The following is a 121,470-nucleotide window of genomic DNA, read 5'->3' as shown; positions in this document are numbered from 1 at the left end:
TCTCAGTTGGAAATAAGAAGATACGAGTAGCAGTGAATTGCCTCTTGGGCATTGCCTTCTCTTCATAGACAGAATTACAAGTTGTACTATACAACAAGATGAGATCACAAAGAATCAATCAGATATGATATGCTAATGATCATATTCCTAATTATGGAGATATCTACGTTAACACTCCACACAATCTCAACCGGCTGCGTCGTAATTCTCTAGCATGACTTTTGTAGTAGGTTTAGTGAAGGCATATGCTACTTGATCACTAGAAGACACAAAACTAACATCCAATGCTCCTTGTGCCACCTTTTCTCTGACGAAGTGGAAGTCCGCCTTGATATGCTTCGTCCTTTCATGAAATACCGGGTTTGGACTTAAATAGGTGACGCCCAAATTATCACACCATAGAACCGGTGGACATGATAGGGATATTCGCAGTTCCCTAAGCAAAGATTGCACCTAAGTAGCTTCAGCTGCACCATTTGCAAGACCTTGTATTCTGCCTCGGTACTAGTTTGTGAAACTGTGGATTGTTTTTGAGCACTCCATGAAACCAAGTTAGGCCCAAAGAAGACCAGAAAACCGCCCGTGGTGCATATGTCGTTGGCACATCCCACCCAGTCAGCAGCCGGGAAGACACTCAGAAGTGTGGAGCTTGACCGATGAATGTTAAGTCCAGTCGTCATAGTACCCATGATATACCTTAGTATGCGCTTGACACCCTCCCAATGCACATTAGTGGGTTTGGACAGATATTGACACAGCTTGTTTACAGCAAACGAAATATCAGGACGAGTGAGCATGAGATACTGCAACCCTCTGTCTTAAAATATATGACTTTTTTGGTCTAAATGTTTAAAGCATCTACAGTCGGACTTGGCAAATCTAACCCCTCAAACACCGACGGACGTGTCCAGACGCATCCACTGACAGTAGCCGGTCATGCCTCATATAATCGATTCCATAACCGGAAACCTTAAATTAGAAACCTCAAATCTATACTATTACATGACCAATCTTTAAGCGGAGCTCCTCCTACGCCGTGCCCATGTCCGGTGGCCGGCTGCACCTCTCAGATTGTTGGTCCGATCACCGGTGAGGTAGAGTAGGACATGGGACACGAGCAGGCTCACAGGACTCAAGGCATCTCCATCTCCGATGCCCTATACTTCCTCGTCGGAGCTCGAAACCCTGACGATGCTAGTGGATGTTAGATCGATGATGGATCCATCCTCGGACGAGCCGTCGACATCCACCATGACGCGGTTGCGGCGCCCGGATTGGTGCAGCATACGGGGCACTGGAGAATGCGACTCCACCTCGCCAATGTCCACCGCCACGAGGGGTTGCCGCCGCCTCCCGCGCCTGCTGCCTCGCAAGGTGGGCACGCCACGCCATGTTTGCGCCAGCCGATGTTCATGTTTCGTTCACCTCCACCTCGGCGCGCCAACGGAGGGGTTGCGCGTCTGCCACCGTGTTCGGACGCCAAACAGACCGCACCACCTCCGCTGAGGCAGCGATACCACACCTTGTGGCGGATCCATGCGCCATTTGGGCGGACGCAATGGATTCCCGACGAAACGAATCTGAGCGCTGCCATCGGGTGGCCTCCTCTCAGGAGCGGCGGAGCGAAAGATAGACGGCCATCTCGTCTTCGGGGCCGCGTGGGATAAGTTCATGGTTGATGGATCTGGAGGTGTAGGACTCGGATCCGTTGCCCGCCATTCTGAAGAAAGCCGAAGATCGTCGGGCGGGAGCTTGGGTGGCAGAGAGGAGTGGAGGGGAGGGGGGGGGTGAAGTGGCTAAGGTTTGGTCCGGAGAGCGGATGAGGACAATTATTTGTGGGGTCAGGTGGGCCAGCATGGGCCCTGATCTGACGTGACGGACGCCCCCGGTCACGTCCGGGTCTTCCCATATCCGCCCCATATTTGGCTAGAGGTGAGGGGTGCCGGCCAGCCCGCGCGTTTGAGGTCGTTTTGAGGCGCCCGTCTGAATCGTTTGTTTACCGGTGAGTCGGTGACTGATCGGGCTGTCCGCCAGAACGTATGAGGGAAGTTTGAGGCTTTCAACTGTAGATGCTCTTACAACTTGACCTTAGGCTGGTCATAGTGGGAGTAACACAGGTAGTAACATAGATGCCATATAAGCGAAAATGGTGAAGTGGCAAGTAGTTAATGAAGAGAGAGGCTAATAGAGTAACATAATATGTTGCCATCACATAGCGTTTTTCAATGTAAAATGAGTCTACAAAATAATAAATGAAGACATCTATGTTACCACACATATGACACTACCCACTATGAAGGTAATAACATAGACTAGTAACATATGCATGGGGAAATACCCAATGGTCCCTGGTTGTATATGCACCCTATATGGAGATTTTTTTTAAATATTTTTATAAAAAGTCAAAATAGGTAAGAACTATTTTGACAAAACACTTGACTTACTTTTGCACTAGTATATAAATTTTCAAGAAAAAAAACAAAATTTGACCTCACAACAAAAAAGACAAAATTTATTTGCTATTATAGGTCACTATTCACACTATTTTAGCCAAAAATTTGTCTTTTTTGAAAAGAAGTCAAAGGGATATTTTTTTGTGTGGATTTTTTCTCACGGGTACAGCAGAAGGTCAAGTTTATTTCAACAATATTTTCAGGAATTTTTGACTTTTTGTTGAATTACTAATTTTTTTTCCTTATAGGGTGTATATGTCTCCATAGACCACAAATCCTCCTCCCCTATGCATGTTACTAGTCTAAGTTACTCTCTCCACTATGACCAGCCTTAGGTTGTCTCTGACGTGTGAGCTCGACTTCGGTGACACTACCTCCACTGGGCCGTCCGGCATGACTCCGCTTTCAGAGGCAGTCGTTATCCAGCCCACGCCACCAGTGCCGTTTCCGGCTCTGTCGTTGGTGTCGTGCACAGCCGCTCCAGGCCGGGTTCATGGGCGCCATGCACACGGCCAGCATGGCTCGCGCACAGGCTGCTCGGCCGCCGCTGCCCCGCTTCGTGCTAGGTGCAGACTTATTTATACACATCTTGTCAGTTTAAAATGTCCACGGCGCTAATCTAATTTTTGAGCTGAAAATCCATGGCGTGTAGAATTGTCTAAGAGCAAAAGGAAAAACTGAGTGAGGCTGTCACTTCGGTCTTCTCGTTCCGAACACCCTAGTACTGTTCTACATCGAACGCTCACCACCGTTTTGTGTTTTTTATGACTATCTTTTGGCCATTAGCCGATAAAGGGTTTTCCTGCTTTATATATAAAACAACAATCGTTGAACCAACCGATACAAACACACGCATCACAACAATACCAAGAACTCGACACATCACACACGCACCCAAGACGAGATACAAGTACGATAGCGAAAGCCTCACAACCCCAAAACACTCCAAGCAAACTACAGGAAGCCACTTCACATCTCCGGAGCCCTCAACCGCGAGCAAGTCACAACGAAGAGAAGAAGCCATGTAGACGGACCACATGCTCCAAGATGGTGCCTTCAGGAAGGACCCGACACCGGAGTGCCGCCACCGCCCGATCTAGGGATCAAGGTTTCCCCCGGAGCAACAAGGAGGAAGGAGAGGAACCGCAACGACGCCCATAGGCGCCGCCATATTGGCCAGGCTAAGCCAGAAAGGGTTTTCACCCCGACATGCCCTCTTTGCCTCCGAGGCGGAATACAACAAGCCATGAGGACGCCCGTCGCACATCGGCCGCCACACCGCCCACACGACCAGTCACCACCCGAGCCGCGCACCCCGCCCACAGGCATCGACGCTCCCACCACCAAGGTTGCCGCCTCGGTATCCGTGGACCCAGCCCCACCCTCGCCCCATGCTTGAACAATGATGACCAAAGGAACGGGTGGGAAGGCACCTCCTTCCCCACCCCTGGGACAGCCCCCAGATCCATGCCCACCCCCGGGCCGGCCAGATCTGGCCGCCACCGCCCCGCCTTGCCACACCGGGCAGAAGGCGAGCTCCCCGCCGGTGCATCGCCACGAAACGGGAGGCAAGGTTGACTTCGAGGCCCTCCTAGCGACCGAGTCAAGCCCTCAACAATGGTCAGAAACTAGGAAAGTTCAGTCCTTCATGCATCCCACACAAATATGGCTAAGGGATGGAGCCGACCCGAGCTCGGATCGACGCCCCCGCCGGAAGACCGCCGGGAGCCCCATCCACCACCACCACACCCGCCACGAGCAGCGGGTGCTGCACCATGCGCATTGAGGACGACCATGATGGCAGCCCACAGGCGCACGACGCCCAGATCTAGCATGCCAGCCCCGGCCAACAGTGCCTTATCCCCACCGCACGCCTGGGCTTCCACGCTACCTTAGAGCCCTGCCCGCCGCCCACTGTGGTCCGCTGCCGCTCCCTGCGATAGGGCCTCGCAGATCTGGTGCACGCTATAATGCTCCAGTGAGGAGGGGAAGAGAGGGGAGGAGGTTGCCTAGGGAGACGCCCCGCCCCTGCCCTCACTTTTTTTGGAAATGGAGATGTACCCCCGGCCTCTGCATCATAATGATGCATGCTGCTATCTTATTAAAAATCCTCGAAGTAGCACAAAGTCGTAAAAGTATTACAGCTCGCAAGCAGAGTGAAACAAAGAAAAGAAAAGTACATGCTCAAAATCACAACCGGTAAGGCAATGTAAAGGATAAGCTCCCTAGACTCCTATCCTGTTATGCGACCGCCAGCCGAACCGGTTGAATATAGCCCGTGCTACCATCTCACACTTGTTGCACCCAGTAACCGAAGGCTCCCTGGAGTCCATAGGAGTGAGTAAGGACCACGTACGGATCCATGCGGTGGCTCTGAAGATGGCCTGCAAGAAAGTTAAAGTGTGTTGTCTGTTAAAAATCATATCGTTCCTATAGTTCCATATAGCCCAAAGAAGCGCACATATTCCAATCCGAATACGAGCCGCAGTAATATGCTCAGCCCTAGCTAGCCACGTTCCAAACAACGAGTCAATGTCGACTGGAGGAGTAATGTTAAAGGCTATATGAATCATTCTCCAAAGCAATTTGGCAAGTGGGCATTCAAGGAATAGATGTTGTATTGTTTCATCATGATCACAAAAACAATAACGTGAACTACCTACCCATCGCCTCTTTATTAAGTTATCTTTGGTGAGTATTACTTGCTTGTGGACGAACCACATAAATATTTTAATACGCAAGGGAACCTTAACCTTCCAAATGTGTAACGATCTTGAGATTGGTCCAGAATTAATCAAATCCATGTAGAAAGATTTAACCGTAAATACCCCATTTCTAGCTAACTTCCAGTGCGTCGAATCCGGTTGGTCGGATAATTGAACATCTATCAATCTCCGAACCAAGTGCATCTAGACAGTCCATCGCTCACCAACTAACGCACGTCTGAACTGAATATTCAAGGGAGTCGTTTGAAATACTGTGCCTACGTAATCCTCTTTACGTTGCACAATGGTATAAAGGGTTGGATATTGTAGGGCTAGAGGCGTCTCTCCTAATCACGTATCCTTTCAAAATCTTGTTGACATCCCATTGCCAACCAAGAATTTGACTCTACGAAAGAACAAGTCCTTCGTTCTCATGAGTCCCTTCCAGAATGACGAGTCAGTTGGTCTCATGGTAACCTGGGCGAGCGTTTTCGACTGCAAATACTTATTGCGAAGAATCTGTGCTCACATACCTTCCGGCTCTGTCTCTAACCTGTAGAGCCATTTACTCATAAGGCATTTGTTCTTGATTTCTAAGTTCTCAATACCGAGACCCCTGGTCCTTGGGTCGGCAAAGAATATCCCACCACGCAAGGCGGTATTTCCTCTTGGCCTCATCTGACTGCCAGAAGAATCGAGATCTGAAGAAATCAAGTCGCTTCCGTACCCCTTTCGGTACCTCGAAGAACGATAATAGGAACATCGGCGAACTAGTCAGTACCGAGTTAATCAGTACAAGCCGACCTCCATATGACATAAGCTTGCTCTTCCAGCAACTAAGTTTTGTTTTCAATTCGATCTTCGATGCACTTCCATTCTTTATTGGATAACTTACGGTGATGAATCGGTATGCCCAAATAACCGAATGGCAAAGAACCTAATTCACACCCGAACAGTTGTCTGTAGGTGTCTTGCTCTTCTTTGGCCTTCCCAAAGCAGAACAACTCGCTCTTGTGAAAGTTTATCTTAAACCTAGACAACTGTTCGAAGAGACATAATATGAGTTTCATATTGCGCGCTTTTGCAATGTCATGTTCCATGAATAAGATAATGTCATCAGCATACTGTAAAATGGAGACTCCCCCATCGACCAGATGAGGGACTAACCCCTCCACTTGACCATTTTGCTTGGCCCTACCAATAAGAATGGTCAACATATCGGCCACTATATTAAAAAGGAGAGGATACATGGAATCCCCTTGTCTCAATCCCTTATGTGTCTGAAAGTAGTGACTAATATCATCGTTAACCTTGATTCCGACACTACCCTTCTGGACTTGCGAACCCACTTGGTTCCGCCAGGCCTCACTAAATCCTTTCATGTGCATTGCCCGCTGAAGGAAAGGCCACTTAACTTTATCATATGCCTTCTCAAAATCCACTTTGAAGATAACCCCATCTAGCTTCTTCGAATGAATTACATGAAGCGTTTCATGCAGAACGACCACCCCTTCAAGTATGTGTCGCCCTAGCATGGACGTTGTCTGACTCGGTTGTACCACTGAGTGAGCAATCCGTGTCAATCTATTGGTACCCACTTTCATGAATATTTTGAAACTCACGTTAAGAAGACATATTGACCGGAATTGTTTGATCCGAACTACCTCTTCTTTCTTTGGCAGCAGCGTAATCATACCAAAGTTAAGATGAAACAGCTCGACCATTTAAAAAATCATGAAACATAGGCATAAGATCGTCCTTAATAATATGCCAACATTTCCTATAGAATTCAGCTGGAAACCCATCTGGTCCCAGTGCCTTATTTGGTTTCATTTGTGAGATTGCATCCAGAACCTCTTTCTCAGTAAACAGTGCAGCTAGAATATCATTCTCCTCTGCCCGCAGCTGAGGGATACACTACTAGAAAAATGCTTATACACAGAAGGTCAGTAGTAGCGCTTTTTATAAGAAAGCGCTGCTGCTAAATAACGGTAGCGCTGGTCACTTAAGAGCGCTGCTGCTATTCATGTAGCAGCAGCGCTTTTGTTATAAAAAACGCTACTACTATAGTTGCCAATGGTCGCATGGCAGTGCATATATACTAGTAGCGCTTGTTATTAAAAAGCGCTACTGCTATTGTGCATAGCAATAGCGTTGTATTCTGATGAGCGCTACTGCTAAATAGCAGTAGCGGTTGTTTCTAAACAACGCTACTACTATGGTTACCTTATCCACGCCGCGCGCGTCCCTCACTCTCCCTCACACACTCTCATCACACGCCGCACGTCATCGCCTGCGCCGTCGCCCGCCGTCGCCACCGACGCCCCCAAGGTATCTGCCTCCCTCCCTCCTCCTCTCGCCGCCCTCCCCTCCCTCCTCCTCCTCTCGCTGCCCTTATCTCTCCCTCCTCCCGCGGCCATCCTCTCTCCTTCCTCTCCGCCGGCGGCCCCGTCCGATCCTCCTCCTCCCTCTCCGGCGGCCCCCTCCTCCTCCTCCTCCCTCCTCCCGCTCCTGCTCTCTCCTCCTCCTCCCTCCTCCTCTCTCCTCCTTCCCCTCCTCCTTCCCTCCTCCTCCTGGCCCTCCTCCCACCTCCTCCTCCCCCTTTCTGTAAATAGGTTTCAGTTTTTGTTAAATGTTGGTTTTTGTTTTTAGTAAATGTAGGTTTTTAGTATATTTTGTTTTTAGAAAATTTGAATAAATAATTTGAAAAGAATAAGTAAATGTAGGTTTTTTGAATCGAATAGGAAATTTTTAGAAATTTTGAATAAGTAAATGTAGGTCTATTGAATAGAATAGGGAATTTTTAGAAAATTTGAATAAGTAAATTTGAATAGAATAGGAAATTATAAGTAAATTTGAATAGAATCATTAAATGTAGCTTATGGAGTTTCACTAAGTCCTAAGATGACGATAATAATGTTTTTGTTTATATTTTTTTGCAGAAATCAAGGAGCCCCTGCATCATCCCCGCCGTCAACCCCATCACCGACCCCCTCCGACCACGATCGAGGTGAGACCAGCCACCCCATGTTGTTAATTTAATTTAGGTATTTTAGGTGTTTAATCTTAGAATAATGTAGTATGAACCCTAGTTATGATCGAATCATGTTCAAAATGTAGGTTTTTAATTAGGTGTAGTTAATAGAATTTAGGTGTTTTAGGTGTCACATTTGTTGTTATTTTTATAGTTAAAGCAATTATTCCCGCATCGACGTCGACGATGCCTATCCCACATCCTCATCGTCGACTCGGCGGACGAGGCCTGCTTGATCAGAGGGGACATGTCCGGGACCGGGCTCCGCCGGGCTGGTACTAGGAGGTGCTACCTTCCGGGGGGGCGCAGCTTGGTGAGGAGCTAGCCCGTCATTGACCCGAACCTTCTTTGGTGGTGGTCGCGTGGGCCAGTGACGGTGCGGAGGCTTGAGGACCCCGCGGAGGTGGTACGTCACCGTGTCAGCGAGGAGGACGAGCACGTCCTTCGCTACATGGTTGCGTTGGAGGGCAGGTTCTCCAATACCTGTCAGGTTCTTCAGGGATCTCACTGGAGCTATGATCCTGTGATGGTTCCTTCTCTTTGGGTGTCCACCGCCCGCGCCGATACCCGTCGTTCGTTAGGGTTTTAGCTGTATTAGTGATGTTATATGTATGATACTATTCGAGATGTATTAGTGATAATATTCGATAATGTACGGACGAAAGAGATGATTTAGTTTTGCTTATTGCATGAATGCTAATTTGAATACTAATTTATTTTACGATTTGGTTTTGCTTATTGAATGCTCAAATTGGAAAACTACTCCATCAAGTTTGAATGCTCATATGATGTAGATATAAACATGTATATCTTGTGTTGCTCAAATAGGATATGTGCTTGCCCAAGTGGCTGGTCATGTTTGCAGGTTACACCTCCGAGTGGCCTATCTTTTGCCGGAGTGTTGATTAATTTCTGTTCCGGCAAATTCCAGGCGCTCGATATGTCTTTTTTTAGCAATGGTCATGCCGGATGTTTCCGAGAATTCTGGCATGACTTGTGCTAGAATATGTAGGAAATATCGAGTGGCCTCGATTTTCTAGAAAATTAATTAAACGATATTTCGGGTTGACTTTAAGTCTGTCGAGGCTCCATCACCGAAGGTCAAAAAATCAGTGAGGGAGTGTATCCACCATATATGAGAGAGGATGAAGAAGCCCGACTGTTGTCGTGGGGGTCGTTTCTCCTTCTTCTTCGGGTGCTAGACCTTTGTTATGCACTAGGGGAAGGAGTAACGACCATCACCGACGGTCGCAAAAGTCAGAGAGGAATCAGTGAGTGAGAGTCTCCACCACATATGAGAGGACGAAAAATCCCGACTGTTGTCGGTGGGGGTCGCTTCTCCTTCGTTCCCGTGTGCTAGAAATTTTGGTGTAATGCACTCGGGGACGAAAGGAGGAGCGATGATCGCCAACGGTCGAATGTATACACCACGCGAGCTGAGAGTTTTCAAGAAAAAGACTCGGCAGACCGATAGTCAACCCGTGATGAATAATAATGATCTAATTTAGTTTTTGTAGTACATATATTGAATTGTACAAGTTTAATCTTTGAATTATGAACATAGGAAATGTCGTACTTGGACGACGAAAGTCTCCCGGGGGAGTGCGACTGGTGCAACGACGACCGAGGTCAGCGCGACAGGCCTCACCTGGATGAAGATCAGCGCTTCAACATTAAGCTCTAGGAGACCTTCGATGTTGAAACGGTACGCAACGACGACAAGTGTTTTTTCGTAATTAAGCATGACTTCAACTATTTCAACGTGTAATTTTCATCTTTTACAATTCGACTAGCTTATCCCATGCCATGCAAGATGCTATGTCTTGGAGAGGATGGGTTTTGAAGACCATGAAAGTTTCGAAACAAAGAAAATTCACCTAAGGACCCATCATGGTATGGATTTTGAAGTATATCTGTACAATTCTCAGAGCGTAACCCATTTTGGTTGCCCAAATTGGGAAGCACTTTGCAAGATGTATGGTTTTTATGAGGATATGCTTGTTGATATGTCTCCAACGTATCTATAATTTACGAAGTATTCATGCTTTTATATTATCCATCTTAGATGTTTTATATGCATTTATATGCTATTTTATATGATTTTTGGGACTAACCTATTAACCTAGAGCCCAGTGCCAGTTTCTGTTTTTTCCTTGTTTTTGAGTTTTACAGAAAAGGAATACCAAACGGAGTCCAATTGACGTTCCAATTTTGTTGATTTTTTATGGACCAAAAGAAGCCCCTGGAGCAAAAGAGTTGGGCCAGAAGAGTCCCGGGCTGTCCACGAGGGTGGGGCGCGCGCCCACCCCCTGGGCGTGGGCCCCTGCCTCGTGGATGACTCGGAGACCCCCCCTGACGTGAAACTAACGCAAAATTTTCTATAAATACAGAAACCCCCAGAAATTAACCTAGATCGGAAGTTCCACCGCCGCAAGCCTCTGTAGCCACGAGAAATCAGTCTAGGCCCTCTCCGGCACCCTGCCGGAGGGGGCCATCATCACCGGTGCCCATGGAGGAGTATTCCGGAGAGGCCATCATCGCCATGAAGGCCAAGGATCAGAGGGAGAACCTTTCCCCATCAAAGGGGGGCATGGAGGAGGAAGCACAAGGGGGAGAACCTCTCCTCCTCTCTCTTGGTGGCACCGGAGTGTCATCGAGAGGGGAATCATCGCCGTGGTGATCGTGTTCATCAACATCACCGTCATCATCACCATCCTCATCTCTTTTACGCGGTCCACTCTACCGCACCCCGCTGTAATCCCTACTTGAACATGGTTCTTTATGCCACATATTATGATCCAATGATGTGTTGCCATCCAATGATGTTTTGAGTAGATATCCTTTGTCTTTGGGTTGATTGATGATCTAGATTAGTACGAGTTGTATGTTTTATTGTTGGTGTTGTCCTATGGTGCCCTCCGTGTCGCGCAAGCGTGAGGGATTTCCGCTGTAGGGTATTGCAATACGTTCATGATTCGCTTATAGTGGGTTGGTGAGTGACTGAAACACAAACCCGGGTAAGGGGGTTGTTGCGTATGGGAATAAAGAGGACTTGATGCTTTAATGCTATGGTTGGGTTTTACCTTAATGATCTTTAGTAGTTGTGGATGCTTGCTAGAGTTCCAGTCATAAGTGCATATGATCCAAGTAGAGAAAGTATGTTAGCTTATGCCTCTCCCTCACATGAAATTGCAATGACGACTACCGGTCTTGTTAACAATTGCCTTGGACAATTCCGCACACCGATCCATCATTATTCCACACTCGCTATTTATAATAGTAATATATTCTAACTTTATAATAATAGCACCTACTTTTATGTTTTAGCTCTCCGATACCATACAAAGTTATCCTCTTCATACCCACAACGTAGTTTTAGTTCTCGTTGCTAGTTGGAAGCAAACGTTCGGTGTACGTAGAGTCGTATCAGTGGCAGATAGGGCTTGAAAGAATATCGATCTTACCTTTAGATCCTTGTGGGTTCGACACTCCATACTTATCACTTCCACCTTTGGAAATTGCTACGATGATTCCCTGCACTTGGGGATTATCACTTGTCACCATGGATCTTGGTGATCCTGACATCGAGCAAGACAATATGGACATTTGGGTCCTTGTCGATACGCTTCCAATTCTACCGCTATGTGAGTTTCTCAAACATAGTTATTAACTAATTTATATTGTTTATTTCAAAATAGTTGACAACTTATTTCCATTGACAGCTTATTTTCAATCTTCAAACAATGTGCGGAAGATGGTAGACAAAACCCACTACACCGATGGCTCCGAATTAACTTATCAGGAGAAAACTCATCTGATTGCATTTTGTACCGACCTTGAGAATTATGATACCTATTATCATACTCCTCCAAATTATGGTCAATACGTGCCACTACTGCACGTGTTGAACAACGGTAACTTCCATGGAGATACCCTGGTAAGATTTTTTACTATTACGACATCCGTGCATCTTTTGCATACTTCTAAAACTGAACTACATTGCTAACTACGAAGTTATTACTATGTTTTTCAACAGAAAATTCCGATGGATTGTGTGCCTCATTTGATGTATCAGAATGGTCGCCGTGATGTTTTGAACATACAGCCAGGTCATCCTACGAGTCTCACCTGTCCATATCGAATTTCTAAAACCGGTGAACACATGGTAATCAAAAAATGAAAAAAATGTACGGACAATCGTAAGGAGGTTCTTGGAAGCAAGATTTTGCGAAAGGAAAGAATTGGAGACAGGATAATCTCCATTCTCCATAATGGAGAGTCAGGGCTATCTTGTTTTATGCTATTTTACCTAGGAGAAGGTAGTAGGTCCTAGCTAATAATCATGATCATGTGCTAAGAACAACTAAGTAGGATTGGTTAGATGACTATGATGATGATGTGGTATCGAGTAGAAGTTGTATGATCAATGATGATGAGTATGACTTGTTATTATGATACCAATGATGAGTTATTTATTATTTTGATCGATGATGCATGATGATAAATTGTTATATGAGCATGATGAGTTATTATATATATATATCAGTAGGTGAAATGAACATGGATTAGATTCAAGTGGAGGCAACATGTGGTGCACATGGAAAGTACTACTAATCCAAACTAGATCAAGTTTGGATTAGTAGTACTTTCGACATGCACCACATGTTGCCCCCACTTGAATCTACTCCACGTTCATTTCACCCACTATTATATATAATAACTAATCATGGTCATAAAATCATATGATGAAAGTACTGTATATAAAACCACAACGAAAATAAGCTGTATTTTTTAAAATACAGGAAAAGTGAGCAGCAGCACTTTTCAGAGGAAGCGCTACTACTACTTAGTACTATAAGTAGCGTTTACTATAGAAAGACGCTACTGCTAACTAGTTATAGCAGTAGTGCTTCCTTTCCAGCGCTACGGCTACTAGTTAGCTGTAGCGCCTTAGTGGTTGATGTCTACTACACAACCTTCTTCTTGTAGACGTTGTTGGGCCTCCAAGTGCAGAGGTTTGTAGGACAGTAGCAAATTTCCCTCAAGTGGATGACCTAAGGTTTATCAATCCGTGGGAGGCGTAGGATGAAAATGGTCTCTCTCAAACAACCCTGCAACCAAATAACAAAGATTCTCTTGTGTCCCCAACACACCCAATACAATGGTAAATTGTATAGGTGCACTAGTTCGGCGAAGAGATGTTGATACAAGTGCAATATGGATGGTAGATATGGGTTTTTGTAATCTGAAAATATAAAAACAGCAAGGTAACTAATTATAAAAGTGAGCACAAACGATATTGCAATGCGTTGAAACAAGGCCTAGGGTTCATACTTTCACTAGTGCAAGTGCTCTCAACAATAATAACATAACTGGATCATAGAACTATCCCTCAACATGCAACAAAGAGTCACTCCAAAGTCACTAATAGCGGAGAACAAACGAAGAGATTATGGTACGGTACGAAACCACCTCAAAGTTATCCTTTCTGATTGATCTATTCAATAGTCCGTAGTAAAATAACACGAAGCTATTCTTTCCGTTCGATCTATCATAGAGTTCGTACTAGAATAACACCTTAAGACACAAATCAACCAAAACCCTAATGTTACCTAGATACTCCAATGTCACGTCAAGTATCCGTGGGTATGATTATACGATATGCATCACACAATCTCAGATTCATCTATTCAACCAACACAAAGAACTTCAAAGAGTGCCCCAAAGTTTCTACCGGAGAGTCAAGACGAAAACGTGTGCCAACCCCTATGCATAAGTTCACAAGGTCACTGAACCCGCAAGTTGATCACCAAAACATACATCAAGTAGATCACGTGAACATCCCATTGTCACCACAGATAAGCACATGCAAGACATACATCAAGTGTTCTCAAATCCTTAAAGACTCAATCCGATAAAGATCACTTCAAGGGAAAACTCAATCCATTACAAGAGAGTAGAGGGGGAGAAACATCATAAGATCCAACTATAATAGCAAAGCTCGCGATACATCAAGATCGTACCACCTCAAGAACATGAGAGAGAGAGAGAGAGAGAGAGAGATCAAACACATAGCTACTGGTACATACCCTCAGCCCCGAGGGTGAACTACTCCCTCCTCGTCATGGAGAGCGCCGGGATGATGAAGATGGCCACCGGTGAGGGATCCCCCCTCCGACAGGGTGCCGAAACAGGGTCCTGATTGGTTTTTGGTGGCTACAGAGGCTTGCGGCGGCGGAACTCCCGATCTATTCTGCTCCCCGAAGTTTTTAGGGTATATGGACATATATAGGCGAAAGAAGTCGGTCAGGGGAGCCACGAGGGCCCCACGAGTGTGGGGGGTGCGCCCGGGGGGCAGGCGCGCCTTCCTACCTTGTAGCCACCTCGAAGCTTCCTTGACTTCAACTCCAAGTCTCCTGGATCACGTTCGTTCAAAAAATCACGCTCCCGAAGGTTTCATTCCGTTTGGACTCCGTTTGATATTCCTTTTCTGCGGAACACTGAAACAAGGGAAAAAACAGAAACTGGCACTGGGCTCTGGGTTAATAGGTTAGTCCCAAAAATAATATAAAAGTGCATAGTAAAGCCCATTAAACATCCAAGATGGATAATATAATAGCATGAATACTTCATAAATTATAGATACGTTGGAGACGTATCAGCATCCCCAAGCTTAATTCCTGCTCATCCTCGAGTAGGTAAATGATAAAAGAAATAATTTATGAAGTGTGAATGCTAGCAGGTGCACAAGTTTGATCAATGATAATTTCGGTCACCTTTTCTAGCATCATCATATGTCATAACAGTAGCTCAACTCATAGAACTTTTCATGATCAAGTAACAAACTATTCACATGTTAAAGTATAGATCATAAACTTTCTTGAAAACTAACAAACCGTGTTATTAGTCATCAAACAATTACAATTCATCTTATTTTCAGGAAGAGTCTATGTCAGAGCTTTGGTTCAGCAAACTTCACATACTCAACTATCATTTAGTCTTCCATGATTGCTACCACTCAAAGCATATTTTTAGAATAAATAGTATTCATCGAACACAGAGAAAGATAGGGGTTTAATGTTTCGCCTCCCAACCTTTTACCTCAAGGGTAATGTCAACAATAATAATTCATGCTCAAATATATTTGAATGGCCATATATGCTTAGATCATTCCATCACATGATGCTTGCCAACTAAAGAGTGGGTTGGAATGAGAAGGAATACTACTAGCTCTTGCATAAAAGTAAAAGATAGGCCCTTCGCAGAGGGAAGCAGGGATTTGCAGAGATGCAAGAGCTCGAAGCTAAAACAGAGATGAAAATAATTTTGAGAGGTATGCTTTGATTGTCAACATAACGACCAAGAGTTCCCAATATCTTCCATACTAGATACATTATAGGCGGTTCCCATATAGAAAGGTAAAGTTTTTACTCCCCCTCCACCAACATTCATACTCCACGGCTTGTCCGAAACAACGGGTGCCGTCCAACTATCAACATTCCTGGGGGAGTTTTGTTTAAATTATTTGCGATTTTGTTTTTGATCTTTTGATCATAGGACTGGACATCCCAGTTACCAGTCATTTTCTCGTGAACGATGAGCGGAGTCCACTCATCGTGAGAATAACCCACCTAGCATGGAAGATACTACGTCCCCTAGTCGCTACATGAGCGATTCGGGCATACAAAACAGATTATTATTTGAAGGTTTAGAGTTTGGCACATGCAAATTTACTTGGAACGGCAGGTAAATACCGCATATTGGTAGATATGGTGGACACTCATGGAATAAACTTGGTTCAAGGAAATTGGATGCACAAGCAGTATTCCCGCTTAGTACGGATATTTTGGCTACCAAAGGATTCTAAATAGCAAGCACCACATGTTAGAGGATCCATAACAATATAACTTCTATGCAAATATACCCAAGCATAACTCATTATGTTGTCTTCCTTGTCCAACTTCAACTAATTTGCTCAGGTTTGAAAATAATTAATGGGGCTCACAATCATAGAAGATGTCCAAGATAGTATATTTATATGTGAAATCTCTCTTCCGTCAATATTCTTTCATGAATTGTTCAAGTGACCAATACAATGTTTGCTAACCTTCAATAAATTTACCACCTCTACTTCTTATATGTGAAGGCATTACTCCCCTTGGGAAAGGCATATGAAACATATATAATTTCAGATTTATGACATTCAAATCATTCAACCATTTACTCATAGGATATAAGTGAAGCACACGAGTAAATGACAAACTACTCCAAAAAGATATAAGTGAAGATCAATGAGTAGTTAAATAATTATGTAGCTATGTGAAGACTCTCTCTCATTTAAGAATTTCAGATCTTGGTATTTTATTCATACAGCAAGCAAAACAAGAGAAAATAAAATGACGCTCCAAGCAAAACACATATCATGTGGTGAATAAAAATATAGCTCCAAGTAAAGTTACCGATGAATATTACCTTGGGGTGCCTTGGGCATCCCCAAGCTTAGGCTCTTGCCACTCCTTATTCCATAGTCCATCGAATCTTTACCCAAAACTTGAAAACTTCACAACACAAAACTCAACAGAAAACTTGTAAGCTCCGTTAGTATAGGAAAATAAATCACCACTTAGGTACTGTTTTGAACTCATTCTTTATTTGTATTGGTGTAATATATACTGTATTCCAACTTCTCTATGGTTCATACCCTCCGATACTACTCATAGATTCATCAAAATAAGCAAACAACACAAAGAAAACAGAATCTGTCAAAAACAGAACAGTCTGTATTAATCTGTATCAAACGTAAACTTATGAACTCCAAAAATTCTGCCAAAATAGGACGACCTAGATAATTTTTTTATTGATCTACTGCAATTTGAATCAGTATTTTATCACGATCTGGTGATTTTTAACAATTGTTTTCGTGAACAGAAAGTTTCTGGAGTTTTCAGCAAGATCAAATAACTATCATCCGAGAAGATCCTATAGGTTTAACTTGGCACAAACACTAATTAAAACATAAAACCACATCTAAACAGAGTCTAGATGAATTATTTATTACTAAACAGGAGCAAAAAGTAAAGAACAAATATAAAATTGGGTTGCCTCCCAACAAGCGCTAACGTTTAACGCCCCTAGCTAGGCATGATGATTTCAATGATGCTCACATAAAAGATAAGAATTGAAACGTAAAGAGAGCATCATGAAGAATATGACTAGCACATTTAATTCTAACCCACTTCCTATGCATAGGGATTTTGTGAGCAAACAACTTATGGGAACAATAATCAACTAGCATAGGAAGGCAAAACAAGCATAACTTTAAAACTTTAAGCACATGGAGAGGAAACTTGATATTATTGCAACTCCTACAAGCATATGTTCCTCCCTCATAATAATTTTCAGTAGCATCATGAATGAGTTCAACAATATAACCAGCACCTAAGGCATTCTTTTCATGATCTACAAGCATAGAAATTTTATTACTCTCCACATAAGCAAAATTCTTCTCATTCGGAATAGTGGGAGTATCATAAGAGTCTCGAATACTATAAATTGTTTCCACATTAAAAGAGTAATATTCAGAAAAAGGTAATTATAATCATGACAAGTTTTATAAATATAATCATCACTACTTTTTATAGCATAAGTTTCATCACAATAATCATCATAAGTAGCAACTTTGTTCTCAGCATAATCAATTGAAACTCTTCCGAAATAGTAGATTCACCACTAAATAAAGTCATGACCTCTCCAAATCCACTTTCATAATTATCATAGTAAGATTCAACATCCTCCAAAATAGTGGGATCATTACTTCCTAAAGTTGACACTCTTCCAAATCCACTTTCATCAACATAATCATCATAAGTAGGAGGCATGCTATCATAACAAATTTGCATATCAAAACTTGGGAGGCTAATAACATCATCTTCATTAAACATAGCATCCCCAAGCTTGGGACAAACATTAATTTCAGCAAATATATTCTCAAACTTGTCATTCTCATCAAACATAGCATCCCCAAGCTTGGGCCTTTTCATATCATAAGCATAATCGCTCTCATCCTTAATAGTATGAATAGCACCAATAGTATAGCAATTATCATCATCACAATGAGTAATAGGAGCAACATCTTTTGGGAGGGATACCTTTTTACATTTGTTTCTCCGTCTTTTCTTTTTCTTCTTCACATCATGTGTGGGTTCAATCCCTTTTTGGAGCTCCTTATTGATGAGATTGGTTGGATAGAAGGCTCCTCCTCGTTACCTGATTCATCATAAGAAATAATAGGAGGATATTGGGAAGCCTCTTCTCTTTCATTAGTATTCTCTTCATCTTCTATTTGCTTTCCTTTCTTTATGTAATTGGCAATATAGGGATTTTCAATGCAATTCACCGCACAATACATATAAATTTCCTCTACATCAGTATCAAGGAATTTCTCAAGGTTAAATTTTGGAATACCCTCAGTCGCATGTTTCATTTCTTCATAACCCAAAAGCAAACTAAGTTCATTATGATGTGCAAGGGAAATCAAATCATCACAATTTTTGGACACGATTCGATCATGAAACAATTTGCATCGGAGATTTAAATGACCATGTTCATTGCAAAGTTCACAAGTACGGTGAAGATATTTTAAATTTTCAGCACTAACATCTAGCCTTTCTTGTAACCATTTAGTTTCTAAATACTTATGCCTCTTGCAAAATCTATCTTCCCTGTTTGGTATGTACTTGCAAACTCTATGCACTCCTCAAAAATCGACATGCTTATAAGAGATATTTTCATCATGACTAGTTTAATCATCATTATTACCATGGATATTCAAGGAGTTCATACTAACAACATTGCAATCATGCTCATCATTCAAAGATTTACTGCCAAACATTTTAATGCATTCTTCTTCTAACACTTTGGCACAATTTTTCTTTCCATCATACTCACGAAAGATATTAAAAAGATGAAGCGTATGAGGCAAACTCAATTCCATTTTTTTGTAGTTTTCTTTTATAAACTAAACTAGTGATAAAACAAGAAACTAAAATATTCGATTGCAAGATCTAAAGATATACCTTCAAGCACTCACCTCCCCGGCAACGGCACCAGAAAAGAGCTTGATGTCTAATACACAACCTTCTTCTTGTAGACGTTGTTGGGCCTCCAAGTGCAGAGGTTTGTAGGACAGTAGCAAATTTGCCCCAAGTGGATGACCTAAGGTTTATCAATCCGTGGGAGGCGTCGGATGGAGATGGTCTCTCTCAAACAACTCTGCAACCAAATAACAAAGAGTCTCTTGTGTCCCCAACACACCCAATACAATGGTAAATTGTATAGGTGCACTAGTTCGGCGAAGATATGGTGATACAAGTGCAATATGGATGGTAGATATAGGTTTTTGTAATCTAAAAATATAAAAACAGCAAGGTAACTAATGATAAAAGTGAGCACAAACGGTATTGCAATGCGTTGAAACAAGGCCTAGGGTTCATACTTTCACTAGTGCAAGTTCTCTCAACAATAATAACATAACTGGATCATATAACTATCCCTCAACATGCAACAAAGAGTCACTCCAAAGTCACTAATAGCGGAGAACAAACGAAGAGATTATGGTAGGGTACGAAACCACCTCAAAGTTATCCTTTCTGATCGATCTATTCAAGAGTCCGTAGTAAAATAACATGAAGCTATTCTTTCCGTTCGATCTATCATAGAGTTCGTACTAGAATAACACCTTAAGACACAAATCAACCAAAACCCTAATGTCACCTAGATACTCCAATGTCACCTCAAGTATCCGTGGGTATGATTATACGATATGCATCACACAATCTCAGATTCATCTATTCAACCAACACAAATAACTTCAAAGAGTGCCCCAAAGTTTCTACCGGAGAGTCAAGACGAAAACATGTGCCAACCTCTATGCATAAGTTCACAAGGTCACTGAACCCGCAAGTTGATCACCAAAACATACATCAAGTAGATCACGTGAATATCCCATTGTCACCACAGATAAGCACATGCAAGACATACATCAGGTGTTCTCCAATCCTTAAAGACTCAATCCGATAAGATCACTTCAAAGGAAAAAATCAATCCATTACAAGAGAGTAGAGGGGGAGAAACATCATAAGATCCAACTATAATAGCAAAGCTCGCGATACATCAAGATCGTACCACCTCAAGAACACGAGAGAGAGAGAGATCAAACACATAGCTACTGGTACATACCCTTGGCCCCGAGGGTGAACTACTCCCTCCTCGTCATGGAGAGCGTTGGGATGATGAAGATGGCCACCGGTGAGGGATCCCCCCTCCGGCAGGGTGCCGGAACAGGGTCCCGATTGGTTTTTGGTGGCTACAGAGGCTTGCGGCGGCGGAACTCCCGATCTATTCTGCTCCCCGATATTTTAAGGGTATATGGACATATATAGGTGAAAGAAGTCGGTCAGGGGAGCCACGAGGGGCCCACGAGGGTGGGGGCGCGCCTCCCTGCCTCGTGGCCACCTCGAAGCTTCCTGGACTTCAACTCCAAGTCTCCTGGATCACGTTCGTTCCAAAAATCACGCTCCCAAAGGTTTCATTCCGTTTGGACTCCGTCAGATATTCCTTTTCTGCGAAACACTAAAACAAGGGGAAAAAACAGAAACTGGCACTGGGCTCTGGATTAATAGGTTAGTCTCAAAAATAATATAAAAGTGCATAATAAAGCCCATTAAACATCCAAGATGGATAATATTATAGCATGAATACTTCATAAATTATAGATACGTTGAAGACGTATCAGTGGTAGCGCTTGCACACGCGCTACTACTAGCTTAAAAACAAGTGCTACTACTATTAGGGTTTTCCTTAGTAGTGATATCTCTAATAACAGATTCATTTAGGGCCACCGTGCTTGCTTCCGGAGGCCCAAAAAGTTGTTTATAATAATTAGAGATATAAGCTTTCATATTCTCATGCCCCACAATTGTCCCCTCGTCCTGTTCAAGCTGTATTATTTTCTTCTTCTTATGTTTCCCATTCGCAATCATATGAAAGAATTGTGTATTGTCATTCCCTTGGACAACCTTAAGCACTTTAGCACGCAATGCCCACTTGAGCTCCTCTTCTCTAAGAAGAGCCCGTAAACCTTGCTTAGCTTCGGACTTGGAGCTTTGCTCATTAACCGTAAGAAGGTTAACTTCAGCTTTTAAATCTAGCGCTTCGATTAATTGAGTTAGTCGCACTTTTTCTTGTCTGTATATCCCACTCTCGTTTCTGGCCCAACCTCGCAAAAACTGTCTCAGATGTCTGATTTTATTTTGCCATATCTCAATACTAGTTCTTCCACTAACAGGCTTTGCCCATTCGCGTGCAATGATCTCCAAAAAGTTTTCTTTCTCGACAACTTAGTTCGAGGGAGAAAGCATTCTTGTTCGCAATATGTGTAGCCTCTCACAAGTCTACAAGAAGTGGTGTGTGGTCCGAGATCGCCCTCTGCATCGTATGAACCGACATCAATGGGTACTTTTGTTCCCATTCCACACTAGCGAGCGTACCCTATCCAACTTCTCATAAGTCGGAGTGGGCAGAGAATTGGCCCAACTTCTCACTGGAGCCCGCTTGGGCTTCGCTGGCGGCACCTCCGGCGGCGACGAGACGAGAAGGGGGAGGGAGAGATCTTAGCGGCGGCGCTTGAGGAAGCGCCCCCGTCTCGCCAGAGGAGAGCGACGCGGGGGTGTTTTATCTATTGTTATCCACCAAGAAGTGCTTCTTAGAGAACTGGAAAAGTATCTTTTGGCCATTGGACGAGGGCATCCCATGAATCTTTAGGAGACCCATGCAAAAAAAATCTATAGGAGACCCTATGCAAAAACAAATCGGCGGCATTTCTTTGTTGTTGGAATTCAGTGATTTTCATGCTGTTCGCAATTTGATGGACAGCCGTTCGGTCATGCCGAAGTGTCGACGGAACACGTATACCGGTAAGGTGCAATGCGGCACAAAATAATCTTGCATGTGTTGGCCATGGCCTCTGATTCTGTTCCGGCGAAATGTCCACGAGGTAACCTGTGATCCTGGACACTTTGTTTTCCTTCCGGTTGATGCTATCGTTGAACAACCATCAAAATTGCCGTGTCTTTCTGAAAAAGAGTTTCCCCCGCTTTATATTACAAAGCAACCAACCGATACAACTAACGGTAGACGCTCAGGCGAAAACAGTACAGACATGTCCAAAAGAAATGAAAGAGAAAATACAAAAGGAACAAATGCCGACAACGGCGGTTTGACAAAATCGAAGAAGCCTTGCGACCACTGCGCCCACCGTAGATCTCCCACCAAGCTCCTAGACTCTGAATCGTTGGTACCAATCAACACCTCCAAGAATGGACACGACGATGACAACGAAGCTGCCAAGGGTTTCCCCCGGTATGCGACGAGTAGAGAAGAAGGGTAGCCCCCGACACCCTCGAGGAAGGTCCGACGGCACCCAAGTGCCACCGCGTCAGCGTCGGCCAGGCCAACAGGTATTTCTCCCGATCCCAACCTTCAACTCGGGCGCTCCGAAGCCCGCCACCAAGCCGACCACCACCCTGTGCCAACACGGTCTTGAAGCTACTCACGCCATCTCACCACGGCACCACGAAGTGAGGTCTGCACACCGAAGAAGAGGAGCCGGGACTAGAGGCAGTAGCACCGTCGATATGCGGGAGGGCTCAACCTCCACCGTCAACGACGGTAGCCGACCGGACGCAGTAGCAGGAGCATACTAGGCTCGTGGGCCCACAGGCCTGGCTAGGTCCTCATAGGCCTATAAAGCTCCCGCCTTCGCGCTACAGCAGGCCCGCTGTCGGCGTCGCCACCCCCCGGTCCGAGGAGTTCCTTGTCCGCACCACACAGAAGACAACAAAGCCACGTTGGGGCCGACCCGCTAAGACCCAGATGGGGCCCATAAGGCCTAGATCTGAGCCGCAGGTGCGCGGCGGCCACCCCGCGCCACCAAGCCGGCCCGCCGCCACAACGTCCACCGCCGCCGGGTCAGCGGACTGCCGCCTAGCCGAGCGAGACCGCCGCCGCCCCCCGGCCCGCCCTGGGAAGGGTGGACGCACGCGCGCAGAGAGAAGATCCTGCCACCGCCGACACCACCCAGGCCAGAGCCAGGGGAGTCCGCCGGCGGCGGCGGGGGGAAGGAGGAGAGAAGGGAGGCCAAAGGCGGAGGCGCGCGCGCCGCCCCGGCCGACTCCCGGGGAGGCGGCGCGAGGGCGGATTAGGGGAAGGGAAGGGGAGACCGGGGGGAGGAGAGCCCATATCTGGTCCGCACGCCAGCGAGAGCCGCCGGAAATAAGCAGGGGAGGTGGCGGCGGCTAAGGTTTCGGGGGAGGGAGAGTCCTTTTTCAGCATCCATCACACTTTTCTACTCAAAGCCATAATCAGACAATGAGTCATCAAAAACATTAGCTCCACCATCCGATCCATCTACAGATAATGCCAATCATATGCCATCTACAGAAATCTATGAGCCGCTACACTTAATCTATAATAAATGGTTGGGAAAATTATATTAAAGTGAGTGCCGCGGCCGGACAACAAAAGGAAGCTACGGGGATGTGGTGAACCATCGATAGTATGGGACGGCTCAGCAGTTGTCGATCGCCAGAGGTCGCACCGGCATATGGACAGTGGCGGAACGGAGCATGCGTCCTAAAATATCCGTGGCGCCAATATTAGGGTGAATGGAGAACAGTGCCAATATCACCACGACCAAGCTTCAAATACGGAGACTTGCGAGATTGGTTTGAACCGCAAACCACAAAGTATGGCAAATCAAGCTCGAGACAACCACTCTGTTGGAATGTCATTTGCATTAAAATCGTTAAAATGACGGTTAGCATGACGATGGGTCGACATGGCTACTTTGCTGGAGTAGCTACCTGGTAAGGCATCTTTAACATAGAACTTAAAACCACCTGCAATCATCATTGAAGCAGCGCGGCGGCCGAGGCTGGCATCAGAACCGCGTCCCGGTCTTTATGCCTATTCAATGCTGTAGGGCGGCTCTCTATGCATTCAGACCAGTTGCTCGTCCGTCCACCTGTCGGCATTAGACAAGTGCGGCAGGTGAAAAATCCACTCTGACACCCGCATTCACATGGCCTCTGCTTGGCCTGACTGGGCGCGCTATTTATCCGTGGCCAGACCCGCCATGATCCGCACTAATCACTTGTGCTCATGATCCTACTCTGTGCACCACGCCCACTATGACCGCATGTTCCAAAGTGGTATGGCAGAGCCTCTCCATGAAACAACAGAAGGAGCTTGCCGGTATTGCAGCCGGCTAGCAGGCTCGACATGCAAGCCTGGCAAAGGCTGACTTGCCAATGAGCACGTTGGAAGTCAGCGATGACGACGAGATGTACAATGGATGAGGCATCAGACGACAAGCTGGCCCCACCACCCATGCTGGTCCATGCCAGCTTCACCTTGGAGAAGGAAAAAATGCACTTGAACTCCGTAATGGCGGAAGAGCAGTCGACACCGTCGGTGTCGGTGTTCCGACATGCGCAAGGGGACCAGCGCTACAACTTCTGAATCCTTGATGAGCACCGGCTCATGGCGGACTAATTGCCGGCGAGCAGGCGAACGGCAATGGCGTCACAGGCATGTTGTCGTAGGACTCATGCTTCCTGGATGAGTAGCGAGCGTTGTACAAATCCATCAGCAGCACCTGCGAGCGATGGCAGCTAGACGTCATGGTGGAGGAGCATGATGCATTGTTGTTCGTGCAGATTGTTGCAGAGGTGGACGAAAAGGAGGCGCAGGTGAATGCATGATGTTGCCAGCTCCGCGTCCGTCACATCATTCATGTGTTTCACGCGCGACCGCAACGACAACGAGGCCGGCCTGTCCACGACCGGTGATTTCTACACAACGGACTCTGGCAATGAAGAGTAGGAGGTGGGACACAAACGCGGTGCCATCTCGTGTCCCACGTCATATTCTTCCCGTCCCACAGCTTAATTTTTCAGGGCTCATGGCCAGTAAGCTTGCTGGACATGGAGAAGACATGAGGTGGAACATAGACGCCTCCATGGTTGACGGATATTTTAGACTAGGTTAAAAAAGTGTTTTCAATGTTGGTCCTTGGGGCACGTGCATGGAGGATTTTCGACTGTCATCGACAAGGTCAAGCCGGCTCCAGTAGGGGCATGGCTACAACGACGCATCAGAGGCCCGTTCTGGCGGCAGCAGTGGCCAGTCAGTGGTCTCGGAATCTCAGATGTAATCTTTATTATGTTTGAGATGCTTTGTACTTCCATTGAACTTTTAAAACAAATTTGATCCTTTTCTTCAAAAAGTGTCGTTCACTTTTGTTTAGTTGAATATGTTAAAATAAAATGAATTTGATTTGGTTTAAATGAAATCATTTGGTTTATACAAATTTCCTTCAAAATGTATGCGGAGTTGCGGACACGATTGAAACTCCCATACACGTGTCCGAACACCAAAGTCATAGTGTCCAATCTACTTTGCCTTTTTCTAGTGAGTCAACACTTTTGCCTTATCTAGTGAGTCACCGCAGGCTTAGATATTTTTGGGCGTACATCGGTATGCACGACCAGAGATTTGGGATTTTCTCCGCCAGGTCGTCCCTGAGTCGGAGCTCCAGTTCGAGGACACCGCCCACTCCCAGTCGCCCACTAGGTCTCTGCCTCGACTCCGTCAGCGGACACCGCTCACCAGGTCTCTACCACGACGGCGTCGGCCGCCGGGACTCCGCTTGAGAGGCAAGTCTTTTTTTTTTTTGTCCAGCCGACGGTGGGATTAGGTTTGTCCTGTGCTATTTTTCTCCAGTGCGAGCAAGATTTCTCATACATGTTCAGATGTTCTACTCATATTCTCGAATCTGGATCTCATGCTCAAGTAATCAGTCGGAAGTTTAGACAATGATTTCTTTTCTAGATGTGGATTATGGCTGTCGATTTTTCCGTATTCATCAGAATCACAAGAACAGAGTGACCTGTTCATTTTTCGATACTCGATGGTTTCTTTAATCCACGTGGTTCTTTATTTAAGCGTTCTTGTTTTTAATCTGTCTATGAAGAAGATACCAGATGGACATTATGTGCTTCTCTGTTTGGCTAAAGCAGTAGATCTTGGATTACTGTTCACATCAAATCCATTGTTTTCAAGCTTACTGTGCACATGGAAAGGCAAATATGGAAGGGTTCTCTGAAGAAACAATGAAAAGCTAAGGAAAGGGTGTATAAAAGGTGTTAAACTGCGAACATATTAGGCCAATCCAGCATATGTTCCTTTCCGAACCACAAATTTGATCACGAATTCACGATTCATTACACAGAAATTCTCTACTTCAACAGCAACTTCACTTCTATTTTCTTATCACTTTATCAGAGCATTCTGTCCAAGTACAAAACATTCAGTCCTAGCACCCATGGCCCATGGCCCATGGTCACACTTGAAATTCAGTTCCAGCACGGAGCACGCAACACAAGCGCAGCACGAACCAAAATATTCTTCACTGCCACATGCTGCACGCTTCCCCTACACAGGAAGAGAAGGGGGAAGCTAGCTAGGGATCCAAATTGAGAATGAAATGGATATTGGGAGGAAACTGGGTCACCTATGTCTGTGCTCACCAATGGAGCTCTCTGCTGTAAGAGAGGAACAGAGACGAACAGTCTGATTGACCAGAGCTGGATGAACTATGTACACGACTGCAAATGTTTCCGGTTGAGGCAATACAATCTTTTCATATGGGAAAATTAGGCACAAACATTCGATAATGATTGATGTAACTGAAAATGGAATTTAATCAAACTGATGCAAAAACGTAGGGCTTCTTTTGTCTTCTGATGGATATGTAGATGGGAAAGCTGATGCTCTATTTTGGTGTCCAGTTCTAGCACCTGGGTACTATATTTGGTAACTAGCTTTTGCTGGTCTGTCGCTTTGAGAACCTCTCGCTTGCATTAGATGTGCTAGCATTAGGCGGCACTTAGTCTTTTCTTATGCTTGTAAGACCTATTGTACTGCTTTTGCACTGGATGATTTATACTCCCTCCATTCCAAAATAGTGTTGTTATTTATTTTGAAACGGAGCGAGTATGTTTGTTTGTTCCATTATCTGATGATAGTTGAACCGGCAAAAGGTTGGTCGTATGGGGGAAAAAATCAAGAAGGCAAACAAAAGGGGGGCACAAGGTCAATGTCAAACTAAAGTCAGTTGTACAATCATATGGGGCATATGACCAAATCCACCAAAAAGATTTAGGACATCATAGCCATATTGACTTGTTGAGTAATTTTAGGGTGTCTTTAGTTACGCAAAGTCGCAAACAACTTTGAATAATGCTAGCTGACTTTTCTTTTTCTTTTTTCAAAAGGTGAAGACCCCAGCATCTGCATCAAGCAATGCACACTGCCAATTTATTAAACATGAAACAAGTCCAAGTCACCGAGTACAAAAAGAAGTAAAATAAAACAAGACCACATCCGGTCTATAACGGATTACATAGCTCATCCACGTAATCTATTATTGGCTTGCTTGCCAAACTGGTTGAACAGACCCTGTGGAACCGACTTTCGACGGTTGACCCAAAGGTCGTACACGGTCGCGTGTCCACATGTTGCAGTGATGACCACGTATGGATAGACAACGTAGGAAAATTTGGAATAGATGATCTTTTAGAAACACACTCATTCCGGCAATTCCAAATTGCCCAAAGAATGGCACAAACCCCCACACGGATCTGGCCCTTTAGTTTTCGATGAGTACTACCCAACCAGTTCCCAAAGAAATTTGGTATACTTATTGGTGGGGATAAATTGGAAGTAACGTGACTCGTGCGCCAAATTATGGATAGTTAACGGGCACGATGGGCATAAATGATGACTGGTTCATCTTGATCACAGAATCAACAATTTTTGCTACCCTGTCAATTAAGTTTTGCAAGATTATCTTTGGTAAGAACTACCGCTCCGCAAGAACCATGTCAAAACTTTAATTTTGGAAGGGATTTTTGTTTTTAGATATGCTTCCTATGAAAAATAAGCCTAGAATTCATGAGATCCACAAACATAGACTTCACACTGAAGACACCATTGATATTCAACCTTCATTTGAATGAATGTGGCATCTGAGTTAGATTGATCGGCATCAACCTACTAATCAAATGGATCCACTTAGTCCATTTAACACCATGGAAAGCCCAACAGATTTGAATATTCAATGAGCTAGCCCCAAGAATCGAGGTCATCGATGCCTCCTTTTTGATGCAATATAATAAAGGTTCGGGTATTATAGAGCTAATGGAGTGTCACCCAAACAGGTATCTTCTCAAAACCTCATCGATTGGTACCATTACCAACCATAAAGCAACCTCTGTTAAAAAAGGAAGACATGACCTTCATCAAGCACTTCCAAAACGGCGAATCAGTAGGCTTTGCATCTACTTGGGATATCCTTTTAGAATATAGGTATGTGATGCAACAACTCTTTGCCAAACAACTTTCTCAATAAGCAATTTATAAGCTCATTTGCTGAGCCAGCACTTAGTTTCTGATTTCGAGGTTTTCAATGCTCAACCCACCTTCAAAATGGTAGTTTAAAGGACTGTGTGCTTTTAGGGAACCTTCTAGAGTTATCTCAACACTATGTAAATCCCTGCTGTATTCCGTCATTAGGAAAACAAAAGGGATCCATGTGTGCTCTATGGAGAAAAAAAAATTTATATTGGAATTTGGAAAACACCAACACACAGGTAAGAGCGTAAGAGTTACTCCGTTCACAAATGACTAGCCTCGGCCTGTCTCTTTGCCTTTCAGTTCGAAGCTCCCTTCGTAAGAGAAACTTTGGAAGGACATTCTGCGTTCCTGCTACATTTGATCCTACTCCCACCGTGCGATGGAAGAACTCGAGTTCTTCATGATCCTACTCCCAAATTTCTTGAAGAAACTGGTATGGCAGCCAGTTTCTTTTTCATCTACATTCTATTTCTACGCTTAAGCTTTTGTCATTGGTCATTTTGGTTGGTTCAACAATGCTTTTCAACCGCTGCTTAATCCTCATCCCAGAGGCTTCCAGGCAAGTTCACCAAGGTACTCGCCGGCCGTGAGCGTCGGGAAGTGAAGCTGCGGGAGGACGGGCGCCGACGTCGGTTGTGGGACGTGGAAGTAGTTACCGACGCCGATGGCCACATGTACCTGGGGCATGGATGGGAGCACTTCGCCCACGCTCATGACATGCGGCTCGGTCACTTCCTCGTCTTAAGCTACGATGGCCACGCTGTGCTCACCGTGAAGGTGTTCGACGGGAGCATGTGCCGCAGGCACTACCAGCACGACAACGATGCCAGTATGTGGCTCTGCTTGCTCTTCTTTGCCTTCCTCTCAGTACGGTAGCTGTAGCTTCTAAGAAAATTTTTGCATTTCACCAGGCAGTGGGAGCAGCAGCGACCGTGGCAACACCTTGGTAAGCTTCTTCTGCCATGTTCCACTCTTTGCTTGAAATTTAGTCATGCGTCTTCTCTTCTTCAATCTGTAGTGTTGATTTTAGCCATATTCATGAATGCTCTTTTTCCGCTATGGACAGAGTTTTCCCCCTTGGACCATGTACTCCACTTCAGTTTGACATGGATCTTCTTGCCTCATTTTCTTTGCATTCATGATTATATGCCATTTTCAGTTACTTAAATGACTTTCGAATCCTTTGCCTAGTTTCCCACAAGAAAAAACTGTATTACTATTGCAAATTCGCATGTTTTCTCATCATGTACATGTTTCGACCTCTGGCATAGCAGGGAGCAGAGGGGGAAGGGGAAGCGCCACCGCACACAGGGGCAAAGGAAGACGACGGGGCGCAGGTAACCCAGTTCTGTATAGTATTCACCTCTTGCTAGTTGTGCACTGTTCAATTCATGCTTCTGCCCAGATCAAGGATGAAGTGTTTAAGTGTATATATGCTGTCAAATCAAGGTCTGATGCACAGTTTAGATATTAGATGCCTGAATTATATAGTTTTTCTTTACAAACACCTAATAAATGTAAGAATCATATAGCAGTGCATATGTAGATGCCTGAAGCATCAACTTTGCGTATATCCAGGGGGCACATAATTGCGAGTTGCTTAACTGTCACATGCAGACATCCGACATACATGCTTTGAGTACATTGCATAATTTTCAATTACTCTCAGTTCCAAATTAATTGAAGTTCTATGTTTGTTGTACGTCAAAGTTTCTTAAGATTTACCAAGTCTATTGGAGAATGGGTTAAGATCGACTTACAAACTACAGTGGGCATACGATCAAATCCCACCAAAAGGTCTTAGGGCATCATTTTGACCGGAAACGGCATGAGCTTTGCTTCTGCATTTGGAAGAGGGCATCATACTGATCTTGAATAATTTCAGGGTATCAAATTAGTTATGCAAACACCTTTGAATATGCCACCTGATATAATATATGATTGGTTTTACAGAGCATATCCCAGATGAGTAATCCATGCGATTCAGATGGAAGCCAGAAGGAAAGATCTTTTTCTTCCGATCCAGGTTAAGTTGTGTACTCTGATTATTAAGTTACCCTCCAGCACATGTTTTTCTCACTGTATAAACATTTGTACAACAGAAGATCCTGTGGACTCAGCTAATCTACAGATGCTTTCAAATAACTATGTCTTATCAGTGCAATGCTATCTTACAAAAGAACAGAAGGTGAAAATAGATGCGCTCATAGAGAAAACTCAACCTAAATTCACAGTGCTAGTTGTACAGATGAAGAAGTCAAACGTAAAACGGCATGCTAATCTGGTATGTAAATTTTACCATCTGCATTTTGTATGAAAATTGCTCACTGTCTTTATCTACACACATTATCTTGTTATTTAAGTCGGTCAGCGTTTTGGCTCTAACTCTAAACTCTGAAGGATATGTTTGCAACGAAATGCATATCAGATATAACAAGCAGAGAAGAGTCATAGTGACAGTCTTAATTAGCTTCTTAACTCTTTACTACTTAAGCTATCACATATAACATGCTTAACAGTATCACAATCACATTCTGTTCCTTTTTTCAATTAGGTAATACAGAAGGATTATGCACTCAAGCACTTTCCATGTGAAGATATAATTGTCATACTCCAGCTGCCTGGGAAGAACAAGGATTGGAAAAGCACATTCCGCATCAGGCCATCCGGCGTGCCTGATGCAGGTCGGTGCAACCTCTATTTGGGGAACTTTGCCTGTGACAATCATGTTAGAGAGGGTGATATCTGCCTCTTCCAACCAATGACAAATGTTAAGGAGAGAAGATTCATAGTGAAAGTGCATATTCTTCACAAAGCGAGCGTTGATGGCACTACTCAGTCGCCAGCAGGCGAAGGACCAGATTCAGATGGATGCCTGAAGGAAGGCTCATCCCATAATTATAAATCAGCAAGTACTCCTGCAGTGTCTTATACTTCTAAAGAAATTTCAGGTTAAGTTTCTTCTTAAGTTAAATCAGTTACCCACTTACCCTTTGCTCTCTTACTCTTGATTTTCTTTACTGCAGAAGAAAATCCACCTGCAGATGAGGCTATGGAGTTGGATGATCTTCAGACCCTCTCGAAGGATTATGTCTTATCAGGGAAATGTGATCTTACAGTAGCACAGGGGGCAAAAATAAATGCACTTATAGATAAAATTCGGCCTGAAATCCCCGTTCTTGTTGTACAGATGAAGAAAAGCAGCGCAAACCGGGCTACTCTGGTATGTTAGTTGTACATTCTGTGTTCTGTTTCTCCCACATTGTCATTTTTCTCCTTTGCCTCTATTTTGCTAATATTCTGTAGCTACGTACACTTTCTTGTTATCATACTGTTTAGGGAAGTCAGTATTTTGGTTTTAACTCAAAACGTCTGAAGGATATGTTTGCAACGACATGCATGTGCATTGCTAAATCAACATTATATGTGTATTGGATTGGAACAATTTAGGGCAATGTTAACATCTTAACTCCTTAGTGCTTCAGCTATCAGGTATAAGTATAACCAACTTAACAGTATCGTAATCACATTTTGTTCCTTTTTTTTATTAGATCATACAGAAGGATTATGCACTCAAATACTTTCCATGTGAAGATACAACTATCATACTCCAGCTGCCGAGGAAGAACAAGAATTGGAAGTGCAAATTTCATATCAGGGCATCCAGCATGTGTAATGCAGGCCGGCGCACCCTTTATTTAGGAAAATTTGTGCATGACACTCATGTTAGGGAGGGTGATATCTGTCTTTTTCAACCAATGACAAATGTCATGCACAGAAGATTCATAGTGACAGTCCATCTACTTCAAAAAGAGAGCATTGCTCATTCCCCTGGTGGAAGAACTGACATTGGGTCAAATCACGGAAGTACAAGTGCCAAGATGGGCGGCGTTAAGGAGGAACCACCTGCCGATGGTACTAAAATGTTACCACTGCTCGGATGCATGTGCATTTGAGTTCCCATTATATGAAAACTATCCCATGAAAAGTACTGTGCGTAATCTATGTGAAATCTTGTCCAGGTGAAGAATATGAAGTCTCTGAGGATTCCGAGGAAGCTTCCGAGAATCTCTTCATGTTCGCTGACAGAGTTTGTATAACACCAGCACAAGAGCTGAAATTGTTGGAGAAAGTTGAGGAGATTAAGTTCAAACCGCCCTTTTATGTTGCTCTCATGAGCAGGAGCACTGTCTGTCAGCATGGTCCCATGCTGGTAAGTTCAAGGAAAACATTTTCTTTTGCTTTCTATCAGTTCCTGGATTGCATCAGTGTCCTTTGATAAGATAAATAGGAACAAACTTCCGAAGTATATTTGCATCTGTGTTATTCTAACATTTTCCCTGCGTTATGTGTATAAACAGCGTTTTGGCTGGCAGTACGCAGCCAGATATCTTGTTCCGAAGTTCGCTGCTGCCTGTCATCGTGGAGAGAATGGTCCAATCAGTTTGGTGCTTCAGCGGGAGGGGAAGAGCAGATCATGGCCTACCAAGCTGCAATATAGGCGTCGCACGCTAGACACGACCAATCAGATGACCGTTCTCAAAGGATGGCCGTCTTTTGCGCTCGACAACCACCTGCGGGAGAGGGACCTCTGCCTCTTCAAGCTGATGGATAACGAGGAGCAGCTGACGATGATGGTCTACATCGTCCGCCGCTAGAGTGAAGCATGTCTTGCATGCTGCTGCTACGATGATCTTGAACTATGGGAGTGGAAAACTTGTGGCTTATATCCAAACGAGGGGCTCGTACGTACAGTAAGAAACTTATCTGCTTATCTATATCATTAGACGTTATCTTAATGTTTTCTTCTGCCAGAACTTTTTGTTAATCAAGGAGTAATTTTGATTGTACAAGTTTGAACAACTTATTATGTGTTGCTTAGGTTGCTTTGACTGAACTTTTTTTATGCGATTTGCTGTGAGAAATGGTAGCCTTGCATGCTGCTACTATGCTATACGGTGATCTTCGACTCTCAGAATGAAAGATACTCCCTCGGTAAAGAAATATAAGAGCTTATAGATCACTAAAGTAGTGATCTTAACGCTCTTATATTTCATTGAGCAAGAATCTTGCTGGTTTCTTAGTTCTGTGAGAACTATGTTATTGAGAGTGATTCGGATGTATCAGTTTGAACAACCTATGATGTTGCTGACTGCTGATGTTTGAAGGCACTGCTTTTGCAAGTGGATTCCCTCCAGCATCGAGAGGATTTGTTTTGAGAATATGAGATACTGCTGCTGTGTGTGTATAGGAGTGCACCGAAAGAATTTGAGGCATACTAGATTAGAGTACATGTACGGTTCAGACAGAAAAAAAGGTACTCTCGTATGAACTGTATTTGTTCTCAACTCTCGACCAATTGAGCTATATGATGATGCAGGCAGAAAATGTTTTTAGGTTTGTTTTAGGGCAAAAAGGTTTTTAGCTATGATGCAGGTAATCCACTGTTCCCTCAATCAGGGCATATCCAGCAGGGCCCTGTTTAGAGCTTCTCTAGTACCTCCCTTATTTCAAAGTTGGCACAAAAAGAAAAACACGCTCCAGCAGCTTCCTTATTTTCATTTTTTTTTCATGGCCCCTTCAACTCCATGCCGTAAAACAAAAAAACCGTCACTTCACCTCATTGCCGTTGCCCCTTCAACACCATGCCGTCGTCATCAGAGCACCACCCGCCGCCACCGATGCCGATCGCCGCATCATGGGCCCACGATCAGAAGCTGCCACCACTACCATCCGCCACATCATGCATCCCCGCTATTGCTCCATCTGCCACCACGGTCGCACACCGATGCGTGGGACTCATGTCGCCGTCGCGCCAGGCTCCCACCGCCGCAGAGGGAGAAGGTGTCGTGCACCCACGGCCTGCTCCACCGGCAAGAGAAGTTGGGGGTGAAGAAGCTGAAGAAGACTGTCGTCGCCCCACCTCCGGCCATGGGCACCATAGCCTCTTCACTGACCATGACCGGCATGATCTTTGAGGTTGGAAAGTACGACGACGGCGATGATTTCAATCCTACGCTGGAAAGGTTTAATTTTTTTATCACACTTCGATCGTATACAATGTTTAGAATTATGAAGGATGATGCAACGTTTCACTAATGGAAAAGGGCTTATAGGTGAAACCAAATGTGTGGCGGGTGTGACCTGGCACCCGCCACTGCTACCTTGTAGAAACATCATTGGCAAGTAACTAAACGGGCCCACCACTGCTGAAGTGACAGCAGTGACGGGCATTTCCCTATACCCGCCATAGATGAACTCCCTTCAAGTTCCGCGCTTGGTGGAAACGCTTGTGGCGGGCGGCACAACGTGCCCGCCATTGTTCTGGCAGATAGTTGTGACGAGCATATCGTGTTGCCCGCCACACGTATCTTTCGGCAACTCACGCCAGAGTAGTTCAGAAATTCTAAATATTTTCTATGGCGGGCGATATTTGCCGCCCTCCACATGTATCACCCCCACACAAAATCCTCTGCTACGGCTACACTAAGTCAAATCGTCTTCTATTCTATCCCCCTATCCAGTGTTCGCCCCCTTTGTCCCGAGCTGTGCGTCTTCTCCCACCATCGCCTCTTCCCGTCGTCGAGCCTGTCCGCGCCTCTCCTGCTGGTATGTCCCAATCTCCCTCACCCTCCTTCTTCTTTTGCCACTAGGGTCAGGGTCAGGGCGCTGCCGCCGCTACGGCTACGGGTAGGGAGCTGCCATCGCCACCGCCGCTAGGGCTACGGTTGTATAGTGTATCATATGATTATTAGGGATCATGTGCTTCCAACGTGCCAAATCTGCAAAAGTAGTTCTGCAGACACCTTGGAAACTGCAAAGGAATTCGGGATCTTTTTGAACGAGGGGTTCAAAAAAAAACGGCGCTAACGGTCTTTAACTTCTGCATACAATTATAACCAATTTGAAGTCATTTAATGTCATTACCACTAATTTGGTTCGCATTTTACTTTACTGTTGCATAGTATATCCCATGCAAATTACGGGTGAAATTTAACAATGCAATATGTGATACTTTGCTCTTCAAGGATAATAAGGAGCGGTCATTTCAATCTGAAGTGAAGAAAGGACGGCATAAAACCATCAGCTGTGGCGATGGATGGATGAAATCCATTTCGAAAAATAAGCTGAACGGGGGAGAGTTCATAGCATTTTACCCAAAAGGGTTGGTCAACAGGTTAATGATTATCTATTTATGCAGCCAAGATGATGAGGATGGTCAAGATGATGAGGATGATGAGGATGGTGACGATGATGAGGATAGTCATGATGATGAGGATAGTCATGATGATAAGGATATCCGTGACGACGAGAATGACATCCAAGAAGATGAAGATAGTCATGATGATGAGGTTATCCATGATGATGATGACCAAGAAGACGAGGATAGTCAGGATGATTATGAAGATGTTTCATTCAATTCTCCATTTTTTTGTCAAAGAATGTAGAAGCTTACGCACAATGAGAGAAACAATCTCTTGACGATCCTACCACCAACTAAGAACTACATGGGGGTGCCCCTTGTGCACCGTTTAACCAAGAAAACATCATCAAACATGCCATGGTATATTCTGCATTATTTCCTCTCATTTTTGTTCATGTAACACTAACATTGTGAGATGTCTAACATTTCATGATGTTTGTGCTTCTAATCATGGTGATCATAGAAATTACCCGCGAAGATGGTTTCTGGCCTGAACATCCCCGTGGTCGGTTCTGCTGGAGTACGTCTTGGAGCGGGGGCTGTCACCACCGTCCAGCACAAGACCGAAAGAGAAGGGCGCATATCCTTCCATGAGGCCCGCTGGGGGGGGGTGCTTCTGATGGAAAAGAGACTAATGGTTGAGACACTAGTGGCAATCATGGTAAGGAAGAGTTGTCACACTGATACGTCTCCAATGTATCTATAATTTTTTATTGTTCCATGCTATTATATTATCCATCTAGGATGTTTTATATGCAATTATATGCTATTTTATATGATTTTTGGGACTAACCTATTAACCTAGAGCCCAGTGCCAGTTTCTGTTTTTTCCTTGTTTTTGAGTATCGCAGAAAAGGAAAACCAAACGGAGTCCAATTGACCTGAAACTTCACGGAACTTATTTTTGGGCCAGAAGAAGGCCATGGAGTAAAAGAGTTGGGCCAGAAGAGCCCCGGGCTGCCCACAAGGGTGGGGGGCGCGCCCACCCCCCTGGGCGTGCCTCCCTACCTCGTGGACAGCCCGGAGACCCCCCTGACTTGTTCCCGACTCCAAACCTCTTATATATACAGAAACTTCCAGAAAGAAACCTAGATCGGGAGTTCCGCCGCCGCAAGCCTCTGTAGCCACCAAACACCAATCGGGACCCTGTTCCGGCACCCTGCCGGAGGGGGGATCCCTCTCCGGTGGTCATCTTCATCATCCCGGCGCTCTCCATGACGAGGAGGGAGTAGTTCACCCTCGGGGCTGAGGGTATGTACCAGTAGCTATGTGTTTGATCTCTCTCTCTCACTCTCTCTCTCTCTCTCTCTCTCTCTCTCTCTCTCTCTCGTGGTCTTGATTTGGCACGATCTTGATGTATCGCGAGCTTTGCTATTATAGTTGGATCTTATGATGTTTCTCCCCCTCTACTCTCTTGTAATGGATTGAGTTTTTCTTTCGAAGTTATCTTATCAGATTGAGTCTTTAAGGATTTGAGAACAGTTGATGTATGTCTTGCATGTGCTTATCTGTGGTGACATTGGGATATTCACGTGATCCACTTGATGTATGTTTTGGTGATCAACTTGCGGGTTCCGTAACATTGTGAACTTATGCATAGGGGTTGGCACACGTTTTCGTCTTGACTCTCCGGTAGAAACTTTGGGGCACTCTTTGAAGTTCTTTGTGTTGGTTGAATAGATGAATCTGAGATTGTGTGATGCATATCGTATAATCATACCCACGGATACTTGAGGTGACATTGGAGTATCTAGGTGACATTAGGGTTTTGGTTGATTTGTGTCTTAAGGTGTTATTCTAGTACAAACTCTATGATAGATCGAACGGAAAGAATAGCTTCATGCTATTTTACTACAGACTCTTGAATAGATTGATCAGAAAGAATAACTTTGAGGTGGTTTCGTACCCTACAATAATCTATTCGTTTGTTCTCCGCTATTAGTGACTTTGGAGTGACTCTTTGTTGCATGTTGAGGGATAGTTATATGATCCAATTATGTTATTATTGTTGAGAGAACTTGCACTAGTGAAAGTATGAACCCTAGGCCTTGTTTCCTAGCATTGCAATACCGTTTGTGCTCACTTTTATCATTAGCTACCTTGCTGTTTTTATATTTTCAGATTACAAAAACCTATATCTACCATCCATATTGCACTTGTATCACCATCTCTTCGCCGAACTAGTGCATCTATACAATTTACCATTGTATTGGGTGTGTTGGGGACACAAGAGACTCTTTGTTATTTGGTTGCAGGGTTGTTTGAGAGAGACCATCTTCATCCTACGCCTCCCACGGATTGATAAACCTTAGGTCATCCACTTGAGGGAAATTTGCTACTGTCCTACAAACCTCTGCACTTGGAGGCCCAACAACGTCTACAAGAAGAAGGTTGCGTAGTAGACATTAAGCAGTTTCTGGCGCCATTGCCAGGGAAGTGAGTGCTTGAAGGTATATCTTTAGATCTTGCAATCGAATCTTTTTGTTTCTTGTTTTATCACTAGTTTAGTCTATAAAAGAAAACTACAAAAAAAGGAATTAAGGGTGCCTCATATGCTTCATCTTTTTAATGTCTTTCGTGAAAATGATGGGAAGGAAAATTGTGCTCAAGTACTAGAAGAAGAATTACATAGAATGCTTGGCATAAAATATGTGAATGATGAGCATGATTGCAATGTTGTTAGTATGAATTCTTTGAATACCCATGATGCTAATGATATGCAAAGCCACAAGCTTGGGGATGCTATGTTTGATGAAGATGATATGTTTAGTCCCCCAAGTTTTGATGAGCAAATTTATGATGATGAAAGCATGCCTCCTATCTATGATGATTATTGTGATGACACGTATGCTATAAAGAATAATGATAAGCATGAAACTTGTCATCTTGATTTCAATTTTCAATCCCATGATAGTTATTTTCTTGAATTTTCTCCCACTATTCCGAATGAGCAGAAATTTGCTTATGTGGAGAGTAATAAAAATTCTATGCTTGTGGCTCATGAAAAGAATGCTTTATGTGATAGTTATATTGTTGAATTCATTCATGATGCTACTTAAAATTATTATGAGGAAGGAATATATGCTTGTAGGAACTGCAATAATATCAAGTTTCCTCTCTATGCGCTTAAAGTTTTAAACTTATGCTTGTTTTGCCTTCCTATGCTAGTTGATTATTGTTCTCATAAGTTGTTTGCTCACAAAATCCCTATGCATAGGAAGTGGGTTAGACTTAAATGTGGTAGTCATATTCTTCATGATGCTCTCTTTATGTTTCAATTCTTATCTTTTATGTGAGCATCATTGAAATCATCATGCCTAGCTAGGGGCGTTAAACGTAAGCGCTTGTTGGGAGGCAACCCAATTTTATTTTTGTTTTTTGCTTTTTGCTCCTGTTTAGTAATAAATAATTCATCTAGCCTCTCGTTATATGTGGTTTTATGTTTTAATTAGTGTTTGTGCCAAGTAGAACCTTTGGGAAGACTTGGGTAAAGTCTATGCGATCACTAGTGCAGAACTGGGCTTTAGCGCCGGTTCGTAAGGGCCTTTAGTGCCGGACTAAATGTCCCCCCCCCCTTTATTACCGGTTCATCACGAACCGGCTATAAAGTGCCACCACGTGGCACGAGCCAGGCCCATGTGCGTGTAGGACATTAGTACCGGTTGGTAACACCAACCGGTACTAAATGTTTGGGGGTGTTTTGGTTTTAATTTTTTATTTTTCCTTTAATTTTGTGTTTTCAATTTAATTTAGTGATTATTTTACATTATAATGAGTTGTTAAATCATTAGGTGAAAGTACCGCAGATTAGTTTCGACTGGATGCATGTGGATCCTAGCTAAGTGATCAAGTATATGCCATATCCATATTATACTTGATCACCTATAATTAAGTGATCAAGTATAATATGGATATGGCATATACTTGATCACTTAGCTAGGATCCATCCAGCTGAAACTAATCTGCGGTTTCTTTCATAAATGATATAATAACTCATCATCATATTAATATAAAAACTCTTGCATCATATCATCAACAACAGTATACTAGCTAGCTAAAAATCATCATAGTCGTCATTACCACTGTTTAATCATCATAGTCATTACCGCTATCTAATCACCACCAACACGAGCTTAAAGAAGAAACATTCACTTGTACCAGAAGCAAAGATATCATCGAGTTCAACATGGTCATGATATTATAAGCGTTCATGACACCACAAAAGCAAATCACTCTTTGAGATTAAGTTCAGGACGAAGAACACGGACATGAGAGGACAAGTACTAGGAGCATGAACTAGCTAAATCACTCCTGCTACTCTCTCTCGGGTAAAATAGCATAGAACATGTATAGCTCTCCTGATTCATCATACTGGAGCATGCAGATGAACCTGTCTCCTAATCGTGGGCTGCGCTTCTCATTGCTTCCCCCTAGTACTTCTCTGGGATCGTTAACAATTTTGCTCCAATCTTTCACTATTAAGCATTCATCGCTTTTAGAAATCCTGAATGCACTCATGTGCAATGTAGGCTATCTTGGCCGTAAGCTAACCATTGACATGTGACCTTTAGTCTCGATCCACTGAGGCACAACTGTCATCGGGAGTCCCTGTTGAAGAACATCGTATAGTAATTAATATACTTAGCAATGAAAGTTTAGCAAAAAATAATGTATGCAAAAGACGCACTGAGGACAAATAATAGTAAAAATCTTACCATCTTTCGTAAATAGATGTGACTGTAGTTCAATACGATCACTATTGGTCGCACGTTTTGAGTACTAACATTTCTAAGTGCAGGAAGAAAAATTTGTCTTGACAGTATGAAGATCCTCAAGCCATGAAACATAATGACTTATCTCCTCGCAGTTTAGTTCAGCTCTGGGACAGTAGTAGGTCCTGTCTACCAAGCGCCGGACATGTTTGCTTGAATGGAAATAAGCTGTCAATAGAAATTAGTTGTCAACTATTTTTTAATAAACAATATCAAAGACATAAATATGGTTGAGAAACTCACATAATGGTAGAACTGGAGGCGTCTACACATCGACCCAAATGTCTCTATTACCTTCAATATCATCTTCCGGACGAATATCAAAGGTGATAACCATATCAGGCTCAAATGCATAAGCCTTGCATAGTGCTTGCCAAGTTTTGCATTCAAAATAGGTGTACGTGTCCGCGTTGTATAATTTGACGTTGAAAGTATAACCATGCTCGGTCTTCAGGTAAACTCTCTTTACCTCCATAGTTTCCATAGCACTGAAACCTATCTTATCCAAGACAAAAATTCTTGCATGGCAGGGGATGCGCTAGTAGAATAGTGAAAATTTAAAATTATAAGTTGAAGCAAATGAAGCATATATAAGTCATGCTTAATTACGAAAAAAGACTTGTCATTGTGACTTACTGTATCCACTTCGAAGGTCTCATCCAGCTTGATGCTGAAGCGCCTATCATGAACAAGGAAATTTCTGTCGCACAGGCCGCGCTGGTCTTCACAGTATTCGCACATAATGAAATCTTTTTCGTCGTCAAACGACATTTCCTATATTCATATAGGTGAAACATTAAACACTTACTAGTTCTATTAATTCAACTAATTCAACTACTTCTATTAATTCAACTAGTTCTATTAATTCAACTAATTCAACTAAGCATTTAATAAAAATAAACTTGTTCTATTAATTTTCTTACTAAAATAAAGTAGCTAGTTCTATATAGTAATATTTTAATTAGATCATCAAACCTCATATATCTAAATTTTCTTACTAAAAATAAACTAGTTCTATTAATTCAACTAGCTAATTCAACTAAGAATTTACTAAAAATAAACTAGTTCTATTAATTTTCTTACTGAAATATATAAAGTAGCTATATATAGTAATATTTTAATTAGATCATCAAATCTCAGATATCTAAATTTTCTTACTAAAAATAAACTAGTTCTATTAATTCAACTAGCTAATTCAACTAAGAATTTACTAAAAATAAACTAGTTCTATTAATTTTCTTACTAAAATATATAAAGTAGCTATATATAGTAATATTTTAATTAGATCATCAAATCTCATATACGTAAATTTTCTTACTAAAAATAAACTAGTTCTATTCAACTAAGCATTTACTAAAAATAAACTAGTTATATTAATTCAACTAGTTCAAATAATCTCATATACCTAAATTTTCTTTCTAAAAATAAACTAGTTCTATTAATTTTCATACTAAAAATAAACTAGTTATATTAATTCAACTAGTTTAAATCTCATATATATACCTAATTAATGTCTAACTAATTCATCTAACAATTGACATTAATATTTAACAACTTTTCCATCTAATTCATCTAACATTAACATTCTAACATTCTTATCTACGTAATTCATCTAATATTAATCTAAACAACACAAAACAGAAAATAAGTAAAAAATGTGTGTGTGTGTGTGTGTGTGTGTGTCTGTGTGTGTGTGTATGTGTGTGTGTGTACGAGCGGGGGGCGGCGGCGTACGGGCAGCGGCGCGAGACGGCGACGTGACGGGGACGGCGCGACGACGGGTGGCGGGCCGGGGGCGACGGCGCGATCGAGACGGCGACGTAGTACGGGGCGGCGGCGATGGGCGGCGGGGGCGACGGCGGGGACGGCGACGACGGGCGACGGGGGCGACGGCGTGCGGCGAGGGCGGCGAGGGCGGCGCGCGATGGGCGACGGCGGCGGCAAAGTCGCACGAAGAAGTTAGAGAAGAAGTGGTGGTCGATGAAACTGAAATTTTCGCAAGTGCCATATATATAGGAGGGGCCTTTAGTACCGGTTGGAGCCACCAACCGGTACTAAAGGCCAATTTTCGCCAGGTCAAGCGGCGGGAAACGGCCCCCTTTAGTACCGGTTCATGACTGCAACCGGTACCAAAGGCCCACACATTAGTACCGGTTGGAGCCACCAACCGGTACTAATGGTTGTGCGCTGCCACCCACGGTGCACAATGTTTAATCCCACCTCGCCGAGCAAAGGGCAGCCGCACTGTTTATAAACCCAGCCGCGGCTGATCCTTCGAACTTCTCTATATAGCAGGCTTCTGGGCCTAACTATGGCGCGCTGCCCTGTGAGCCTGCTGGCCCTTCTGGGCCTGAATTTGCACACCCTAGGTCTGGCAGGCCCACTGGACAGCGCCCCAACAAATTTTAATATAGTTTTTATCTTTTCTGCATTATTTATTTTCTTCTATTTATTTTTGAGTAATTTTTTATATAGTTTTTTCTTTTCTTTTTTATTTATTTTCTTTTATTTATTTCGGAGTAGTTTTTTTGCTGTATTTAGTTTCTTTGTGAATATTTTTGCTTTACCTCTCTAAACAAATTGGTAAATGACTGAAAAACAGCAAATGATGTCGGAACGTGTTGGAAATTGATGACGTCGCTTTGAATGCTGCATACTGAACGCAAAAATAGTCTGGAGTTCAAATAAGTTTAAAAAACATTGAAGTGCCCGTGTAACAGATGAGTTCTCGTCCGAAACCCTGATACACCGAAAGAGATTGTCCAGTTTGTACACGAAGTGCGTCCAATTTTCGCCGTGACGCTCTCTACTCTTTTGCGCATGCTATGCGGGTGAAATGATGATACCATGCCAAGTTCCAACATTTGCAGAGTTCATTTTGTAGTGATTCTCGATTTCACGGTCATTTAGCTCTCTAAACAAATCGATAAATGACTGAAAAACAGCAAATGATGTCAGAACGTGTTGGAAATTGATGACGTCGCTTTGAATGCTGCATACTGAACGCAAAAATAGTCTGGAGTTCAAATAAGTTTAAAAAACATTGAAGTGCCCGTGTACAGATGAGTTCTCGTCTGAAACCCTGATACTCCGAAAGAGATTGTCCAGTTTATACACGAAGTGCTTCCAGTTTTCGCCGTGACCCTCTCTACTCTTTTGCGCATGCTATTCGGGTGAAATGATGATACCATGCCAAGTTCCAACATTTTCAGAGTTCATTTTGTAGTGATTCTCAATTTCACGGTCATTTAGCTCTCTAAATCGGTAAATGACTGAAAAACAGCAAATGATGTCAGAACGTGTTGGAAATTGATGACGTCGCTTTGAATGCTGCATACTGAACGTAAAAATAGTCTGGAGTTCAAATAAGTTTAAAAAACATTGAAGTGCCCGTGTAACAGATGAGTTCTCGTCCGAAACCATGATACTCCGAAAGAGATTGTCCAGTTTGTACACGAAGTGCGTCCAGTTTTCGCCGTGACCCTCTCTACTCTTTTGCGCATGCTATGCTGGTGAAATGATGATACCATGCCAAGTTCCAACATTTTCAGAGTTCATTTTGTAGTGATTCTCAATTTCACGGTCATTTAGCTCTCTAAACAAATCGGTAAATGACTGAAAAACATCAAATGATGTCAGAACATGTTGGAATTGATGGCGTCACTTTGAATGCTGCATACTGAATGCAAAAATAGTCAGGAGTTCAAATAAGTTTAAAAAACATTGAAGTGCCCGTGTAACAGATGAGTTCTCGTCTGAAACCCTGATACTCCGAAAGAGATTGTCCAGTTTGTACATGAAGTGCGTCCAGTTTTGAAGTGAGTGGAGAGAGTGAGGGGCGGCCGGCGGGGGAGGACCGGCGCGGGGGATTGAGGGGGAGACCGAGTGAGTGGAGAGAGTGAGGGCGTAAACATGTAAAAATATACATAAAAATACATTGATTAACAATGATCTTTTTGTGTACAATCGGAATTGTCAATATGAGTCCTCAACGGTTTAGAAATCGGTGAAGACTCATATTGCGACCACAAATTCTACACATAGAGTTCAATGAAGACCAAGTGCTTGTGATAGTTTGAGAAGTAACATATTTAAGGTGGTAAAAATCTTGCTAGGGGAGCGAGGTGGGACTAAAAACAGCCTGCCACAACCTCTTTACTACCGGTTCATGCCACGAACCGGTACTATAGGTGCTGGCCGGGCCACTGCCTCTTTAGTACCGGTTCGTGGCATGAACCAGTAGTAAAGATTCGCACTGAACCGGTACTAAAGATCTCCTCCTGCCTAGCTGTTTGAACCGGCACTAATGGACACATTAGTGCCGGCTCAAATGCAAACCGGGACTAATGTGTCTCACATTTGACCCTTTTTCTACTAGTGGATCTTGCTGTAAAAAACAGAAACTTTTGCGCTCACGATATTAGCTGCCATTTTTTACTGGAGAGTGCTTTTAGGTTGATTATTTTTGCAGATGGTCAATAAATAAATTCCTCACGTCCACCAATTTATTTAAGATTTTTTGGAGTTCCAGAAGTATACGTTTGATACAGATTACTACAGACTGTTCTGTTTTTGACAGATTCTGTTTTCTATGTGTTGTTTGCCTATTTTGATGAATCTATGAGTAGTATCGGAGGGTATGAACCATAGAGAAGTTGGAATACAGTAGATGTTACACAAATATGAATTTAGAATGAGTTCATAACTGTACCTAGGTGGTGATTTATTTTCTTATACTAACGGAGCTCATGAGATTTTCTGTTGAGTTTTGTGTTGTGAAGTTTTCAAGTTTTTGGGTAAAGATTCAATGGACTATGGAATAAGGAGTGGCAAGAGCCTAAGATTGGGATGCCCAAGGCACCCCAAGATAATATTCAAGGACAACCAAGAGCCTAAGCTTGGGGATGCCCCGGATGGCATCCCCTCTTTCGTCTTCGTTCATCGGTAACTTTACTTGGAGCTATATTTTTATTCACCACATGATATGTGTTTTGCTTGGAGCGTCATTTAATTTTCTTTTGTTTTGCTTTCTGTTTGAATAAATACCAAGATCTGAAATTCTTAAATGTTAGAGAGTCTTCACATAGTTACATAATTATCCAACTACTCATTGATCTTCACTTATATTTTTCGGAGTACTTTGTCGTTTGCTCTAGTGCTTCACTTATATCTTTTTAGAGCATGGTGGTGGTTTTATTTTATAGAAATTATTGATCTCTCCTGCTTCACTTATATTATTTTGAGAGTCCTTAGAACAGCATGGTAATTTTCTTTGGTTATGAATTTAGTCATAATATGATGGGCATCCAAGAGGGATATAATAAAAAAATTCATATAAAGTGCATTGAATACTATGAGAAGTTTGATTCTTTATGATTGTTTTGAGATATGAAGATGGTAATATTAGAGTCATGCTAGTTTAGTAGTTGTGAATTTGAGAGATACATCGTGAGCAAGCGAGTTGGATGCACATCCACTTAGTTTCTTTTTGAGCTTTCATACACCTATAGCTCTAGTGCATCCGTTGCATGGCAATCTCCACTCACTCACATTGATATCTATTGATGGGCATCTCCATAACCCGTTGATATGCCTAGTTGATGTGAGACTATCTTCTCCTTTTTGTCTTCTTCACAACCACCATTCTATTCCACCTATAGTGCTATGTCCATGGCTCACGCTCATGTATTGCGTGAAGATTGAAAAAGTTTGAGAACATCAAAAGTATGAAACAATTGCTTGGCTTGTGCATGATTTAAATATTTTGTGTGATGAAGATAGAGCATAGCCAGACTATATGATTTTGTAGGGATAGCTTTCTTTGGCCATGTTATTTTGAGAAGACACGATTGCTTTGTTAGTATGCTTGAAGTATTATTGTTTTCATGTCAATATTAAACTTTTGTTTTGAAACTTATGGATTGATACGTCAATTTTGCATCATGCTTTTATATTGATATTTATTGCATTATGGGTTGTTATTACACATTATGTCACAATACTTATGCATATTCTCTCTTATTTTAGAAGGTTTACATAAGGAGGAAGAATGCCGGCAGCTGGAATTCTGGGCTGGAAAAGGAGCAAATATTAGAGACCTATTCTGCACAACTCCAAAAGTCCTAAAACTCCACGAAAGTTATTTTTGGAAATAATAAAAAATACTAAGCGGAACAAATACGTCAGGGGGGGCTCCACCTGTCCACGAGGGTGGGGGGCGCGCCCTACCCACCTGGGCGCGCCTCCCTGCCTCGTGGGCCCCCAGTTGGCCCTCTGCTGGCCATCTTCTTCTATATGAAGTCTTTCGTCCGAAGAAAAATCAGAAGAAAGCTTTCGGGACGAGACTCCGCCGCCACGAGGCGGAACCAATCTAGGGCTCCGGCAGAGCTGTTCTGCCGGGGACACTTCCCTCCGGGAGGGGGAAATCATCGCCATCATCATCACCAACGCTCCTGTCATCGGGAGAGGACAATCTCCATCAACATCTTCACCAGCACCATCTCCTCTCAAACCCTAGTTCATCTCTTGTATCCAATTCTTGTCTCTAAGTCTGGGATTGGTACCTGTAGGTTGCTAGTAGTGTTGATTACTCCTTGTAGTTGATGCTAGTTGGTTTATTTGGTGGAAGATCATATGTTCAGATCCTTTATGCATATTAATACTCCTCTGATTATGAACATGAATATGCTTTGTGAGTAGTTACGTTTGTTCCTGAGGACATGGGAGAAGTCTTGCTATTAGTAGTCATGTGAATTTGGTATTCGTTCGATATTTTGATGAGATGTATGTTGTCTATCCTCTAGTGGTGTTATGTGAACGTCGACTACATAACACTTCAACATTATTTGGGCCTAGAGGAAGGCATTGGGAAGTAATAAGTAGATGATGGGTTGCTAGAGTGACAGCAGCTTAAACCCTAGTTTATGCGTTGCTTCGTAAGGGGCTGATTTGGATCCATACGTTTCATGCTATGGTTAGGTTTACCTTAATACTTTTGTTGTAGTTGTGGATGCTTGCAATAGAGGTTAATCATAAGTGGGATGCTTGTCCAAGTAAGGGCAGCACCCAAGCACCGGTCCACCCACATATCAAATTATCAAAGTACCGAATGCGAATCATATGAACGTGATGAAAACTAGCTTGACGATAATTCCCATGTGTCCTCGGGAGCGCTTTTCTCTATATAAGAGTTTTTCCAGGCTTGTCCTTTGCTACAAAAAGGATTGGGCCACCTTGCTGCACTTTATTTACTTTTGTTACTTGTTGCTCGTTACCAATTATCCTATCACAAAACTATCTGTTACCTATAATTTCAGTGCTTGCAGAGAATACCTTGCTGAAAACCACTTATCATTTCCTTCTGCTCCTCGTTGGGTTCGACACTCTTACTTATCGAAAGGACTACAATAGATCCCCTATACTTGTGGGTCATCAAGACTCTTTTCTGGCGCTGTTGCCGGGGAGTGAAGCGCCTTTGGTAGGTGGAATTTGGTAAGGAAAAATTTATATAGTGTGCTGAAATTTACTGTCACTTGTTACTATGGAAAGTAATCCTCTGAGGGGCTTATTCGGGGTATCTTCACCCCGACCAGTAGAGCAAAGAGTTGCTCCTCAACCTACTGAACCTACTGAAAATGAAAATGTCTACTTTGAAATTCCTTCGGGTATGTTAGAAAAACTGCTAGTTAATCCTTTTGCAGGAGACGGAACAATGCATCCTGATGATCACCTAATCTATGTGGATGAAGTTTGTGGATTATTTAAGCTTGCAGGTATACCCGATGATGTTATTAAGAAGAAGGTCTTCCCTTTATCTTTGAAGGGAGATGCATTGACATGGTATAGGCTATGTGATGATACGGGGTCATGGAACTACAAACGATTGAAATTGGAATTTCATCAGAAGTTTTATCCTATGCATCTTGTTCATCGTGATCGCAATTATATATATAATTTTTGGCCTCGCGAAGGAGAAAGCATCGCTCAAGCTTGGGGGAGGCGTAAATCAATGTTATATTCATGCCCCAATCATGAGCACCCAAGAGAAATAATTATTCAAAGTTTTTATGCTCGGCTTTCTGATAACAATCGCACCATGCTCGATACTTCTTGTGCTGGCTCTTTTATGATGAAGACTATTGAATTCAAATGGGATTTATTGGAAAGAATTAAACGCAACTCTGAAGATTGGGATCTCGATGAAGGTAAGGAGTCAGGTATGACACCTAAGTTTGATTGTGTTAAATCTTTTATGGATACCGATGTTTTCCGTAAATTTAGCACTAAATATGGACTTGACTCTGAGATAGTAGCTTCCTTTTGTGAATCTTTTGCTGCTCACGTTGATCTCCCCAAGTAGAAGTGGTTTAAATATCATCCTCCCATAAAAGTAAAAGTAGTTGCACCTATTAAAGTTGAAGAAAAGACTATCACTTATAATGATCCTATTGTTCCTACTACTTATGTTGAGAAACCACCTTTCCCTGTTAGAATAAAGGATCATGCTAAAGCTTCAACCGTGGTTCATAAAAGCAATATTAGAACCTATACACCTCCTGAGCAAGTTAAAGTTGAACCTAATATTGCTATTATTAAAGATCTCTTGGCTGATAATATTGATGGGCATGTTATTCATTTCCATGATGAAACTGCTAGAATTGCCAAACCTTGTGCTAAAGATAAACATAGACCTGTGGTAGGCATGCCTGTTATTTCTGTTAAAATAGGAGATCATTGTTATCATGGCTTATGTGACATGGGTGCTAGTGCTAGTGCAATACCTATTGACTTATACAAAGAAATTATGCATGATATTGCACCTACTGAGTTAGAAGATATCGATGTCACAATAAAACTTGCCAATAGGGATACTATTTCACCCATGGGAATTGTTAGAGATGTTGAAGTCTTGTGTGGGAAAACTAAATATCCTGCTGATTTTCTTGTTCTTGGTTCCCCACAAGATAGCTTTTGTCCCATTATATTTGGTAGACCCTTCTTGAACATAGTTAATGCTAGGATAGACTGCGAAAAGGATGTTGTTACTATTGGTCTGGGTGATATGTCTCATGAGTTTAATTTCTCTAAATTTCGTAGACAACACCGTGAAGAGGAATTGCCTAGTAAGGATGAAATTATTGGTCTTGCTTCTATTGCCGTACCTCCTAGTGATCCTTTAGAACAATATTTGCTAGATCATGAAAATGATATGTTTATGAATGAAAGAAGGGAAATAGATGAAGTATTCTTTAAACAGGAACCTATCCTGAAACACAATTTGCCCGTTGAAATCCTAGGGGATCCTCCTCCACCCAAGGGTGATCCCGTGTTTGAGCTTAAACCATTGCCTGATACTCTTAAATATGCTTATCTTGATGAAAAGAAGATATATCCTGTTATTATTAGTGCTAACCTTTCAGAGCATGAAGAAGAGAGATTATTGAAAACTCTGAAGAAGCAGCTGCTATTGGATATACTCTTGATGATCTTAAGGGCATTAGTCCCACTCTATGCCAACACAAAATAAATTTGGAGAAAGATGCCAAACCAGTTTGTGATCACCAACGACGGCTGAATCCTAAGATGAAAGAAGTGGTAAGAAAGGAAATACTAAAGCTCCTTGAGGCAGGTATAATTTATCCCGTTGCTGATAGTCAGTGGGTAAGTCCTGTCCATTGTGTCCCTAAGAAGGGAGGTATTACTGTCGTTCCTAATGATAAAGATGAATTGATCCCGCAAAGAATTATTACAGGTTATAGGATGGTAATTGATTTCCGCAAATTAAATAAAGCTACTAAAAAGGATCATTACCCCTTACCTTTTATCGATAAAATGCTAGAAAGATTATCCAAACATACACATTTTTGCTTTCTAGATGGTTATTCTGGTTTCTCTCAAATACCTGTGTCAGCCGATGATCAATCAAAGACCACTTTTACTTGCCCTTTTGGTACTTTTGCTTATAGACGTATGCCTTTTGGTTTATGTAATGCACCTACTACCTTTCAAAGATGCATGATGGCTATATTCTCTGACTTTTGTGAAAAGATTTGTGAGGTTTTCATGGACGATTTCTCCGTTTATGGATCCTCTTTTGATGATTGCTTGAGCAACCTTGATCGAGTTTTGCAGAGATGTGAAGAAACTAATCTTGTCTTGAATTGGGAGAAGTGCCACTTTATGGTTAATGAAGGTATTGTCTTCGGGCATAAAGTTTCTGAAAGAGGTATTGAAGTTGATAAAGCCAAGGTTGATGCTATTGAAAAGATGCCATGTCCCAAGGACATCAAAGGTATAAGAAGTTTCCTTGGTCATGCCGGTTTTTATAGGAGGTTCATTAAGGACTTCTCAAAAATTTCTCGGCCTCTGACTAATTTATTACAAAAAGATATACCATTTGTCTTTGATGATGATTGTGTAGAAGCATTTGAAATACTTAAGAAAGCATTGATCTCTGCACCTATTGTTCAGCCACCTGATTGGAATTTACCCGTTGAAATTATGTGTGATGCTAGTGATTATGCTGTAGGTGCTGTTCTAGGGCAAAGAGTTGATAAGAAATTAAATGTTATTCAATATGCTAGTAAAACTCTAGACAATGCTCAGAGAAATTATGCTACTACTGAAAAAGAATTCTTAGCAGTTGTATTTGCTTGTGATAAGTTCAGACCTTATATTGTTGATTCTAAAGTAACTATTCACATGGATCATGCTGCAATTAAATATCTTATGGAAAAGAAAGATGCTAAACCTAGACTTACTAGATGGGTTCTCTTGCTACAAGAATTTGATTTGCATATTATTGATAGAAAGGGAGCTGAGAACCCCGTTGCAGACAACTTGTCTAGGTTAGAAAATGTTCTTGATGACCCACTACCTATTGATGATAGCTTTCCTGATGAACAATTAAATGTCATAAATGCTTCTCGTACTGCTCCATGGTATCCTGATTATGCTAATTACATCGTTGCTAAACTTATACCACCTAGTTTCACATACCAGCAAAAGAAAAAGTTTTTCTATGACTTGAGACATTACTTTTGGGATGACCCACATCTTTATAAAGAAGGAGTAGATGGTGTTATTAGACGTTGTGTACCTGAGCATGAACAGGAACAGATCCTACGCAAGTGTCACTCTGAGGCTTATGGAGGACACCACACTGGAGATAGAACTGCGCATAAGGTATTGCAATCCGGTTTTTATTGGCCTACTCTCTTCAAAGATGCCTGTAAGTTTGTCTTGTCTTGTGATGAATGTCAAAGAATTGGTAATATTAGTAGACGTCAAGAAATGCCTATGAATTATTCACTTGTTATTGAACCATTTGATGTTTGGGGCTTCGATTATATGGGACCTTTTCCTGCCTCTAATGGATACACGCATATTTTAGTTGCAGTTGATTACGTTACTAAGTGGGTAGAAGCTATTCCAACTAGTAGTGCTGATCATAATACTTCTATTAAAATGCTTAAATAAGTTATTTTTCCGAGGTTTGGAGTCCCTAGATATTTAATGATTGATGGTGGTTCACATTTTATTCATGGTGCTTTCTGAAAAATGCCTGCTAAATATGATGTTAATCATAGAATTGCATCTCCTTATCACCCACAGTCTAGTGGTCAAGTAGAATTGAGCAACAGAGAGCTCAAATTAATTTTCAAAAGACTGTCAATAGATCTAGAAAGAATTGGTCCAAGAAACTTGATGATGCATTATGGGCCTATAGAACTGCATATAAAAATCCTATGGGTATGTCTCCGTATAAAATGGTTTATGGAAAAGCATGTCACTTACCTCTCGAACTAGAACATAAGGCTTATTGGGCTATTAAAGAGCTCAACTACGATTTCAAACTTGCCGGTGAGAAGAGGTTATTTGACATTAGCTCACTTGATGAATGGAGAACTCAAGCCTATGAGAATGCCAAGTTGTTTAAAGAAAAAGTTAAAAGAAGGCATGACAAAAGGATACAAAAGCGTGAGTTTAATGTAGGTGATTATGTATTGCTATACAACTCTCGTTTAAGATTTTTTGCAGGAAAACTTCTCGCTAAATGGGAAGGTCCTTACGTTATCGAGGAGGTCTATCGTTCCGGTGCCATAAAAATCAACAACTTCGAAGGCACAATCCCGAAGGTGGTAAACGGTCAAAGAATTAAACATTATATCTCAGGTAATCCTATAAATGTTGAAACCAATGTTATTGACACCGTAACCCCGGAGGAATACATAAGGGACACTTTCCAGAACGTTTCAGACTCCGAAAAGGAATAGGTATGTGGTATGGTAAGTAAACCGACTCCAAAACAGTTCTAAAGGCAATTTTTCTCCGTTTTGGAATATTTAGAAAAATAGAAAAATAAGAAGTTGTCTGGGAAGGACACGAGGGCTCCACGAGGGTGGAGGGCGCGCCCTACCCCCCTGGGGGCGCGCCCCTGCCTCGTGGGCACCTCGTGTGCTCTCCGGACTCCGTTTTCTTGCACGATACGTATTTTGGTCGGTAAAAATTCATTATATAATCTCCCGAAGGTTTTGATCTCCGAATCACGCAAATATCTCCTGTCTTTGTTTTGAGCTGTCCTGCTGCAGATTAGAGCAACATGTCGTCCCAGGATTCGGAAGGAGAAAGCTATGTGGCTGATTACCTTGCAGATCCTAAGGTCTATGGGGATGTGGAGCATTGTGGTTGGACTACGGAAGAAGAAGAGGACTATGAGCCCAAGAGAAAGGAGGAGACGAGCTCAGATGAAGATGAAGTCACATTACCTCAACCTGGGGACATGCATGTGGAGTTCAAAAAGTCAAGCCTCCTTGATAGAGCAAAGAAATTTAAGATCGAGTTTATCCCTTTTCGTCTCTTGCAGGAAAACAAGCAGGAATTATGCAAAAAGATATTAAGCCTGGAGCAGGAGATTGATGACTTGACGGATCAAAATTCTGTCCTCAAGCGCAAATTAAGGAAGAAGACTACGCCATCAACTAAACCATCATCTTATTCTTCAACAAAGGAGACATAGTCACATGGGTATTGGCACTCCCCTTGGCAACTGCCAAGCTTGGGGGAGATGCCCCGGTATCGTATCACCACCACATCTCCTATCTTTACTATTTTTCTTAGTTCGATCATTTTAGTAGTATCTTGATCTAGTAGAATAAAAGTTTTGGTATGATCTAGTTTTGAGTTTTGCTTTATGATTCCTCTATGTAATCGAGTCCGCGAGCTATATAATAAAGATTAGTGTTGAGTCAAGGGCTTGATTATCTAGCTATGATCTTGAGTGAATAAAAGAAAGAAAAAGAAAAGAATAAAGAGAAATAAAAAAGATATCATATTGATCTTATGAAGAGTAATGACTTCACATAGAAAGAGTATGATGATTAAAAATTGTTGAGAGTTGACAAACATAGCTTTGGTCATCGTTGCAATTAATAGGAAGTAATAAAGAAAGAGAGGTTTCACATATAAATATACTATCTTGGACATCTTTTATGATTGGGAGCACTCATTAAAATATGACATGCTAAAGAGTTGATGTTGGACAAGGAAGACAACGTAATGGGTTATGTTTTCTTATATCTGAGATAAAGTATATTGTCATGGATCATCCAACATGTTGAGCTTGACTTTCCCCTCATGCTAGCCAAATTCTTTGCACCAAGTAGAGATACTACTTGTGCTTCCAAAAACCCCTAAACCAGTTTTGCCATGAGAGTCCACCATACCTACCTATGGATTGAGTAAGATCCTTCAAGTAAGTTGTCATCGGTGCAAGCAATAAAAATGCTCTCTAAATATGTATGATTGATTGGTGTGGAGGAAATAAGCTTTATACGATCTTGTGATGTGGAAGAAATAAAAGCGACGGAATGCATAATAAAGGTTCATATCACAAGTGGCAATATAAAGTGACGTTCTTTCGCATTAAGATTTTGTGCATCCAAACCTGAAAGCGCATGGCAACCTCTGCTTCCCTCTGCGAAGGGCCTATCTTTTATTATTATCTTTTATCTTATGCAAGAGTCATGGTGATCTTCACCTTTCCTTTTTACATTTTATCCTTTGGCAAGCACAGGATGTTGGAAGATCCTGATAGATATATCTAATTGGATGTAAGTTAGCATGAACTATTATTGTTGACATTGCCCTTGAGGTAAAAGGTTGGGAGGCGAAAATATAAGCCCCTATATTTCTCTGTGTCCGATTAAAACCCCGTAACCACAAGTATTGCGTGAGTGTTAGCAATTATGAAAGACTAAATGATAGTTGAGTATGTGGACTTGCTAGGAAGCTCTGACATAGACTATTTCTGATGTTATGATAAATTGCAATTGCCTCAATGACTGAGATTATAGTTTGTTAGTTCTCAATAAAGTTTCTGACTCATACTTTGCATTGTGAAAAGATTATTATTTGAGCATAGGAAATCATATGACAATATCCATATATGTTGCTGTTATGAGAATAATCATGATGCCCTCTTGTCCGTATTTTATTTTATCGACACCTCTACCTCTAAACATGTGGACATATTTATCGTTATCAGCTTCCGCTTGAGGACAAGTGAGGTCTAAGCTTGGGGGAGTTGATACGTCCATTTTGCATCATGCTTTTATATTGATATTTATTGCATTATGGGCTGTTATTACACATTATGTCACAATACTTATGCCTATTCTCTCTTATTTTACAAGGTTTACATAAGGAGGGAGAATGCCGGCAGCTGGAATTCTGGGCTGGAAAAGGAGCAAATATTAGAGACCTATTCTGCACAACTCCAAAAGTCCTGAAACTCCACGAAAGTTATTTTTGGAAATAATAAAAAAATACTGAGCAGAAGAAATACGTTAGGGGGGGCCTCCACCTGTCCACGAGGGTGGGGGCGCGCCCTACCCCCCTAGGCGCGCCCCCTGCCTCGTGGGCCCCCTGTTGGCCCTCTGGTGGCCATCTTCTGCTATATGAAGTCTTTCGTTGGAAGAAAAATCATAAGAAAGCTTTCGGGACGAGACTCCGCCGCCACGAGGCGGAACCTTGGCGGAACCAATCTAGGGCTCCGGCAGAGCTGTTCTGCCGGGGACACTTCCCTCCGGGAGGGGGAAATCATCGCCATCATCATCACCAACGCTCCACTCATCGGGAGAGGGCAATCTCCATCAACATCTTCACCAGCACCATCTCCTCTCAAACCCTAGTTCATCTCTTGTATCCAATTCTTGTCTCTAAGTCTGGGATTGGTACCTGTAGGTTGCTAGTAGTGTTGATTACTCCTTGTAGTTGATGCTAGTTGGTTTATTTGGTGGAAGATCATATGTTCAGATCCTTTATGCATATTAATACTCCTCTGATTATGAACATGAATATGCTTTGTGAGTAGTTACGTTTGTTCCTGAGGACATGGGAGAAGTCTTGCTATTAGTAGTCATGTGAATTTGGTATTCGTTCGATATTTTGATGAGATGTATGTTGTCTATCCTCTAGTGGTGTTATGTGAACGTCGACTACATAACACTTCACCATTATTTGGGCCTAGAGGAAGGCATTGGGAAGTAATAAGTAGATGATGGGTTGCTAGAGTGACAGAAGCTTAAACCCTAGTTTATGCGTTGCTTCGTAAGGGGCTGATTTGGATCCATATGTTTCATGCTATGGTTAGGTTTGCCTTAATACTTTTGTTGTAGTTGCGGATGCTTGCAATAGAGGTTAATCATAAGTGGGATGCTTGTCCAAGTAAGGGCAGCACCCAAGCACCGGTCCACCCACATATCAAATTATCAAAGTACCGAACGCGAATCATATGAACGTGATGAAAACTAGCTTGACGATAATTCTCATGTGTCCTCGGGAGCGCTTTTCTCTATATAAGAGTTTGTCCAGGCTTGTGAAGGAAATATGCCCTAGAGGCAATAATAAAGTTATTATTTATTTCCTTATATCATGATAAATGTTTATTATTCATGCTAGAATTGTATTAACTGGAAACTTGATACATGTGTGAATACATAGACAAACAGAGTGTCACTAGTATGCCTCTACTTGACTAGCTCGTTGATCAAAGATGGTTATGTTTCCTAACCATAGATATGAGTTGTCATTTGATTAACGGGATCACATCATTAGGAGAATGATGTGATTGACTTGACCCATTCCGTTAGCTTAGCACTCGATCGTTTAGTATGTTGCTATTGCTTTCTTCATGACTTATACATGTTCCTATGACTATGAGATTATGCAACTCCTGTTTACCGGAGGAACACTTTGTGTGCTACCAAACGTCACAAGTAACTGGGTGATTATAAAGGTGCTCTACAGGTGCTTCCAAAGGTACTTGTTGGGTTGGCGTATTTCGAGATTAGGATTTGTCACTCCGATTGTCGGAGAGGTATCTCTGGGCCCACTCAGTAATGCACATCACTATAAGCCTTGCAAGCATTGTAACTAATGAGTTAGTTGCGGGATGATGTATTACGTCATGAGTAAAGAGACTTGCCGGTAACGAGATTGAACTAGGTATCGAGATACCGACGATCGAATCTCGGGCAAGTAACATACCGATGACAAAGGGAACAACGTATGTTGTTATGCGGTCTGACCGATAAAGATCTTCGTAGAATATGTGGGAGCCAATATGAGCATCCAGGTTCCGCTATTGGTTATTGACCGGAGAGGTGTCTCAGTCATGTCTACATAGTTCTCGAACCCGTAGGGTCCGCACGCTTAACGTTACGATGACGGTTATATTATGAGTTTATGTGTTTTGATGTACCGAAGGACTTCGGAGTCCCGGATGAGATCGGGGACATGACGAGGAGTCTCGAAATGGCCGAGACGTAAAGATCGATATATTGGACGACTATATTCCGACTTCGGAAAGGTTCCGAGTGATTCGGGTATTTTTCGGAGTACCGGAGAGTTACGGGAATTCGTATTGGGCCTTAATGGGCCATACGGGAAAGGAGAGAAAGGCCCCAAAGGGTGGCCGCACCCCTCCCCATGGACTAGTCCGAATTGGACTAGGGAGGGGGCGCCCCCTTCCTTCTTTCTCCTTCTCCCTTGCCTTCTCCTATTCCAACAAGGAAAGGAGGAGTCCTACTCCCGGTGGGAGTAGGACTCCCCCCTTGGCGCGCCCTCCTCCTTGGCCGGCGGCCTCCCCCTTGCTCCTTTATATACGGGGGCAGGGGGCACCCCATAGACACAACAATTGATCTATTGATCTCTTAGCCGTGTGCGGTGCCCCCCTCCACCATATTACACCTCGATAATATCGTAGCGGTGCTTAGGCGAAGCCCTGCGTGGGTAGAACATCATCATCGTCACCACGCCGTCGTGCTGACGAAACTCTCCCTCAACACTCGGCTGGATCGGAGTTCGAGGGACGTCATCGAGCTGAACGTGTGCTGAACTCGGAGGTGCCGTGCGTTCGGTACTTGATCGGTCGGATCGTGAAGACGTACGACTACATCAACCGCGTTGTGTTAACGCTTCCGCTTTCCGTCTACGAGGGTACATGGACAACACTCTCCCCTCTCGTTGCTATGCATCACCATGATCTTGCGTGTTCGTAGGAATTTTTTTGAAATTACTACGTTCCCCAACAGTGGTATCAGAGCCTGGTTTTATGTGTTGATGCTATGCACGAGTAGAACACAAGTGAGTTATGGGCGATATAAGTCATACTGCTTACCAGCATGTCATACTTTGGTTCGGCGGTATTGTGAGATGAAGCGGCCCGGACCGACATTACGCGTACGCTTACGCGAGACTGGTTTCACTGTTGCGAGCACTCGTTGCTTAAAGGTGACTGGCGGGTGTCTGTCTCTCTCACTTTAGTTGAACCGAGTGTGGCTACGCCCGGTCCTTGCGAAGGTTAAAACAGCACCAACTTGACAAACTATCGTTGTGGTTTTGATGCGTAGGTAAGAACGGTTCTTGCTAAGCCCGTAGCAGCCACGTAAAACATGCAACAACAAAGTAGAGGACGTCTAACTTGTTTTTGCAGGGCATGTTGTGATGTGATATGGTCAAGACATGATGCTATATTTTATTGTATGAGATGATCATGTTTTGTAACCGAGTTATCGGCAACTGGCAGGAGCCATATGGTTGTCGCTTTATTGTATGCAATGCAATCGCCATGTAATTGTTTTACTTTATCACTAAGCGGTCGCGATAGTCGTAAAAGCAATAGTTGGCAAGGCGACAACGATACTACGATGGAGATCAAGGTGTCGCGCCGGTGACGATGGTGATCATGACGGTGCTTCGGAGATGGAGATCACAAGCACAAGATGATGATGGCCATATCATATCACTTATATTGATTGCATGTGATGTTTATCTTTTATGCATCTTATCTTGCTTTGATTGACGGTAGCATTATAAGATGATCTCTCACTAAAATTTCAAGATAAAAGTGTTCTCCCTGAGTATGCACCGTTGCGAAAGTTCTTCGTGCTGAGACACCACGTGATGATCGGGTGTGATAGGCTCTACGTTCAAATACAACGGGTGCAAAACAGTTGCACACGCGGAATACTCAGGTTAAACTTGACGAGCCTAGCATATGCAGATATGGCCTCGGAACACTGAGACCGAAAGGTCGAGCGTGAATCATATAGTAGATATGATCAACATAGTGATGTTCACCGTTGAAACTACTCCATCTCACGTGATGATCGGACATGGTTTAGTTGATATGGATCACGTGATCACTTAGAGGATTAGAGGGATGTCTATCTAAGTGGGAGTTCTTAAGTAATATGATTAATTGAACTTGAATTTATCATGAACTTAGTCCTGATAGTATTTTGCAAATTATGTTGTAGGTCAATAGCTCGCGTTGTTGCTTCCCTGTGTTTATTTTTGATATGTTCCTAGAGAAAAATTATGTTGAAAGATGTTAGTAGCAAAGATGCGGATTGGATCCGTGATCTGAGGATTATCCTCATTGCTGCACAGAAGAATTATGTCCTTGATGCACCGCTAGGTGACAGACCTATTGCAGGAGCAGACGCAGACGTTATGAACGTTTGGCTAGCTCAAAATGATGCTACTTGATAGTTTAGTGCACCATGCTTAACGGCTTAGAATCGGGACTTCAAAGACGTTTTGAACGTCATGGACCATATGAGATGTTCCAGGAGTTGAAGTTAATATTTCAAGCAAATACCCGAGTTGAGAGATATGAAGTCTCCAACAACTTCTATAGCTAAAAGATGGAGGAGAATAGCTCAAGCAGTGAGCATGTGCTCAGATTGTCTGGGTACTACAATCGCTTGAATCAAGTGGGAGTTAATCTTCCAGATAAAATAGTGATTGACAGAATTCTCTAGTCACCATCACCAAGTTAGTAGAACTTCGTGATGAACTATAGTATGCAAGGGATGACGAAAGTAATTCCCGATCTCTTCATGATGCTGAAATCGACGAAGGTAGAAATTAAGAAAAACATCAAGTGTTGATGGTTGACGAGACCACTAGTTTCAAGAAAAGGGCAAAGGGAAGAAGGGGAACTTCAAGAAGAACGGCAAGCAAGTTGCTGTTCAGGAGAAGAAACCCAAGTCTGGACCTAAGCCTGAGACTAAGTGCTTCTACTGCAAAGGGACTGGTCACTGGAAGCGGAACTACCCCAAGTATTTGGTGGATAAGAAGGATGGCAAAGTGAACAAAGGTATATTGAATATACATGTTTTGATGTGTACTTTACTAGTGTTTATAGCAACCCCTCGGTATTTGATACTGGCTCAGTTGCTAAAGAGTAGTAACTCGAAACGGGAGTTGCAGAATAAACAGAGACTAGTAAAAGGCGAGGTGACGATGTGTGTTGGAAGTAATTCCAAGATTGATATGATCATCATCGCACACTCCCTATACTTTCGGGATTAGTGTTGAAACTAAATAAGTGTTATTTGGTGTTTGCGTTGAGCATGAATATGATTTGATCATGTTTTTTGCAATACGGTTATTCATTTAAATTAGAGAATAATTGTTGTTCTGTTTACATGAATAAAACTTTCTATGGTCATACACCCAATAAAATAGGTTTGTTGGATCTCGATCGTAGTGATACACATATTCATAATAATGAAGCCAAAAGATGCAAAGTTAATAATGATAGTGCAACTTATTTGTGGCACTGCCGTTTAGGTCATATTGGTGTAAAGCGCATGAAGAAACTCCATACTGATGGGATTTTGGAATCACTTGATTATGAATCACTTGATGCTTGTGAACCGTGCCTCATGGGCAAGATGACTAATACGCCGTTCTCCGGAACTATGGAGAGAGCAACAGATTTGTTGGGAATCATACATACAGATGTATGTGGTCCGATGAATATTGAGGCTCGTAGCAGGTATCATTAATTTCTGACCTTCACAGATGATTTGAGTAGATATGGGTATATCTACTTAATGAAACAGAAGTCTGAAACATTTGAAAAGTTCATATAATTTCAGAGTGAAGTGGAAAATCATCGTAACAAGAAAATAAAGTTTCTACGATCTGATCGTGGAGAAGAGTATTTGAGTTACGAGTTTAGCCTTCAGTAAAAACAATGTGAAATAGTTTCACTACTCACGCCACCTGGAACACCACATTGTAATGGTGTGTCCGAACATCGTAACCGTACTTTATTAGATATGGTGCGATATATGATGTCTCTTACCGATCTACCACTATCGTTTTGGGGTTATGCATTAGAGACAGCTGCATTCACGTTAAATAGGGTACCATCTAAATCCGTTGAGACGACATCTTATGAACTATGGTTTGGCAAGAAACCAAAGTTGTCGTTTCTTAAAGTTTGGGGTTGCGATGCTTATGTGAAGAAACTTCAACCTGATAAGCTCGAACCTAAATCGGAAAAATGTGTCTTCATTGGATACCCAAAGGAGACTGTTGGGTACACCTTCTATCACAGATCCGAAGGCAAGACATTCGTTGCTAAGAATGGATCCTTTCTAGAGAAGGAGTTTCTCTCGAAAGAAGTGAGTGGGAGGAAAGTAGAACTTAATGAGGTAATTGTACCTGCTCTCTTATTGGAAAGTAGATCATCACAGAAACCAGTTTCTGCGACACCTGCACCAATTAGTGAGGAAGTTAATGATGATGATTATGGAACTTCAGATCAAGTTATTACTGAACCTCGTAGGTCAACCAGAGTAAGATCCGCACCAGAGTGGTATGGTAACCCTGTTCTGGAGGTTATGTTACTAGACCATGACGAACCTACGAACTATGAAGAAGGGATGGTGAGCCCAGATTCCGCAAAATGGCTTGAGGCCATGAAATCCGAGATGGGATCCATGTATGAGAACAAAGTATGGACTTTGGTTGACTTGCCCGATGATCGGCAAGCCATTGAAAATAAATGGATCTTCAAGAAGAAGACTGACGCTGACGGTAATGTTACTGTCTACAAAGCTAGAATTATCGCAAAAGGTTTTCGACAAGTTCAAGGTGTTGACTACGATGAGAGTTTCTCACTCGTATCTATGCTTAAGTCTGTCTGAATCATGTTAGCAATTGCCGCATTTTATGAAATATGGCAAATGGATAAACAAAACTGCATTCCTTAATGGATTTATTAAAGAAGAGTTGTATATGATGCACCCAGGAGGTTTTGTCAATCCTAAAAGTGCTAACAAAATATGCAAGCTCCAGCGATCCATCTATGGACTAGTGCAAGCATCTCGGAGTTAGAATATACGCTTTGATAAGTTGATCAAAGGATATAGTTTTATACAGACTTGCGGTGAAGCCTGTATTTACAAGAAAGTGAGTGGGAGCACTACAGCATTTCTGATAAGTATATGTGAATGACATATTGTTGATCGAAAATAATGTAGAATTATTCTACAAAGCATAAAGGAGTGTTTGAAAGGAGTTTTTCAAAGAAAGACCTCGGTGAAGCTGCTTACATATTGAGCATCAAGATCTATAGAGATAGATCAAGACGCTTGATAAGTTTTTTCAATGAGTACATACCTTAACAAGATTTTGAAGTAGTTCAAAATAGAACAATCAAAGAAAGAGTTCTTGCCTGTGTTACAAGGTGTGAAATTGAGCAAGACTCAAAGCCCGACCACGGCAGAAGATAGAAAGAGAATGAAAGTCATTCCCTATGCCTTGGCCATAGGTTCTATAAAGTATGCCATGCTGTGTACCAGATCTATTGTATACCCTACACTGATTTTGGCAAGGGAATACAATAGCGGTCAAAATTATCCTTACTGGAATAAGGATATGTTTCTCGATTATGGAAGTGACAAAAGGCTCGTCGTAAAGGGTTACGTCGATGCAATTTTTGACACTAATCTGGATGACTCTAAGTCTCGGTCTAGATACATATTGAAAGTGGGAGCAATTAGCTAGAGTAGCTCCGTGCAAAGCATTGTAGACATAGATATTTGCAAAATACTTACGGATCTGAATGTGACAGACCCGTTGACTAAAATTATCTCACAATCAAAACATGATCACACCTTAGTACTCTTTGGGTGTTAATCACATAGCGATGTGAACTAGATTATTGACTCTAGTAAACCCTTTGGGTGTTGGTCACATGACGATGTGAACTATGGGTGTTAATCACATGGTGATGTGAACTATTGATGTTAAATCACATGGCGATGTGAACTAGATTATTGACTCTAGTGCAAGTGGGAGACTGAAGGAAATATGCCCTAGAAGCAATAATAAAGTTATTATTTATTTCCTTATATCATGATAAATGTTTATTATTCATGCTAGAATTGTATTAGCTGGAAACTTGATACATGTGTGAATACATAGACAAACAGAGTGTCACTAGTATGCCTCTACTTGACTAGCTCGTTGATCAAAGATGGTTATGTTTCCTAACCATAGACATGAGTTGCCATTTGATTAACGGGATCACATCATTAGGAGAATGATGTGATTGACTTGACCCATTCCGTTAGCTTAGCACTCGATCGTTTAGTATGTTGCTATTGCTTTCTTCATGACTTATACATGTTCCTATGACTATGAGATTATGCAACTCCCGTTTACCGGAGGAACACTTTGTGTGCTACCAAACGTCACAACGTAACTGGGTGATTATAAAGGTGCTCTACAGGTGCTTCCAAAGGTACTTGTTGGGTTGGCGTATTTCGAGATTAGGATTTATCACTCCGATTGTCGGAGAGGTATCTCTGGGCCCACTCAGTAATGCACATCACTATAAGCCTTGCAAGCATTGTAACTAATGAGTTAGTTGCGGGATGATGTATTACGGCACGAGTAAAGAGAGTTGCCGGTAACGAGATTGAACTAGGTATCGAGATACCGACGATCGAATCTCGGGCAAGTAACATACCGATGACAAAGGGAACAACGTATGTTGTTATGCAGTCTGACTGATAAAGATCTTCGTAGAATATGTGGGAGCCAATATGAGCATCCAGGTTCCGCTATTCGTTATTGACCGGAGAGGTGTCTCGGTCATGTCTACATAGTTCTCGAACCCGTAGGGTCCGCACGCTTAACGTTACGATGACGGTTATATTATGAGTTTATGTGTTTTGATGTACCGAAGGAGTTCGGAGTCCCGGATGAGATCGGGGATATGACGAGGAGTCTCGAAATGGCCGAGACGTAAAGATCGATATTTTGGACGACTATATTCGGACTTCGGAAAGGTTCCGAGTGATTCGGGTATTTTTCGGAGTACCGGAGAGTTACGGGAATTCGTATTGGGCCTTAATGGGCCATACGGGAAAGGAGAGAAAGGCCCCAAAGGGTGGCCGCACCCCTCCCCATGGACTAGTCCGAATTGGACTAGGGAGGGGGGCGCCCCCTTCCTTCTTTCTCCTTCTCCCTTGCCTTCTCCTATTCCAACAAGGAAAGGAGGAGTCCTACTCCCGGTGGGAGTAGGACTCCCCCCTTGGCGCGCCCTCCTCCTTGGCCGGCGGCCTCCCCCTTGCTCCTTTATATACGGGGGCAGGGGGCACCCCATAGACACAACAATTGATCTATTGATCTCTTAGTCGTGTGCGGTGCCCCCCTCCACCATATTACACCTCGATAATATCGTAGCGGTGCTTAGGCGAAGCCCTGCGTGGGTAGAACATCATCATCGTCACCACGCCGTCGTGCTGACGAAACTCTCCCTCAACACTCGGCTGGATCGGAGTTCGAGGGACGTCATCGAGCTGAACGTGTGCTGAACTCGGAGGTGCCGTGCGTTCGGTACTTGATCGGTCGGATCGTGAAGACGTACGACTACATCAACCGCGTTGTGTTAACGCTTCCGCTTTCGGTCTACGAGGGTACGTGGACAACACTCTCCCCTCTCGTTGCTATGCATCACCATGATCTTGCGTGTTCGTAGGAATTTTTTTGAAATTACTACGTTCCCCAACAGCTTGTCCTTTGCTACAAAAAGGATTGGGCCACCTTGATGCACTTTATTTACTTTTGTTACTTGTTGCTCGTTACCAATTATCCTATCACAAAACTATCTGTTACCTATAATTTCAGTGCTTGCAGAGAATACCTTGCTGAAAACCGCTTATCATTTCCTTCTGATCCTCGTTGGGTTCGACACTCTTACTTATCGAAAGGACTACGATAGATCCCCTATACTTGTGGGTCATCATAGATCTGAATATTCTTGCCACAATAAAGAAGATTACATTGATAAATATGTTAGGTAGCATTCCACATCAAAAGTTTTGTTTTTATAATTTACCTACTCAAGGACGAGCAGGAATTAAGCTTGAGGATGCTGATACGTCTCCAACGTATCTATAATTTTTTATTGTTCCATGCTATTATATTATCCATCTAGGATGTTTTATATGCAATTATATGCTATTTTATATGATTTTTGGGACTAACCTATTAACCTAGAGCCCAGTGCTAGTTTTTGTTTTTTCCTTGTTTTTGAGTATCGCAGAAAAGGAAAACCAAACAGAGTCCAATTGACCTGAAACTTCACGGAACTTATTTTTCGGCCAGAAGAAGGCCATGGAGTAAAAGAGTTGGGCCAGAAGATTCCCGGGCTACCCATGAGGGTGGGGGGCGCGCCCACCCCCTTGGGCGCGCCTCCCTACCTCGTGGACAGCCCGGAGACCCCCCTGACTTGTTCTCGACGCCAAAACCTCTTATATATACAGAAACTTCTAGAAAGAAACCTAGATCGGGAGTTCCGCCGCTGCAAGCCTCTGTAGCCACCAAAAACAAATCGGGACCCTGTTCCGGCACCCTGCCGGAGGGGGGATCCCTCTTCGGTGGCCGTCTTCATCATCCCGGTGCTCTCCATGACGAGGAGGGAGTAGTTCACCCTCGGGGCTGAGGGTATGTACCAGTAGCTATGTGTTTGATCTCTCTCTCTCGTGTTCTAGATTTGGCATTATCTTGATGTATCGCGAGCTTTGCTATTATAGTTGGATCTTATGATGTTTCTTCCCCGCTACTCTCTTGTAATGGATTGAGTTTTTCCTTCGAAGTTATCTTATCGGATTGAGTCTTTAAGGAGTTGAGAACACTTGATGTATGTCTTGCATGTGCTTATCTGTGGTGACATTGGGATATTCACGTGATCCACTTGATGTATGTTTTGGTGATCAACTTGCGGGTTCCGTAACATTGTGAACTTATGCATAGGGATTGGCACACGTTTTCATCTTGACTCTCCGGTAGAAACTTTGGGGCACTCTTTGAAGTTATTTGTGTTGGTTGAATAGATGAATCTGAGATTGTGCGATGCATATCATATAATCATACCCACGGATACTTGAGGTGACATTGGAGTATCTAGGTGACATTAGGGTTTTGGTTGATTTGTGCCTTAAGGTGTTATTCTAGTACGAACTCTATGATAGATCGAACGGAAGGAATAGTTTCATGCTATTTTACTACGGACTCTTGAATAGATTGATCAAAAAGAATAAATTTGAGGTGGTTTCGTACACTACAATAATCTGTTCGTTTGTTCTCCGCTATTAGTGACTTTGGAGTGACTCTTTGTTGCATGTTGAGGGATAGTTATATGATCCAATTATGTTATTATTGTTGAGAGAACTTGCACTAGTGAAAGTATGAACCCTAGGCCTTGTTTCCTAGCATTGCAATACCGTTTGTGCTCACTTTTATCATTAGCTACCTTGCTGTTTTTATATTTTCAGATTACAAAAACCTATATCTACCATCCATATTGCACTTGTATCACCATCTCTTCGCCGAACTAGTGCACCTATACAATTTACCATTGTATTGGGTGTGTTGGGGACACAAGAGACTCTTTGTTATTTGGTTGCAGGGTTGTTTGAGAGAGACCATCTTCATCCTACGCCTCCCACGGATTGATAAACCTTAGGTCATCCACTTGAGGGAAATTTGCTACTATCCTACAAACCTCTGCACTTGGAGGCCCAACAACGTCTACAAGAAGAAGGTTGCGAAGTAGACATCACACACCAAGTGGCAGATGATGGTTGTCGTTGACCTCATTTAGAAATAAGTGGGAGATATGAACATTTGGAAGCTCATGATGGATGTCCTATTGTGATGTTAGTGTATTAAGTGGAACAAATGTGAAGCCTTGTCATTTGCTCTTATATTGGATTAAGCCTAGTTCAGTTGATGCTGTAGATTATATACTTTTGTCAGTTTGCTCTTTGTAAATCATGTGTACAAATTCGGGCACAGTAAATTCATGGGAACAAAAATCTATATCAGTGGTGAGCGATATATCCTACCCATCACAACTACATTACGTTGCACTAGCGGGCGGCGAGGCATGCCCACCACTGCAGAGATTCTACCAGCGGCGGGCGAGCGCCCGCCATTGATGCCATTGTAGCATTGGCGGGCACCCCGTGAGAGCCTTGCCCACCACTATTGGGCTTTTCCCACCCGCCACTGCTAGGCATTCCTACAGTAGTGTTTGTGAACTTGATGAATGAATCTATTTTTTAGATGTAGTCAACATCCGTTTATAAACTTGATGATTGAATCCGACGGCATAGACAATATTACGTTGACGAATAATACATACAATGGGGTTGATGATGAAGTCGTTGAGGTTGCCCCTACAACAAAGAAGAAAGGTTCAAGGTCAGGCAACTATTTGTCAGAGGAGACAAGGCATTGGTGATGGCATTGGAAAGTGTGTGCATCGATCCTATTACAAGAATCATTCAAAACACGAAGACTTATTGGAAACATATTGCCAAGCACTATCATTGCAATGTGACAGTATCATCTGAACACACAATCAGTTCACTCAATCATCGGTGGAGAGCAATTCAAGAGTGTTGCAGCTTGTGAGCATGTTGTGTTGCCCAAGTTGATCGTGCCAAGCCTACTGGAATGACATAGGACATGCTAGTGAGTATCTAATTTTAGTATGAACTTTGTGGTCCAAATTTTTATTTATGCAATCTTTGCACCTATATTTTCAGTTTTTTGCTTTGCAACTTGACCACACACAAGAAATGTACAAAGACAGGGAACCAAAGGGAGATTGTTTGACATGATCCATTTTTGGGCATTGCCAAAAATAATGAGAAGTGGAAAGAAAGGAACAATGAGAATACGGCCGAAGAGGATGCCGATGAAGATGAAGTGCAAGTGGAGGTCGATATGTTGGCAACCAAAAGAAAATCAAGAAGAGGCCACCAGGCAGAAGAGGTGAGAAGGACAAGAGAAATAATGCAGGAGATGGAGCCGTGTTCAAGACGGCGATCGAAGACATAATAGGAATGAACATAGAATTGGAGGCAAACAAGAAACAAGAGAAGGAAACAATGTGGATGGAGCTCAATGCTATAGAGGATAGCAAGGTGGCCATTGAGGATATCCCTACTACAATTACGTCCAAAAACACTATAGCTACAACCTCTCAAGTAACAGAAAGACAAGGAGCAACACGAGAGCTCGCGCACGTCAACTAAAATAGCAGGTACTTCCGTTCCTAGAAACTTCCTTTGTTACCCAGGAGAATAGGATGTTGCGTAAATCAAATATGTTTTTGTTACTAAGGAATGAAGGACGTAAAAGGAATGAGAGGGACAAGAATGAAAGCATGAGCAAGCATGGAGATGCAACAATATGGTGTTCTGAGTGGAGATTTCAGGACTTTGAGGCAACTATAATGACACGTGAAGGCGTGGATGAAATATAAGAGATAACACTTTATAATGTCGTCCATAACCTTCTATAGGTGGTACGCCACCTCACCTTTTTGTCAATCCCATGTAAATTCATAGTATAATACAATAGGTTATTTTTAGAGTCTGTATTAGTGGAGCAAACCGACTTAGGGTGGATGCCCCCCCCCCCCACACACACACACACATTGACGGTCAAGTTTCCCCTCTGTCCTCCATAGAAACCACCCCTAGGGCATCGTTTAGAATCGGATTTTGTTTAGTTAAACGACTGCCGATGAACTGCTTTCGGAACCACATCAATCCTCCATCTGTATTCACAATACTCAGATTGGCTATTCTTGTATCATGCTTTTTCTCGATTGTACCTAGGAATTAGACCTTCCTGTTAAGGTTTGACTACGTTTCCAATATCATCGGTAGCATCCAAGAAATTGGTCTAGCGATTGCTAAGGTACACCATCTAATGGCAGTGTAGTTGGTCATTGAAGATTATTTCCTCCCAAATCAAAGAAGTGCCTCTCATAGAAAGATGCACAAACCCTAGTGCATATGCAAGTATACACTAATATAGTTTCATTTCCTTTTCTTGAACACCAAGTTAAGGTATTGCCTGTAGTGCCTATAGACCGTATCGATCTAGAATGCCACAAACTTTGTCTACATGCAAAATTCTATGTTACATTCTTCGTGTCAAATTTGGGATTTTTTAGGAATCTTTTTCTATTTTTAATGCATTAAATAAATTTCTAGCCATTTACTGGATAAACTCCAAATTTAACTACAAATTTCTAGCCATTAAAAATGGCCTCTAAATATACAGAAATCATTTTGAAATACTTATGTAACTCTTTAGCTCATATCCAATATGTGAAAATGGCTGTTTTGTTCAGAAAACTCAAACTATTAAGTGCATCTTTGGTTTTAATGTTGTATAAAATCTTAATGTGCTTAAAAGGTATGTTATTTCCATGGGGTCATAATATGACCTCACGCAGTTGTTTTAAAAGTTTGATATGTTGCTTAACAAGTATAATTACAATGGTTTTTAATTGAAGCAGAAGCATCTTAGAGTGTGTTTGGTTCACACAATGGATTTGAGTGGTTGTGGGTATCCCCAAGCACATAGCTAGGGATAGCCACTTTTTCTATTTGGTTGAGTGAGATGCGAAGTGATTAGGGATAGCAATTTTGTTTCTTTGGTTGAGGGATATGGAGTTGCATGGCCCTTTTCGGTGACCTCGTGACTTGCAAAAACACAGAGCAATCAAATATGAATAGGAAAAGTAGCATGGTAATTTAATACCGAGCCTAGGCTCATCTTCTCTATGAACAGTAAATTAAGATAAAATAGAAAAAAAGAAAAAAAAATGAAATTCTTTGACATTGAGATGCTCAAATTCCCTAGGTGTGTACAAAATTTCGTGGTTAAATGACTTATGAGTAGCTCTTAGCCAAAAAAACAAATTGAGTCTAAACAATGCTCTTTTTGAAAGTTCCTTTGACAAAAAAATTGTTTTCTTTGCCGAGATCTCCTTGAATTTCATTTCACCATGAATTTTTGCACACACTTAGTGAACTCGAGCATCTTTGATGCCAAAAAGTTAGATTTTTTTTTTTGAATTTGTTCACCATTTTTTATTTGCATTTACTATTCATGCCTAGGTAGATGCACCTAGGCACCAAATCAGCACTTCCACATTAACAAATTTAAAAGGTAAACCTAACTTAAAAACATATTTATTTAAAATAAACCATTTGCCCATTAAAAATGAGCTAAAATTTTCCAGCTAAAAAGTACACATCAAACTCTTTAGCTCATATCAGAAAATATGTGAAAATGCAAATATTTCATTTGGAAAATTCAAACACTTGCCTGCATATCATTATTTTTTTAATCTTTTATAAAGTATAAATCTGCTCTAAGGAATATTAAATGTTGCATGGGGTCATAATATGACCTCATCAAGCTATGTTTAAAATTTCATATATTTGAAATAGGTATACGTATTCATTGCTTTTGACTGAAGCATCTCGCATGCAGTAGCGGAGGCAGGATTGCTGAAATCCTAATGTTGAAGGGGGGAGGGGCACTATAGGAAAAATTCAATAAAATAGTGTGCACATGCTTTTAACAGGAAAAATCGGACTCTTGGGGTGGGCTTCGGCCCGGCTGCCACCCCCACCTCTGCCCCCTCCTCCCATGAAATATCTTTATTTTGGTTATGGCCGATTTTTGTAGTCATTATTTGAATATTTATCATCGTTTTGACGTACCAATGCTTATTTGGCAACTCTAGTTCATTCTTCTAGAGAATGTTGGCAAACTCGCACGCAAACAAAACTTAGCAATCAAGGTCATGAACGGCCAGGACATGGATGACCGCAACATCATCGTTAACGAGGCCCAGTCCCACCACTCTCGGCTATGGTGGTGGAGGCTAGGGCCAGAGCCGTGAGAGCGGTGGCAGGGCTATGGAGGCTCTGGCGGCAATTGGAGCAAATGAGGGGTGGGGCCTCTCGTGGCCAGTTATCCTTTGTATCTACTACCTCCATCCGGGTTTAAAGGGCCCCTGAGCTGAAACGGCAGAACCAAGGAACCTCGCAGGAAGAAAGCAGTCTGTTATAGCCAGTGTAGTTATCAGGGATAATTTAATGCTTTTTCTTGTGCCCACAGGGATTCAGACTTCCCATTAGACTAGCAACATGCATATGTTACTAGTCTATGTTACTACCTCTATAGTGAGGAGTAACACATATGTTTGGTGTTATGCAACACTTCATTTATTAGGTTGTAGACACATCTTGTCTTGATATGTTTGATGTTACCCATAAGCTATGTTACTCAATCATCTCTCTCCTTGTTAAATCATTGCTACATAAGCAAATTTGCTGAGTTGAACCCTATGTTACTGCCGAAGTTACTCCCACTATGAACAGTCATGCACCAGCGTATTGTGGTCTGGCTACATGGGCCATGCATGACCAATTAAAGGAGGAAGAAAGTCGCATGCATTACCCACGTCTAGCGGCCTTGAAATTACAAACGCGGTATGGAAGCTTAGAGGACTTTTAAACCCAACCCGGACGGAGGCAGTTCCGTGTTATCGTTTGTTCCCGAGCAAATGTTTTTGTATATATTTTCTATCCAGCATATCATGAACAATTAATCAGTTGGACTCTGGATTATATTTATAACTGCTGGTAATGTCTTAGTTGTGTTAACCCTATTAGGATCATGAGAATGTCGTCGCTATCCCATCTATTATTAGCACTTTGTTCCACTGGTTTTCATTAGCTTGCTTAACAGTGTGTAAACTTCCGGAATTGGTACTTACAATGCTGCTTCTGGTTAGAAAAGGTCGTAACTAGAATTCAGATGACCTGATCAAATCGCACCATTTTCTTCTTGCTGTGCACGCCCATTTTGGTTTATTCAGTTGGCATGCCACTAATGAAAAATGTCAAAGCTGTGTAAGATGAATGAATTTTGAAATTTCTTAAATTATGGATCTGGAGGTAGACACATCTTATGAAATGAGTTACAATAAATAAATAAACCGCCCGCGTTGATTAATGGAGAGAGCAGAAGTTTAATCTCCTTCTCGAAAGAAAAAAAAACGAAATAGTATATGGCATGAAGACGAAGTTTTCAGGGTCAAGCTATGATGTAAAAGTAGCATTATATAGTAGTACAAAATAGACTAGAAATATTCAAATTTTCCATGCGTGAACAAGCATCCCCTCGTTGAGTGTGGTACAAGGACTGTTGGGAGTTGGTACTTCCACTTGGGTCCTCAGACGGTCAAACTACTAGTAGTGCCTTGGGAATATGAGAAGTCTAAAAATGCAACGCAGGCTTAAATGACAGCTCCCTTCATAACTTTATGTCTGTGTGTGCCCTTCCAGTCCCTAGACGCTCTCTCTTCTCCATAAGTAAGACCACCGGACCAGCATTCCCTTCTACTAGTACCTCCGGTGAGCTCCTTCTGGCAAGCTGTTCTATCCTGTTTGCAGTTTATGCATGTCTTCTTTTCTTCCACACCTGCATGGAGCAGCAGTATTTGATTTTTAGTTTTATTGTCGTTTTGCTTTCTTTTTATTTCTACATAATTTCACAAACCGGTAGGATATACAAAGCAGTCATGTTGTGCTACCTACCATGCTAGGAACTCCATAAAACTGAATGTTCTGTGGTTGTTAACCATTATGTTTTTTTTTCATTTTGAAGAGATATCAGTCATCTGATTTAGATCTGAATTTTATCCCCTAGTAACATAACAAATAATGGAGGCCAGTGATCAATAGATCCAGTATGGAAGTTATTGCCCCTATGACAGATTGGCATTTCTTGCAAACTTTCTCGTGTACATGGTAACCATGGTTCGACAGACTGTTCATCTGTGTTCGTCTTGTACAGCAGGGAGCAGAGGAGACAAGGTGGAAGCGCCAGGCGACGCAGGTCACTCTGGCGAGCTGGTAACTCACTTCTCTAAAGTCCCCATGTCTAGCATGTTTTGCACTATCCAATTCCTGCTGCTGCCCAAAAGAAGCATGGAATGTATATATGCTGTCAAAATCGAGCTCTGATGCATAGCATACACAGTAGTATATTAGATACTTGAAACATTAAGTTGCATATATGTTTTCTTGCATACGCATAGCATGCGTATCATATATTAGAGAAGAAGCCAAAGAACCGAAGAGGGCATCATACTGATCTTGAATGATTTTAGGGAATCATTAGTTATGCAAACACATGATATATGGTTCGTTTTACAGGAATATCCAAGATGCATAATCCATGTGAATGCTGCCAGATCAAGCTTAAGTTTCTAAGGCAGATCAATGGCAACTTCATGCACAGCCTGGTTAGTTATTTCTGTCTTTCCTAATTTCTTAATTCAGTGGGCTGTCTGATGTTTAGAGTTTTTTCGCTGCCTCAAACATTTTTTGCACCGTTCCTTGTCTTGTTACAGGTCATACCAGAGTGGTTTGTGAACCAATTTGGAGGAAAGATATGTGGAACAGTCAGACTAGAAACCTCTGATGGTAACATGTATGATGTTGGAGTCACTGAGAGTATGAACAGAACAATCTTGAAGTCTGGATGGTCATCATTTGTTGATGCCAATCAAATAGAAGAGAACTATTCATTGATGTTTCGATACCTTGGAAATGCCCGCTTTGAGGTTACAATATTTGATTCCAATGGTAAAGAGAATACCTGGTGCTGTTCTGGGATGAGAAATGCCTCTGGTGTTCACAAGCCAAGCTCATTTGATGTTGATAATTCTAGTAGCCGTGGTGGTACTACTCAGTCTTCTGCAAGCGAAGGATCGGATTCAGATGGAAGCCAGAAGGAAAGATCTTATTCTTCTGAAGAATCGTCAGGTTAAGACGTTAAATTGTGTACCCAGATTATTCTGTACCCTCCACCACACCTTCTCTTACTGGTGAATTGTTTTTTACAGCAGAATACAATCTATCAATAGATAATCCAGTGGAGTCAGATGATGTTAGGAATTATTATGTCTTATCAGGCAAGTGCGATCTTACAGAAGCGCAGGAGTTGAAATTACATGCATTTGTACAGAAGATTCGACCGGAAATCCCTATGCTTGTTGTACTGATGAAGAAGAGTAATGTGAGACATCATGGTGATCTGGTACGATAGTTTTACCGTACACGTTTTGTATGAACTGCTCTCCTCTGTCTGTAGCTACTTGCAGTTTCTTGGTATGATACTATCTTGGAAAGTCAGTGTTCAGGTTCTAACTATTACGAACCTCTGAAGGATATGCTTGGACAAAATGCATATACGTTACTAAATCTACGTTATTATTTCCGTATCAGTTGAATCCATGTGTGTTGGAGCAATTTAGCCTTTGTCATAGTCTTAACATCATAATTATTTAGTACTCAGCTATCATATAAAACAGCACAACTGTATCACTAATACTTCATACCTATTTTTCCATTAGGTAATACGTAAGGATTATGCACACAAGTACCTGCCATGCAAAGATACAAATATCATACTCCAGCTGCCTAGGAAGAACAAAATTTGGGAGTGCAAGTTCCAGATCAGGCCATCAGGCTCGACTGATGCTGGTCGGCGCAACCTTTCTTTGGGCGACTTTGTTGGTGACAATCTTGTTAGGGAGGGCGATATCTGCCTCTTTGAACCAATGACAAACACTAAGCAGAAAAGATTCACAATGACAGTCCACATCCTTGGCAAATTGAGTATTGATCATTCCCCTGGAAGAACAACTGACATTGGCTCTAATCATGGAAGGAGATGCACCAAGATGGGCGGAGTTAAGACCAAACCACCTATCAATGGTATGTCAACACACCACTAAGATGTTGCCACTTCTAGGATGCATGTGTCACACTTCAGTTCATGTTATAATATGTTTGATTCATGTGAAAATTTGTACAGGTGAGGAGTACTCTTCACAACATGAAGAGTGTGGTGTATCTGATAATTCTGAAGAATGTTCTGAGCCTCCCTTCATGTTGCCTCACAGATCTTGTCTAACAACAGCACAGGAGAACAAAGTGCTGGAGAAAATTAATGACATTGGGTCAGACTCAGAATTGCCCTTTTATGTTGCTATCATGGGCAAGATCAATGTATGTCGGGATAGCAGCCATTACATTAACCCTCCAATCCTAGTAAGTTCAAGGACACCATTTTGTCAGTTCCTCGATTCCATTCGTATCATTTGATAAGATAAATAGGAATAAAATCCCAAGTATTGCAACTGAGCCATTCTAATATTTTCCCCTTGTTATGTATTTAAACAGAACTTTGGGTTTCGGTACGCGGCCAGGTATCTTCGTAAGAAGTTCACTGCTGGGCATCATGGTGGCAAGTGTAATGCAATCAACTTGGTACTTCAGCGGGAGGGGAAGAGCAGACCATGGCCTACCAAGCTGCGATATACGCATATCATGCGAGCCTCAAGCCAGCAGATGAGGGTTATCAAAGGATGGCCGTCTTTCGCCCGCGACAACCGCCTGCGGGAGGGGGGCCTCTGCCTCTTCAAGCTGATGGAGAACGAGGAGCAGTTGACAATGATGGTCTACATCATTCGCCGTGAGAAATGTTAGCCTGAAAGCATGTCTTGCATGCTTGCTGCTCTGATTATTTTGAGCTTTGTGAGTGGAAAAATATGTGTGGTAGTGTGTCTTATCTGCAAAAGAGGGAGCCGTACATCAAGAAACTTATATGTTCTTCACTAGACCATTATATTATTGGTTTCTTAGTTCTATGAGAACTTTGTTAATTTGAGAGTAATTTGGATGGCTCAAGTTTGAACAACCTGTCAAGTGTTGCTAATTGCTGATGTTTGAAGGCACTGTGGTGGGGTGAAACGGGGAATGAGTGCGCTGAAAGAAATGAGGCATGCTAGAGTGCCTGTATCTTTAAAGTATGACTCCATTTTAGTTTCAACCAATTGAGACGCGATCGTTCAGGCGAAAAAAGTACTTTTTTTTTAGAAACTCGAAAGAAGTTACTTAGCAGAACCCTTTGGGGGGCTTCTATCTTTTGGCTGGGTGGGGGACTTAAGACCCAAAGCCCATGATCTTGACGGCACTCGTAGTAGTCTCAGAATTGAGAGCAACTAATTGAGAAGCGCTCATTCGGAAGCCTCCCTAAGAGTCACCTGGGGTGGCAGAGAGCTCGCCCGCGCGCTCTCAGCCGCCGCCATGTGTTGCGCTCTAGGCGCTCACTTTAGATTTTGTTTTTTTCGCACGTGTTTTTAGCTTTTTAGATGGTTTTTTTTCGGTTTTCCACTGGTCTATCTTAGCTTTTTGTAAAAAAAAAATTGAACTATTTTCGTGTAAAAAATGTGTTTTTTTCTTTCGCGAGTTGTGCCTCTCGGAAACAGAAAATATGTTTTCTTTTTTTCCCTTCTGTGATAGGCACGGTTTTGCTTCTTGTGCCTCTCGGAAATGAAAAAAAACACATTTTCTCTATTTTTGTTCTTCCATGAGACGCACGACCGTGCCTCTCGAATACCAAAAAACACATTTTCTCTAATTCTTTTTTCCTTCTGTGAGAGATTCGGTTTTGCTTCCACAAAAGGCACGGACGTGCCTCTCGGAAACGAAAAAAATATGTTTTTTTTCCGTTTCATGAGGGCATGATTTTGCTTCCGCGAGAGGCAAGGCTGTGCCTCTTTGAACACACGATTTAAGAGATAAAACATTTTGAATAAATAAATCTACGGAAAAAGAAAAACTCCCAGGTTGCGAAAAGTAGCGCACATGCAGCATGCTACTTGTCGCAACCTGAGGAGGGTGGAAGTGATTTTTGGAAGGAGTGCTTCTCATTTAGTGATTTCGCTCATAATCTCAATGTAATTTTTATTTTGTACTTCCAGTTAACTTTTATAATAAATCTGATCTTTTTTGTTAAGAAAATATAGCGCGCGACTCCCCCGACCCCACCCGCCCCTATGTGCTCCACGGCCTCCCCCTCCCCACTCCGTCCGGTGCAGGCCGTGCCCGCGAGCTCGGATGGCTAGACTCTAGCCCGCCGCCCTTCGATCAATCCCGCCACAGCTCCCCCACCAATCGGAACTGTTTTGCGGCTCCCCTTAGTCCCCGCCAGTTTCTCTTCCTGGACCTCACTTTGAGATCCACCGCATTATTTTGATGGAGGAGCAAGGCGCTCGCATGATCAAGAGGGCTGGGAGACTGCTCGCAGCCGCCGCAACCATCGGAAGTAGAGCCCGCGAGGAGGCTGTTGATGGGGGATAGCGCGGAAGTAGAGCTTTTGCTGCCGCCCCGGTCCATCCGCGCCCGCAGCAACACGATGTGGAGGACGATCTCATCCATGTCGTCCGAGTCTGTATCGCGTAGAAACGAATCATAGTCGTCGTCAGCGCAGGATCCGCCACCGGACATGGCGTTGCTGCATACTAGGATTGTAGGGGGAAGGGGCGGGGAGAGGAGGAGAGATAGTGGGGTGTAGTGTTGACTTCAGTCTATGGTCCATCTGGCATGATACTATTTGTGAGGGCCGGCTGCACCAGGGTGGGCCTGTCTGACGTGGTGGAAGCGCTCGGGCTACCCAGATTTGGCTGAGTTTGAGGGTTTCATCATCCTTGACATCCGTGCCCGGTTTGGGGCCAATTGGGTCACGCTTTTGTGATTGGACACTGACTAGGTTGTCCGCTCGGTAAATTTGATGAGTCTGATTGTAGATGCTCTTAGTATAGGGTTTTATTTAGGAAGGAAGACCTCATTTTGCAGTTCGACGCCTAAATTTTGATGGCCCGGTCCTGCGCCGCATGCAGCCACGAGTTAGTGAAAATTGACAAATTTGACCTTTTTCAGAAATTCTAGCGCAATAAAAAAACTGATTTTTAAAAAAACGCCCGGGGCGCCATGCTGTTTAGGAGTATGCCCCAGCCGTCTATTTTTTGCTACAGTTTCGTAAAAGGGCTAATAAATCTGTCAAGTATCACCGCGAGTTGCTCCTCCCCTGCCCGCCGCCGAAAGCATTCCACTCCTCCTCAGATGCCTCGCCGACCAAACCCAGCAGGCCTCCCGCCCCTCGGAGCGGCCTCCCATTGCCCGGCGTGTCGTTGATCTCGCTTCTCGAGTCAGATGATCGGCGGCGGGATAGACGTTGGGTCTCGTGCTCTCCGTCTTGGGCCTGACGGCCTCGGATGCATCGGCCGTGGGGGCAGGGATCTCGCTTCCATCCTGACACCGCGCTAGCTAGCTTGTCGTGCTCCAAGGGTGGAAGCAGAGTCATGCGCGTGGGCACTCGCATCCTCCTTGGCGTCTTCGGTCCAAACATACTAGCTGCTCGGCAATTTTTTCTCTTCCCCCTACCGGTATATGGATTATCTCATAGTTAGATTGGTTCTGGCTGGAATCCTTGCATAATACCAGTGGAATCTTCCGGATTGCAGGCAATGACACCCACTAGTATTTAATTATGCTATTTTTCCCTGATGTGATGTGAGCATCCATTTTGATATATGTTTTTTTATATATTCTATTCAGAATATCATGCTCAATTAGTCAGTTGGACTCTGGATTATACTCCTATATAGCTCCTGGTAATGTCTTGGTTGTGTTAACCCTATTAGGATCATGAGAATGTCGTCGTTATCCCATATGTTGTTAGCACTTTGTCCACAGTGGTTTTCATTAGCTAGCTTAACAGGGTGTAAACTTCCGGAATTGGTTCTTACCCATGCTGCTTTCTAGATACTAATGAAGGTAGACACATCTTCTGAAACGAGTTAGAATATAAATGAGTCAACGGCAATGCATTGATTGATCCATAGACCAGAAGTTTAATCTCTTTTTCAAAAAAAAGACGCCTGCAATATCCTTTCAATCTGGAGTAGTATATTGCCTGAAGTTTTCAGGTTCAAGCTCAGATGTAAAAGTAACATTATATATAGTTGAAAACAGACAAGAAATATGCTACTTTTTCACCCGTGAGCAAGCTACTTTTTCACTGACTTGTCTGAGATTCTCTCCACTTTTTTGGTAAAGAGTATCGGGAAGACGAAGAGTGAGAATAGAATCTCTCTGAGTTATCTGAGATTCTCTGAGTTGTCTGAGATTCTCTGAGTCGTCTTGGGAATACGAGAAGCCGAAATGCAGCGCAGGATCAAATGACAGCTCTATACTGTTGGCATGTGCGTGCCCTTGCAGTCCATGGACGCTCTCTCCATAAGTAAGACCAGACCAGCATTCCCTTCTACACTGCAGCAACCTCTAGCACCACGGTGAGCTTCTTCTGGCAAGTGACTCTCTTTGTTTGCAAGTTATTCATATCCTCTCTTCTTCCACATCTGAATGGAGCAGTAGTATATGGTTTCTAGTTTCATTGTTGTTTTCCTTTCTTTCTATTTCTGCTGGTTTTCAGAAGCTGGTTGGTAGGATATAGTACAAAGCAGTCATGCTGTCCTACCATGATACTATGAGTTTTCAGAAACTGAATGTTATATGATTGTTTACCATCAGTGTTTCTTTTCTGTTCTAAGAGACATCAGTGGTTGATTCATATTAGATCTGCATTTTATCCCCCTAGTAGCATCACAAATGGAGCCTAGTAGTCAATAGATCCAATCAGAAATTTATTTTCCCTATGACAGATTTGCATATTTTGCAAACTATCTCATGTAGGAGTACATGGTAACCAAAACTAATGGTTCGACAGAACCAGCTCTGATCTATCAGACTGTTCATCTTTGTTCCTCTTGTACAGCAGGGAGCAGAGGAGGCAGGGTAGTAGTGCGCCACCACGTACAAAGGCAGAGGAAGACGACCGTGGAGGTAGCATAGTTCTCTAAGTCTCCGTTTCTAGCACGGTTTGCACTATCCAATTCAGGCTGCTTCCCAAATAAAGCATGGAGTGCATATCTGCTGTCAAAATCGTGCTCTGATGTATAGCATGTACTCCCTCCGTTCACAGATATAAGATGTTCTACCTTTTTTCTGATTCTGATGTGTATAGACGCATTTCAGTACGTATATGCAGACTATGAAAAACATCTTATATTTGTGAACAAAGGGAGTAGTATATTAGATTCCTGGAACATTAAGTTTGCATATATGCAGTCAGTATTTTTTCTACAAGAACCAAGTGCATGTATTATGAATCATTAACTTTCATAGTCTTTCGCAAAACTTTCACTTTCAATCCAGCATACATGCTTCGCGTACATTATTGCATAATTGTCAGTAACATGCATCCAGCATACATGTTCCTTACGATTACGAACCACAAATTTGATCATGGAAAATCTACTTCAACAGCAAATCATTTTTACCTTTCTTCTCAGAACATCTAGTCCGAGTACAAAACATTCAGTCCAAGCACACATGGTCACACTTGAAATTCAGTCACAGAACTTACCACACAAGCTTGCATCTGCTCATACTTCAAATTTGAGTAACATAAGCGTAGGCATAAGGGGGAAGAATGCCCCAAATAACATGGGTCTTATGATCATCAAATCTCCCAGAAATATTTAGGCCGTCACACTGACCGCGAACGGAGGGACCTTTGCTTTTGCACTTGGGACTTGGGAGAGGGCATCACAGTGATATTCTATGATTTTGGGGTATCTTGGTTATGAAAACACATGATATATGGTTCGTTTTACAGAACATATCCAAGATGAGTGATCCATGTGAATGCTGCCAGATCAAGCTTAAGTTTCTAAGGCAGATCAATGGCAACTTCGTGCACAGCCTGGTTAGCTATTTCTGCCTTTCCTAATTCAGTGGGCTGTCCGATGTTTCTAGAGTTTTTTTGTTGCCTCAAACATTTTTTGCACCATTCCTTCTTGTTACAGGTCATACCGGAGTGGTTTGTGAGCCAATTTGGAGGAAAGGTCTGGAGAACAGTCAAACTAGAGTCCCCTGATGGTAACGTCTATGATGTTGGAGTTACCGAGAATATGAACCGAACAATTTTGAAGTCTGGATGGGCATCATTTGTTGATGCCAATAAAATAGAAGAAAATTATTCATTGATGTTTCATTACCTTGGAAACGCCCGCTTCAAGGTTACAATATTCGATTCCAGTGGTAAGCAGAAAGCGTCGTGCTGTGCTAGGATGGGAACTGCTGCTTCTGATGTTAGGAACCCAAGCACATTTGATGTTGATAATTCTAGTAGTTCTTGTGGTGGTGGTACTCAGTCTTCACCAAGCGAAAGATCAGATTCAGATGGAAGCCAAAAGGAAAGTTCGTACGGTTATAAAAAATCAGCAAAGAAGGCTGCAATATCAGATTCTTCTGAGGGATTATCAGGTAAGTTGTGTACTGGGATTATTCAGTTACCTCCAACACATGTCCTCTTACTGTTGAAACTTATTTACAGCTGAAGACAGTCTATCTAGAGACAATTTGGTGGAGTCATATGATGTACAGGAGCATTTGAATGACTATGTCTTATCAGGGAAATGTGATCTTACAGTAGCACAGGAGGCAAAAATACAAGCACTTGTAGAGAAAATTCGATCTGAAATCCCGGTGCTTGTTGTACAGATGAAGAAGACCAGCGCAAACTTTGGTAATCTGGTATGGTAGTTTTATCATCCGCATTTCTTATGAACTGCTTAACTTCTGTAGCTACTCACAGTTTCTAGTTATTAACTTGTGATCGATACTATTCCGGAAACACGGTTTCGTTCAAAATATTTCGGTATTTTCAAATTGCTTTTCTAAATACGTTTGAACCTCTTTTAATACATGGCCCTTCGCATAGCCCAGTGGTAGCCAATTGTTCTAATACCTATCAGGTTGAGGTTTTGCTACTCATTTTTTGCATTGTTTTGTCTTCTTATTCAGCTTTATGCCTGATGTAGAATTTTTTTGCAAAACAAATGCATCACTGAGATCCGAACCTGAGTCTACAAAGTGGATATATGGAAAGCACCATTGGATGTATCAGTTTTTTGAATAGAATTATTGTTACAACACTAATGTATCCAATTGCTCAAATTCAAATTTATCTAAATTTTATTTCACATTTTACGAAATTTCGCAAATTTCGATTGGTTTAAGGTTGGGCGAAATTTTCTTAGTTTCAAAATTCTAGATCTAGGTTCTGGTTCTAACCCCAACAAGCCTATGAAGGATACGTTTGCAATAAAATATATATCTACATTACTAAATCAATATTATTGTTGCCTTATCAGTTGAAGCCATGTGTATGACAGTCATAGAGTATTGTGTACTTCGTCTGTCAGATAAAACAGCTCAACAGTATCACCATCTATTCTATCCCATTTTCAATTAGATAATACGTAAGGACTACGCACTCAAGTACTTCCCATGTGAAGCTACAAATATCATACTTCAGCTGCCAAGGAAGAACAAGGAATGGAAGTGCAGATTTAATCCAGGTCGGCGCAACCTTTATTTGGGCTACTTTGTCCATGACAACTGTGTTCAAGAGGGAGATATCTGCCTCTTTCAGCCAATAGCAAAGGTCAAGGAAGGAAGATTTACAGTTATTGTCCATCTGCTTCACAAAGAGAGCGTTCATCGTTCCCCTGGTGGAACAGCAGGGATGACACACACACCTACCGACGGAAGAACAGGCGCAAAGACATCCTTAACAGCCCGCGTTAAGGAGGAACCAGCCACTGATGGTATGGCACACACTGCACATAAGACATAACAGATGCTAAAATTTATGGGCCACATTTCACATGAAAAAAATGATTTTGTTTTCATCAATTCAGCCTGATTCTATTTAAAACCTATTCAGGCGAAGATATGTCATCATTGGGACATAAAGAGGATGGAGACAATTCTGAGGGAGCTCCTGAAACCCCCTTCATACTGCCAGACAGAGCCTCTATAACGCCAGCACAGGAGCAGAAAGTGTGGAAGAAAGTAGAAGCCATTGAGTCGACAGTACCAGTTTACGTCGCGGTCCTGAACAAGTGCAATGTTTCTCGCAAATACGGCATCACGATAGTAAGTTCCGTAAATAGAAAATATGTCTACCAGTTCCTCAACAATAAATTTTCTTATCTGCATCCGTGTTACTAACATCCTCCCCGCATATGCACATAAACAGACCATGGGCAAGCAGTACGCGTCAAGGTATCTCGAAAAACAGTACTTCACCGGGCATCGTGGAAAGAAAAATGTGATCAGTCTGGTGCTTCAACGGGAGGGGAAGAGTAGGACGTGGGACACGGAGCTGCGACGCGGGACTGATCGCATGAGGATCTGTAAAGGATGGGTGGCTTTCGTCCGTGGCAACCGCCTGCGGGTGGGTGACCTCTGCCTCTTCAAGCTGATGGAGAGCGAGGAGCCGCTGAAGATGATGGTGTACATCATTCGCCGTGAGAAGTGCTTAGACTGAGGCATGGTTGGCCTCTTGCTACTCTGGTTATTGCCAAATGATTCTGAGAGGAAGGAACTTGTTTATTTACCTGTCGTCGGAGGTTTTCTCAGTGGCTTATTAGTTCTTTCTGCGCTTTGTTATCTAGACTCTAGAATGACTTTGGATGGTCAAGTTTGAAGTACTAGTTATGTGGTTCTGATGAGTTCTGTCGGCGCTTTGTTATCTATGGTGACTTTGGATTGTTAAGATGATTTGAACAACTTATAATTATGTGTTGTTGAGGTTTGAGAGTATTTTTTTGCATGGTTGATGCATTTTCGCTTTGGGCCGCAAGAGGGGCAAGACCTCTTTGGAACTTGTGTCATTGTATCGGTCATGATATGCAGCAAATACACCCAAGAAACTTGTGAGAAGTGGATATGCGTCTGAAGAAACGAACTAGTCACTGCTGGGAGGCAAGGATTAATTTCCATGGAACGTGTACAGAAAACAAACAAAGCTATTTTGTTTTTCTAGAGAAAGACAATGCGGACATATAGAATACACACACACCAGGTGTACTAGAAACGGAGCATCCATATGGGAAAAAAAATGGGGACATGTAGAATACAATAGAAACTAAGCATCCATAGGGATAAGTCTCTTACTTTTTGTAATAACCCCTGCAATTATGCTAAATAAGTGTGGTTTTATATAAGTTTCACAAGAATGAGTAAATTGCCCATATGCATGAGCATAGTTTGCAAAACATAATCTCATAAAAAAAATGGCGTTAAAAACATGTTTTCCCTGGTTAGAAATACATGATGCTTCAAACAAGTTCAACAAATATTTGAAGATATTTTCATTTGGTCTCACTACATTTTTTGAAAATAAAAGGTATATTTCACATGGAATTTGTAAATGCTTCAGCTATGCTCAAAGTTGGTCAATGTTTACATAGATTTCACATGGTCCTAGACATTTCTTACCGGCCATAGATTTCTAATTCAAGTTTCATATTGGTCATTGTTCATGTTTCTCATGGTCATCCAAATGAAACTCCAATCACTATAAAACTCCATTGTAACTCATGAAAGTCTGACGAAACCTCTAAACTACACTAAAGCCTATTATAGAACCCACAAAATAAAACAAAGAAATTTATCTAAATCCACCGACTAATCATGTGCAGTTTCAGTGGCCCGCGTAGCCGCTTGATCACACTTGATCCTAATGTCCCCACATGCATTCGCCATTTCGGTTGCCAACCAAGTGCTTCCGCACCTTATCTCAAGAAACTCCATCGTTGTCTTACCCCATCCATTCCCCTTCCTCTCCGAATTTCATCACGTCTCTCTCTCTCTCTCTGTGTGTGTGTGTCTGTCTGTCTGTCTCTCTCTCTCCATTGCATAAAAATCTAGCCCGTCATGAGGCCATTGGGGCATTCCTACGAAGCCGTCCGAACGGTGCTACATTACACTCTCCTTTGCCACCGTTAGATCCCGTTGAAGAGTACTTCCCCCCTCACTAGTAGAAAAGGGGCCTATTGTCCCGGTTGGTAAGGGCCTTTTGTCCCGGTTTTTGAACTGGGACTAAAGGGTCGTTACTAATGCCCTAACCCTTTAGTCCCGGTTCTTACACGAACCGGGACAGATGGGCCTCCACGTGGCCGGTGCGGCGAGCCCGGGCAGGAGGGCCTTTGGTCCCGGTTGGTGGCACTAACCGGGACCAATAGGCATCCACGCGTCAGCATTTCAGGGGCTGGGGTTTTGTTTTTTTTTGAAGGGGGGGGGGGGGGGGGGGTTGGGGGTTTTTGGGGGGTTAATTTAGGTGTTTCATATATTGTGTTAGCTAGCTAATTAATAGAGAGAAGTGTCCTCTCTTATCTCCGTGCTTGGTCGACGCTACATACTATATACGTATGAAGAGGACTAGACACGCTAGCTAGTAAGAAAATGAAGGAAACAGAAGATCGTCATGAACATATGCATACAGAGAGAAGTGATATCGACCACCTCTCCTTCTCCGAGAGATTGGTCGAACAACAAGTTCTCGTATATCTATCCGACACTACCGGCTACATATATACAATAATTATCTCTTACAATATAATCTCCTAATTAAATTGTAAGAACACAGGGTCCACATAGTATTCTCCGTTTTCAGCGATCACGTGGTCAAGGAAGAATGCCGCCAATTCCTCTTGAATTGCTCGCATACGATCTGGTGCTAGGAGTTCATCCCGCATCCGAAAGATCTAATTTGAAGAAGGGGGTCAATACACACACACACACACACACACACACACACATATATATATATATATATATATATATATATATATATATATATATATATATATATATATATATATATATATATATATGAATAAATGAAACTCAACACAAATGATGGTAATAAAATAAAATTGTGAATATTATTGCTTACGCACTTCATATTGTTCGTCAGAGTAGCCCCGCTCACAGGTCGTGTAGCGGATGGACTCGCAAACGTAGTATCCACAGTAATTATTCCCGGGTTCCTGCCACAACCACTTTAAAAAAAATAGAGGTGAATCAAACTGATAAGCAAGCATGCTAAATGGTATTGATGAAACTAGCGCATGAATCACTAGGAGATGCGCGGAACATGCTACTATAATACTTACTTTCGGATGTCTAAATTGCAGCTTCTTCGGCAGTCCCGGAGCTTTTTTGGTGAATTTTCTCCAAACTCTGCCAGACAAAGAAAACAATTACTTGATATCAGGAAATGAACAAAGTTGCTGATATGGTGGATAATGATCGATTTAACTTACTTCTCGAGCATTTGAGTCATGTCCGCATAGTCCTGGGGATCTTTTCGTCTTGAGTCTAAGACGGTTACTACTCCCTGCTCAAGCTTAATCTCTAGGAGAATATAGTGGAAGCTGCGCACGCATGCATAAGTCATCAATTACATTACTATAACCTGGACTAATAAGGGAAACCGAATATGCACAAGACAGTAACACTCACTTGAAGTTGTAAGGAAAAAGTATTATATCTTTGTTTTCATTTATTTCCAACGATCGTAGCAAGTTGGCCTCGGTATTTTCGGCATGATATTTAACCTCAGTTGCATCTATGAGATTTGTGTTAATGAACCCAATATCACCGATTTGTCTTTTCTTCAATTCGGCGATCTTCAATCTGCATAACATAGTGAGGTTAATTATAAATACATGCAATGAAAGAGCTGACCTATATAGAGAGACTTAATGACAGAAGTAGTACTACTTACAGACAGTAGCAAGTGATCGTTGATTTATCGAGGGCCTTTTGGTTGAAAAACTGGAAGAACTCCTCAAATGGAACATTCAACAGTTCAATTCCAACGAGGTCAAGCTCCTCTTTAACTCTCAGCGTCAAAGTATTCCTCCCCCCAGACTCTCTGCAGGTTTTCATGTACCAATCATGTAATCTTCGCATCATCGTTGTTAGAGATCTTTCATCTTTGATGAGAGGCTTCCCGTAATGTTATTTGTGTTCGTCCACCTCCAAGATTTCATAATGTAGATCGTCGGGCAGGTAATCTCCAAGATTGCTATAACCGGGCACCATCCTCGGATCTGCAGCGACGATGTCGCTAGACACCTTGAGCGGGGGGCACGATTGGTTCGCTTGTTCGCCGAGCTGGGCAATTTTTTTCCCAGCTCATCGTTCTTTTAACCTTTGATCACTGACAGTACTTCCCGACCGCTCCGCTTCGGCAAATGTCTTTGCAATAATGCGCTCATAGTTGCCTCTCGGCGGAGACTTTGGTGGTTTTGTCAGGGCAGCCAGAGTGCGCTTCGCTTTCACCGGATCTACCTTCTCCTCCGGAGGTGGATGTTTCTTTGCTTTCACCCCTTCAAAGAAGTTCGTCACTTCGGCTCGCACGATCTTCGTGGTTTCCTCCTCGGTCCTCTCGTATGGTAACTTCTCTGGAGTCTTCAGAGAAGGACCGAATCTGTATTGCCTCCCGCCTCTGGCTGTACTACTAGACGTCGTCAGAGCAGACGGAGCGGCTGCGGCTGTCTTCTTTTCTTGCTTACGAGGCGGAGGGGAAGGACTACGACGCGCCGGAGCAGCCGGAGCGGCGGCGGGTCTCTTCCGCCCTTGCTGACGAGGCGGAGAAGGAGGAGGCTGGCTGCTCTGGCGTGCCGGCGCATGCAGAGAAGGAGGCGGAGTGCCGCCACGCGCCGGAGAAGGAGGCTGGGTGCCCTGATCACTCGCCGGAGGAGTAGGCGGAGGAGTAGGTGGAGTGCCGCCACGCGCCGGAGAAGGAGGCTGAGTGCCCTGATCACTCGCCGGAGGAGGAGGCGGAGTGCCCTCAGTCGCCAGAGGCGTCCAGTTCGGAAGGTTGATGAGTTCCTTCCGCCATAGGCATGGAGTCTTCAGAGCAGAACCCAGCCGAGTCTCCCCTTCACCGGTAGGGTGGTCAAGCTGGAGGTCCTCAAATCCCTCCGTTATTTCGTCCACCGTCACGTTGCAACAGACTGCCATGGAAGCGCTTCCCCCAAGCGGTTGTTATCCAATTGGCGCTATGCATCTCCCCATGCGAACATGAGGAGAGAGGTCGGTGGTTGCCACTGCGAGACGGGACAGTGCTTAGACCGTTGTTGCGAGAGGCATTGCACCTCTGTTCTGATGGGGCGGCAGGGTTACTGTGAGCCGCGCTGCATGGTATTGATGTTGCAAGGTCCACGGTGCTGCGAACATGCATTTGTTGTTGCGAGCCCGTCTAGTGATGCTATCCCCATTGTTGCTAGGGGCATTGCTTCGTATAGTGTGGCGATAAGCAGAGGGGGTGCTGCAAGGTACACCTGGTGCTACAAGCCAATGTTGCGAGGCTGTCGAGGTGCTACGAGACGAGCGACGACCATTGCTTGTCGAAACTACGAGGACGGCGAGGTCTAATGCGAGATCGAGTACATACTCCTGCAGGGGGGCGGCGGGGTTCCTGCAAAAACCACTAATTGATAGGAGTGTGCTAGACTAGCCCACACGAGTGCATCCGTGAGCATGTAATTTTTTTTAATTTGAATGCTTCGGTTATTTGCAATTTCTGTCATTACCAATCAATATGAACTTATTCTTATAACCAAACCATTTCTTGACATTTGTCAACAATTTTGGAATTCTAAATTGTGTATGAAAATTTTATAGACTTGAACACTTTTTTTTCAAAATTGTCAACAATTGATGGTGAACACAAATTGAACAACAAGAAGAAAAGATACTTTTAAAATTTATATATGTTTTTTGGGACGCAAACATTTCTTAAATTTATGAACAGTTTTTTTAACTAGAACATTTAATAAAATTTTAAACAATATTTCAAACCAAAAACATTTTTTAGTATTACAAATAATTTCAATTTTTAAACAGGTTTCAAAAATAATAATAGTTTAAAAATGAGTAAATGAATGAAAAAGAAAATTAGAAACTATCGCCGTAGCGGGTGGAGCTAAAGACCCAAGCGGCCAAGCCCATGCTAAGTAGCGAGTGGAGCTCGCTCCGTGCATGCCACATGGGCTGACTCGGCCAGAAGGCCCAAACCTGTGAGAGCCTTTCGGTCACGCGTGCACCCAGCCGCCCATAGTGCATAATTTAGTCACGCCCTGCTGAGCTACGAAAATGGCGGTGCAGAGCTCTGCTATATAACGCGATGGAGTGTCATAATCGAGTAAGCCGGTTAATCAAGTTATTGGTTAGCTGCTTTGTCCTGTTCACTTTGGTTTATAGTTTTGCTAACCGAAATTTAGAATAAACTGAATGGTAAAATCTGAGTTTGCGGTTTCTACCGCCCATCCTGGGATTAAAGAAAAGTTCACAAGTTTTAAAAAAGTTTATGGATTTGAAAAAAAGTACACGAATGTGACAAAAAAATCCGTGAAATTGAAAAGGTTCATTTATTTGAAAAAAATCATGAATTTGACAAAGAAGTTAATGAATTTGACAAAAAAAGTTCGTGAAATTTAAATGTTTTTATTATTAAAAAATAATAAATTTGATAAAAAATCATGGATCTGAAAAAGTTTACAAAATTGAAAAATATTTATTCATTTGAAAAAATTACGGATTAAAAAAGTTCACAGATTTGAAAAAGTTCACGAATTGAAGAAAATGTTCAAAATTCTGAAAATTAAAAAGAAAAGCTGAAAGTAAAGAAAAATAAAAAACTGCATAAAACCGAAGAAAAAAGGGCCAAAGAAAAGGAAAAATAAAAAGAAAACCAGACTGAGAAGATGTACACCACGAATAAAAGAAGTAATTAGGCACATCAAGTGAGTTGTCCTAGTAGGGTATAGTAGGTGGAAGTGATCCAAGAGGTCTGGCCTAGGACGAAGTGGTGTGTGATGCTACTCCATGTACAATGTATAGGTATATGGCGGGCGAAGAATTTATAAAATATGACTATCATCCCCTTTCTCATGAAGAGTATGGCCTAATCTAAGTCGTCCTTGTGTTTATGTGGTGTATCAAAAAGTGTAAATTAAAGAGTCAATTACACCACAGATGTCTGAACTTGACGAGAAAAATCAGTTTGATGCTAAAACTTGCGGCATACATTGAACCGGTGATAGAACTTGGCTTGGGCGTGCATCTACGGTGCTAATCACGTTTGTATATGCACAGTGCGCTGACGAGGAACGCTAACGTGGCGCCGGACCCGGCGTCGGTGACTGGAAGGCGGGGAGGAGGGCTTCTGGCCTGGTTTTTGCGGAAAGCACCCTGGCATTTTTTTTCTTCATAGAAAAGCCCCTGAATGAATACCAAATCTTGCAAAAATACCGTGAAACTTAACAAAGTCTCTATTTTCAAAAAGCAAAGGTTTTAAAAAAAAAAAACGCCGCGACGGTGAACCTGACAAACTCAACCCGTGCTTTATTATTAGGGAAAGATTAATATCTCCACCCTGGTATTTTTTTTCTTCATAGAAAAGCCCCTGAATGAATACCAAATCTTGCAAAAATACCGTGAAACTTAACAAAGTCTCTATGATCATTGGGGCCCACCGTCAGTAAACAATTGGAAGAGATATTAATCTTTCCCTAATAATAAAGGACGGGTTGAGTCTGTCAGGCTCACCGTCGCGGCGTTTTTTTAAAAAAACCTTTGCTTTTTGAAAATAGAACCCGCAGTCCTTTCTTTAGCGAATCTGGGAAAACGCTTCAATTTTACAAAAAAGACCCTACGTTTGTTCGATATTCAGTCCGCGGTCCCTGATTCATCTTATCCAAAACTCCTCCCTTTCCAGCGACGGCAGCGACGGCGGAGCACGAGCAGGTGAGGGGCGGCGCCTTCGTCGGACGGCTAGCCGCGGCGGAGGAGAAGGCGGACGCCATGGGTGCGGCTACAGACGAGGCGGAGGAGAAGGCGGACGCCGTGGGCTTGCTGCACGGCTACAGCCGAGGCGGAGGAGAAGGCGGACGCCGTGGTCGTTCATGGAGGATGGTACGCCGGCCGCCAGCGCCGGCCGCCAGTCCTCTCTGGCCTCTTACGTTGTATCCTTCTCAACCTCCGCTGCTCCTATCGTGATTTGGATGGAAAATTGGAGGCCGGCTGTGTCCTTCTCCAACACAAATTGATGTAGTGCCCGACCCGGATTTGATTGGCTGCTATAAGAAGCAAGGGTCCTCGGCCGGAATCTCCATCAGGTTTTGCCCTTCGACCATAATCTCCATCATCCTATCAAAATTGCAATTTTTGACCAAACATCCAATGTCGCCGCCAAGTTCGCCGGAGGAACAAGAATGCCCGCCGAGTCCTGTGGTGGCTACACGAGAGGTATGTATCCCCTCGAAGCTACGCCACGGCGCGGTAGAGCCTGAAGTTCGTCAAAACTTGACCTGACCGTCACTGACGCCACCTTGCTGCCGCTTTTGCTGGAGATGAGCTGAATAGCAAGCTTTGGTTGCCTCTTTGCTTCCACTTTACTGCTCATCGACTATCTGTAATTGTAAAACACCTAATACGATTCTTCAGCACTTGATACTGGTGGTCATGGTCTTCTTCTCTTATTGTTGCGAGACTTGGTTTTAGTTAGTAATCTTGAGATCAAGTGTACTCATGGATTGCTTAGATGGAGGACCACTGTTGGTTTTGTACTTAGATGCGATTGTGAATCATGTACGGTTCAATTCAGATTCATGTGGTATTTTTCCTAAATTTGTGCCTGCCTGAACATTATTACTATTAAACTATGAATAATGATTTTTGCAATTGTAGGAGAATTTCTTTGCCGCATCACAAGAATAACAATTTGAAACAGAGAACTGTACAGAACCTTCTAATTATTGTATGAACTTGCTTCACTTAATTTGAACTGCATATTTTTCAGTACAATTAAGTGCCTGGTGCCACTTGAGAGAATAAAAGAATGATCAGCTATTTTTTTTCACAGATATGATTTAGTCAACACTGATGTCCGTCTGCAAAAAGCTTATTCTGATTTGGAGTTGATTTTTTTTTCAGGCCCTTAAGATGAGTGATGAACATCCGTTGAGCCGTCCAATGTTGCCTGTGGCAACTACACCGGAGGTATGAATCCCCTTCATATTAGTTTGCATATGTGAGCCCTGGTACATGTACAATGCGTCTATTACTGCGACACTTTTCTCCATATATACCTTGTAATACTTTGTTTTATCTAATAGAAGCTGGGTGTTTTCCCTTCTGTCAGGGAAAGAAAATTTAGAAGAGCATGAAGTACATGTTTATTTTCGTATATATTTTGGGATCATTGCATAGTGAGGAACATTAAGGTTATACTTAAAAGATGAGACCATATTCTTCAAGCTGAGAAGTAAACTATAATTGCCAAGAATCACAATCATCACAGTTATCAGCCATGCAAGAAATCAAATGCCAGGTCTAAAAGTCCAACTCAAAGAACTAAGAACAAATAGGACTGCTTTTTTAGGTAACAGTGCATTTTAAAATATATAGTGGCATAATTCGCATTACTATTCCCTGATCTTCCTCCTTGCCGAATTTATGATTGTCTTATACTATATCTGTCGACTTCGCAGCCGTCGTCTCCTTTGACTTCACCGCTATCATCTCCGTCGACTTCGCCACAAGACAATCTGCCACCACCTCCGCCGATTTTGCCGGAAGACCATCAGCCGTCACCTAGACCTACTTTGGTTCAGGTACTTTTGAAGCATCTGATGGGTCTCGTATGTTTGTCAAATCGCCAGTTTACTACAGCAAATATAGCTACTGCCGACAGTAGACTATATTTCACTTACAAGCAACACATCATGCACTCCCACATAGATGGATTCTGTTTGTACTTGAAAGAAGCAGAGTAAATTCGTAAGGAGTGTTTAGTAGTTCAGTACATAGGTGGCCAGAACAAAAGTAGTTCACAAATAAGTGATGGACGGGTCTCAATTATATTCAACAGGGCATGATGTTTACGAAAATTACTGCTCACCGTATTTTGACAACTAGAAAAATGCAGTTCTGTTTGAGAATGTAAATGTAGGAATTTTTTTTAGGTTCTGCGCTGAGTCCGCGGCTCTCACAAAGATGTAGGATAAATGAAATGTCAAAAAGATCATATTACTTCTCATGTAATGGATCATAATGTGTGTCTTGATCTTTCCTGTTTTTTTTATGGTTTTGCAGCCTAGAATAGTTTGACATGCGCATATATAGCTACTTAATCAACTGAGTTCCTTTATGATGTGTGGTAGACCACATTTGCTGATATGATTTACTTTCTCATTCTAGAATTTTTAAACATGCACATATGTATTGGTAATTTTTATCTCTATATACTTTTGCCTTCTACATACTGGATTGTAATTTTTATCTCTCCTTTAAACAAAGCTACTGTCAGATGATGCTTCTAACGGTTGGAGGTTTACCTTTTATTTTTGTTGTGATTGCAGAAAATAGATGACAACACTGTAACTTAATATTACACAGAACATTGAAGAGGACTTTGATAACCGACCTTCAAAAAAAGCAAAAATTTCTGAATCAAGTGTTCTGGAGCCATCACCTATGTCACCAACTATGTCAACATGTACTCCAGTTTCTGAGTGTTTTGAATCGATTGTGCCAAAATCAGATAATTAGATAGATCATGGTCCATTGCCATCACCTCCATCCCCATCTAGCTCGACATTATCTCAAGAACATCGGTCGAGCCGTACAAATGGCGCCTGCAGCGGCTACACCAGAGGTATTTATCCCCTTTATGAAAGCTAATCACTGCATGTAATCCCCTGTTTTAGTTGTTGTTTCTGGCCTGGTTATACAGGCAGTTTTCAACAGCAGCAGACTAGCATGCCCAGTCTGAACTTTTAGAATGTTTTCCCAGTTCATGTTCAACTTTGATCCTTTTTTCAGTTAAAGTTCAAAGGAACTTTCCTGTGTGAATCTGAGAATCTCACTGAAACTTGTTTCATTGTGTATATTGAGCCTATCGAGTCGAGTTTCAGACTGATCGTAGACAGACCTCGGTTTAAGCTGTGATGCTGATTTGATTTGTGTGCTGCACCATCATCCATATCTTGGATTTCAAGCAGTTCCATGGCAAATCAAATACATTTTTTTTCTTTGTTTATGACAGTACATATTTGACAGGTTAAAGCATGTACTGTTGTGATAATGAGCACCTTATATTGATAATGATCTCCATTTTGGCTATATTCATTTTCCGTAACAATGCATGAATTCGGATATCATTTTGATATTCCCTTATGTTGATTCAAGTTCGCTCAGAAATCTATGGAGTTCAGCGTAGTTTTTATACAGTAGAGCAACACTGATGCAAAAGTTAGAACAAGTCTATGTACTAGCGTCAGTAGAAATGTCCAGTAATACATACTATAAAAAACAAGCCAGCTGTTGTCTTGCGTACATTTACGGGACCTTTATTGGGTTCTATGAACAACAAATGGAACATAATTTACATAAGATTACATACAAGAGTTACTGCCATGGCATGTTTCTAGAACCCATTAAGAGTTACTGCCATGTGCTTTTGTGTTTTTGTTTTGGGGCTTTCAGTTGGTTTTTTCTAGCATTCAGTTCAGCTAGGTTGGCGAATGGGGATTAATTTGGGATCGGGGAAGGAAGAGGCACAAGACGAGTTTTTTTTTTTTGAGAAACTGGTGCTCGCAGACGAGAAGAGGCACGAGACGAGATGAGGAGCTCAGCTGGCAACGGTGCAGTTTAGGCTAGGCTTAATACGTAGGCCAAATGTCAATGGACAAAGCCCGCAAAATAGTGCAAAAAAATTACAAATGAAATTAAAGTGCGGAGCTGAAATAGGTAATGACAAACATTGTTAGGGTACGTTCAAATTTCATCGTACAAAAAGAAATACTTAATGTAAACTTATTTGTACATTTGTATAAATTGGGTTACTAATGTTGCATAATGACACGTAGAGCAGGTTATATTTCATTTCTAGCCTGGTGCAACGCACAGGCATTTGTACTAGTATATGTCGAAAAAGAGGTGCGATATGGTTCGCACCACGACATCGCACTACGAAGATGGCAATGCTAACCATCGCACCAAGTCTAGCTTGGTGTCAACAGGGGATAGTTATATACGTGACCTCACCCTAACAAGACTGCCATGTGGGCCCCAGTGTCAGTGACTGGGCCGCACAGGCGAGGGCGTGTGCGATGGAAAAATTTATTTTTCGCACAAAAGAGACCCTTGATTTTTCTTTAATAACAACCTGAGACGTCACTAAACATCTCTATGACCTTTGGGTCCCATCCTGCAGAATACATTACAAAGATCAAATTGATATGCAAAATATTGTGCCTCACAGGTTCGAACCAAAGACCTGATCCCATCTGGTCGGCTGCCCAAACGGCTTAATTCGGCTGCAGTAACTGCAGCCCATTTTTCACGTGTTATTTTTTAAAAATTATAAATAATATATATAAAGCCGCAAAAAATACATACAAATAAAATAATGTTTATGTAATTCTGAAAACATTGTTGTCTAAATTATTTTGTATGTAATTATAAACAATATTCTTATTTAAAATAATGTTCATGTAATTAAAAAAACTGTTCTTATGTAAACGAATATTCCTGAAATTCTAAAAATATATGAAAGTGTTATTTCAAAATATCTATACAATTAAAATAGTATTAATGAATTATAATAGTATTTATGAATTATAATAATTTCATGAATCATAGAAATATTACTAATTTATTCAGAAGTATATTCATGTATTCAAGTATTTTTAGGCTGTATTCATGCATTAAAAAATATTCATGTGTTTAGTTTATGAGAAATATTAATTATTGAAAACAATGTTCATGTAATTCTAAAAAATATTTATGTATTACTTGGAAAAATATTTATAAAACTAAAATAACAAATATGAATTATAATAGTATTTATCAATTGGAAAAACTATGGTGTGCAAAATGGGGCGCGGTCGCTCCAGGTCATTTAAGCTGCATGTGCGTGAACCGTATAGACATCGACGTGGCTTTGGTGTTGTGGCCAGCATGATTGTTTTATTGTCTTGAGGTCGCTGGTTCGAAACGGCACTTCGTTTTGGATATTAATATCCTTTTGTACCGTTTCCTGATGGGTGGGGCCCAAGGGTCATAGAGATGTAGTTACGTTTCTTTTTTTTTGCGGGTAAAAAAAATATTTTTCCAAGATTTGTATTCAGTCAGGGGCTTTTTTGTGAAGAAAAAATAATTCCAGGATGTTTTCTGTAAAAAAACAGGCTACACGACCTTTTTCCCGCCTTCCGGTCACTAACACTAGGTCCCGTGCAATGTTGGCGTGCCTCATCAGCAACCATGCGTATATAAACATGATTAGCACCGTAGATGCACGCATATGCCAACTTTTGTCACCGGTTCAATATATGCCTAAGTTTTAGCACCAAACTGATTTTTCTTGCCAAGTTCAGGCACCCGTGGTGTAATTGACTTTAAATTAAATCAAATGTTAAAAAATCAGCCACACAAATACACACTCAATAAATATATATACTGTATATACACGTCTATCGGTCTATGACCATAGCCGCGTACATGGATGGACGACGCATGAACTGAATCAAGTTCACTTGCCGAAGGTGATGGGGTAGACCCTATCGGTGCTGGGGTAGAACAGCCCCCAGTTCTGCTCCACGCCGGCCTCTTTGAGGTTCTCGTTGAACATGGAGAACACGTACGTCTCCACCTTCCACGGCCGCCGCGGCGTGCCCTTCCCCACGTGGCTCACCAGGTTCTGGTTGTACGTCCTCGCGTTCTCCACCGACGCCTCCTCGCCGCCCGCCGACGGCCACCCGGTCTCCGACACCACCACGTCCACGCCGCTCACCCCGAGCCGCTCCACCGCCGCGTGCACCGCGTCCACGCTCGCGTCGAACATGTTCTGGTACCCGTACTCGCCGTCCTGCACCACCGTCCCCGCCGCCGTGAACAGCATGAAGCTCACGTCCATGTCGCCGGCGGCCTTGTACGTGTAGACGAAGTACGGGTACAGGTTGGCGAGGAGCGGCGCGCCGGTGCGCTCCAGGAACTGCAGCACGGGGAGCAGGAACGGCTTGGACTCGTCAGCGAACTCGCCGGCCGACGGCGGCACGTGCACGGCGATGGTGGCCTGCGATATCGCCGTCGTGACCTTGACGGCGTCTCCCAGCCCGGCCGCGGCCAGCGCGCCGTGCATGTTCTCCATCGCTGGGACCAGGTACTGCGTGTCGCTGCCGGCCACCTCGTTGCCCACGGTGATGTACCGGAAGGACACATCTGGGTGTGCCGCGATATTGGCGCGGACCCACGCAGAAGCCGCGGACGCGCTGGAGGCCATCTCGGGGAGCACGTAGTTGGGAGCACCGACGATGACGCCGATGCCGGTGCCGGCGAGTGCCGCCAGCGCGTCACTGTCCGGCGCGTAGAGGCGCACAGAGTTGAAGCCGTTGTCCCGGAGCATGCCGACGACGGTGCTCGGGGGCGGCAGGTTGTTGGCGCTCATGCCGTAGCACACGCCCACCGAGGCCGCTCCTGCACAAGTATACCCCATCGTACGTTACCGATTTGTACGGCACACTAGAACGTGCCAAATTGTAACCACTGTTGAAGAGTGAATATCTATATGTGTGCACTTGTGTATATGCGTGGATGAATTGCTCGATCGCTGCTCAGTCGATTTATACAGACCCAAACCGTGCGTGTGTAGTAGTAGAGTGCAGAGAGAAGCAATGAAGGAACAATCATAATATTGTGCACCGTAACATTGGCATCGCTTAGAAGGATCCGTTAACTTTGATTGTTAGCTATCATTCTGTTGGCGGCAATTGAGAAATGGTAGGATACGGACGGTGGATTGTTCACGACGCATGCATGCAACCATAGGAGGAAGCATCCACAAAATGGCGGGAAGGTCGACACGGTTCGAAATTCCTTTTCGACCCTATTCTTGTCTTAGTTTGGAGGCAGGCCGCTATCAACCCATCACTGACATTTTGGTTGGATGTACACCTGCCAGTTCCTAATTTGTGCTGGTTTTTTCATTACTACGTCTGTCCTGGTTTATTAGTCCTATTCGTATTTTATGTCAAAATTTGACCATATATTCAATTAAAAAAATGTTAATACATGTCATAAAAATATATCGTATGATTCGTATTTGAACATAGTTTCCAATGATACTTTTCTGTGTGACATGTATTAATATATTATTAATTAAATCCACGTCCAAAATTTGACACAAAGTATTAAGGGATCAATAAACCAAGACGAAGGTAGTATCTGATAGTGTCTTTGATTGGTACATATATCTAACTTTTCTTTATGGAGGAATGTTCTACACATTGTTAGAAAACATAATTTTTTAGGGGTGGAGAACATAATAGTTGACTACTTGACTATACCACTATACTAGTGCTTTACGGCCCACCCGGAGCACAATGCACTTCTTTTCTAAGGCCCACTCAGCATGCACTTCTTGGCTAGTCCAAAAAAAGAGTACTCGCTGCATTAGCAGCCAGTGGCAGAGCCTTGACTTTTTTTTTGCAAAAGACAAAAAACACCTTTCACTGACTACACAAAAAAAATCTCACAACATTTCACTGACTGCATGCAAGTGTATTGGAAATTCGAAAAAAAAAACAAATAAAAATTTCTGTTCCAACGTCTGCAACACGGTCGCTACATAGTCCACTTCGTACTCCGTCCATCTCAATCGTACAGAATGCAAAATTCCAAGGAGATATGAACGCATATATATATGTATGTACATGGTTCGACTAATTAAAGGCACTTGGCATAGCCGCATATATATACTTATATGCACAAGCACACAAATATGGCATATCCATATGCACACGGTTCTATTTATCAGCTAGCTATATACATTTCGCCAGACACAGACAGGGTGATGGTACGTGTCAGCTAGACTATCACGCATCACGCAAGTTTTTGTTGAAGCTGCTGCAACTGATTTGGAAGCTGTTGTAACTCTTAATTCAGTTCTGACGAGAGTTACAGATTTGGAAGGGCATTTCTACAATGTGTCTTAAAAGAGTGTGCATTTTTGTGGCATTGATGATTGTGGCAAAATAAACAAAAGTCATGGCATGTCCTTGTGGTCGACCGTTCGGCATGCCTCTGAGTACGAAGTTGGAGCAGTAGTGTCACGAGGCGATGCGGCGGCAACGATGCTTTGTGATGGGCAAGTCTGGCTATGTTTCTGTAAGGTGTGCTTCTCTCTCCTAGGAGACTGTGACCGAAGTCGGAGCTGTTTGGTCCTCGAAGTGTTCGGCTGATTGTTTGGCATAGCCCACGAGGGTTCTTGCATGTTGCTAGTTGTGTGTGCTCTTGGTAGCTCGTCCACGGTGAAGTCGGAGTTGGTTGCTCGGGGAGAGGTGATGACGATGATATTGTAGGCAATCTCAACAATGTCCATTGTATGACAAGCTGTGTGCGCGCGCGCGCTTGTGGGTAGCCTGATAGGTTGGAGTGTCCTATCTTGTGGGCGTGTTGTAATGGTTTTATGCCCGTCACTACAACTCATCATAGTTTCATAGTAGCTATATGTAGGTCGCCTGAATTTAGAAATTGGGTCAGTCGAATTTCACGTGATGGAAGGAACACCCGGAGAGATGGAAGGAGCTCACCGGAGGGAAGGAAGAAGCACATCAGAGAAGTCCTATGTGTCCAGTGGCGGAGCCAGGATTAGCCGACGCCCCAGGCGAGAAACTAAGGGTCAAAAAATAACGCCCCCCCCCACCCCTTCCCTCTGAAAAATACAGTTTCAAAGCATATAAAGTCAAGCAAGGGGCGACAACGGCGACACGTCTTCGGCTCGCTTATGTGCAATCGTTACAGGTAGTCTATGAACCGGGATGTAATTTTTATTATATCTGGTGTTCATTTTATAAATTTCTCAAAAAAAGTATAAAAGTGCTCCTCGGACTGTGTCTATCTTAGGATGGCAGGCGACCCCAACATCTATCTTAGGGGTGTGGGGGGTGGTGCCGGTTCACCGAAAAAAACAGGCCATCGCCAGGGCTAGAGGGATGGCCGGTGGCGGCGATAGCCGACGGTGGACAATGGTTGAGGGGACGTCAGGGCGGCGAGGCTGGCGCAGGAGCACCGCCAGCCGCTGGCAGTGGTGGATGGTCTAGCTGGTGGTCCATGGGGGCGGTCGGGGAAGAGAAAGATCGAACGTAAAGTGAGAAAGAAGTGAAACAATGTCATACCGTTTCGAGGTTGAAGATGAAGCCCTGGAAGTTGGATCTTAATCCAACGGTTGAAATAGAAAGTTAGAAATCGACTTGCCCCTTTGAATTTCGAGGCGGCTGTCTTCTAGCGACTCCCTCACAGTATTGTGTTCGATGCTCAAATTTGTGCGTGCAGATTGTGTTCGTTGTGAATTAACCGACATTCAGGTTATTTGTCCATGGTCCGGTCCGTCAGCTCTAGCGGGTGGTTGGGAGCCCTGCTCGTGTAGGTGTGGCATGTGTGGACGTGTGGTGGAGCATGTTCGCATTATCATTGTTGTGAAGTTCCTGCCGCAAATAAAATGAACAATTTCCCACAGTTCTCTCGGTGCATAGTGTGTTGACTAATCACAGTTGGTTTGTTATAAGTAAATTGTGAAAACATGAAATGCTGTTTAAAATCAGAATATTCTTGCATTACAAAAGCTATATTGTAGATGAGGCCGTTGACTGAAACAACGTCATATTCGGTACGAAAAATATCCCATAAAAAATATGAAAAATATCTTAATCCAGTGTTGGTCCACGGGACAAAGAGAGAAAGCACGGGTGGTGGGGGGCCGTTCTCGCAGCTTTAGGGTGAGTGGATATCAAGTGGATGTCGACGAGCTCTCTTCGCCATGGCTTTGCATGCATGGGTGGAGGCGTGTGCTCTTTGAAATCTTATGTCTTTCAAACTTTGTTTGGCTTCTGTTGAATTTTTCCTGCTTTCTCCTGTGAAATTTGCTTGCATGCATGAATCAAGAGATGCAAAGGCCCAGAGAATTACTCTTCCAGTACCTTGAAGAAAGAGGGGCGCATGCACTTGTCAATTTGTGATGAATAAGGATTGTGCAAGGTCTTTCTATGGGAGTGGATTCAGTACGTGTTGCGTATGTGCGAACAGTAGTTACTTCTAAGGATCACAAGTTAATCCTTAGGCGCTGCAGCCCAGAGAGAGAGAGAGAGAGAGAGAGAGAGAGAGAGAGAGAGAGATGACTTACTTGTAAGGATGGAGGCGAAGATGACTCCGAGGAGCAACGCCATGTGGAGCGAAAGCATAGAAGAAGCGACTCCAGCTATGCCTTGCGCCGTTGCCGTCTTCTCCTCCTGCAAAGCCGTTCTCTCTCTCTCTCTCTCTCTCCTTAAAATCGAAGCTTCAGGCTTAGCTGAAATATATATAGCAAGTAACAAGAAGTACCTGAAGAAATCGTTTCCGCTTGCTGGTTATTATATATAGATATAGATAGGATCACAGAAAGCCGATCGATGGTACCATGGCATGGATGTTTGGCCCGGGACCAACCAGCATGGATACGGTCTTCACTGGTCAGAGATTGATCGGTCAGCTGGCGCGTGTCTCTATGTGCACGGCCCCGACAACAACCGGCCGATCGATCGATGGTACATTTGCACTAGCGCGTCCGGCCGGTACACGTCGTCCTTGGAAAGACGAGATTTAAAGCGAGGGTCTTCACTGGTACTGACTTCTCATATATGGTTTGTTCGCGCCTAACATCTGTTGAAAAACTTGAAAAATACCATCATTTTGCATTTGTTCTGAAGCGAGTGACTATATTCCACCGAGTTTCTACGCCCAACCACATGTTGTGTTGCACTCCCTCCACGTTACGCCAATGGTGAAATACTTGGGCATGTCTAATGCGGACCCTCATATCGCCTGTATTCGTCCGGAACGAGCGGTCCGGAACCATTTTTGCCATCTAAAGCGGTACCCCATCGGTCCGCGAAACGGTCCAGACATCTGTTTTCGTGCAAACCGGAGGCGAACTGTGTGTGTGGGGGGTGGGGGTGGTTTGTGGGAGTCCGGACTACCGCCACATAGGATTCCGACACCCTCGGCCCACTCAAATCCCCTCTCTGTCAAACTTTCTTCCACTCCGCTCCTACCCCTCCCCCTCATTTGCATCTGGACCCTCCTCATCCAACGACGTCGTTGTATACCTTTCCAGCCGCTGCCCAAGCATCATAGGACGTTCGCTGCCCGCACCAACGCGCCTACCTCCTTGGACTACGCAGCCGTCCTCCCAAGATCCCTCCGCTGCCAGGTAGCGTTCGTCCTCCTACCAACGATGTCCATGGAGGACACCACGAGAGACAGATGTTCTGCCAAAAAACTAGAGGTGGACATTTAGGTAAGAGCGTTGGATAGTCGGCTCTTGCATCACTGTCCGTGGACTGGTCTCGACCAGGACGCGGATGGATACCGTGTTCGTTTTGGGGGTCGGCGTTGGAGATGCCCTTAGGACCTTTTGTTCATTAAGAAACTGTTAGTCTACTCATCATATGGCATGGTTGAGAACACCAGTAGTTGCAAAAATTTCAATCAGGTCCGTGGACCACCCAGTGATGACTATGTGCACTAAAGCGAGCCAAAAGCGTGCCACCATCATCGCCCCTCTTGCTGGAGCTGGGCAAAGCTTCTTGTAGTAGACAGTTGAGAAGTCATCATGCTAAACCTCACAGGGCCAACACACCAGAACATCAACTACCGCCGATGAAGAGAAGCGTAGATCAGATTAAACAAACCTATAACACACGACCGAAGACAAATAAAGATTTGATTCAAACAGATCCAACATAGACCCGCACCAAATTTCACGAGATCCGATGGAGACACATCATCACACACCTTCTAACGACGCTAGACTCACCATCGGGATGGGGATTGGGTGTGGGAGATATTATTCCTATCAGGGGACATTGTCGCCGCCACACAGTCCCAACCGAGATGCTGAACCAAACAAGAGCGAGAGCAGGGTCCCTCCCCCCGGCGAGGGCCCCGGGTCCTCTGCACGTCCACGACCCAGAGGCCATGGGAGGCAAGGTTGACTGGTGCCAGCGCCAGCAAGAGGGGAAAACCTAGTCACCTGGGAGTCACTTGCGACAAAACTTTACTCCCATGCAGCCATAGGATCAATATAGAGTAGACAAATTCTCTAGTTTCAGGACTCGCTATTGCAGAAACCCACATAGTTGCGAACTTATCGGTGACGAGCACCAAAAAGAAGCTCATCCCTTGTACTCAAGTACTACCTCTGTCTGGGTTTATTAGTCCCCATCGTAATTGTGGTCAAAGTTTGACCAAATAATTGACTAGTAAAATGTAAATGCATGCCACAAAAAGTTGTATTGTTAGACTCGTATTTGAATGTAGTTTTCAATGATATTGTTTTTTTGGCAATGTATAACTTATATTGTATTAGTTAAAGTCATGGTCAAAGTATGATACAAAATATGAGTGGGACTAGTAAACCAGAACAGAGGTAGTACCAGTGATGAGTTATAGTGGCGGGCACCTTGCTCGTTACTGCCTTACTGGTAAGTTTTTTCAGCCTGCCACTAGTAAGTGATTCGGTGGTAGTGAATGATCATTTGAAGCAAGGGAGTACATCAAGCCAAGTGGACAATATACTTCATGAACTGTTCATATGAACCTAGCTTGTTACTCAATATTGCTTAAAGTTTATGTGTGTTCATAATAGCCTTGGTCTCTCCTATTCTGCTTCCAGGTTCCAATCAACATGCATGCACACACCATCCAATCGTTGACTATCTACCAATCTTTAGCCATCTTTCAGTTGTTGGAGAAAAAAGGTACATATCTTGGCGTTTTATGCTAAAGCCATTTTGTACAACGTACTGCATGCATGCTTTAACCATAACCACCGATGAAGGCACACATCACACATTAGGCGCACCAAATTGCTCGGCACCGGCAGTGTGGCCAAATAGTATGACAAGCTAGAAAGCCTAGGAAGGACTGTCAGTTTCCCCCTTTCTGACTATAAACGCTGGCCTTTTGTGAACCAGACATGAGTACAACCAACAATTTGTGCAGCAGAAAAAAAGGAGACCCATGACATGATTTTCAAATCTTTTCTATTTTGTCGTTTATGTCCAACCGATCTCTAAACCAGTGGCATAATCCCATGAGCAGACATGCAAGTATATATTCCCTCCGTCCCATAATATAAGAGCATATTTTACACTAGTGTAGTGTCAAAAATGATCTTATATTATTGGACAGAGAGAGTACTATAGACTAAAAATTATTGCCCTTTGTGTTATGGGCAACCTATGTTACCCATGAAAAGAGGAGGTCGAAAATGAAAGAACGTGAATAAGCATGCATGTATCCAGAACAATCCAGTTGGTTTGAAGTGTTGGAGAGACTTCACTTTCTTTCATTTTCGGTTCATCATCCCTTACCCATGTCCATCATTTTGAGCTAACATTCATGATGTGCCATATCAATTAATATTATAGATCTCCTAATTTTTGTATTCCAGATATCTCCATCCTACCTTCAACGATGTGGGCTCAAAGAATCACCAGTTGGAGCCTATTGCCGAGCCTGGTTGAATAATTTTGGTTTCTTCTTCGCTAGCTTAGAGCAACTCTAGCAGATGCGCCATATTTTGGATCTTTAAAATCGTTATTGATGCGATCGCTATAAATTATGATGGCTCTAGAGTCTGTGAACTCAAAGCCACTATAAAGAAAGCCTTCCAAAAATTGTTGCTGGTGGGACTCATTTGTCATGGGCTAATAAGAACTTCCTCTTCCCCATTTCATCAACAACAATTGAAGAAAATTCAAGATTGCTTTAAACTTGATTTCCACAATGCTTACTAGCACGATTTCAACTAACGAAATGAAAATACAACTAATTTATTGAACCATAAATATCTAGTGCGGCCTCTTCCTATATTTGGAAGTGATCTCAGAGACGAGATTCTTCGGGTTCTTCCACTTCCGTAGTCAGGCGGTCTATGAGCACATGTGTGCCTCCATTGCGGGAGTAAGCTACAACATTGTACCCCTAGGAGTGCGGCTTCCCTTTCTGCCAAGGTGGTAGTTGTCATGAAGACAAGGTAGCGGTGGGCGGCGGGGAAGCGCTCCATCCCAAGGGTTGATTCCGCCTGGTCGAGCACATCCTCCTCGACCCACTTAGTCCACGACCAGGCCCTCTCCCAGAACTTTCTCTCGCCGCGGTCCTCTTCGGTCTGGCAGGGGAAAGATCCGCTAGGAGGGCTCCACTGCCCCGACATGGCAGATGTGGGTGGTTGTGGCGCCGACGACAAAGATGGGTGAGTAGTGGCGCCCTGAGGGGGCGGGCCGGTTTATATACCCACAAAAGGGAATGCTCCGACAGGAAATAGGGTGAGAATTGACGGCCGTGGTTGGGAAATGGGTGCGACACACGACATTTGTCATTACTGGATGCTCTTCTTAATTGGTGCAAAAGTGGTTGTGCTATTGCCAGGTTTCTAAGGTGGCAGGCGTACGAATGACATAATTATTGGCAAGACTGGATATAGGAGCAAGAAAATGACATCAAACTTCACTCCTCCGCGAGTGGTTGGGTTTGGTGTTTGCTCCATATCAGAACCCCTCCAGCCTACATATTTATAGGCTAGCAGGCCCGATTTGAAGCGGCCTGCAAGAAATATGGAGGCCAAGGCCATTATGGTGACTCTACAAGACCTAATTTTGGGCTTCAAACAAAAAACAACGGTTAGTATGGTGATCGGCGTACATATGACTTGACTTTGCTAGAGCTATCAGATGATCTCATTAATACTGCCAGCTCTTTGCCATTATTTCTTCTCATGTGCCCCTTTTCTGAGTAGGCTCCTTTGTTTACACTAATATCTACAAGCATTATATTTTATTTTGTTGCGAAACTGCATACATTATAGTTGTCCCTACTAGTAAAGGAGTTCAAAGGGGAAGCAGAACTTTGAAACTAAGACGATGAAAATGGCCATAAAATCGTACATGTAGTCACGTACAGGTGCCAAATAGTGTTGCACTGCCATAGGTCCTTAGTTGTGCCAGATATCAAACATTTCCCGAGACTTCCGCACATAGGGATCGGGCCGTTGACCAAACACAAAATCATGTTGGCGTTGTGAACCAGACCATTTACCATTCTGCGGACTTTGGGTTGTTTGTTCGGTCAATTATTATATGCTAGCGATGGGCTGAACGGGTTTTTATTTTTTTTCTTCTTCTTGCAACTGTGTTAATTTTTACAAATGGTGATGATATTTTATACAATGTTCTTGAGTTTTAAAAACAATACACAATTTTTTTCAATAATTATAAAATATTGCCAAATTTTAATATATTCAAGAATTTTAAAAATGTTCATGAAATTTCGAAAGCTATTCACATTTCTTTTAAAAAATAATGAAATTTGGAAAAAGCACGCCAATATGAAATTAATTGCATATTTAAAAATGTTCATCAACTTAAACAATTTATAAAAACTAATGTTCATGAACTAAAAAAATCTCCAACTTTAGTTGAAGCATTTAAAAATGTCATGAGTTTCAAAATATTTGATAATTTGAAAAAAATAATAATTTAAATGGTGTTCACGAATCAAAATAGAAAATGGAAAATCGATAATATTTTTTTAATAAACAGAAAAATACAAATTCAAAATAAATTTGCCAGAGAAAAAAAAAAAGAAGAACAGAAAAGCCCCACTAAACCGGGATATTCATAACACCAGAAGCAGGAAACAACACCGTGTCTCGAGTGGGCTGGCCCATGTAATCACGGTAAATGCATGTTTATGTTGACACACCCAGCCTTACACGCGGAATATGATTTACCCCTCTTCACACGGTTCATCAACTCATTTCTTTGAGGCATGCAACCTGTGGCGGGACATTCTATACCAATCTCGGCTGCCCAACCAGCCCACAACGACAAATGTACCGCTTGCCAATTGGCAACATATTTAGGAATGAAATTGAATTAGCCCATTATCACACCGTTTTCTAAAGAAAAAAACCCCAAGCTCCGCCACTGCATGCAAGCATTAAATATTACTTACCCAATTTCAAATTAATTAAAGATCTAGATATATTCCAAGTTAAACTTTTGACAAAGTCTACAGAAACATGTGCTGAAATATACACCATCAAATATATACAGTACAGACATATATTTTAGAAATTGATGTTGTAGATGTCGATATAATTTGTGCTATGTTTAATTTTTCAAGGTAACACACCAACATGTGTTTGTCAGTGTCTATACGCAAGTATCTATCAATATCTATATGAAGGCGCGGTGGACCGTGGCCCTTGACGGCATGAGGGATCTTGCCCTATTTTTAGGGGTTTTGTGAGTTTGTGTCTTCCTCAGGAAGACGATGCGACGGTATCACCTAAAGATGGAGTAATATTCTCCCCGCCTAGCCCCCGTTTTGGTGATGCATCAAGCGTCGTCGAAGGGCACGTGGTGGTGTGTCTCCGGCAGATCTCATGAGATTCAGTCGGTGGTAGTGTTTGGTGGATCTGCATGGATCCAGTCTGTGTTCATCTTCATTCGTGTGTCTTCACGTTGGATCCTTTCGATCTATACTTCTCTTCATAGGTGGCGGTTGCTGTTCTGGTGTGTTGGTCATGTGGGGCCTTAGAACCATGACTTTCCGACTGCAATACAACAATTTTGGCCTGACTGGTGAGGGAGGGGCGATGACGGCGGCGCGCCTTCGGCTCGTTCCAATGCTGACATGACATGATTATTAGATTAAAATTGTCCCCACAAAAAAAGATACTTGAAAAAATCCAATTATACCTAAGATGACGTTGAGAGCTAATTAACTGAAAGTTTCTTTTGTGCCACAATACCATCATGCCTTCTCTGATCAGATAATACATTCACTGTCCAGCACCTCGTCAATTGAAATCTCACAAATTGCAATCATGAACAAAAGGCACTTCTTTATATCATTTAGTCTCAGCCCATACTACAATGGGAGTACATTAATTGGTAAGATGGCACGGGATTGCAAAACAAACAGCAACGTGCATCATCAATCCTATGAAGAATGAAGGAAACGTCAAGCGACGTGATCGAAGAGGCAGACTGGGTGGCGACACTTGTGTCGATCTTGCAGTCGAGCCTCAGTTACATTTCGGGCTAGAGGAGAAAACGTCGACCGGGAATGATTTGGATATGATCCCGGCATGCAGCCTAAGCTCATTGCCATCGCGGCCGACATCCTGTATGCTGATCCACGCAAAAAATACCTTCACCTTAATGCCTTCGAGGCCGCTGATCGTGTCATTTTTTATGTTCCCGGCAACCCGAGTGCTGTAGTGGATGTTGTACTGGCCGTCAATACGAAGTTTGCATTCATCGGAGAAGTGTACCTCAAAGGAGCCGTCCGGTCGGAGCTCGTAGTCATGCACTCCCTGCGGGAGGATGCCTGGTGGGAAGCCATATCGCCCTAGCATTTCGTACGCTGTCGGCTTTGGCTGCGGGGGCGGGGGCGTTGGCCAGGGTGGCGGCAGTGGCAGTGAGAAGGATGGCTACTATTGCCACGAGGAGGAGGGTAGTGTGCTTTGCCATTGTTGGTGCTCTAGCTCAGGCTGACAACTAAATCTTTGCAGATATATTTGTGTGAATGCATAGAAAGATGCAGGCTATATATAGAGATAAATCTGTAAATATTTGGTGCACAATAAATGTGTATTCAGTACTCACCAAAGTTAGTAGGAAATATACTGAAAATATTGTCATATAAATTAGATAAGATATATATGCTCATTCATTTTTCAAATCGTAGCAATAAAAAAACATTTACTTCCCTCCAAAAAAAATCTTTACATTCATTGAGGTGCAATTAATTATGTACCCCCTCCGTCCTAAAGATAAGTTTTTTTAGAGATGGCAATATAAACTGCATGCATATGTATATAGACAAATTTTAAAGTGTAGATTTACTCATTTTGCTCCATATGTAGTTCATATTGTAATCTATAAAAAGACTTATATTTAAAAACGGTGGGGAGTATCTTATTTTAGCAGAAATTATTTTCTACTTTAATAAGATTCACCAACTTCTTCTCAAAGGCCCCGAGGCCCATTATTATTTATCTTGGTCTGCAATACCTTTTGAATCATGCAAGGCGACCTATCTTCTATATCTAAATAGGGGCACTTCACTAGATGATTTTTCTGTCTTCTCATGAAGCCACGTCATCTGAATTGTTCGAGCCGTTGATGCAACATACATCGGTAGTCTATAGCCATCCGATCAAGTGTTGGTCAAGTCTTCTATATCTAAATAGAGGCACCCCACTAGATGATTTTCCTGCCTTCTCATGAAGCCACGTCATCCGAATTGTTCCAGCCGTTGATGCAGCATAGATCGGTACCCACCGCCGAGTGAACATACCGTTTCGTTCTTACCGCTCGGTGCTGGCCCCTGACACCATCTTTTGGGTTGGGCGCAAGATTTGGCCACAAAGAAGCCCATTCAAAGCCCACAGGAAACTATCATTCAAGATGCTACGACTCACACTCTTCCGTCAAGCCGCCACCAGAACATCCCCTTCCAGCGACTGTGCCACCACCTATCCTTCCACGGCCAGCCCTGCGGCCCCTCATGCTCTCCCAGCAGCTGCCACCACCCTTGCTTGGGTCCAGCTAGCCACCCACACCGATGGTGATCCCCTGGCGAGCAACCTCACCAGTGCATTCATCCCCTGGCGATGGTGATCCACACAGTTGCTACAATTATATAAATCATCAAGCCGATAAATCTCAACATGTGAGCACTGAACAGTGCATTCATCCTGACCAACACTTATATTCCGATTGTCTTGTTGTTGATATTTTTCTCTTGATTTTCATGCATGCTTAGTTTCTTGTATGTAATTAATAATGCTAGTGTTGTCATCCTGATATTAATCTAAAACTAATAATTCAAAAATTGTCAATGGATTCTCTTTTTTCGCGAAAAGGCTGAAGGCCATGTTTTAAGTAGCACAGACCCTTACAAAAAAACATCCTTACAGGAATTGAGAACCACATACAAGTCTTTGAGTGCCGAGCACTTTTTCCTCCCGCATTCACTGGCGGTGCGCCATGAGCAAAGCTCATTGCCACCTCTTGGCCTCCATCTTAGCAGAGTAAACTTGTTGAAGCTCAGGAGCGTGTAGAAGCAGTTGTTAGGAAGTTGTTGATGTAGATTAGAAGATCCCGATGGCTTTAATGTGCATAGCAAATCGCCATCCTGGAGAATATAACGCAGGAGAGAACATGCATAAGGCCTCAGGTCCAGCCAGACCGAGTCAGAGAACAGAAATCTCACGCCCTCTCCAACGAGGCTGAGGTTGGCCAACCATCCTCACCCAAAACTGGAGCACGAGAACTAAGACTCACAACCACGATTGTCCTCTACAAGATAGCGCCGCCGAGGCAAACATGCAAAAGTAAAAGATAGACCTGAAGAACTGGAACTGGAGACATGCGCCTCGCAAAGATATGAATAATCATCAACGGAATGAGGCAGGGAGGAGAGAACATATACCATGTTGATGGCAATGCCATCACCACACCACCGTTGAACGAAGTCAAAATCTAATTTTATTTTCTACCAGACCCCCACCGGACTAAATACCTGGGATCCCTGCTGTTGGGAAACGTTGCATGGAAAACTAAAAAATTTCTATGCTCAGGCAATGATCTATCCAAGGAGATGCATAGCAACGAGGGGGAGAGTGTGTCTACGTACCCTCGTAGACCGCAAGTGGAAGCGTTAAACAACGCGGTTGATGTAGTCAACTTCTTCGCGTTCCAACCGATCAAGTACTGAACGCACGACACCTCCGCGTTCTGCACATGTTCAGTTCGGTGACGTCCTCCACCTTCTTGATCCAGTAAGATGGCGAGGTAGTAGATGAGTTTCGATAGCACGACGGCGTGGTGACGGTGATGGTGAAGTGATCTCCGTAGGGCTTCGCCTAAGCACTACGAAAATATGACCGGGGCGTAAACGGTGGAGGGGGCGCTGCACACGGCTAAGCAATTGTCTGTTGTGTGGTAGGCGCCCCCCCTCCTACATATATATAGGTGGGAGGGAGGGAGGAGCAGCCAAAGGAGGCGCTCAAGTAGGAGGAATCCTACTTGGGGTCCCTCCCAAGCGCGCCCCCCCTTTTCCTTCCCTAGGGCTGGCTAAACAAGGGAGGGGGCGCACCGGCCCCCTTGTGGGCTGGTCTGTCCCCTCCTTTGGCCCATAAGTCCCATAACTTGCCGGCGGGGGGGGGGGGGGGGGGGGGGTGCCCGGAACCCCTTCCGGTGACTCGATTCCTTCCCGATACGTACCAAAACACTTTCGGTGTCCAAATACCATCGTCCTATATATCAATCTTTACCTCTCGACCATTTCGAGACTCCTCGTCATGTCCATGTTCTCATCCGGGACTCCGAACAACATTCGGTCACCAAAACATATAACTCATATAACACTATATCGTCAACGAACGTTAAGCATGCGGACCCTACAGGTTTGAGAACTATGTAGACATGACCGAGACACCTCTCCGGTCAATAACCAATAGCGGAACCTGGATGCCCATATTGACTCCTACATATTCTACGAAGATCTTTATCGGTAGAACTGTTATGACAACATACGTAATTCCACTACTGCAGGATGCTGCTAACGCGACACTACGATCAGAGACCCTTCGACGAAACTGTGTGCGATGCAATAATCGCAAACGGTGATGTAAAAAAACTGTCAAAAAAGATGCAAAATGTTTGCGATGACGGATGCATCAAACACGGTTCAGAATTTAGTTGCGTGTGCGATGAGGGGCATACGGTTCAGTTCAATGAACTGTTTGCGATGAGACACAAGAACAGAAACAGTCAGCCAGATGAAGGCGTGTGCGATATACAGCATACGGTTCACTCAGATGAACTGTTTGTGATTAGGAGGAACAACAAAAACGGGCAGCCAGATGAAGGTGTGTGCGATTGAGGGCATACGCTTCAGAAGGGTTAACTATTTGCGATTAGGCAACACAACAGAAACGGTCAGCCAGATCAAAGTGTCTGTGATTAGCGGCATACACTTCACACGGATGAACTGTTTGTGATTAGCAACAAAAAACAGAAACAATTAGATAGATCAACATGTGTGCGCTAGACGGGCACACATTCTAATTAAAAGAAGCGTGCGCGATGGTAATAATGAGCGAGCACGGTTGTTGGAACAAGACGTGTGCTGACATTGCTTATTGCGCTGCACCCTATGGTGCAAACGCCATGTACACGGCCGAGAAAGCGTGTCCACGTTACGGCATCCGGGAATAGTGCCGCACTTAGAAATTATAGAACCGTCCATAAATTTTGAGCCTGCGCCCGTCACATTCCAAATTACTACTATCATGCTATATTTAATTGCAAACCTGTTCACACCGATCAAAACATAAACGGTTTCCCACTTAGGAGCGTATTAGTACTCAGTTATAAATACTACTACTCCAAGATGACTGCACATTCCTCCTCAACTCCTCATCCACAAAAACAAACAAGTCATTCATCATCGTTCCCTTGCGTCTGCCATGGCCAGCGTGAGTTCTGGGTCGAGAGATTACCACAAGGGAGAGGCGAGCATGGAAGCGGAAGCACGAGAGATGTCCCGCCTCGCCGCGAAAGCAGCCGACATGTCCCGCAGCGCCGCCGTAGCAGCACAAAGGTCCCGCCGCACCGTCGATGCAGCAGACTGGTCTGGCCGTGCCGCGGAAGCAGCAGAGATGTCCCGCCGTGCCGCGAATGCAGCAAAGATGTCCTCCCGTGCCCTGGCGGCCTGGTAAAATGTCTCGCGGGCAGGCGAGGACTCTTACAAGCGCATGAATGCGATCGTCCATAGCCAGATGGATCAGATCTCCGGCTGGGCGAGGTTGCAGGACGACATGAAATCCTCGTTTGAACAGGCTACCAGCGTCATCCAGCAACTAAGTGAGGGCAATGCGAAGGTCCGGGCCGAGTGCGGCCTACTGAGGGCGAAGATCGTCGGATGTGCGGAGCAACAGGAGGAGACCACTGTCTTATTGAAGAGGACCGGCGTCATCGTCAAGAAACTTATGGACGAGATGACATGCTCTGCATCGAGCGCCAAAGGCTGGTGGAGGAATCCATGGATGCGGCCAAGCAGCGTATTAAGGACATGAAAGAGCTCATCGCCGCTCACCGTGGAGACTAGTTCCTGCAGCCTGCAGCAACGCATCAAGAAAGTAGAGATCAGTGAGCCAGATCGTTGTCTTCCTTCTTCTTTTGCCCTTGTGTATTTCGGGCGTTGCCGCATGTGGCTTTTTTAATTATTTTCCTAAATATGTAAGACAATTATTATCCACTATCATCGTCCTTATATTCATCAATCTTGCTATAATTCGCAGTCGATGCTATATAGGTCCGTCGGATCTTACATCAAGATCCATGCAAAACTATCTTTTCAGATTTTCTTTTTTCTCTCTTAAATCTCAGTCGAGTGAGACATAGACACGCCATGAAACAGGGGCTCGGGCGCCATTAATGGAGACGTTGGGAGGGAGGTGGGCGACGAATAGAGGTCAAAGGACTCTCCTCCCGATGAGCACGCGCAGGGGTCTGATCGCATGCCTCCCGTACTCAAATAGCTACCCCGCACGGCACCCTGTAGCCAATAAAAAAAGAGGACGCGTGGCAACACGTAAATGGTAAGTAGAACGCCCACGGTTTCAATAATACTTGTGTTTTCGATTTGTAACGTGACAAGACTTGTTCCAAAATGACTTTTTTGATTGTTAATGTCTGCGCCTACACAAATCGGACAAAAAATTTACCACAACATGTTGGTGCCATGTCATGACACCATGCCAAGTTTCATGATTTTCAGGCGAGTTTTGGATTTACTGGAATTTTAAAACCAAGTTTCTCGATGTTCCCAGATGTTTGAATTTCATTCCCACTTCTTCCATGGGACCTGGAAATTCGCCCAAGTACACATAAATGATTTTCCAACTAACTTTTGCACACTGGAGCATGCGCTTGTACTTCAAATTTGAATTATGTGCATTAAATGCCTAGAAAATCAACTAATATATAAAAAGGCCAAACGAACCCGGAATAATTCCAAAATTTAGCACGGAACTCCTATTTGGTCTAAGATGCATGTGTAAAAAAATCAAGGGGGGAGAAGGTAGTGTATGTCGTTTCGCACACGGCGGTGACACGTTCCCTCTCGGAACCACGGGCCTTCTTGAGGGAAGCTCTGGTTTGCAAGAAGCTTATACCAAACCTTGTCCCAATTCGGCCAAAAAATTTAGCACAGCATGTTGGTGCCATGTCATGACACCATGCCAAGTTTCATGATTTTCAGACATGTTTTGGATTTACAGGAATTAAAAAACCAAATTTCTCAATATTTCCGGCCAAGCCACGACGCCCAGATGTTTGAATTCCATTCCCATTTCTTGCATGGGACCTACAAATTCACCCAATGGCACACATGTGATTTTTCAACCAACTTTGGTGCACTGGAGCATGTGCTTGTAGTTCAAATTTGAATTATGCACATTAAATGACCAAGAATTCAATTAATGTATAAAAAAGTCCAAACGAACCCGGAATAATTCCAAATTTTAACACCGCACTAATATAGTTCTATGCTGCCTCTGTAAAAAATCAAGGGGGAGAGGCAGCGTATATTGTTTCGCACACAAAGTGACACGTCCCCCTCGGGAACCACAAGTCTTGTCAAGAGAAGCTCCGGTTTGCAAGAAGCTTATACCAAAACTTATCCAAATGCAGCCAATTTTTTTACCACAACATGTTGATGCCATGAAATGACACCATGCTAAGTTTCATGATTTTCAGGCGAGTTTTGAATTTACAGGAATTTAAAAACCAAGTTTCTCAATGTTCCCGGCCGAGCCATGACGCCAAGATGTTTGAATTTCATTCCCATTTCTTGCATGGGACCTATAAATTCACCCAAAGATACACATGTGATTTTTCAACAAACATTGGTCCACTGGAGCATGTGCTTGTAGTTCAAATTTGAATTATGCACATTAAATGCCTAGAAACTCAATTAATGCATAAAAATGCCAAACGAACCTGGAATAATTCCAAATTTAAACACGACACCCATGTAGTTTCATGTTCAATGTACATAAATGCTCTAGCAATTCAAACACCATCCTTTCCCTCCGTAACACCATTTTGTATTTCAAAACATAATGAAAAAAATCAAGTATACCACAAACAGTTTACTAGCAAGAATCATGTGGGATGCGATATAAAATATCTTGGCGCACCATCTTGTCTGGCTTACGCAGGAAGCTTCGCCGTCTACAGTCCACCGCCCGTGCTTGAACCACACTTGCGCGCCAGTTTCTCGCGGCACCGAGCGAAATTTTTCTGCCACCGCGAATATATCTATCTCCCTGCCCCTCCCTTCCACCAAAAGCCACATTTCCACTGTTCCTCCTTGCTTTCCAAGTTCAAACCCTCACTGCTGCTTACTGGTAGTTCAGCCTCCTCGCCGGTGACCCTTCTTCTTGCAGCGCCGCCTCCTCACCGGCGACCCTTCTTCTTGCAGTGCCGCCTCCTCGCCGGTGACCCTTCTTCTTGCTGCGCGGCCTCCTCGCCGCCGACCCTTCTTCTTGCTGTGCGGCCTCGTCGATATGGTCAAGTAATCCACACCCCACCCACATCATCCTCCTCCTTCCCTGTCCTACATGCCCCGACCGACGGCGCGACACCTTCCGCTGAAATCACTGGCCCCATCTTCCAATTAAGTGCCACCCACAGCCATTTTGCATGCAGTATAACGTGGAGCTCAGTAGCATCTGGCAGCGGAGAAGCAAATCGCGGCCGCACACACGCACGAGGTCGCTATGGCTGCCATGCGTGCCGACCGCCAGATCTTGGAGGAGCACTTCGTCTTCGAGGCCACCGTAGAAACCGCTACGCGGTTGTCTACTTTAAAATACAGTTCGTGATGTTTTCTCGAGGCCACCGCCAGTGCCGTCTAGTGATTTGACGTCTGTAATGTTAATATGCAATCTGATGTTCAGTTAACAGTTTGGTCCAACAATTGCTACATTTCGTAATACTGTTCTCAAGCATTCTTTGTTTTGTTAACTGTCTTATCTTCTAGTACATGTTTCTATTCTGCAATGTCGTGCTCAGTTAACTGTTTTGGTTCATTTGGTCTGTCCATTTAACTGTTTGGTTCAATTCTATAATTTGATTTTCATTTGCTGTGGGTACAATTTTGTATTGTTATGCATGTGAGAAATAGATCGAATTTGGCTGTACTCATATTCTACTGATAGTATGGCAACACTCAGTTAACCTGATCAAGATCTTCCTTATATGTGTTGAAGGGAAACAATGGGAGACACTGCGGTTTACCATCAAGGTTTGCTCGTGCATGGTCCTTTCGCTAATAGCACATTATTGTGCAGTTGCAGGAATCATTCTAATATTTAGGTTTCTTACAATTTGGTCTTGCACATGTAGGTCTTGCTGTCAGAGGATTAGACCCACTGTTCGACCCATTTTGCATATGGGGAAATGAGATGTCCATGAATATCAGTCAAGTCAAGAAACTCAGAAAGATTGTTAGGATGAAGAAACTTGCGACGAATAACAGTAAGATCTTTGTTTGCACAATGAAGAAGACATCAGTCAACTATAGGATGGTACTAATTCTCTTACCTTGTTTTTACCCCTTGTGCCATTTCAAAATTTATGACATCGATTTATGAATATCTTTGTTTTCTGTACTTTTCAAAGCAGTTCACCGATGATTACCTCTCAAACTACCTGCATGATCAAGAGGCGAGGAAGGTATTCATTGAACACCCACACTACAAATTGAAGTCTTCCTGAAGAGGACTGCTACCTCTTGAGCATTGCGTTGGTTTTCCCTTGAATAGGAAAGGGTGATGCAGTAAAGTAGCATAAGTATTTCCGTCAGTTTTTGAGAACCAAGGTATCAATCCAGTAGGAGATCACGCACGAGTCCCTCACACCTACACAAACAAATAAGAACCGCGCAACCAACGCGATAAAGGGGTTGTCAATCCCTCAACGGTCACTTACGAGAGTGAGATCTGATATATATGATAAGATAATATTTTTGGTATTTTTATGATAAAGATGCAAAGTAAAATAAAAGGCAATAGAAATAACTAAGTGTTGGAAGATTAATATGATGGAAAATAGACCCGGGGGCCATAGGTTTCACTAGTGGCTTCTCTCAAGATAGCATAAATATTACGGTGGGTAAACGAATTACTGTCGAGCAATTGATAGAATTGAGCATAGTTATGAAAATATCTAGGTATGATCATGTATATAGGCATCACGTCCGCGACAAGTAGACCGAAACGATTCTGCATCTACTACTATTACTCCACACATCGACCGCTATCCAGCATGCATCTAGAGTATTAAGTTCATAAGAACAGAGTAATGCTTTAAGTAAGATGCCATGATGTAGAGGGATAAACTCATGCAATATGATATAAACCCCATCTTTTTATCCTCGATGGCAACAATACAATACGTGTCATTTCCCTTTCTGTCACTGGGATCGAGCACCACAAGATTGAACCCAAAGCTAAGCACTTCTCCCATTGTAAGAAAGATCAATCTAGTAGGCCAAACCAAACTGATAATTCAAAGAGACTTGCAAAGATAACCAATCATACGTAAAAGAATTCAAAGGAGATTCAAATATTGTTCATAGACAATCTTGATCATAAACCCACAATTCATCGGATCTCGACAAACACACCGCAAATGAAGATTACATCGAATAGATCTCCAAGAAGATTGAGGAGAACTTTCTATTGAGATCCAAAGAGAGAGAAGAAGCCATCTAGCTAATAACTATGGACCCGAAGGTCTGAGGTAAACTACTCACACATCATCGGAGAGGCTATGGTGTTGATGTAGAAGCCCTCCGTGATCAATGCCCCATCCGGCGGAGCGCCGGAAAAGGCCCCAGGATGGGATCTTTCACGGGTACAGAAGGTTGCGGCGGTGGAAATATGTTTTTGGCTCCGTATCTGATAGTTTGGGGGTACATAGGTATATACAGGAGGAAGAAGTACGTCGGTGGAGCAACATGGGCCCCACGAGGGTGGAGGGCGCGCCTGGGGGGTAGGCGTGCCCCCTGCCTCGTGCTCTCCTCGTTGATTACTTTGCGTAGACTCCAAGTCCTCTGAATCACGTTCGTTCCGAAAATCACGTTCCCGAAGGTTTCATTCCGTTTGGACTCCGTTTGATATTCTTTTTCTGCGAAACACTGAAATAGGCAAAAACAACAATTCGGGCTGGGCCTCTGGTTAATAGCTTAGTCCCAAAAATAATATAAAAGTGTATAATAAAGCCCGTTAAACATCGAAAACAAAATATAATATAGCATGGAACAATCAAAAATTATAGATATGTTGGAGACGTATCAAGCATCCCCAAGCTTAATTCCCGCTCGTCCTCGAGTAGGTAAATGATAAAAACAGAATTTTTGATGGGGAATGCTACTTAGCATAATTTTCAATGTAATTCTCTTATTTATGGTATGAATGTTCAGATCCGAAAGATTCAAGACAAAAGTCTAATATTGACATAAAAATAATAATACTTCAAGCATACTAACTAAGCAATTATGTCTTCTCAAAATAACATGGCCAAAGAAAGTTATCCTACAAAATCATATAGTCTGGCTATGCTCTATCTTCATCACACAAAATATTTAAATCATGCACAACCCCGATGACAAGCCAAGCAATTATTTCATACTTTTGGTGTTCTCAAACTTTTTCAATCTTCATGCAATACATGAGCGTGAGCCATGGATATAGCACTATATGTGGAATAGAAAGGTGGTTGTGGAGAAGACAAAAAAGGAGAAGATAGTCTCACATCAACTAGGCATATCAACGGGCTATGGAGATGCCCATCAATAGATATCAATGTGAGTGAGTAGGGATTGCCATGCAACAGATGCACTAGAGCTATAAGTATATGAAAGCTCAATAAAAGAAACTAAGTGGGTGTGCATCCAACTCGCTTGCTCACGAAGACCTAGGGCATTTTGAGGAAGCCCATCATTGGAATATACAAGCCAAGTTCTATAATGAAAAATTCCCACTAGTATATGAAAGTGATATCATAGGAGACTCTCTATCATGAAGATCATGGTGCTACTTTGAAGCACAAGTGTGGTAAAAGGATAGTAACATTGTCCCTTCTCTCTTTTTCTCTCATTTTTTTATTTGGGCCCTTTCTCTTCTTTTTATGGCCTCTTTTTTCGTCCGGAGTCTCATCCCGACTTGTGGGGGAATCATAGTCTCCATCATCCTTTCCTCACTTGGGACAATGCTCTAATAATGATGATCATCACACTTTTATTTACTTACAACTCAAGAATTACAACTCAATACTTAGAACAAAATATGACTCTATGTGAATGCTTCCGGCGGTGTACCGGGATATGCAATGAATCAAGAGTGACATGTATGAAAGAATTATGAACGGTGGCTTTGCCACAAATACGATGTCAACTACATGATCATGCGAAGCAATGTGATAATGATGGAGCGTGCCATAGTAAACGGAACGGTGGTAAGTTGCATGGCAATATATCTCGGAATGGCTATGGAAATGCCATAATAGGTAGGTATGGTGGCTGTTTTGAGGAAGGTATATGGTGGGTGTATGATACCGGCGAAAAGTGCGCGGTATTGGAGAGGCTAGCAATGGTGGAAGGAAGAGAGTGCGTATAGTCCATGGACTCAACATTAGTCATAAAGAACTCATATACTTATTGCAAAAATCTACAAGTTATCAAAGCAAAGTATTACGCGCATGCTCCTAGGGGGATAGATTGGTAAGAAAAGACCATCGCTCGTCCCCAACCGCCACTCATAAGGAAGACAATCAATAAATAAATCATGCTCCGACTTCATCACATAACGGTTCACCATACGTGCATGCTATGGGAATCACAAACTTTAACACAAGTATTCCTCAAATCCACAACTACTCAACTAGCATGACTCTAATATCATCTTCATATCTCAAAACAATTATCAAGCATCAAACTTCTCATAGTATTCAACACACTCATAAGAATTTTTTTACTAATCTTGGATGCCTATCACTTTAGGACTAATTTCTCAATTTAAGCAAATTACCATGCTGTTTTGTAGGACTCTCAAAATAATATAAGTGAAGCATGAGAGAACAATAGTTTCTATAAAACAAATCCACCACCGTGCTCTAAAAGATATAAGTGAAGCACTAGAGCAAAAACTATATAGCTCAAAAGATATAAGTGAAGCACATAGAGTATTCTAATAAATTCCGAATCATGTGTGTCTCTTTCAAAAGGTGTGTACAGCAAGGATGATTGTGGTAAACTAAAAATTAAAGACTCAAATCATACAAGACACTCCAAGCAAAACACATATCATGTGGTGAATAAAAATATAGCTCCAAGTAAAGTTACCGATGGACGAAGACGAAAGAGGGGATGCCTTCCGGGGCATCCCCAAGCTTTGGCTTTTTGGTGTCCTTAGATTATCTTGGGGTGCCATGGGCATCCCCAAGCTTAGGCTCTTGCCACTCCTTGTTCCATAATCCATCAAATCTTTTACCCAAAACTTGAAAACTTCACAACACAAAACTTAACAGAAAATCTCGTGAGCTCCGTTAGCGAAAGAAAACAAAACACCACTTCAAGGTACTGTAATGAACTCATTATTTAATTATATGGGTGTTAAACCTACTGTATTCCAACTTCTCTATGGTTTATAAACTATTTTATTAGCCATAGATTCATCAAAATAAGCAAACAACACACGAAAAACAGAATCTTTCAAAAACAGAACGGTCTGTAGTAATCTGTAACTAACTCAAACTTCTGGAACTCAGAAAAATATACCAAAATAGGACGACCTGGAAAATTTGTTTAGTGATCTTCTGCAATTTGAATCAGTATTTTATCACGTTCTGGTGATTTTTAACAATTGTTTTCGTGAACAGAAAGTTTCTGGAATTTTCAGCAAGATCAAATAACTATCACCCAAGAAGATCCTATAGGTTTAACTTGGCACAAACACTAATTAAAACATAAAAACAAATCTAACCAGAGGCTAGATCAAATATTTATTCCTAAACAGAAGCAAAAAGCAAAAAAAC

The 121,470-nt window shown here is 42.8% G+C and overlaps 5 protein-coding genes across 11 annotated transcripts; 4 read left to right on the top strand and 1 right to left on the bottom strand.

The window, feature by feature from the left end:
* The first annotated feature begins 25,833 nt into the window (after positions 1-25,833).
* LOC109784516 (B3 domain-containing protein Os03g0619600) lies at positions 25,834-33,638 on the top strand. Of its 2 annotated transcripts, XM_073511213.1 has the most exons (13): positions 25,834-25,966; positions 28,532-28,679; positions 29,028-29,160; positions 29,277-29,556; positions 29,639-29,673; positions 30,002-30,064; positions 30,681-30,753; positions 30,830-31,011; positions 31,282-31,678; positions 31,754-31,950; positions 32,279-32,642; positions 32,750-32,940; positions 33,089-33,638. In XM_073511213.1, exons 3-13 carry the CDS (start codon positions 29,107-29,109, stop codon positions 33,383-33,385), a joined length of 2,133 nt encoding a protein of 710 aa, XP_073367314.1. In that variant the 5' UTR covers positions 25,834-25,966; positions 28,532-28,679; positions 29,028-29,106; the 3' UTR covers positions 33,386-33,638. The 2 variants fall into 2 exon arrangements, with proteins under 2 accessions (XP_073367314.1, XP_040241773.1); XM_040385839.3 differs by lacking the exon at positions 28,532-28,679.
* Positions 33,639-34,685: 1,047 nt separating this feature from the next.
* Positions 34,686-76,172, top strand: LOC109784515 (B3 domain-containing protein Os03g0619600-like). The gene is made up of 8 exons (XM_073495697.1): positions 34,686-34,753; positions 35,929-36,116; positions 73,622-73,710; positions 73,819-74,233; positions 74,317-74,507; positions 74,824-75,187; positions 75,288-75,523; positions 75,656-76,172. The coding sequence occupies exons 1-8, from the start codon at positions 34,686-34,688 to the stop codon at positions 75,959-75,961; spliced, it is 1,857 nt and encodes a 618-aa protein (XP_073351798.1). The 3' UTR covers positions 75,962-76,172.
* A 3,348-nt stretch (positions 76,173-79,520) lies between these two features.
* LOC109784514 (B3 domain-containing protein Os03g0619600-like) lies at positions 79,521-83,992 on the top strand. 2 transcript variants are annotated; one of them, XM_020343113.3, is made up of 8 exons: positions 79,521-79,611; positions 80,097-80,161; positions 80,997-81,086; positions 81,187-81,646; positions 81,717-81,916; positions 82,638-82,992; positions 83,112-83,323; positions 83,427-83,992. In XM_020343113.3, exons 3-8 carry the CDS (start codon positions 81,009-81,011, stop codon positions 83,715-83,717), a joined length of 1,596 nt encoding a protein of 531 aa, XP_020198702.1. In that variant the 5' UTR covers positions 79,521-79,611; positions 80,097-80,161; positions 80,997-81,008; the 3' UTR covers positions 83,718-83,992. The 2 variants fall into 2 exon arrangements, with proteins under 2 accessions (XP_020198702.1, XP_040241769.1); XM_040385835.2 differs by having other exon boundaries at positions 79,537-79,611; positions 80,094-80,161.
* A 6,913-nt stretch (positions 83,993-90,905) lies between these two features.
* LOC109784509 (uncharacterized) lies at positions 90,906-94,137 on the top strand. 4 transcript variants are annotated; one of them, XR_002237887.4, is made up of 4 exons: positions 90,906-91,365; positions 91,444-92,248; positions 92,740-92,862; positions 93,610-94,137. XR_002237887.4 is itself a non-coding variant. In XM_020343108.4 (4 exons), the coding sequence occupies exons 1-4, from the start codon at positions 91,430-91,432 to the stop codon at positions 93,634-93,636; spliced, it is 282 nt and encodes a 93-aa protein (XP_020198697.1). In that variant the 5' UTR covers positions 90,909-91,429; the 3' UTR covers positions 93,637-94,137. The 4 variants fall into 4 exon arrangements, 1 of the variants encoding a protein (XP_020198697.1); XR_012205698.1 differs by having other exon boundaries at positions 90,907-92,006; positions 92,183-92,248; XM_020343108.4 differs by having other exon boundaries at positions 90,909-91,495; positions 92,183-92,248.
* A 2,488-nt stretch (positions 94,138-96,625) lies between these two features.
* Positions 96,626-101,813, bottom strand: LOC109784508 (lichenase-2). Of its 2 annotated transcripts, none has more exons than XM_040385832.3 (3): positions 101,430-101,813; positions 100,426-101,226; positions 96,626-97,726 (listed from the first exon to the last, which is right to left on the bottom strand). In XM_040385832.3, the coding sequence occupies exon 3, from the start codon at positions 97,695-97,697 to the stop codon at positions 96,783-96,785; it is 915 nt and encodes a 304-aa protein (XP_040241766.1). In that variant the 5' UTR covers positions 97,698-97,726; positions 100,426-101,226; positions 101,430-101,813; the 3' UTR covers positions 96,626-96,782. The 2 variants fall into 2 exon arrangements, with proteins under 2 accessions (XP_040241766.1, XP_045089830.1); XM_045233895.2 differs by lacking the exon at positions 100,426-101,226 and having other exon boundaries at positions 101,430-101,594; positions 101,702-101,749.
* Between the last annotated feature and the right edge of the window lie 19,657 nt (positions 101,814-121,470).

This window comes from Aegilops tauschii, chromosome 3 (genome assembly GCF_002575655.3).
Source record: "Aegilops tauschii subsp. strangulata cultivar AL8/78 chromosome 3, Aet v6.0, whole genome shotgun sequence".
Taxonomy (NCBI): Eukaryota; Viridiplantae; Streptophyta; class Magnoliopsida; order Poales; family Poaceae; genus Aegilops; species Aegilops tauschii.
The sequence above is the reverse complement of the archived record's forward strand: the minus strand, read 5'-3'. Positions and strand labels throughout refer to the sequence as shown.

Excerpts from the sequence above, each read along its gene's own strand:
- LOC109784516 (XM_040385839.3), top strand. The coding sequence starts at position 29,107 with ATGGAAGAACTCGAGTTCTTCATGATCCTACTCCCAAATTTCTTGAAG. Across the intron at positions 29,557-29,638 it reads CCAGCACGACAACGATGCCA|GCAGTGGGAGCAGCAGCGAC; the intron begins GTATGTGGCTCT and ends GCATTTCACCAG. Across the intron at positions 30,065-30,680 it reads AGGAAGACGACGGGGCGCAG|AGCATATCCCAGATGAGTAA; the intron begins GTAACCCAGTTC and ends TTGGTTTTACAG.
- LOC109784508 (XM_045233895.2), bottom strand. The coding sequence starts at position 101,487 with ATGCTTTCGCTCCACATGGCGTTGCTCCTCGGAGTCATCTTCGCCTCC. Across the intron at positions 97,727-101,429 it reads CTTCGCCTCCATCCTTACAA|GAGCGGCCTCGGTGGGCGTG; the intron begins GTAAGTCATCTC and ends ATACTTGTGCAG.
- LOC109784514 (XM_020343113.3), top strand. The coding sequence starts at position 81,009 with ATGAGTGATCCATGTGAATGCTGCCAGATCAAGCTTAAGTTTCTAAGG. Across the intron at positions 81,917-82,637 it reads GCGCAAACTTTGGTAATCTG|ATAATACGTAAGGACTACGC; the intron begins GTATGGTAGTTT and ends ATTTTCAATTAG. Across the intron at positions 83,324-83,426 it reads GCAAATACGGCATCACGATA|ACCATGGGCAAGCAGTACGC; the intron begins GTAAGTTCCGTA and ends GCACATAAACAG.
- LOC109784509 (XM_020343108.4), top strand. The coding sequence starts at position 91,430 with ATGTCGCCGCCAAGTTCGCCGGAGGAACAAGAATGCCCGCCGAGTCCT. Across the intron at positions 92,249-92,739 it reads CTGTGGCAACTACACCGGAG|CCGTCGTCTCCTTTGACTTC; the intron begins GTATGAATCCCC and ends TCGACTTCGCAG. Across the intron at positions 92,863-93,609 it reads CTAGACCTACTTTGGTTCAG|AAAATAGATGACAACACTGT; the intron begins GTACTTTTGAAG and ends TTGTGATTGCAG.
- LOC109784515 (XM_073495697.1), top strand. The coding sequence starts at position 34,686 with ATGACCGGCATGATCTTTGAGGTTGGAAAGTACGACGACGGCGATGAT. Across the intron at positions 74,234-74,316 it reads TTCTTCTGAAGAATCGTCAG|AATACAATCTATCAATAGAT; the intron begins GTTAAGACGTTA and ends TTTTTACAGCAG. Across the intron at positions 74,508-74,823 it reads TGAGACATCATGGTGATCTG|GTAATACGTAAGGATTATGC; the intron begins GTACGATAGTTT and ends TTTTTCCATTAG.